General features: G+C 42.8%; 4 protein-coding genes and 1 pseudogene across 4 annotated transcripts in view; 2 read left to right on the top strand and 3 right to left on the bottom strand.

Annotated features, from left to right (window-relative positions):
* Window positions 1–18400: 18400 nt before the first annotated feature.
* Window positions 18401–19483, bottom strand: LOC106592865 (serine-threonine kinase receptor-associated protein pseudogene; annotated as a pseudogene).
* A 20325-nt stretch (window positions 19484–39808) lies between these two features.
* Window positions 39809–112204, top strand: LOC106591257 (uncharacterized). The gene is made up of 27 exons (XM_082967225.1): window positions 39809–40386; window positions 42282–42842; window positions 42950–43040; window positions 43414–43552; window positions 43744–43793; window positions 43981–44229; window positions 51753–51785; window positions 52355–54128; window positions 70933–71115; window positions 73907–74080; window positions 74680–74859; window positions 75052–75225; window positions 75673–75846; window positions 76073–76122; window positions 76245–76834; window positions 77022–77097; window positions 77814–77947; window positions 78065–78341; window positions 78658–78780; window positions 105575–105691; window positions 106783–107021; window positions 107198–107256; window positions 107381–107595; window positions 107723–107979; window positions 108257–108391; window positions 108530–108683; window positions 108902–112204. Exons 2-27 carry the CDS (start codon window positions 42594–42596, stop codon window positions 108955–108957), a joined length of 5952 nt encoding a protein of 1983 aa, XP_082823351.1. The 5' UTR covers window positions 39809–40386; window positions 42282–42593; the 3' UTR covers window positions 108958–112204.
* On the bottom strand, window positions 46476–47532 carry LOC145863944 (uncharacterized; the record flags this gene model as incomplete). Its single annotated transcript, XM_082968507.1, has 2 exons — window positions 46735–47532; window positions 46476–46547 (listed from the first exon to the last, which is right to left on the bottom strand). Coding segments are annotated over exons 1-2 (870 nt in total), but the record flags the coding sequence as incomplete, so codon positions are not given.
* Window positions 48261–50057, bottom strand: LOC145863945 (uncharacterized; the record flags this gene model as incomplete). Its single annotated transcript, XM_082968509.1, has 1 exon — window positions 48261–50057. A coding segment is annotated over one exon (1797 nt), but the record flags the coding sequence as incomplete, so codon positions are not given.
* Window positions 112205–141585: 29381 nt separating the features above from the next.
* LOC106592812 (protein GPR108) overlaps window positions 141586–144179 on the top strand; it is a 21282-nt gene continuing 18688 nt past the window's right edge. Inside the window, exons 1-3 of the mRNA XM_082967261.1 lie at window positions 141586–141869; window positions 142537–142647; window positions 142737–142787. Coding sequence (XP_082823387.1) covers window positions 141783–141869; window positions 142537–142647; window positions 142737–142787 — 249 coding nt within the window. The 5' untranslated portion in view covers window positions 141586–141782. The remainder of the gene's footprint in view (window positions 141870–142536; window positions 142648–142736; window positions 142788–144179) is intronic.

Raw genomic sequence — 144179 nt, forward strand, 5'->3', positions numbered from 1 at the left:
TGACATCTTAGAAGTTGTTGGTTTAAAATGATGGGTGTTGTACAAAACAAATATATCCGAGATTGACTCGTCTCTAACAAATCTAACCAATCAGAGTATCAAAGTTGATAACGTCCTCATGTAGGCCACCTCTAAACCATCAGAAAGGTCAGAATGTATTTGCATTCTAGAAATCGTCAGGGAGATGGTGTGGGAACCGGCCACTAGTGGCAAAAATTAGTATATCAAAAAAGGTTTGGTATACCTCAACTGGTATGCCATCCAACCCTGGAGTTTTCCCAGACTGGATGGCATAACAGTTGAGGTATACCAAACCTTTTTTTATGTACTCAGAGGACCGTTATTAGGTAGTTAGAGATGAAGGGGAAATAGAGAATCAGAGAGTAGATACAATAGGTGGTAGAGCTAGTTAGAGATAAAGAGGAGATACAATAGGTGGTAGAGATATAGATAAGTGTGTGTGTGGCTATGTTCAAGTTGTTTATATCAGTAGCCAGTATTTCTATTCCTTCCTTATATCTTGTCACCTTTTTTATTTTAGAGACCCCAAATACTGGCTGTTTCAACTCTGCTGCTGGCCACTCTGGAGGAGCTCACTGAAGAACAGCTGAAGACATTTCCGTGGTACCTGATTAGGGGCTGGCTGTTTGGCTTTTCTCCCATCCCAAAGTGGCACCTGAGGAACGCTGACAGTCAGGTCACAGTGGATCAGATGGTGGGGAGATACAGTCATGAGAGAGCTGTGGAGATCACACTGAAGACCCTGAGGAGGAAGAACCAGAATGATCTGTCTAAGTTAGAGAGAGAGGTGAAACAGCAATAACAATTAGTCCGTTCTTTAAAAGTTCAGTTCCTCCTCCCGGGTGGTGCAGTGGTCTAAGGCACTGCATCGCAGTGCTAGCTGTGCCACCAGAGATTCTGGGTTCGAGCACAGGCTCTGCCGCAGCCGGCCGCGACCGGGAGGCTCATGGGGCGACGCACAATTGGCCCAGCGTTGTCCGGGTTAGGGAGGGTTTGGCCGGCAAGGATATCCTTGTCTCATCGCGCACTAGCGACTCCTGTGCGGGCCAGGCGCAGTGCACGCTGACCAGGTCGCTAGGTGTATGGTGTTTCCTCCGACACATTGGTGCGGCTGGCTTCCGGGTTGGATGTGCGCTGTGTCAAGAAGCAGTGCGGCTTGGTTGGATTGTGTTTCGGAGGACGCATGGCTCTCGACCTTCCCCTCCCTCGAGTCCGTGCAGGAGTTGCAGCGATGATACAAGACTGTAACTACTACCAATTGGATACCACGAAATAGGGGAGAAAAAGGGGTAAAAAAATAAATCAATAAAAAAAAAGTTAAGTTCCTTGTTTGACTGAGGGTGTCATTATCTTTCCTTCACACAACTAGAACCACAACGCTGACAAACTGAGAACCATCCTGGATACCGTAGCCCTTGAAAAGATGTAGACAGCTAAGTAATAATAATTTCTCGACATAACAATAATCCTTATGTAGGTTTTTATTTATTGATGGGCTAATTATTCCTCAAACTGCTCTCTTGATCCCATCCCCACAATGTTTCTGATTGTTTGTTAAACGATGTCTTAGAAATTATATACCGCTCTTTATTTTATCACTTTTACCTGATTGCAATCTGGTTAGTTGTATCACATCCGGCCGTGATTGGGAGTCCCATAGGGCGGTGCACAATTGGCCCATTGTCGTCCGGGTTTGGCCGGAGTAGGCCGTCATTGTAAATAAGAATTTGTTCTTAACTGACTTACCAAGCTAAATAAAGGTTAAATTAAAAAAGTAGATGACATACAGTATTCACACCCCTTGACTTTTTCCACATTTTGTTGTGTTACAGACTAAATGTAAAATGTATTAAATTGAGATTTGTTTGTCTCTGGCCTACACACAATACCTCATAATTTCAAAGTCGAATTATGTTTTTTAACATTTGTATAAAATTATAAAAAATGAAAAGCTGAAATGTCTTGAGTCAATAAGTATTCCATCCCTTTGTTATGGCAAGCCTAAATAAGTTCAGGAGTAAAACAAATCTTAACAAGTCAAATAATAACTTGCATGGACTCACTCTGTGTGCAGTAATAGAGTTTAACATGATTTTTGAATGACTACCTCATCTCTGTACCCCACACATACAATTATCTGTAAGGTCACTCAATCGCGCAGTAAATTTCAAACACAGATTCAACCACAAAGACCAGGGAGGTTTTCCAATGACTCGCAAAGTAAGGCACCTATTGGTAGATGGGTAAAAAAGAAGAAGAAAAAAGCAGACGCTGAATATCTCTTTGAGCATGGTGAAGTTATTAATAACACTTTGGTTGGTGTATCAATACACCCAGTCATTACAAAGATACAGGTGTCCTTCCTAACTCAGTTGCTGGAGAGGAAGGAAACCACTCAGGGATTACACCATGAGGTCAATGGTGACTTTAAAACAGTTACAGAGTTTAATGGCTGTGATAGGAGAAAACTGAGGATGGGTCAACAACATTGTAGTTACTCCACAATACTAAGCTAAATGACAGAGTGAAAAGAAGGAAACTTGCTGAATTTAAATATTTACAACTTCCAAAACAGGCATCCTGTTTGCAACAAGACACTAATACTGAAAAAATGTGACAAAGCAATTCACTTTTTGTCCTGAATACAAAGTGTTATGTTTTGGGAAAATTCAATACAACACATTACTGAGTACCACCATCCATATTTCCAAGCATAGTGGTGGTTGCATCATGTTATGGGTATGCTTGTAATCATTAAGGACTGGGGAATTTTTCAGGATAAATAATAAACGGGAATGGAGCTAAGCACAGGCAAAATCCTAGACACTGGGAGAAGAATTCACCTTTCAACAGGACAATAACCTAAAACACAAGGCCAAATCTACACTGGTGTGGCTTACCAAGAAGACAGTAAATGTTCCTAAGTGACCGAGTTACAGTTTAGACTTAAATGTACTTGAAAATCTATGGCAAGACTTGAAAATGGCTGTCTAGCAATGATCAACAACCAATTTGACAGAGCTTGAATCATTTTCAAACGAATAATGGGGAAATGTTTCATAATTCAGGTTTGCAAAGCTCTTGGAGACTTACCCAGAAAGACTCACCGCTGGAATCGCTGCCAAAGGTGCTTCTACAAAGTATTGACAAAGGAGTGTGAATACTTACAGTGCCTTCAGAAAGTATTCAGGCCCCTTGACATTTTCAACATTTTGTTACATTACAGCCTTATTCTAAAATGTATGACATTGTTTTTCCCATCATAAATCTACACACAATACCTCATAATGACAAAGCAAAACAGGTTTTAAGATTATATTTTTTTTTGAAATCTGAAATATCACATTTAGAAGTATTCAGACCCTTTACTCAGTACTTTGTTGAAGCGCCTTTGGCAGTGATTACAGCCTCAAGTTTTCTTGGGTATGACACTACAAGCTTGGCACAGCTGTATGAGGAGTTTCTCCCATTTTTCTCTGCATATCCTCTCAAGGCTCTGTCAGGTTGGATGGGGCGCGTTGCTGCACAGCTATTTTCAGGTCTCTCCAGAGATGTTCGATCGGGTTCAAGTTCCGTTTATCTTTGCCTCGATCCTGACTAGTCTCCAAGTCCCTGCAGCTGAAAAACAGCTGGCTTATTGGTGAGTGTTGGCTACCCATTGGAAGTATGTTTGCCATTGCTAAAGCAACTAAAATTGTCCTTATGGTCCTCTCTTTGCATGTTGACATTTTTTATGGTTAAGTCACAAAATGAGTGAGCCAAATAAAACCTTTTGGTTGTACTCAATCTCTGACACTGGCGCCTCAATTTCAGTCTCAGAAAATAATTTTTTCTATATTTGTTTTGGTTGCGCCGTTGTAGGTTATTTCATGGTATGTCGTATATTCCCCACAGGCTTTAAAGGGATGATTTAGGGGCATTTAGACATGCAAATAGCCAAGGTTGTGCATGAACACTGAGGCTGAGAACAATTTGTATTTATCAACAGTTATCTCCTACCGGTGTGCCTATGACGCTTGTAGGATTGTTTGTTAACCTCTCTTGGGTAGGGGGCAGTATTTTTACGTCTGGATGAAAGGCGTGCCCGTACTAAACTGCCTGCTACTCAGGCTCAGAAGGTAGGATATGCATATTATTAGCAGATTTGGATAGAAAACACTCTGAAGTTTCTAAAACTGTTCGAATGATATCTGTGAGTATAACAGAACTCATATGGCAGGCAAAAACCTGAGAAAAATCCATCCAGGAAGTGTGGAATTCTGAGGTCTGTAGTTTTTCAACTGATTGCCTATCAAACATACAGTGACTTAGGGTTCATTTTGCACTTCCTAAGGCTTCCACTAGATGTCAACAGTCTTTAGAATGCTGTTTCATGCTTCTACTGTAAATGGGGAGAGAATAAGAGGCCATTCAACCGGTGGACTATGCTGAGGCCATTGAGTTGTTTACTGCGTGATCACGCAGGCGCACCGTTCCTTCTTTTTCCTCAGTAATGAATACGCTATTGTCCGGTTGGAATATTATCGAATATTTACGATGAAAAGACCCTAAGGATTGATTGTAAACATCGTTTGACCGGTTTCTACGAATGGTAATGGAACTTTTGGACTTTTCGTCTCGGGTTTGCGCTCGCGCATTGTACCTTTGGAATAGTGATCTGGACGCGCGAACAAAACAGAGGTATTTGGACATAAATTATGGACTTTATCGAACAAATGAACATTTCTTGTGGAAGTAAGAGTCCTGGGAGTGCATTCCGACAAAGATCAGCAAAGGTAAGTGAAGATTTATAATACTAATCCTGAGTTTTGCTGACTCCATGACTTGGCGGGTAACTGTATAGCTTGCTTTGATGGCTGAGCTCTGTACTCAGAATATTGAACAATGTGCTTTCGCCGTAAAGCTGTTTTGAAATCTGACACAGCGGTTGCATTAAGGAGAAGTGTATCTATAATTCTTTGAATAACTGTTTAATATTTTATCAACGTTTATGATGAGTATTTCTGTAAATTGATGTGCTCATTCACCGGAAGTTTTTTGAGGCAAAGCATTTCTAAACATTACGCGCCAATGTAAAATGTGGTTTTTGGATATAAATATGAACTTTATCGAACAAAACATACATGTATTGTGTAACATGAAGTCCTATGAGTGCCATCTGATGAAGATCATCAAAGGTAAGTGCTTCATTTTAGCTGTATTTCTGGTTTTTGTGACGCCTCTCCTTGCTTGGAAAATGGCTGTGTGGTTTTTCTTGTCTATGTGCTGTCCTAACATAATCTAATACTATGCTTTCGCCATAAAGCCTTTTTGAAATCGGACAATGTGGTTGGATTAACGAGAAGTGTATCTTTAAAATGGTGTGAAATAGTTGTATGTTTGAGAAATTTGAATTATGAGATTTCTGTTGTTTTGAACTTGGCGCCCTACTATTTCACTGGCTGTTGGGAAGTGTGTCCCGCAGGTGGGACGCTAGCGTCCCACATACCCCAGAGAGGATAAATCACACTTTTTCTATGCTACGAATATTCTAAACTCCATTCGTAAGTAGTATTTTAGAATAGTTTCTACACAATATTGATAAATGAGGCCCTAGAGCTGAGGATTATGTTAACCTGTTGGGGATAAGGGGCAGTATTGACACGGCTGGATAAAAAACGTACCCGATTTAATCTGGTTACTACTCCTGCCCAGTAACTAGAATATGCATATAATTATTGGCTTTGGATAGAAAACACCCTAAAGTTTCTAAAACTGTTGGAATGGTGTCTGTGAGTATAACAGAACTCCTATGGCAGGCCAAAACCTGAGAAGATTTCAAGCAGGACGTGGCCTGTCTGAGAAGTAGAGTTTCATCTTGGCTCTTTTTATTGAAGACTCAGGATCTGTGCAATAACGTGACACTTCCTACGTCTTCCATAGGGTCTCAGAGCCCGGGAAACGTTGAACGATATCGAGGCAGGCTCTGGCTGAAACACTTTATCGCTTTTGGCAAGTGGCCACTCAGAGTACTATGGGCTTAGGCGCGTGCCCGCTTCGACCGAATGCTTTGTTTTCCTTTGTCTGTTTATCTAAACGCTGATTCCCGGTCGGAATATTATCGCTTTTTTAATGAGAAAAATGGCATAAAAATTGATTTTAAACAGCGGTTGACATGCTTCGAAGTACGGTAATGGAATATTTAGAATTCTTTTGTCACGAATTGCGCCATGCTCGTCACCCTTATTTAGCCTTTAGGATAGTGTCTAGAACGCACAAACAAAACGCCGCTGTTTGGATATAACGATGGATTATTTTGGACCAAACCAACATTTGTTATTGAAGTAGAAGTCCTGGGAGTGCATTCTGACGAAGACAACAAAGGTAAGAACATTTTTCTTATAGTAAATCTGACTTTGATGAGTGCTAAACCTGCTGGGTGTCTAAATAGCTAGCCCTGTGATGCCGGGCTGTCTACTGAGAATATTGCAAAATGTGCTTTCACCGAAAAGCTATTTTAAAATCGGACATATCGAGTGCATAGAGGAGTTCTGTATCTATAATTCTTAAAATAATTGTTATGCTTTTTGTGAACGTTTATCGTGAGTAATTTAGTCAATTCACCGGCAGTGTTCGGTGGGAATGCTAGTCACATGCTAGTCACATGCTAATGTAAAAAGCTGTTTTTTGATATAAATATGAACTTGATTGAACAAAACATGCATGTATTGTATAACATAATGTCCTAGGAGTGTCATCTGATGAAGATCATCAAAGGTTATTGCTACATTTAGCTGTGGTTTGGGTTTATGTGACATTATATGCTAGCTTGAAAAATGGGTGTCTGATTATTTCTGGCTCGGTACTCTGCTGACATAATCTAATGTTTTGCTTTCGTTGTAAAGCCTTTTTTAAATCGGACAGTGTGGTTAGATTAACGAGAGTCTTATCTTTAAAATGGTGTAAAATAGTCATATTTTTGAAAAATTGAAGTAATAGCATATCTAAGGATTTGAATAACGCGCCACAGGATTCAACTGGCTGTTGAGTAGGTAAGCGTCCCACCTAGCCCATAGAGGTTAAAGAGTTTAAGTATAGGCAATTGGAATTTGTGGTCTGTATATTTTATCATTTAATTTAGGATATCATCAACACCACAGGCCTTTTTGGATTGGAGGGTTTGTATTTTGTCCTCTGGTTAATTTAATGTAATTAGAGAATCCAGTGGGTTCCAGTGGGTTCAATGTAATTTACATTGAATGAAATATCAGGTTCTCTCTGTCTCTCTGCGTCTGAGGTGAGCTAATGACCTCTGTCACCCCCCAATTATACATGTAAACATGTAAAGGATATAAATGGCCTTTATGTATTAACATTTTAGAAGAAAATAAAGTGTTTTAAAAAAACTAAAGTGTATTTAGCTTCAATGAATGACCCAGGGGCGGAAATCCCGGGGGGGACGGGGGGGACACGACCCCCCCATCCTGGGAAGAATATGATTTGTCCTCCCCAATATATCACTGAAACATAACTATGTAATTTAACCTGTTGGGTCTAGGGGGCAGCATTTGCACGTCTGGATAAAAAAAATGTACCCGATTTAATCTGGTTACTAATCCTACCCAGTAACTAGAATATGCATATACTTATTATATATGGATAGAAAACACTCTAAAGTTTCCAAAACTGTTTGAATGGTGTCTGTGAGTATAACAGAACTCATTTGGCAGGCAAAACCCTGAGACATTTTCTGACAGGAAGTGGATACCTGATGTGTTGTATTGACTTTAAACCTCTCCCATTGAAAAACACAGGGGTTTAGGAATATTTTGGCACTTCCTATTGCTTCCACTAGATGTCACCAGCCTTTACAAAGTGTTTTGAGTCTTCTGGAGGGAGATCTGACCGAACAAGAGCCATGGAACGGTGATGTCCCATTAGACACCTGGCGCGCTACTTCATGTTGGGTACCCTCGTTCCAATACGTTATAAAAGGCTATGCATTCGTCCACCTTGAATATTATTCATGTTCTGGTTAAAAAAGGCCCTAATGATTTATGCTATACAACGTTTGACATGTTTGAACGAACGGAAATATATTTTTTCCCCTCGTTCATGACGAGAAGTCCGGCTGGCTTACATCATGTGCTAACGAGACGGAGATTTTTGGACATAAATGATGAGCTTTTTTGAACAAAACTACATTCGTTATGGACCTGTGATACCTGGAAGTGACATCTGATGAAGAGAATCAAAGGTAATGGATTATTTACATAGTATTTTCGATTTTAGATCTCCCCAACATGACGTCTAGTCTGTATCGCAACGCGTATTTTTCTGGGCACAGTGCTCAGATTATTGCAAAGTGTGATTTCCCAGTAAGGTTATTTTTAAATCTGGCAAGTTGATTGCGTTCAAAAGATGTAAATCTATAATTCTTTAAATGACAATATAATATTTTACCAATGTTTTCTAATTTTAATTATTTAATTTGTGACGCTGACTTGACTGCCGGTTATTGGAGGGAAACGATTTCCTCAACATCAATGCCATAGTAAAACGCTGTTTTTGTATATAAATATGAACTTGATAGAACTAAAAATGCATGCATTGTCTAACATAATGTCCTAGGAGTGTCATCTGATGGAGATTGTAAAAGGTTAGTGTATCATTTTAGCTGGTTTTATGGTTTTGGTGACCCTGTCTTTGACTTGACAAAACATTACACACAACTCTTGTAAATGTACTGTCCTAACATACTCTAAATTTATGCTTTCGCCGTAAAACCTTTTTGAAATCGTAAAACGTGGTTAGATTAAGGAGATGTTTATCTTTCAAATGGTGTAACATAGTTGTATTTTTGAAAAATTTGAATTTTGACATTTATTTGGATTCAAATTTGCCGCTCTTGAAATGCACCTGCTGTTGATGGAGTGCACCACAGGTGGCACGCTAGCGTCCCACCTAGCCCCAAGAGGTTAAATAATATTAATAATACGCAATGAAAGCAATTGTGCTGATTATAGACACTTAATAGCGCGTTTTTAAGTTTCAAAAGATTGCGACCCCCCCACCCTTTGCCTCACAATGGTTTGATCCACTGCCAGTTCCTTAGTTGGCGAGGTAACAGAGGGGTTGTATCCACTGTCTGAAAGGCACTCAATGAACGTAACTGACGTGAGGTTAATCCAGTCAATCGCGCACACACACTAGCTGAATATGCAGAGCTAGCACGCAAATATTAACTATTAAGCTAGCTAGTACCTATTCCATTTATGTGGCCTCGTCAAAGATGGAATCTTTGCTATCGTCAATTTATTCCAAGATCAGCATGCAGATGATGTAAGTTAGTGCTTCAAAAGTCCCTGTGATAAGGTTACCGATAAACTGAACAGAACTACACTCTCTTCTACCATTGTCTTAAATATATTTAATGGTCTCGTTGCAAAAGCTAAATTGTCGGAAGGGAACTTTTATTTATTTATTTTATTTCACCTTTATTTAACCCGGGTAGCAAAGATTATAGCAAACACCACTGAAACGGAATTGGTGCTCGCTAGCTTTGCAAATTCAGCTATTGTTGGAAGCCAGCCAATATGAAACAAACTATTAAAATTACAAAAGGTTGCAGCATATGTTGTGTAAATGGTGAACTCATACAGCTGTCAACTCTTGTCATTTTAATCCGTTTCACATTTGCTAGCTACCTTTTAGATTGAAGCCCAAATAGAATGATTGAAGATGATAGAAGCCCATCTCCTACTGTAAATAACCTACACACTGTGTGTGTAGCCAGCCAGCCAGCCAGGTAGAAAAATGGCAGAAAAATAAAAGACGGACATCAGAGTATTTTTCAATACACCAAAACGCATAGTAAGAACCCTAGTAGCCTAATATCTCAAAGACTAGTTGATAAAATGTTCATAAGAAAGAAATGAAATTCTAATGGAAATGTTTCACAATGATGTCATTAGGCAGAGCAGGCAACAGATGGCACACAGACAGCAGAGTTGGGGACAGATATGCAGGGACAGACTGGCAGAGACAGGAGGTCTCAGGTAAGTTTGTTGAGTCTTTGTTTGGCAACATTACGAAAGGTTGTCAATTTTTTTGACTTGTAAAATAGGAACATAATTGGAAAATGCCATGGATACCCCCACTCTCAACTTAAACTGGTGACTGAACTAAGATTTGTTAAAGGCAATGGTATTGCTGTTGTGATTAGTTGTGTAGTTTTGGGTACCGGTAGTTAGGAGTACGGCAAACACCTTATTTCTTTGGTTCCTCAATATACATTTACCATATTACAATGTAGGCTATGTGTTACAGCACTACTTTTGGTGTCCCCCTCAGGAATTGCTCTTGAGAAAATTTCATGTAATTGTCCCCTCCAAAGTTGATATCAGATTTTCGCCCCTGGAATGACCGCTCTTCCTAGGACCCTATGTCTCTCTCTGTGTGTATGTGTGTGTGTGTGGAAGGTCTTTGAAACAAATGTCTGAAAACAGTAGGCTGTTGTGGAGGCCAAGGACCTCATGACCTCTGAACCTCCAAAAGACTTCTCGGCACATCCATATGAAGGGTCAACAAATGTTTACAACCCTTAGACCTCAGGAGACCACATAACACATGTTTGAAAACAGTTATGTGTTGTACTGGGGGGTGGCTGTCTCAGTCAATCACACCATCCTCTTTTTGAAAGGGTAATTGTACTCTTTAAGATGGGCCCTTTACTTATGACTTAAACATATCCATTTTAACCCCCCTTTAAAAACCTTTTTACTGCAGAGGGCTAAATCAGGGGCACACAGAGTGCTTCTTGGTAGTCTTAAACAAATCTACTGTGAAACAAAAGTGTACACCTCACACACATGGTTATGGACTTAAAAAAAGAAGACACCTGTACCATGTCAGACATAGTTTAAATGTATTAATTTTTAAGTTTGCAACCCAATATGCCACTTTAAATACATCACAGAAGACTGAAATGTAACAAAATGCCTATTGAGCTGTACGCTGAGATGCTCAGTTGGTCAATATTCCCCTCGAGTGATTCCCAAACATCTTGTCAACATGTGCCCCAAAAATATCTTATACCCATCTATCTTTATAGACATTTGTCCTTAACAAGGCCTAGGAGGCCCATATAGTGTCCAAAAATCTCTCCAAAATGTCAAATGTTTTAAGCATCTTTATTTTCATGCATATAACTTGTCAAAAAGTATTTTTATGACCAAATTCACATTCTTTAGTGTAGACATAATTTTTTTAATGATTTTATGACGGTTTGATAGTAGTTCCCTGAATGGTCAAAAACCTCTTCAAATAGAAGTATGTTTGTAGCACAAAATATATCTTACAGGTAGGCCCGCTTTCACTCTCTAATCATGTCACAAGCGAACAGGCTCCCAGAGGCAGGGCCATAAAAGGCCCCAGCTCACTCAACTGCCCTTCCCCTCTCCAACAACCAACAGCCCAGAACAGCATGAAAACAGAACAGCTGAAAGATAATCTGTGAATCCTTCCTTCCTCATGGAGCTTTTTGAAGGTGAGTTGAATATGCAGTGTGATGTTTGTATATAGATATATATTATTTAAGAATGATGTGTCTTGTTTTCATTGACATGTATGTTTAAAAAAATGAAGGCTATTTATCCATTGAACAGTAGTCATTGTTTTTATTCATACTGTTTGTAAACAATAGCTTCTGCTCTCTTAGGGTCTATTTGACCCTCTTATTATATCAAACCTCTCAGACTAGAAACTATGATTAGAAACTATGGCCAACTATGTTCAAACTATGATTAGAAATGATGATTAGAAACTATGACAAACTATGACAATAAACTGTGAACAACGATGAAGCCATGTCTGTGTGTGTCAGTGATCTATTATTTAATTGTGTAATATTACACACACTCTCTCTCTCTCAATGTATAACATTTCATTCAATGTATACCAAAGTAACAAATATTTAACAACATTTCAATGTTTTGTATTGCAACAGTTGTGAAAGACAATGACATCCAATTTGTAGGGAATTATTCATATAGTGTGTTACATAGTGTGCATCTGTGATAACTTTATGTAATAGATCCTCTCTCTCTCTATTTCTCTCTCAGGCTATGAAAAAAGACAAAAGACATGACATTGACTCCTGAGTGTTGAACTTTTGCCCACTCTATAGCCTCCCTGGTTATTATATGATGGTCATCTACGATCGTTGGAACGTCTTGAATAACAATAAGGGGCACATGACTCTTAAATGTCCACTCAGCACAACCCTTGGAGCATGGTTCCTCTCTAGTTTAAATCCTAGGTTTATGACTTGTAGTGGGTGTTTCCTAGATGCTGTGCTTCGGCATATGCATTGATGGGTCTTAGATTTTTAGACTGGGTATCTGTAAAACACTTTGTGACAACTGCTGATGCAAAAAGGGCTTTTAAGAAATAAATTTGGTTGATTGACAGATTTGCATTATTATAAAAATAATATAACAATATTATTATCATAATCTTTATTATTATGTTACAGGTGAGACATACCCAGAAATGTCAACGTCTTGTCAAGTGCTCAAATCTGTACAGCAGCCCCAGACAATCATGTACAGTAGCTCCAACTTACAAGAATGGCTTTACAAGGCAGTGATGAAAACAGTTTATATGAGCGCTAATTCAAACATACAATGATATATATTTGATACAATTACCCATTCAAAAATGTTGTTACAAAATCACTTCTCATTGTGTTCATTTCAAGTTTTCACAAACATAAAACAACTATCTAGTTAATGTTTCTCGGACTAACACACTGTTGAGTTTCCTATTTGCTAAAGAACAGTCATTAAGACAAAACACAAAAAGTTGTAATATAATCGGAATACATGTCATTCTATACTGAAAACAGGTACATTCTGAAAGATTTTGATGATGTGATAACACATTTTTTTTATTAATCTCTCAATTTAGGATAATACTGTTTATTTTTACTTAAATTGTATTATTTATGTTGTCTCATACCATGCTAATACACTACCAAGCAATGCAAACAGATGTGGAATTAACCCCGTAACAGTTGTGTGTCTTTTTGGATCAAGAATTGATCAAGAATACCAATAGGCATAATCAGATCCTCTTTCATATTCAGGCACCATATAATGCACAGCCACATGCAAATCCATAAACTCCACCAATAAAACATTGAAAACCTTAACATGACTACTGGCAATGTCATTATTTTCGTCACCATCCATCAATGGTTGAATTGTGTTATTTTTCTTTGTACATGCACCGAGCTTCCAATGGCTGGAGCCAATCAACATAGTAAATTAAAAAGACCCAAATAAAACGTATGTGAAAAGATGTGGTCAAAGTATAAAACTTGTTTTTGTTACAACAAACCAGGTCTTCCTAACATTTGCCATAACTAGTATGCCTTACATCCTGAATGTAAATGGGCTCCCAAATATGCACCTGGGAACACATGGGAGGGGTGGGACCACATGCACTTTTAAGTAATTGAGCCAAGAACATAATTGCTATATTGTAATTAAAATCATTGACCCATAAGAGAACACATGACCAAAGCAAAGCATGACTCATATATAATTAAAACAACATTCTTAATGAGAAATATAATCTAATAAACAAATGTTTGCATAACGAAAGTCATGAAAACTGTCTCCAACATTGTATTTAGCTATGTATAAAACGTTCATATTGGTAGTAAGGTCATTGAGAATAACAATAGACAATAGTTATTGTGGAAGGATTAGGGATAATTATAGTGAAGGATCATGAATGTTAAAGATTTGTTCACAGTAGAGATTTTGAAAGAGGGAGATTACAACCCCAAAGTAATAGTGGTAAGAAAGATCATAAAGGTCATTTCAGATTCAGGTTTAGGGGGGTAATAACTTTATGTAAACCGCTATTCACACTATGTGGATTATAAACATATACAGACATAAAGAACCATCACATCAAGAAGGTGTAACAGGGATGAATGGCTATTCAATGTACAACAGTAGTCTTCTGTAACAAGCAATACGTATTAAACATACATCATGACTGAATGGTTTCACAAACACCTTTAAAGGTTTTGTAAGTAAGTTGTAACAGGCCTCATTCAGCAGTCTGAATTAACCGTGAGACACCAAAACATCAATGTTTAGAGAAGCTTGGAGATTATTCCACAAATAATGGGCAAAGAGCTGATTTACCTAACTCTGTACAGACCAAAGGAATTTCCAGAGCTAGCCATCCCTGAGACTGTGTATGATAACTCTGACTCGTACGTCTAATGGTTATTGTAGATCTTAGCTGCAGAGGGAGTTTACAGTATGTCAAAGAGCTTTATAAAGGCAAAGAGAGCAACGAATTGACCTACGTGACCTCAAAGAGGGTCAGCCTACTTTATGATACAGAATGCAGGGATGTGTACTGAACCTGTACCCATAATAAAACAAAGTGCTCTATGGTCAAATGCATCGAAAGGCTTTTTTCCCCCCCAAGATGGCGTAGCAGTGCAGACGTGGTTTGTCGTCCTCTCGTTTACTTTTGGTATTCTTCGTCTTGTTTGTATATATATATATATATATATATATATATATATATATATATATATATATATATATATATATATATACTGCTCAAAAAAAGAAAGGGAACACTTAAACAACACAATGTAACTCCAAGTCAATCACACTTCTGTGAAATAAAACTGTCCACTTAGGAAGCAACACTGATTGACAATAAATTTCACATGCTGTTGTGCAAATGGAATAGCCAACAGGTGGAAATTATAGGCAATAAGCAAGACACCCCCAATAAAGGAGTGGTTCTGCAGGTGGAGACCACAGACCACTTCTCAGTTCCTATGCTTCCTGGCTGATGTTTTGGTCACTTTTGAATGCTGGCGGTGCTTTCACTCTAGTGGTAGCATGAGACGGAGTCTACAACCCACACAAGTGGCTCAAGTAGTGCAGCTCATCCAGGATGGCACATCAATGCGAGCTGTAGCAAGAAGGTTTGCTGTGTCTGTCAGCGTAGTGTCCAGAGCATGGAGGCGCTACCAGGAGACAGGCCAGTACATCAGGAGACGTCGAGGAGGCCGTAGGAGGGCAACAACCCAGCAGCAGGACCGCTACCTCCGCCTTTGTGCAAGGAGGAGCAGGAGGAGCACTGCCAGAGCTCTGCAAAATGACCTCCAGCAGGCCACAAATGTGCATGTGTCTGCTCAAACAGTCAGAAACAGACTCCATGAGGGTGGTATGAGGGCCCGACGTCCACAGGTGGGGGTTGTGCTTACAGCCCAACACCGTGCAGGACGTTTGGCATTTGCCAGAGAACACCAAGATTGGCAAATTCGCCACTGGCGCCCTGTGCTCTTCACAGATGAAAGCAGGTTCACACTGAGCACGTGACAGACGTGACAGAGTCTGGAGACGCCGTGGAGAACGTTCTGCTGCCTGCAACATCCTCCATCATTACCGGTTTGGCGGTGGGTCAGTCATGGTGTGGGGTGGCATTTCTTTGGGGGGCCGCACAGCCCTCCATGTGCTCGCCAGAGGTAGCCTGACTGACATTAGGTACCGAGATGAGATCCTCAGACCCCTTGTGAGACCATATGCTGGTGCGGTTGGCCCTGGGTTCCTCCTAATGCAAGACAATGCTAGACCTCATGTGGCTGGAGTGTGTCAGCAGTTCCTGCAAGAGCAAGGCATTGATGCTATGGATTGGCCCGCCCGTTCCCCAGACCTGAATCCAATTGAGCACATCTGGGACATCATGTCTCGCTCCATCCACCAACGCCACGTTGCACCACAGACTGTCCAGGAGATGGCGGATGCTTTAGTCCAGGTCTGGGAGGAGATCCCTCAGGAGACCATCCGCCACCTCATCAGGAGCATGCCCAGGCGTTGTAGGGAGATCATACAGGCACGTGGAGGCCACACACACTACTGAGCCTCATTTTGACTTGTTTTAAGGACATGACATCAAAGTTGGATCAGCCTGTAGTGTTTTTTTCCACTTTAATTTTGAGTGTGACTCCAAATCCAGACCTCCATGGGTTGATAAATTGGATTTCCATTGAACATTTTTGTGTGATTTTGTTGTCAGCACATTCAACTATGTAAAGAAAAAAGTATTTAATAAGATTATTTCTTTCATTCAGATCTAGGATGTGTTGTTTAAGTGTTCCCTTTATTTTTTTGAGCAGTATATATAGAGAAAAGAGTTGGCCCAATAATTTAACCCTGTGGCACCCCCATAGAGACTGCCAGAGGTTCGGACAACAGGCCCTCCGATTTGACCCACTGAACTATATCTAAGAAGTAGTTAGTCAACCAGGCGAGGGGTGCAGAGCTGTTGGCCGGGGTTGGGGTAGCCAGATGGAAAGCACGACCAGCCGTAGAGAAATGCTTATTGAAATTCTCGATTACCATGGATTTATCAGTGGTGACAGTGTTTCCTAGTCTCAGTGCAGTGGGAGGAGGTACTCTTATTCTCCAGTTTGAGTTGAATAATCTCTGTTCTGATTTCCAGAAGTTATTTTCGGGTCATAAGAGATGGTAGCAGCAACATTATGTACAAAATAAGTTACAAGCAATGCAGAAAAACTAACAAAATAGCAAAGTTGGTTAGGAGCACGTAAACCGTCAGCCATCCCCTCCTGTGTCATTTTACAAGATGATCCCTTTTTGATGTCACTTGATAAATCCACTTCAATCAATGTAGATGAAGGGGAGGAGACAGGTTAAAGAATTTTTTTTAAGGCTTGAGACAATTGAGACATGGATTGTGTACATGTGCCATTCAGGAGGTGAATGGGCAAGACAAAAAATTAGAGTGCCTTTAAATGGGATATGGTAGTAGGTGCCAGGCGCACCAGTTTGTGTCAAGATCTTTAACACTGCTGGGTTTTTCACGCTCAACAGTTTCCCGTGTGTATCAAGAATGATCCACCACCCAAAGGACATCCAGCCAACTTGACACAACTGTGGGAAGCATTGGAGTCAACATGGGCCAGCATCCCTATGGAACGCTTTCGACACTTTGTAGAGTCCATGCCCCAACGAATTGAGAATGTTCTGATGGCAAAAGGGGGGTGCAACTCAATATTAGGAAGGTGTTCTTAATGTTTTGTACACTGTGTTATATATATATATATATATATATATATATATATATATATATATATATATATATATATATATATATATATATGTATGTATATGTATGTATCCAGACCTCACACTGTGAAGTTTCAACAAAAATTGTCCAAGATGATCTAGCTAGCTAGCTTGATACATAGTGCTGAAAATTCCATTTGGGCTAGCTAGCTAAATTATACAGCCACCATTATTTCTTTATTGATGCTTTTACAATAACCAAATAGGATAAACAAATAATTTGTGAAACCATGATATGAGTTGCTTTGTATATTAGCAAATTAGCTTGAGGTAATTTAATTGCAAATGTCGTCAATGTTGCATGACATAGGCGTTTCAAAGAACTGTCAGTCAAGGTGAGCAGCTTATTACCGCCCCGACCACTCAGTCTGTCTTTTCAGACTTCCTGGTAGTTTCACAAGATAATTTTTAATCGGGGAAAAATATTGTGGGTGATGTTTTAGTCTTTAGCTAGTTTACCATCCAGTTTGCGACAGATTTTCATGCAAATATTCAGAAATCGCCACAAAACGATAGGCAAATTTTCCCACCAGAGATGTTTCCATCACATTTTTTTTTATGTATGTATCTCTTTATTTAATTACATAACTGCAAAGATGCAACCAAGGACAAAAATACAAAACAAACAACTTAAGTAATTTTACTCTCTGGCCTGTTAGAGAACATTACCCCATATATTAGTTTAGGGTACACCTTTGGACAAAATACCACTTTTACTGAATAAGATAATTCATTGAGAAAATTAACATAATTTCTCAAAGATAGCATCAGTTTCCCTCCCCATGTAACTATGTGTGTATTCCCTTATTGTAAAATGGAGAAAAAAATCCCAGAGAACCAAATTGCCCCTGAAGTTAATACATTTAAAACAAAAATTGCTCATGGGGTCACAGTGTTGAACATACAGACAAACAGATCAGGGGGGACAGACTGAGCTGATCAGAGAGAAAGCAGGCAGCGATGAGCCTGATGCTCACAGGTCTACTACTTTCCTCTGGAGCCCAATCTCTGTGTGTGTGTGTGTGTGTTCTTCTAATTACCACTAGAATCCATTTTGTGTGTGTACATGTGTGTGTTGGGTCTGCCTGAACACGTGTGTAAATCGGGAGCTCAACTACAGATCAGTTCCATGGTTAAGAGGAGGGGCCCTGGTCCTTGCCGGGGCTTGGTGTTCTGAAGAGACTGGAACACCCTGCTCTTCTCCTCCTTCTGCTCTCCTTTCTTTCATCTCCTCCCCCATCTCAGGCCTTGATCTCAGGAGCAGCAGGAGTGCAGTATATTGTGTTAGAGTTCTCGGACACCCGCTCCTCAGGAAGGACACACTTCCACAGGCCATAGGTTTTGCCGACCGCAGTCTGCCACAGCCGTAGTGTACCAACCTCAGAGCCACTGGCATACAGCTCCCCGTCTGGACTGAACCGCACGCAGTGGACTGGCCCAAAGTGGCCCTTGTATGACTCCAACTCCTCCTTGGTGCCGTAGTCAAATTTGTAGAGCTTGAAGTCATCTCCCCCGGCAACAAAGAAGTCCTTATCTGGATGCAGTGAGGCAGAGTGAATGGAGGCAGGGGCATCCACAGTCTTTATCATGTCAAGGCTGAGGGCATTGTAGAATGCGATGGTCTTTCCATAGGTGATGACCAAATCCTCTCCGTCAGGGATGTACTCCATGCTGCTGACTGACATGTCGAAGGAGAGCTGCTTCACAACCTCAGTGGAATTCCTGTCCCACAGTCGTACGGTTTTGTCATCAGCGGCAGAGAGGATCTGTGTGTCGTTCTTACACCACAGGGCTTTCTTTATGGCAGACGTGTGCCCTGTAATCTCTTGCGTTTCTGCTTCCGGTTTGTTGAGGTTGTAGATGCGTATTTTGTTATCATTCCCTCCTGTTAACAGACAACTGCTGTCCTGAGTAAAATTGACTGACTTGACAATGTGCTTGTGTGCCAGCCTGAGGACCTCATCTCCAGTCACGGCATCCCACACCTTCGCAGTGAAATCTGCAGCAGCAGTGGCTGCCTTGGTGGCTTCATTATTCAGAGTGGCCCCCCAGACAGCACCCTTGTGACCCAGGAACGTTTCGATCCAGTCCCGTGTCTCCCTGGCGCAACATGGGTTTGCCATCTTTGCAGGCACTGAAGAGAAAATAACCATATGGGGTAATGCCATTGAAGGCTAGATCCACCACAGGTCTTGTGTGGCCAGAGCAGGTGAGTGGTGTCTGTCTCATTGCCATGCTCACCTTTGTTTCAGACTGACGAGCTAGTAAACAATACAAAATGCTAAATAAAATCGGCAAAAGTATGGAGCTAGTTAGTGAATATAAATGCCAGCTTGCAACTGGCTAGCTAATGTATGGAATGAGATTGCTAAAACTCTGGCTAGTGCTGAATAGCCTAACGTTAGCTTCCAATGATACCAAAGTTAGCTTGACAAAGATTAGCTAGCCAACGATTCTAGATCGTTTGAAGATAACGCAACCACCGTTAACTAGATGTTATGAAAAAAAGAGAAGGAATTAAGCGAAGATATTGATGTTTCTGTGAAGGCAAAGGGCTTCTCTCCCAGCTAGGAAATAGCGCGCTAATAGCTACAATATTGCAACTAACTAGCAATGTGCAGTTAGTGACCTTAGGTATTTAAAAAAACATTCATCTTTCCATCACATTGATTTATAGAGAGCAATAGTAATGGCGTCATTGTGTAGGCACTAACTCCACCATGGTTCGTTGGTCAAAGCCTATGTGAAAACAATCCTGTGTTCACCTCGGACCTCATTTGAGGCATTTATCCTATTCTTTCCCCATTAACATTTCACATAGGGATGGTTGAATGCAACAGAGGTAACTCATTTACGGGTTTAAAACTACAAACTGGTGAGCTCTTTTGCAGATAAAATGCTGTGTGCGTGGTGATGTAGTGGACATAGAAATAATTTGACGTAGTTTAAATGACCATGTACTGAATGAAAATGAGTTATGAATGAAAATATGAGTTTCCGTCATATTTTCAACTCTACTGATGGTTTTGTCACAAAAACTGTTGCGTTATATTGCAAATGTGCCTACACTGGACTTGGCACGTGCACTCTAGCCAACAGCTGAACACAGAGCGGGTAGGCTACCTACATTATGAGATTATTATGGATAATCCAAGCATAGACCAACATGTCACCAGAATAAGACCCTCGACATTTATTGGAAAGGTGCATCAACCTCATCACCATGCACATTCACCTTCCTGGGAAGTTTATCATAATGCATTTAATCTGAAGCCTATTAAACTGCATTTCCTTTTCCCATCAGGCCGGTCATGACTATTTTCATGCATCAAGTTATTCATCCGCATGATGAAATGGTTGGATGTAAACCTGGTTACTCAAAAGGCTATTTTACGGACCTTTTAAACAAGTGTTAACAAGTTATATTTTTATTTACAGTTACACCACAAGATGGCGCTACATCAGGTAAATATAATTTCCTGTCTTCACCAGGAGATTTAGTTGTGTAAGTGTTCCTTTTCGTGTATCATTTTTAAATGATATATTCATGAGGCACATTCTACAAATAAAAAGTAATTGAATCATTTACATTTTATAATTTCTGCGTGAATTGTATCATGAGTTAACGCTACTGTATTAATTTCCATCTAACACCTCCTCCACCTCTTTCCCGTCATCACACATCACACCGTATTTTCCTGCTGAACCACCGGGGGGCGCTAGAGACTAGAATAAGTCTCATACATCCTGAAAACGTTTTGCAGGATTACAGTGTGCATTAATGAATATACACCAGGTGAACGCAACTAGAGAGGGAGAACCTGATATGTAAATGAGCTGTGAAAACGACCGGATGATCAGACTCTGCTTCTGTTGAGCAAGAGATTAAAAGGTAAAACGACCATTTTTAGGCTATTCATAAAGTTGACGATGAAGTGTTATTGTATACTCTCGTTGAAAATGTGTTACATTTTTTATTAGATGGGTGTGAACTCGTTCAGCGCCTGTTTGCCCCACGGAGAGTGTGCATATTTTAGTATAGGCCTAGGGCGTCTTCTCAGAACCGGTTATAACTACAAACAAACATTTCCTCGTTCGAATCAACTGTTGAATCCAAACGTTTTCCACGAAGAGATGTGTTTTGTGTGAAAGAGAGGAGATGAAATGTGAAAAGCCGTGCCCAACGGAAGCCGTTTACGTTTGAAGTGAACCGTTTATGCTACGTTGCAAAACTGTTTGGTATGGTTTGCACTAATGAATACAAACAAGGTAGTATGACTCAGTTGTTGATGTCTGGGGTAAAACCTTAATGTAGCCTGTACGACACAAGTCTGTCGCTTCCAGTTAAGCCTGAACACATGCATGCCTCCACATACATTCCATTGGAAAAAGTAGGCTAACGTCGTCTCAACGCATTTCCTATTATGACGTACGCAAAATCTAGACATTGTTACGTTTCGTATGTATTATTTTGTGGATGTCCATCAACCATTTCATGTGATATGTTATGATTTGGTGGGATTGTTCCTCCACATAGCAGTTCCTTCATGGAGTATTTATTTTTAATTAAACCTTTTTTTGAACTAGGCAAGTCTGTTAAGAACCAATTCTTATTTACAATGACGGCCTACGGCCAAGCCCTTACCCGGACGACGCTGGGCCAATTGTGCGTCCCCCTATGAGACTCCCAATCACAGCCGGTTGTGATACAGCCTGGAATCGAACCAGGGTCTGTAGTGACACATCTGAGATGCAGTGACTTAGACTACTACACCACTCGGGAGCCCCAATATACTTACGTTTAGGGTTAGCTTAAATGGGAAGGGTCAGCAAAAAAAATTTGTTAGGGGAAGGGTTAGCTAACATGCCAAGTAGATAAAAAGTAGTAAGTAGTTGCAAAGTTGCCCGTGATGAGATTCAAACCACCTTTTGGGTTGCTAGACGTTTGTGTTATACTAATATCAGTGTCCTGGATTTACTTTTACTATGTTACATCTAGTCTATGAGACCAGTCTGAGCAGGCTACTTAAAGAAATCAACATTCAAACCATCAAGTAAGTTTATGGGACACACTCTTTTCATGCAACTTTGATACGAAAATCGCCTCCGGTCACAGATGTATCAGGTTAGGAGAACTTTAACCCTTTTTCTAACCTTAACCTGATTCTAACCTGCTACATTAATTAACCTAACCTGCTGAGTAAAGGCGTCAGCATGCTTCAGTTCGGCTGGCGCTGAGTCATCTCTTATTCGTGCATATATTATGACATCATTTTGTGATGTTTTTGGTAATTTTGTACTTCTGGCAAGGTTTTTTCCGGCTGTTCGGGCACACCATTTTTTGTTGCATTGATAATTCCATTTTTGTCATGCTGCCCGCTGTGACATTTCAGTCTCACCTGACTATTGGCTGGATATTAGGCTTTTCTCCCATCCCAGAGAGCCAGCTGGATAACACGGACATGCTGACTGCGCCGCATGCCTGTGCGAGCGTTGCAAAACAAATGTAAACATACATTTTATTCAATTATTGTGTGCGCCAACGAGCGTCTGCATTGCCAAGGGCTATAGAAGTCAGTTCTATTTGTGACGCTGATTACGCTGCAAGTCCTGCCTCTCCCATCTCCTCATTGGTCTATACCCATGTGGGTGACTGAAAGACGAACGGAGGTCGGTGGTGGTAATACACTTTATGAAAGTTAGTTGCCAATCGCAACATAAAGTCCAAAGAAGAAAAGGCCTGGAAGGAGAGATGACTAGAAACAAGTCGGTTGACCGTTTTATTTGTGGATTAATTGTCAGAGTAGAGGACTTGGTGCATTTCAGGTAAAATAACAACTCAATGTTTATATCCCAGGACATATTAGCTAGCAACAGCAAGCTAGATAAATAGGACAAATTAGCTAACAACTGCAAGTTAGCTAGCTAAATTGCCATAAATGTTTAATGCTTTTCGACCTGTCCCTAAATTAATATAATTGGTTCAGAGTTTGTTTTTGAAACTGCGTGTCGTGATTGCATTTGTTGAGGGGCAAAATCAATTTGCGCATGTGCGCAGCCAGTTTGGATACAGTGTCACAGTGGATCAGATGGTGAAGAGATACGGCCCTGAGAGAGCTGTGAAGATCACACTGAACACAATGAGGAAGATGGACCGAGGTGAGCTGCTGAGAAGTTAGAGAGAGATCACATGAGGTAATTACAGGTGTTGTTCCTAGTTAGGATGTTGTGTTTAAAAAGAAAAAGCTTTTTTACTATTAATTTTGTAACATTTTAGTATTTTATGAATGATGTTCAACTGCCCTAAACAACATTGTAAATTAATTTGTTAATTGCCTCATTTGTCATTGTAGTATATCAGAGCAAGCTCAATGTTCTCTTTTGGGAAATGTTTCATTGGACAGAAGTCTGCCTAAAAATAATAGTACGGAGATTGCCTCCTGGAGCGGAGGATGCTCAGGTCCTGCCTCCTGGAGCGGAGGATACTCAGGTCCTGCCTCCTGGAGCGGAGGATGCTCAGGTCCTGCCTCCTGGAGCGGAGGATGCTCAGGTCCTGCCTCCTGGAGCGGAGGATGCTCAGGTCCTGCCTCCTGGAGCGGAGGATGCTCAGGTCCTGCCTCCAGTAGAATAAGAACACCTCCTCCCAGCTGCCCACTGTACTGAGGATAGGAAACTCTGTCACCACCTATAAATCCACTATAATTGAGAATTTCAATAAGCATTTTTCTACGGCTGGCCGGGCTTTCCACCTGGCTACCCCTACTGCGGACAACAGCACTGCACCCCCCACAGCTGCTCGCCCAAGCCTTCCCCATTTCTCCTTCTCCCAGTTATATCTCACTGGTCATCCCCAAAGCCAACACCACCTTTGGCCGCCTTTCCTTCCAGTTCTCTGCTGCCAATGACTGGAACGAATTGCAAAAATTGCTGGAGCTGGAGACTTGTATTTCCCTCATTAACTTTAAACATCAGCTATCTGAGCAGCTAATTGATCGCTGCAGCTGTACATAGCCCATCTGTAAATAGCCCACCCAATCTACCTACCTCATCCCCATATAAGCAAGATGGAAATTAATGGAGAGATTTAGAAAATAAAGATTCTTACCTTTTATAGCCTGCTATGAATTGTCGTGGAAATTACCACCAGGGACATAAAGTCTAACTTAAATGAATGTTCTATATTATATTACGACCGAAGAGGTTCCAAAAAACGTAATGCACAAGGTAAGGTACAAGTCTGTCAGGAACTTTGAAAGGGCAGTCCATTCAATTGTTCTTTATACTGCTGTACAAACACATTTCCTAATCATGACTAAGCAGACAGAGATCAAATTAATTAGTATCAGGGTTGTAGACTGAGAGATGCTGTTATCTATTCAGGCTGAGTCTCAAGGTGGAGGAAAGAGGTCTTTGTCCTGTCTAAGCCATTTTCTGGGCGTTGAGTCAATGGCTCATGGATGTAGACAAACTAGCTCCTCTTCTTCTGTTGTCCCCTACCCTGTGACTAAACCACAAGCACATTGCAACTATATAACAGAAAACAACATCTCTCATTTTAAGACAGTTTACAGAACATGCAAACCTTGAGAATGCACACTGAGTAGAGCATTTAAAATGTTACACTAATCAACCCTTAGTAAACTTTTGGAAAAAATTGTGTTTTACCAGATATAATTGTATTTCACTGTAAACAAATTAACAACTAACTTTCAGCATGCTTATAGGGAGGGACACTGAACATCTACAGCGCTTACACAGATGACTGATGATTGGCTGAAAGAAATTGATAATAAGAAGCTTGTGGGAGTGGTTTTGTTAGACTTCAGTGCAGCTTTTGATATTATTGCTCATAATTTGCTGCTGAAAGAAACGTATGTGTTATGGCTTTATATCCCCTACTATATCGTGGATCGAGAGATACCTGTCTAACAAAGGATGTTCTAACAGAGGGTGTTCTAACAGAGGGTGTTCTAACAGAGGGTGTTCTAACAGAGGGTGTTCCAACAGAGGGTGTTCCAACAGAGGGTGTTCCAACAGAGGGTGTTCCAACAGAGGGTGTTCCAACAGAGGGTGTTCCAACAGAGGGTGTTCCAACAGAGGGTGTTCCAACAGAGGGTGTTCCAACAGAGGGTGTTCCAACAGAGGGTGTTCCAACAGAGGGTGTTCTAACAGAGGGTGTTATTTAATGGAAGCCTCTCCAACATAATCGTGTTAGTCAGCCATTTCCCAAGGCAGTTGTTTAGGCCTTTATTTTTTTCAATCTTTACTAATGACCTGCCACTGGCCACTGTATCTAAACTCAGCAAAAAAAGAAAAGTCCCTTTTTCAGGACCCTGTCTGTCAAACATAATTTGTAAAAATCCAAATAACTTCACAGATCTTCATTGTAAAGGGTTTAAACACTGTTTCCCATGCTTGTTCAATGAACCATAAACAATTAATGAACATGCACCTGTGGAACGGTCGTTAAGACACTAACAGCTTACAGACGGTAGGCAATTAAGGTCACAGTTATGAAAAGGTAGGACACTAAAGAGGCCTTTCTACTGACTCTGAAAAACACCAAAGAAAGATGCACAGGGTCCCTGCTCATCTGCGTGAACGTGGCTTAGGCATGCTGCAAGGAGGCATGAGGACTGCAGATGTGGCCAGAGCAATAAATTGCAATGTCCGTACTGTGAGATGCCTGAGACAGCGCTACAGGGAGACAGGATGGACAGCTGATCATCCTCGCAATGGCAGACCACGTGTAACAACACCTGCACAGGATCGGTACATCTGAACATCACACCTGCGGGACAGGAATGCGCAATCCCTCCATCAGTGCTCAGACTGTCCACAATAGGCTGAGAAAGGCTGGACTGAGGGCTTGTAGGCCTGATGTAAGGCAGGTCCTCACCAGACATCACAGGTAACAACGTCGCCTATGGGCACAAACCCACCGCTGCTGGACCAGACAGGACTGGAAAAAAGTGCTCTTCACTGACGAGTCCTGGTTTTGTCTCACCAGGGGTGATGGTCGGATTCGCGTTTATCATCGAAGGAATGAGTGTTACACCGAGGCCTGTACTCTAGAGCGGGATCGATTTGGAGGTGGAGGGTCCGTCATGGTCTGGGGCGGTGTGTCACAGCATCATCGGACTGAGCTTGTTGTCATTGCAGGCAATCGAAACGCTGTGCGTTACAGGGAAGACATCCTCCTACCTCATGACATGACCCTCCAGCATGACAATGCCACCAGCCATACTGCTCATTCTGTGTGTGATTTCCTGCAAGACAGGAATGTCAGTGTTCTGCCATGGCCAGCGAAGAGCCCGGATCTCAATCCCATAGAGCACGTCTGGGACCTATTGGATCGGAGGGTGAGGGCTAGGGCCATTCCCCCCAGAAATGTCCGGGAACTTGCAGGTGCCTTGGTGGAAGAGTGGGGTAACATCTCACAGCACGAACTGGCAAATCTGGTGCAGTCCATGAGGAGGATATGCACTGCAGTACTTAATGCAACTGGTGGCCACACCAGATACTGACTGTTACTTTTGATTTTGACCCCCCTTTGTTCAGGGAAACAGTATTCAATTTCTGTTAGTCACATGTCTGTGGAACTTGTTCAGTTTATGTCTGTTGTTGAATTTTGTTATGTTATACAAATATTTATACATGTTAAGTTTGCTGAAAATAAATGCAGTTGACAGTGAGAGGATGTTTCTTTTTTTGCTGAGTTTGTGTATGGCAATGACTCAACATTATACACGTCAGCTACCAAAGCAAGTGAAATCACTGCAACACTTAACAACGAGATGCAGACATTATTATACGTTTTTGGCAAGTAATCGGCAAGTACTAAATATTTAAATATCTAAAAGCACTATGGTTCGGCAAAACCATTCACTAAATCTTAAACCTCAACTAAATCTTGTGATGAATAATGTGGAAATTGAGAAAATGTAAGAGACTAAACTGCTTGGTGTAAACCTGGATTGTAAACTTTAATAGTCAAGACATATTGATGCAATGGTAACTAAGACTGGAAAGGTCAAGCTGTAATGAAGCGATGCTCTGCATTCCTGACATCACTATAAACAAGTCCTACAGGCCCTAGTTTTGTTGCACCTATACTATTGTACAGTCATATGGTCTAGTGACACAGGCAAATTACATTTAGTAGAGAACAGAGCAGCATGTCTGGCCGTTAAATGTACTCTGAGAGCCAACATAAATAATATGCATGTCAATCTCTCCAGGCTCAAAGTACAGGAGAGATTAACTGCACCACTGCTTGTCTTTGTGAGAGTTATTGACATTGAAATCACCAAGCTATCTGGTTAAGAGACTAGCTCACAGCTCAGACACCCATACATATCCCACAAGACATGCCACCAGAGGTCTCTTCACAATACCCAAGTTCAGAACAGCAGAAGCACAGTGGCTAGGGAAGGCAGGACCCTAAGAAGAAATATAGAGAGGAACCAGGCTCCGAGGGGTGGCCCTGGCTGTATCAGGTAGATAATATACTGTATGTTCACTCCCATTCCAGAAGAGGTGCTGAGGAGTTCGCTGGACGTCTCTTCACTCTCCTCCCTTGCCATCTTCCTTTCTTTCTTAGAAGCAGCTCACACACACACACACACACACACACACACACACACACACACACACACACACACACACACACAGACGTGCCACTTGGCATTCAAGCAAAATAATTCAATCTTGGCTTCATCAGACTGGAGAATCTTGTTTCTCATGGTGTGAGAGTCCTTTGGGTGCCTTTTGGCAAACTCCAAGTGGGCTGTCATCTGCCTTTTACTGAGGAGTGGCTTCCGTCTGGCCACTCTACCATAAAGGCCTGATTGGTGGAGTGCTGCAGAGCTGGTTGTCCTTCTGGAAGGTTCTCTCATCTCCACAGAGGAACTCTGGAGCTATGTCAGAGTAACCATCGGGTTCTTGATCAGCTCCCTGACCAAGGCCCTTTTTCCCGATAGCTCAGTTTGGCCGGGCGGCCAGCTCTAGTCTTGGTGGTTCCAAGCCTCTTCCATTTAAGAATGATGGAGGCCACTGTCTTCTTGGGGACCTTCAATGCTGCATAATTATTTTGGTACCCTTCCCCAGATCTGTGCCTCGCCACAATCCTGTCTCAGAGCTCTACAGACAATTCCTTCGACCTCATGGCTTGGTTTTTTTTCTCTGACATGCACTGTCAACTGTGAGACCTTATATAGACAGGTGTGTGCCTTTCCAAGTCATGTCCAATCAATTGAATTTGCCACAGGTGGAATCCAATCAAGTTGTAGAAACATCTCAAGGATGATCGATGGAAACAGGATGCACCTGAGCTCAATGTCTAGTCTCATATCAAAGGGTCTGAACACTTATGTAAATAAGGTATTTATGTTTTTATTTTTTATAACTTTTCTAAAATGTCACAAAAACTATTTTTGCTTTGCTAATATGAGATGTGTGTAGTTTGATCGGGGGAAAAATTATTTGATCAATTTTAGAATAAGGCTGTAACGTAAAGGAAAAAGTAAAGTGGTCTGAATAGTTTCTGAATGCACTGTATAGGCCTCAGGCAGAGAAAATAAGAAGACACAGCAGCAGAATAAATTCAACCATACCTTGTTTTATCACAAGACCGGAGAGCAACATCTGTCCAGTGAAGTCCACAAAGCACATTACATGTACACCACTTCAACAAATCACCTCTGCTTAGTCTAATACAGTGACAACTAAAAGATACCAAACACAATTTAATCCAATCAACGTAAGCAAAACGTAAGCTAAATATGTGGCTGTCCATGGTTCTGATGTGTGTGTGTGTGTGTGTGTGTGTGTGTGTGTGTGTGTGTGTGTGTGTTCGTGCAAGAAGGAAAACATGTTGACTCACCCTACTTGTAGATAAACACCAATGCCATCATCCTCCCTTTCAGACTAAACGGTCTATTATTTTTAGTTGTCCTATACTACCAGTTAAAAATGCTTGCTCGGTAGCCTAACTTCCATTCATGGGCAACGTTCTAGTTAACATTAGCCTTCTACATCTAGCTACATAATTATTGAACTTCCATCCTCTCAGGCCAGGGTTACAACAATGTATGAATTAATGGTTGGATCAGAATCGTTGTTATAATCATTGGCCAGTATGGAGAATTAAGTAAAACCGCAAGTCCAAATCCCTATCTCCATCCTAATTTAGAAAAGGGACAATTTTAGCTAGCCGCCTAGCTAGCCACCGGAGAACAACAACACAACGAGATGCAACAATAAAGTTAAATAAATGGTCTAGTACTTCTGGGCACAGAGAACACCAGTAGTCTACCCTCACACAGAGAACACCAGTAGTCTACCCTCACACAGAGAACACCAGTAGTCTACCCTCACACAGAGAACACCAGTAGTCTACCCTCACACAGAGAACACCAGTAGTCTACCCTCACACAGAGAACACCAGTAGTCTACCCTCACACAGAGAACACCAGTAGACTACCCTCACACAGAGAACACCAGTAGACTACCCTCACACAGAGAACACCAGTAGTCCACCCTCACACAGAGAACACCAGTAGACTACCCTCACACAGAGAACACCAGTAGACTACCCTCACACAGAGAACACCAGTAGTCTACCCTCACACAGAGAACACCAGTAGTCTACCCTCACACAGAGAACACCAGTAGTCTACCCTCACACAGAGAACACCAGTAGTCTACCCTCCACAGAGAACACCAGTAGTCTACCCTCCACAGAGAACACCAGTAGTCTACCCTCCACAGAGAACACCAGTAGTCTACCCTCCACAGAGAACACCAGTAGCCTACCCCCTCACACAGAGAACACCAGTAGCCTACCCTCCACACAGAGAACACCAGTAGCCTACCCCCTCACACAGAGAACACCAGTAGCCTACCCCCTCACACAGAGAACACCAGTAGCCTACCCCCGCACACCTGAAAAACAAAGCAATGAGCGCTCTGAACAGCTGACTGACAAAAGCAAACAATGACAAATCAACGGATAAATATGATGCTTTGTAATAAAGGCTATTTCTATCAAGGGCACATGGCAAACAAATGGTGAAAATGAGCAACTACAAAGGAAAACATAGGAGTTTAAAGGAGCTCAGCTGATGGTGACATTCAGCACTACTGAGTGGACAGCACCGCTGTCTAGCCAGCTATAGAATTCTACAATATACCAGTTGTGGACAGGGAGACTGTTTATTTAGAGACCAATATACAATGGCTTAAGGCTGTGTCCAGGCACTCCGTGTTGCATCATGCTAAGAACAGCCAGTGGCCCTGGCTGTACCGGGGAGATAATAGAGATTATAAACTGGGTGTTTTGAGCCCTGAATGCTGACAGACATGGTAAACTAGCCGTATACCACACCCCCTTGGGCCTTATTGATTAAACATACTCTATGTCCACTCCTAGTGGTGGTCCTGGCTGTACCAGGGAGATAATATAGAATATACTCCATGTCCACTCATATCCACTCCTAGGGCTGTCCCTGGCTGTACCAGGGAGATAATAGAGATTATAAACTGGGTGTTTTGAGCCCTGAATGCTGACAGCCATGGTATACATATTTTTTTTCATCTTTATTTAACCAGGTAGGCTAGTTGAGAACAAGTTCTCCTTTACAACTGCGACCTGGCCAAGATAAAGCAAAGCAGTGCGACACAAACAACAACACGGAGTTACACATGGAATAAACAAGCATACAGTTAATAGCACAATAGAAAAAATATGAAGTCTATATACACTGTGTGCAAATGGCGTGAGGAGGAAGGCAATAAATAGGCCATAGTAGTGAAGTAATTACAATTTAGCAAATTAACATTGGAGTGATAGATGTGCAGATGATGATGTGCAAATAGAAATACTGGTGTGCAAAAGAGCAGAAAAGTAAATAAAAACAATATGGGGATGAGGTAGGTAGATTGGATGGGCTATTTACAGATGGGCTATGTACAGCTGCAGCGATCGGTTAGCTGCTCAGATAGCTGATGTTTAAAGTTAGTGATGGAAATATAAGTCTCCAGCTTCAGCGATTTTTGCAATTCGTTCCAGTCATTGGCAGCAGAGAACTGGAAGGAAATGCGGCCAAAAGACGTGTTGGCTTTGGGGATGACCAGTGAGATATACCTGCTGGTGCGCGTGCTACGGGTGGGTGTTGTTATCTTGACCAGTGAGCTGAGATAAGGCGGAGCTTTACCTAGCATAGACTTATAGATGACCTGGAGCCAGTGGGTCTGGCGACGAATATGTAGCGAGGGCCAGCCGACTAGAGCATACAGGTCACAGTGGTGGGTAGTATATGGGGCTTTGGTGACAAAACGGATGGCACTGTGATAGACTGCATCCAGTTTGCTGAGTAGAGTATTGGAAGCTATTTTGTAAATGACATCGCCGAAGCCCGAGGATCGGTAGGATAGTCAGTTTTACGAGGGTATGTTTGGCGGCGTGAGGGAAGGAGGCTTTGTTGCGAAACAGGAAGCCGATTCTAGATTTAATTTTGGATTGGAGATGTTTAATATGAGTCTGAAAGGAGAGTTTACAGTCTAGCCAGACACCTAGGTATTTGTAGTTGTCCACATATTCTAAGTCAGAACCGTCCAGAGTAGTGATGCTAGTCGGGCGTGCGGGTGCGGGCAGCGAACGGTTGAAAAGCATGCATTTGGTTTTACTAGCGTTTAAGAGCATCAGCCGTATACCACACCCCCTCAGGCCTTATTGATTAAACATACTCTATGTCTACTCCTAGGGGTGTCCCTGGCTGTACCAGGTAGATAATAGACACTATGTCCACTCATATCCTCTGAGGGGTGTCCCTGGCTGTACCAGGTAGATAATAGACTATGTCCACTCATATCCACTCTGAGGGGTAGCCCTGGCTGTATCAGGTAGAGACTAGGAATATACTCTAGGTTCACTCAAATTTTGGGGCGGCAGATAGCCTAGTGGTTATAGCGTAGGATCGAATCCCTGAGCTGACAAGGTAAAAATCTGTTTTTCTGCCCCTGAACAAGGCAGTTAACCCACTGTTCCCTGGTAGGCTGTCATTGTAAATAAGAATCTGTTCTTAACTGACTTGCCTAGTTAAATAAACATTTTAATAAAATAAATTCCAGAAGAGGAGCTGGGGAGTTTGCTGGATGGCTCTTCACTCTCCTCCCCCGCTGGCTTCCTTTCCTTCTTAGAGACAACTACCTCCTACGCACACGCACACACACACACACCCACCCATTGCACAACCACAGACATGGCACTGTAACTCTCTGATATCAAACTAGGTTAGGGTCTTGGCCTGTAACAAAACGTAATGGATGAGACAGTCATTGTTGAGAACACTATGTCTCTTGACAAAATCTCTTGATTGAAATCGCAAAAGTTTACCAGCTACAATATAGATGAACTATATCAGCCTTCTTCACTCCTTCGAATGAAGTGCAAAGTGCTAGCTATGAATTTATAGGACATTACTGTTTTGAATTCATAGCAAGATTAGAATATAGACCTTTTGATGTAGACCTATGAACTATTACTTCAATGTTTGTTGCTCTTTCATGTTGTTTGACTGTAAAGTTTGTTGCTCCTTCATGTTGTTGTTTGACTGTCAAGTGTGTTGCTCCTTCATGTTGCTGTTTGACTAAAGTTTGTTGCTATTTTAAATACATTTTAAATAAAGTTTGATTATTTCCCTCTCGCCCCGTCTTTACCTATTGCTACTGGTCAATCCTTCCTCCGACCAACAATAGGCTACATACAGTATACTGCATAAACAGCCACTAGACCAACTAGGGTGATGCATTGGAAAGGTCCAGAATAGTGGATAGAATGGTAGCTGGGTTGTTTGGAATAGTGGATAGAATGGTAGCTGGGTTGGCTGGAATAGTGGGTTAGAATGGTAGTTGGGTTGGCTGGAATAGTGGATAGAATAAGAAGCTGGGTTGGCTGGAATCGTGGATAGAATGGTAGTTGGGTTGTTTGGAATCGTGGATAGAATGGTAGTTGGGTTGTTTGGAATCGTGGATAGAATGGTAGTTGGGTTGGCTGTAATAGTGAATAGAATGGTAGTTAATGGTAGCTGGGTTGGCTGGAATAGTGGATAGAATGGTAGCTGGGTTGGCTGAAATAGTGGATAGAATGGTAGCTGGGTTGGCTGGAATAGTGGATAGAATGGTAGATGGGTTGGCTGGAGTCATGGATAGAATGGTAGTTGGGTTGGCTGTAATAGTGGATGGAATGGTAGTTGGGTTGGCTGGAATCGTGGATAGAATGGTAGTTGGGTTGGCTGGAATAGTGGTTAGAATGGTAGCTGGGTTGGCTGGAATAGTGGATAGATTGGAAGCTGGGTTGGCTGGAATAGTGGATAGATTGGAAGCTGGGTTGGCTGGAATAGTGGTTAGAATGGTAGTTGGATTGGCTGGAATAGTGGATAGAATGGAAGCTGGGTTGGCTGGAATAGTGGATAGAATGGAAGCTGGGTTGGCTGGAATAGTGGATAGATTGGAAGCTGGGTTGGCTGGAATAGTGGATAGAATGGAAGCTGGGTTGGCTGGAATAGTGGATAGATTGGAAGCTGGGTTGGCTGGAATAGTGGATAGAATAGAAGCTGGGTTGTTTTCTGATATAAACAAAGAATAACAAGTGATTTTATGAAAACATTCCAAGGTGCAGGAGGAGTGGAAAAGAAGGAATGGAGACAAAGACATCTATATTGAAACAAATTCTCAACTCCTCGGCCGCTGGTCCTCTCAGGCCTATCATTCATACATCCGTTCTGACGTCAACAACATCAGGATAGCCCACAACATGCTCATCTCTCAGAACCTGCGTTAACTCAGGCACAGTCCTCCAGTCTCTGCCTCATTTCACGGACAACATCTACCAATCAACACATGAAATTGCGGTTTCACCTTAGATTGTTCCTGTTAACCTTTCTAAATGTAATACATTTTCCTGTTGCAAATGTAGTCAATTTCTCAGCTTTAAGAAATCAATGATATTTGATCCTCGGCATCTAATAAAAAGTTGTTTGAGACATGGTCTCCTATGTCTCCCTTAATTAACATACATACTGTATTGGACTTCCATTTTTCCTGGAAGCAAGAATTCTATTCAAGACCCATCAGATAATACAGTGTTCCATTAAGTGGAATTGACCTCATTTTAAAATAAACAATCCCAGAGCCCCTTTCCAGTAATCCTATCAGTTTAACCTGTTGCATTAGTTTATCAATGACTATATATTTATCACACTGCTTCACACTTATTAAACATCCACCATTCCAAGATGAACCTGTAATGCGCCAAATTTATCAATCAATTCAAATTTGAAATCCATACTTTCCAATTGACTAACATTAACTCTATTTTGATACATTCCCTAGTCTACATCTCCTCCCTTAAACTCAGAAAGCCCTCTACAATCTCAACCATAACATCTCTCTTTTTGCTAACGTTTATGTTACCAGGTGAATTTTTATTTCGATTATAGCCAAAACAAACCAAATTCTACTTTTTACAGGGAGGCAACTTTAATTACTATTATCTCCTCCTCCTTTACGTCAATTCAATAAATATATTTAGAATAACTAAACAAACACTTGAGAGTTTCAAACTACTAGGATTTTCTTCGAGTCGCATGGTTCTCGAAACCCCCAAATATGGTCTTGTTTCGCCAGTAGTACTTTACCACAGCTATAATTCCTTGTGTTCCTGTTTACTACATAGTTTACATATTGTATCAACATAGAACCCCCACATCTAAACACTTTAGAGATTGTTTGAATGTGGCGTGATACAAAGTTAGACTCTTCGTAAACATTATTCATGCCCATATATACTGCCAATTTTAATGTTACCTCATATCCACTGTCCTTGATTCTCACAAGGATTATTCAACCCCAAAATCCGTTAAGAACAGGGTTGATCCAAACTTTCTGAATCATAATACCTAATATGTTCTCCCGTAAGGCAGTCAAGCACCCAAACTAACTGGCTAATTTAGCTAACGCTACTTCCAGATATAAACAAGTTAACACATCTTCACTCTCCATTCTACTCACCTCGCAGAGCTGGTTAGGCTCTTTACTTTTTGTTAAAAACATTGGTGACTAACTGTGCTGCTGGCAATAATTCAAAATACGTTTTTTTCCCTGAAGTTTACAGACACTGGCCATATTCAATCCGACTTTGAGCATTTGTAAACTCATCAGTTATTCTGCACTCTGGTACATTCAAACTAGTGCTTTGAAATCCAAACAAAATAGCCTGAACGACATTACCAAGCACCCCATTTTACACTATCCATTCTCAAAATAGTCCGGTTAGCGCAATGACGCTGATATCAAATCAAATGTATTTATATAGCCCTTCTTACATCCGCTGATATATCAAAGTGCTGTACACAAACCCAGCCTAAAACCCCAAACAGCAAGCAATGCAGGTGTAGAAGCACGGTGGCTAGGAAAAAGTCCCTAGAAAGGCCGAAACCTAGAGAGGAACCAAGCTATGAGGGGTGGCCAGTCCTCTTCTGGCTGTGCCGGGTGGAGATTATAACAGAACATGGCCAAGATGTTCAAATGTTCATAAATGACCAGCATGGTCAAATAATAGTAATCACAGTGAACAGGTCAGGGTTCCATAGCCACAGGCAGAACAGTTGAAACTGGGGCAGCAGCATGGCCAGGTGGACTGGGGACAACAAGGAGTCATCATGCCAGGTAGTCCTGAGGCATGGTCCTAGGGCTCAGGTCCTCCGAGAGAGAGAAAGAGAGAATTAGAGAGAGCATACTTAAATTCACACAGGACACCGGATAAGACAGGAGAAATACTCCAGATATAACAGACTGACCCTAGCCCCCCGACACAAACTACTGCAGCATAAATATTGGAGGCTGAGACAGGAGGGGTCAGGAGACACTGTGGCCCCATCCGATGATACCACCGGACAGCGCCAAACAGGCAGGATATAACCCCACCCACTTTGCCAAAGCACAGCCCCCACACCACTAGAGGGATATCTCTGAACTCTGTCTGAGAAGTAGTTGGTGAACCAGGCAGGGCAGTCATTTGAGAAACCAAGGCTGTTGTCTGCCGATAAGAAGGTGGTGATTGACAGAGTCGAAAGCCTTAGCCAGGTCGATGAATACAGCTGCACAGTATTGTCTCTTATCGATGATGATACCGTTTAGGACCTTGAGCATGGCTGAGGTGCACCCATGACCAGCTCGGAAACCAGATTGCATAGCAGAGAAGGTACGGTGGGATTCGAAATGGTCGGTGATCTGTTTGTTAACTTGGCTTTCGAAGACCTTAGGAAGGCAGGGTAGGATAGATATAGGTCTGTAGCAGTTTGGTCTAGAGTGTCTCCCCCTTTGAAGAGGGGGATGACCGCGGCAGCTTTCCAATCTTTGGGGATCTCAGACGATACGAAAGAGAGGTTGAACAGGCTAGTAATAGGGGTTGCAACAATTTCGGCGGATAATTTTAAAAAGAGAGGGTCCAGATTGTCTAGTCCGGCTGATTTGTAGGGTCCAGATTTTGCAGCTCTTTCAGAACATCAGCTATCTGGATTTGGGTGAAGGAGAAATGGGGAGGCTTGGGCCAGTTGCTGTGGGGGGTGCAGTGCTGTTGGCCGGGGTAAGGGTAGCCAGGTGGAAAGCATGGCCAGCTGTAGAAAAATGCTTATTGAAATTCTCAATTATCGCGGATTTATCGGTGGTGACAGTGTTTCCTAGCCTCAGTGCAGTGGGCAGCTGGGAAGAGGTGCTCTTATTATCCATGGACTTTACAATGTCCCAGAACTTTTTGGAGTTTGTGCTACAGGATGCAAATTTCTGTTTGAAAAAGCTAGCCTTTGCTTTCCTAACTGCCTGTGTATATTGGTTCCTAACTTCCCTGAAAAGCTGCATATCGCGGGGGCTATTCGATGCTAATGCAGTACGCCACAGGATGTTTTTGTGCTGGTCAAGGGCAGTCAGGTCTGGAGTGAGCCAAGGGCTATATCTGTTTCTGGTTCTACATTTTTTGAATGGGGCATGCTTATTTAAGATGTGAGGAAAGCACTTTTAAAGAATAACCAGGCATCCTCTACTGACAGAATGAGGTCAATATCCTTCCAGGATACCCGGGCCAGGTTGATTAGAAAGGCCTGCTCGCTGAAGTGTTTTAGGGAGCGTTTGACAGTGATGAGGGGTGGTCGTTTGACCGCAGACCCATTACGGACGCAGGCAATGAGGCAGTGATCGCTGAGATCCTGGTTGAAGACAGCAGCGGTGTATTTGGAGGGCAGGTTGGTTAGGATGATATCTATGAGGGTGCCCGTGTTTACGGATTTGGGGTTGTACCTGGTAGGTTCATTGATAATTTGTGTGAGATTGAGGGCATCAAGCTTAGCTTGTAGGATTGCCGGGGTGTTAAGCATGTTCCAGTTTAGGTCACCTAACCGCACAAGCTCTGAAGATAGATGGGGGGCAATCAATTCACATATGGTGTCCAGGGCACAGCTGGGGGCAGAAGGTGGTCTATAGCAAGCGGCAACGGTGAGAGACTTGTTTCTGGAAAGGTGGATTTTTAAAAGTAGAAGCTCAAATTGTTTGGGCACAGACCTGGATAGTAAGACAGAACTCTGCAGGCTATCTCTGCAGTAGATTGCAACTCCGCCCCCTTTGGCAGTTCTATCTTGTTGGAAAATGTTATAATTAGGGATGGAAATTGGTGGTCAGGGTTTTTGGTCTTCCTAAGCCAGGATTCAGACACGGCTAGGACATCCGGGTTGGCAGAGTGTGCTAAGGCAGTGAATAAAACAAACTTAGGGAGGAGGCTTCTAATGTTAAAACCAAGGCTTTTACGGTTACAGAAGTAAAAAATTAGAGCGCCTGGGGAATGGAGTGGAGCTAGACACTGCAGGGCCTGGATTAACCTCTACATCACCGGAGGAACAGAGGAGGGGTAGGGTAAGGGTATGGCTAAAGGCTGTAAGAACTGGTTGTCTAGTACATTCGGAACAGAGAGTAAAAGGAGCAGGTTTCTGGGCACGGTAGAATAGATTCAAGGCATAATGTACAGACAAAGGTATGGTAGGATGTGAATACAGTGGAGGTAAACCAATGCATTGAGTGATGATGAGAGAGATATTGTCTCTAGAAACATTTAAACCAGGTGAGGTCACTGCATGTGTGGGAGGTGGAACTAAAGGGTTAACTAAGGCGTATTGAGCAGGGCCAGAGGCTCTGCAATAATTACTAACCAAAACAGCAATGGACAAGGCATATTGACATTAGGGAGAGGCATGCGTAGCCGAGTGATCATAGGGGTCAAGTGAGTGGCTCGGCGGGCCTTAGATAGGCAGCTAGCGGGCCGGGGCTAGCAAGCTAGCAGAAGGGCCTTAGAGGGACGTCGCGACGGAAGAAGTCTGCTTTAGCCACCTCGTGCTGTTACATCGACAGACCAGTCGTTGTGGATCAGCAGGGCTCCGTGTGGTAAAAGGGTCCAAGCCAATTGGCAAAATAGGTATAATGGCCCAAGAATTTGTCCAATGGGCCTCTTAAGCTAACAGTCCGATATGCTCTAGACAGCTAGCAGGCCGCGGCTAGCAGATGGGCATTCAGGGGACGTCTCGACGGAGGAGCCAGTTGAAAAAAAAAACCTTGGGCGAATTACGTAAGTAATCCAGTCGTGATGGGTCGGCGGGGTCCAGGCCAATTGGCTGATGGACCTCTTCGGCTTGCCGGGAGATGGGCCTAGCAAAGGCTAGCTTCAGGCTAATTGGTTCTTGCTTCGGGACAGAGACGTTAGCCAGGAGTGGCCACTCAGATAGCAGCTAGCTAGCTGCGATGATCCAGGTGAAAAGGTTCAGAACTTGCGGTAGGAATCCGGAGATATGGAGAAAAATAAGTCAGATTTGCTCTGGTTTGAGTTGCGCTGTGCAGACTGGCGAGAGTTGTCCGGGCTAAAGGCAGCTGATGACCGCTAGCAGTGGCTAGCTGACTACTAGCTAGTAGCTAGTTAGCTGGCTAGCTTCTGTTGGGGGTTCCGGTTCAAAGTAAAGAAAATAGCAGATCCGTACCACATTGGGTGAGGCGGATTGCAGGAGAGTATGTTGAAGTTGAGGTTAAGAAGAATATACAAAAATATATGCGAAAAATATGTCAAAAATATATATACAAGGGACAAGACGAGGAACAAAAGACTGACTGCTATGCCATCTTGGATAGACTGCAGGAAATATATTAATATAACAAGTATAACATAAAAAAAAAATCTTTGCTGTCATGAGGTGGGCCGCTAAAATGTTTTGCTGGTGGGCTGGGGGGTACGTTGACCCATGAGGCCCCTCATGATGAGTTTTAAAAAATGGTGGCCCCTACCCCCATCAAAGTTGCCCATCTCTGCTCTAGGGCTAGATGGAATTTGGATTTCTGGTCTCTCTTTCTCTCTTATCCCTCTCCTCACAGCATCACTGCCTCGTGGCTCCACCCTCTTCCCCATCACTCTATCATTTCCAGCTAAACCACCTGGGGGCGCTAGAGACCAGGATAAACGTCCTGCGCCGTTCTTATTATAGCTCAGTGTCAGTGTCTGGGGTGTATCAGAGAAGGCGAAGCCCAACTCCGGTATTTTCCAGCTGGTGGCGTTTTTCGCTCACCAAACGATTAGTTTTTGTATAGAGGTCATTGAGAGTATGGAATTTGGTCAAAAAATTTAACGGCTTAATTGCTACATGAGGCTTATTTGATCGAAAAGAAGTTTGAATAGAAGGTTGTTACAACGGTACGTGACATCCCGGAAACTGCGTATCTGCCCTCTCGGTGTTGTATTCGCTAGGAACCAAACGGGGAGTGACCTACCTGAATTTGTCCAATAAAAAACGATTTTCCATTGCAATACTTTTTTAGTTTCAATACGTTTTGCTACGGTGTGTACCCAAGTGTTCGAAGTCGCGTTCAAAACAACTGGGAACTCATGACGTCGGTGATCTACAGGTCAGAAAGTCGGGCTCTCGAAAGAGACCCGAGTTGGAATTCCGAATTGGATGACCGGTCAAATCGATTTCTCCAAGTTGTTTGAACGCGGCAGGAGATGAGACGCGAGAACCTGGTATGTAAAATTAGTTGAGCAACCCATATGTAATTTGGACCTCCGGACGATCCAACTCGGCTTCTATTGAGCGAGATATAAAAGGTAAGGCGATGATTGTTATGTGTATCCGTAAAGTTGATCATGATTGTTATGCGTTTCCGTAAAGTTGATCATGATTTGTGTGGAAAGTTTTTCAATAGTCTCATCCAAAATGAGTTCCTTCCGCATTCACATCTGTATGCCCGTAGGGAGAGCGCGCCTTCTATATTCGGCTATACAGGCCTAGACGTGTCTTCTCAAAACTAGGCTTAAAACAAGCAAGTAAGCAACAAAGACATTTCATCCTCGAATCCACTGATTTAGCCTAACGCTTTTCACGATGCCAAATGTGTTTTTGTGTGAAAAATAGGTGAAATGTGGAAAGCCAAGCAACTGAACTTCCTCAAACCCGAGACGAATTCATTTGTGCCAACCATAAAATGTTTTGCAACGGAAACTGTTTACTTCAAGTTGTTGTACACCATTCGGAGTGAACCGTTTATGCTATGTTGCCAAACGGTTTGGTGTGAACTAATGCATACGACTCGGCTGCTGATGCTAATTATTTTAAAAAGAAACAACAAAAAATAACTAAACAAGAAATTACGTAAATAACTGATTGTATCTCATGAAAAGAAACATAAATATTATTTTAAAGCTGATCTTGTAAAAAAGAAAAACAACCTGGGTCCTCTTTCCCGATAGCGATGGAATTTAGTCATACTTAGTGTTTTAAGATGTATTTTAACATGCGTTTCCCAAAACATCACGCGGAAATCTAATTAGCATAATAATAATAAAACCATACTCCCTCAATTTAAGATAGAGATATGTTTTTAGCATTGAATGCGTCTGAATATACCGCATCCGCCTATGTATTCTCACAAAATCGTTAGTAGCGTCCGAACGGCCTACAAACTATTATACCCCCCTCTATGGAAAGATGAGACTCTCTCAACTCAAGTTTTTGGCCTTTTCTTTTATGCTAGGCTATGGCATATAACTAAATTCAACAAAAGATTGAAGGTGATGATGATAATAATGTTGATTCAGGTGTCATGATTATGTAAGAAAGGAAGTTGATGATTTGTTGTCATTTTGTTGGATACGCCCCTAAGGCTTTGATTGACAGGTCCTAAATGTGTATGTTTGTGACACAAAAAGAGACCCATTTTGGCAACAATTTTCAATGACAATATTTTAATTCCTTATAATATACTCTTGTGGTGTTATGATGGAGTAGGGCTGTGACAGTTATAACATTTGTGTAAATAATTTATTGTCAAGCAAATCACCAGGATGACTCCAGCAGTGATGTGGTGGTGATGTGGTCACGGCAACAACCTTATTATGGAGATATCATAGTTGTTAGTTATATCAGAATATATTCAACATGTTCAGTCTATACCTTCTGGAACTTAATCTGGAGACTAGCCTAGAGAAATCCGGTCTGTTCATGCTAACTTTCCACTGCTTGTCATACCATCAAGTCAAATTGCGTTTGTCACATGCGCCGAATACAACAGGTGTAGACCTTACAGTGAAATGCTTACTTACAAGCCCGTAACCAACAGTGCAGTTTTAAGAAAAATAAGTGTTAAGTACAAAATAAAAGTAACAAATTATTATAAAGAGCAGCAGTAAAATAACAGTAGCGAGGCTATATACAAGGGGTACTGGTACAGAGTTAATGTGCAGGGGTACAGGTTAGTCGAGGTAATATGTACATGTGGGTAGAGTTAAAGTGACTATGCATAGATAATAAACAGAGAGTAGTAGCAGCAGCGTAAAAGAGGGAGGGGGGGTCAATGCATACAGTCTGACCTTTATGTTTGGCATGACAAGGATTGGCTAGGAATGGAATGTTGGCCACAAACAGACAGGATTTCTCCATGCTAGTACAGTAGAAACTTTAAGTGCAATCAAACCTGTTTTCTCACTTCTCTCTTTGACTACAGGGAGGGTGAGCGTAACCAGAGAGGAGTATCGATCCAAAGCTACAGATGACACTGACTCTATGGGAAACAGATTATCCCTCCTTTCACACGTTGACAATTATTTAACTCAGTGGCTACAGAATAGGTTGATTCTGCCTGAATCTGTAACTCGTTGGCTACAGAATAGGTCTATTTGGCCAGACTGCTTGTCTTCAAATTCTGTAGTGAACTGGCGTAAGTAAACAAGCGTGTTGCAACTAATGCTCTCAGATGTCTGCAGGACCAATCAGCCAGTCAATTGTTGAATCTGACTGACTTCACATTTGACTTGAAATGTCCTCACCAAGCAAACGTTGCATAACGGTCAAAGGCAGAGTGAAAGAGTTTCCTGATGCATTTGAGAAAGAAGGCCAGTTGTTTTGCAGAGCATGTGACAACAAAAAGCCTCTTGATTACCGTAGGAAGTCAAGTTTGACCAGACACTTTGCCTCAGCTCGTCATAAGCAGAAAGCCCGTCAAAAGTGTGAAGAAAATGAGAATGAATGTGAAAGTGAACCTAAAAGGAAACGGACCTCTTCAAGTGTGAGTTGTGCAAAGACGATCCAATAAACATATTTTCAGAATTGACCTTTTATATGCACATAGACGTTTTATCTTCCACAGTATTAGAATATTTATTGTTGTTGCAGATGTGTGAAACCCATCCCATACTGGACCCATCCACAGATAAAGATGCTGAGCCTATGGAAACAAAACAGGAACCCAGTAACCCCTTCACAAGTAAGACAGAACTCTGATTGACCCTGACCCATCTAGAGACAGAGGCATTACATTATTAGAACACTGATTGACCCTCACCCATCTAGAGACAGAGGCATTACATTATTAGAACACTGATTGACCCTCACCCATCTAGAGACAGAGGCATTACATTATTAGAACACTGATTGACCCTGACCCATCTAGAGACAGAGGCATTACATTATTAGAACACTGATTGACCCTCACCCATCTAGAGACCGAGGCACTACATTATTTGGATCATCAGCAGTACTTCATGTGTTGCAGTCCTAACTCAGGGTGTGCTCCAGAAACATTTAAATCCTTCTCCTTCAACCATTTTGTATCCTAATGCTCTCTGTCCCCTTGGTAGGTGGTGATCATGTTCAGGAGGCACTAGGAGAACACAGAGCAGCTCCTCTCCCAGACCCTCCCTCTCTCCAGCCCTCCTTTTCACTCCCCGCTACCCAACCCTCATCTCTTCAGACCTACTCTCTGCCAGCCCCCTCTCGGTAAGAATAGATATATTAATTACATACCATTATTGTAAACATGACTATTGTAAAAAAATATCTATCTGTGTGATATCCCAGGGGTCTTTACCAGCACACGAGTCCAAAAACATCCACAAATTGAACACTATGTACCAAAACTACATTTTTAGTCTGCCTCACAAACACAAAACATGTTTGTCATTTTTCAGACTATCCCACTCCCTTGATGTGAGTGAAAAGAAGAGAGGAGAGGAAAGAGGTAAACCTGTGTGTCTAAGCTGAGGTGTAACTCTGGATATGATCTCCTTGTACAGTAATGTTTACCAGTATTTTATTTGTTTTGTTTTTGCCATTTTAAAAGATGTTCTCTTCTCTATAACATGTGCAGTGTATCAGTGCTTACGTTGGTTTTGTATGTAAGACACCATTTAATTTTTCAACTCCAGATGCTGAGTTTGTGGACAAGTACAGGGCTGAGCTTATTCAGAGAGTTACCATGGTGATGTACATAGCAGATGTCCTGCTCCAGAGGTGTATGATCCATGTTGAGGAGTACTCTAACATCTCTGCTGCCTTGACCAACCAGAGCCAGATGAGGGTGCTGTACAAGGCCTTAGACTCAGGGGGAGTAAAAGTCAAATCAGCCTTCTACAGGATCCTCCAAGAGCAGTATACTTATTTGGTCCAGGATATAGGTAGGTCTCTCTCTCTCTCTCTCTCTCTCTCTCGCTCACGCTCTCTCTCTCTCGCTCTCTCTCTCGCTCTCTCTCTCGCTCTCTCTCTCTCTCTCTCGCTCTCTCTCTCGCTCGCTCTCTCGCTCGCTCTCTCGCTCTCTCTCTCGCTCTCTCTCGCTCTCTCTCTCTTTTGCGCGCTCTCTCTCTCTTTTGCGCGCTCTCTCTCTCTTTTGCGCGCTCTCTCTCTCTTTTGCGCGCTCTCTCTCTCTTTTGCGCGCTCTCTCTTTTGCGCGCTCTCTTGCGCTCTCGCGCTCTCTTTTGCGCTCTCGCGCTCTCTTTTGCGCTCTCGCGCTCTCTTTTGCGCTCTCGCGCTCTCTTTTGCGCTCTCGCGCTCTCTTTTGCGCTCTCGCGCTCTCTTTTGCGCTCTCGCGCTCTCTTTTGCGCTCTCGCGCTCTCTTTTGCGCTCTCGCGCTCTCTTTTGCGCGCTCTCTTTTGCGCTCTCTCTCTCTCTTTTGCGCTCTCTCTCTCTCTTTTGCGCTCTCTCTCTCTCTTTTGCGCTCTCTCTCTCTCTTTTGCGCTCTCTCTCTCTTTTGCGCTCTCTCTCTTTGCGCTCTCTCTCTCGCTCTTTGCGCTCTCTCTCTCGCTCTTTGCGCTCTCTCTCTCTCTCTTTGCGCTCTCTCTCTCTCTCTTTGCGCTCTCTCTCTCTCTCTTTGCGCGCTCTCTCTCTCTTTGCGCGCTCTCTCTCTCTCTTTGCGCGCTCTCTCTCTCTCTTTGCGCGCTCTCTCTCTCTTTGCGCGCTCTCTCTCTCTTTGCGCGCTCTCTCTCTCTCTTTGCGCGCTCTCTCTGTCTTTTGCGCGCTCTCTCTCTCTCTCTGTCTTTTGCGCTCTCTCTCTCTCTCTGTCTTTTGCGCTCTCTCTCTCTCTCTGTCTTTTGCGCTCTCTCTCTCTCTCTGTCTTTTGCGCTCTCTCTCTGTCTTTTGCGCTCTCTCTCTGTCTTTTGCGCGCTCTCTCTGTCTTTTGCGCTCTCTCTCTGTCTTTTGCGCTCTCTCTCTCTCTTTTGCGCTCTCTCTCTCTTTTGCGCTCTCTCTCTCTCTTTTGCGCTCTCGCGCTCTCTTTTGCGCTCTCGCGCTCTCTTTTGCGCTCTCTCTTTTGCGCTCTCTCTCTTTTGCGCTCTCTCTTTTGCGCTCTCTCTCTCTTGCGCTCTCTCTTTTGCGCTCTCTCTTTTGCGCTCTCTCTTTTGCGCTCTCTCTCTCTCTTTTTTGCGCTCTCTCTCTCTCTTTTTTGCGCTCTCTCTCGCTCTCTCTTTTGCGCTCTCTCTTTGCGCTCTCTCGCTCTCTCTTTGCGCTCTCTCTCGCTCTCTCTTTTGCGCTCTCTCTTTTGCGCTCTCTCTTTTGCGCGCTCTCTTGCGCTCTCTCTTTTGCGCTCTCTTGCGCTCTCTCTCTTTTGCGCTCTCTCTCTTTTGCGCTCTCTCTCTTTTGCGCTCTCTCTCTTTTGCGCTCTCTCTCTTTTGCGCGCTCTCTCTTTTGCGCTCTCTCTCTTTTGCGCTCTCTCTCTTTTGCGCTCTCTCTCTTTTGCGCTCTCTCTCTTTTGCGCGCTCTCTCATTTGCGCGCTCTCTCGCTCGCTCTCTTTTGCGCGCTCTTTCGCTCGCTCTCTTTTGCGCGCTCTTTCGCTCGCTCTCTTTTGCGCGCTCTTTCGCTCGCTCTCTTTTGCGCGCTCTTTCGCTCGCTCTCTTTCGCTCGCTCTCTTTTGCGTGCTCTCTTTCGCGTGCTCTCTTGCGCTCGCTCTCTTGCGCTCGCTCTCTTGCGCTCGCTCTCTTGCGCTCGCTCTCTTGCGCTCGCTCTCTTGCGCTCGCTCTCTTTTGCGCGCTCTCTTGCGCTCGCTCTCTTTTGCGCGCTCGCTCTCTTTTGCGCGCTCGCTCTCTTTTGCGCGCTCTCTTGCGCTCGCTCTCTTGCGCGCGCTCTCTTTTGCGCGCTCGCTCTCTTTTGCGCGCTCTCTTGCGCTCGCTCTCTTTTGCGCGCTCTCTTGCGCTCGCTCTCTTTTGCGCGCTCTCTTGCGCTCGCTCTCTTTTGCGCGCTCTCTTGCGCTCGCTCTCTTTTGCGCGCTCTCTTGCGCTCGTTCTCTTTTGCGCGCTCTCTTGCGCTCGCTCTCTTTTGCGCGCTCTCTTGCGCTCGCTCGCTCTCGCTCTCTTGCTCGCTCGCTCTCGCTCTCTCTTGCTCGCTCGCTCTCGCTCTCTCTTGCTCGCTCTCGCTCTCGCTCTCTCTTGCTCGCTCGCTCTCGCTCTCTCTCGCTCTCTCTTGCTCGCTCTCGCTCTCTCTTGCTCGCTCTCGCTCTCTCTTGCTCGCTCTCGCTCTTTTGCGCGCTCTCGCTCTCTATTGCTCGCTCGCTCTTTTGCGCGCTCTCGCCCTCTCTTTTGCGCTCTCTCTCTCTTGCGCGCTCTCTTTTGCGCTCTCTCTCTCTCTTTTGCGCGCTCTCTTTTGCGCTCTCTCTCTTTTGCGCGCTGTCTCGCTCTCGATCTCTCTCTTTTGCGCTCTCTCTCTCTTTTGCGCTCTCTCTCTCTCTCTTTTGCGCTCTCTCTCTCTCGTGCTCTCTCGTGCTCTCTCTCTCTCTCGTGCTCTCTCTCTCTCGCTCTCTCTCTTTTGCGCGCTCTCTCTCTCTTTTGCGCGCTCTCTCTCTCTTTTGCGCGCTCTCTCTCTCTTTTGCGCGCTCTCTCTCTTTTGCGCGCGCTCTCTCTCTTTTGCGCGCGCTCTCTCTCTTTTGCGCGCGCTCTCTCTCTTTTGCGCGCGCTCTCTCTCTTTTGCGCGCGCTCTCTCTCTTTTGCGCGCGCTCTCTTTTGCGCGCGCTCTCTTTTTTGCGCTCTCTCTTTTTTGCGCTCTCTCTCTTGCTCTCTCTCTCCCTCTCTCTTGCTCTCTCTCTCCCTCTCTCTTGCTCTCTCTCCCTCTCTCTTGCGCTCTCTCTCTCTTTTGCGCTCTCTCTCTCTTTTGTTCTCTTTCTCTCTCTCTTGCGTGCTCTCTTGCGCTCTCTCTCTTTTGCGCGCTCTCTTGCGCTCTCTCTTTTGCGCGCTCTCTTGCGCTCTCTCTTTTGCGCGCTCTCTTGCGCTCTCTCTTTTGCGCGCTCTCTTGCGCTCTCTCTTTTGCGCGCTCTCTTGCGCTCTCTCTTTTGCGCGCTCTCTTGCGCTCTCTCTTTTGCGCGCTCTCTTGCGCTCTCTCTTTTGCGCTCTCTCTTTTGCGCTCTCTCTTTTGCGCGCTCTTTTGCGCGCTCTCTCTTTTGCGCTCTCTTTTGCGCGCTCTCTCTTTTGCGCGCTCTCGCGCGCTCTCTCTTTTGCATGCTCTCTTTTGCGCGCTCTTTCGCTCGCTCTCTTTTGCGCGCTCTTTCGCTCGCTCTCTTTTGCGCGCTCTTTTGCTCGTTCTCTTTTGCGCTCTCTTGCGCTCGCTCTCTTTTGCGCGCTCTCTTGCGCTCGCTCTCTTTTGCGCGCTCTCTTGCGCTCGCTCTCTTTTGCGCGCTCTCTTTTGCGCGCTCTCTTGCGCTCGCTCTCTCTTGCGCGCTCTCTTGCGCTCGCTCTCTCTTGCTCGCAATCGCTCTCGCTCTCTCTTGCTCGCAATCGCTCTCGCTCTCTCTTGCTCGCTCGCTCTCGCTCTCTCTTGCTCGCTCGCTCTCGCTCTCTCTTGCTCGCTCTCGCTCTCTCTTGCTCGCTCTCTCTTGCTCGCTCTCTCTTGCTCGCTCTCTCTTGCTCGCTCTCTCGCTCTCGCTCTCTCTTGCTCGCTTTCGCTCTCTCTTGCTCGCTCGCTCTTTTGCGCGCTCTCTTTTGCGCTCTCTCTCTCTCTTTTGCGCGCTCTCTTTTGCGCTCTCTCTCTCTCTTTTGCGCGCTCTCTTTTGCGCTCTCTCTCTCTCTTTTGCGCGCTCTCTTTTGCGCTCTCTCTCTTTTGCGCGCTCTCGATCTCTCTCTTTTGCGCTCTCTCTCTCTTTTGCGCTCTCTCTCTCTCTTTTGCGCTCTCTCTCTCTCTTTTGCGCTCTCTCTCTCTCTTTTGCGCTCTCTCTCTCTCTTTTGCGCTCTCTCTCTCGTGCTCTCTCTCTCTCGTGCTCTCTCTCTCTCTCGTGCTCTCTCTCTCTCTCGTGCTCTCTCTCTTTTGCGCGCTCTCTCTCTCTTTTGCGCGCTCTCTCTCTCTTTTGCGCGCGCTCTCTCTCTTTTGCGCGCGCTCTCTCTCTTTTGCGCGCGCTCTCTCTTTTGCGCGCGCTCTCTCTTTTGCGCGCGCTCTCTCTTTTGCGCGCGCTCTCTCTTTTGCGCGCGCTCTCTCTTTTGCGCGCGCTCTCTCTTTTGCGCGCGCTCTTTTGCGCGCTCTTTTGCGCGCTCTCTTTTGCGCGCTCTCTTTTGCGCGCTCTTTCGCTCGCTCTCTTTTGCGCGCTCTCTTTTGCGTGCTCTCTTGCGCTCGCTCTCTTGCGCTCGCTCTCTTTTGCGCGCTCTCTTGCGCTCGCTCTCTTTTGCGCGCTCTCTTGCGCTCGCTCTCTTGCGCTCGCGCTCTCTTGCGCTCGCGCTCTCTTGCGCTCGCGCTCTCTTGCGCTCGCGCTCTCTTGCGCTCGCTCGCCCTCTCTTGCTCGCTCGCTCTCGCTCTCTCTTGCTCGCTCTCGCTCTCGCTCTCTCTTGCTCGCTCTCGCTCTCGCTCTCTCTTGCTCGCTCTCGCTCTCGCTCTCTCTTGCTCGCTCTCGCTCTCTCTTGCTCGCTCTCGCTCTCTCTTGCTCGCTCTCTCCCTTGCGCTCTCTCTCTCTCTCTTTTGCGCTCTCTCTCTCTCTTTTGCGCTCTCTCTCTCTCTTTTGCGCGCTCTCTCTTGCTCGCTCTCTCGCTCTCTCTCTTTTGCGCGCGCGCGCGCTCTCTCTCTCTTTTGCGCACGCGCTCTCTCTCTCTTCTGCGCACGCGCGCTCTCTCTCTTGCGCGCGCGCTCTCTCTCTTTTGCGCGCGCGCTCTCTCTCTTTTGCGCGCGCGCTCTCTCTCTTTTGCGCGCGAGCTCTCTCTTTTGCGCGCGAGCTCGCTCTCGCTTTTGCTCTCGCTCGCTCTCGCTCTTTTGCTCTCGCTCTCTCTCGCTTGCTCTCGCTCTTTTGCTTTCGCTCGCTCTTTTGCTCTCGCTCGCTCTCGCTCTTTTGCTTTCGCTCGCTCTTTTGCTCTCGCTCGCTCTCGCTCTTTTGCTCTCGCTCTTTTGCTCTCGCGCTCTCGCTCTTTTGCTCTCGCTCTTTTGCTCTCGCTCTTTTGCTCTCGCTCGCTCGCTCTCGCTCTTTTGCTCTCGCTCGCTCGCTCTCGCTCTTTTGCTCTCGCTCGCTCGCTCTCGCTCTTTTGCTCTCGCTCGCTCGCTCTCGCTCTTTTGCGCTCGCTCGCTCTCGCTCTTTTGCTCTCGCTCGCTCGCTCTCGCTCTTTTGCTCTCGCTCGCTCGCTCTCGCTCTTTTGCTCTCGCTCGCTCGCTCTCGCTCTTTTGCTCTCGCACGCTCGCTCTCGCTCTTTTGCTCTCGCACGCTTGCTCGCTCTCGCGCTTTTGCGCTCGCTCTTTTGCTCTCTCTCGCTCTTTTGCTCGCTCTCGCTCTTTTGCGCTCGCTCGCTCTCGCTCTTTTGCGCTCGCTCGCTCTCGCTCTTTTGCGCTCGCTCGCTCTCGCTCTTTTGCTCTCGCTCTCGCTCTTTTGCTCTCGCTCGCTCGCTCTCGCTCTTTTGCTCTCGCTCGCTCGCGCTCTTTTGCTCTCGCTCGCTCGCTCTCGCTCTTTTGCTCTCGCTCGCTTGCTCGCTCTCGCGCTTTTGCGCTCGCTCTTTTGCTCTCGCGCTTTTGCGCTCGCTCTTTTGCTCTCGCGCTTTTGCGCTCGCTCTTTTGCTCTCGCGCTTTTGCGCTCGCTCTTTTGCTCTCGCTCGCTCTCGCTCTTTTGCTCACGCTCGCTCGCTCGCTCTCGCTCTTTTGCTCTCGCTCTTTTGCTCTCGCTCTTTTGCTCTCGCTCGCTCTCGCTCTTTTGCTCTCGCTCTTTTGCGCTCGCTCGCTCTCGCTCTTTTGCTTTCGCTCGCTCTTTTGCTCTCGCTCTCTCTCGCTTGCTCTCGCTCTTTTGCTCTCGCTCGCTCTCGCTCTTTTGCTTTCGCTCGCTCTTTTGCTCTCGCTCGCTCTCGCTCTTTTGCTTTCGCTCGCTCTTTTGCTCTCGCTCGCTCTCGCTCTTTTGCTCTCGCTCTTTTGCTCTCGCGCTCTCGCTCTTTTGCTCTCGCTCTTTTGCTCTCGCTCTTTTGCTCTCGCTCTTTTGCTCTCGCTCTTTTGCTCTCGCTCGCTCTCACTCGCTCGCTCTCGCTCTTTTGCTCTCGCTCGCTCGCTCTCGCTCTTTTGCTCTCGCTCGCTCGCTCTCGCTCTTTTGCTCTCGCTCGCTCGCTCTCGCTCTTTTGCTCTCGCTCGCTCGCTCTCGCTCTTTTGCTCTCGCGCTCTCGCTCTTTTGCTCTCGCGCTCTCGCTCTTTTGCTCTCGCACGCTCGCTCTCGCTCTTTTGCTCTCGCACGCTTGCTCGCTCTCGCGCTTTTGCGCTCGCTCTTTTGCTCTCTCTCGCTCTTTTGCTCGCTCTCGCTCTTTTGCGCTCGCTCGCTCTCGCTCTTTTGCGCTCGCTCGCTCTCGCTCTTTTGCGCTCGCTCGCTCTCGCTCTTTTGCGCTCGCTCGCTCTGGCTCTTTTGCTCTCGCTCTCGCTCTTTTGCTCTCGCTCGCTCGCTCTCGCTCTTTTGCTCTCGCTCGCTCGCGCTCTTTTGCTCTCGCTCGCTCGCTCTCGCTCTTTTGCTCTCGCTCGCTTGCTCGCTCTCGCGCTTTTGCGCTCGCTCTTTTGCTCTCGCGCTTTTGCGCTCGCTCTTTTGCTCTCGCGCTCTTGCGCTCGCTCTTTTGCTCTCGCGCTCTTGCGCTCGCTCTTTTGCTCTCGCTCGCTCTCGCTCGCTCGCTCTCGCTCTTTTGCTCTCGCTCTTTTGCTCTCGCTCTTTTGCTCTCGCTCTTTTGCGCTCGCTCGCTCTCGCTCTTTTGCGCTCGCTCTCTCGCTCTCTCGCTCTTTTGCTCTCGCTCGCTCTCGCTCTTTTGCTCTCGCTCGCTTGCTCGCTCTCGCGCTTTTGCGCTCGCTCTTTTGCTCTCGCTCGCTCTTTTGCTCGCTCTCGCTCTTTTGCGCTCGCTCGCTCGTTCGCGCTCGCTCGCTCGCTCTCGCTCTTTTGCTCTCGCTCTTTTGCGCTCGCTCGCTCTCGCTCTTTTGCGCTCGCTCTCTCGCTCTCTCTCGCTCTTTTGCGCTCGCTCGCTCTCGCTCTTTTGCGCTCGCTCGCTCTCGCTCTTTTGCGCTCGCTCGCTCTTTTGCGCTCTCGCTCTTTTGCGCTCTCTCGCTCTTTTGTGCTCTCGCTCTTTTGTGCTCTCGCTCTTTTGCTCTCGCTCTTTTGCTCTCGCTCTTTGCTCTTTTGCTCTCGCTCTTTTGCTCTCGCTCTCTCTTTTGCTCGCTCTCTCTCTCTTTTGCTCTCTCTCTCTCTTTTGCTCGCTCTCTCTCATTTATATGTAATTAAAAGTTGTATCTCGTACGTTACAGGTGTGGACTTTGATGGACAGACTAGGCGCAAAGGTATGTCTGAGAAGAATAGAACAACACATCAGATGATTTACGTGATCCAGTGTTATCCAACCCCCCCTACCCGATGAGTTGGATATTTGAATCAGCTGTGTAGTGCTAGGGCAGGATTTCAAAATTAAACAGAGGGCCTCACAGAGACAGAGGGCTACCATGTGTGATACCCCAGTTGCCCAGCACTGTATTAGATCTTCCCCATTGTACAGAGAAATTGAGAATTCATAAAGCACTGAACATAGCAACCTGGTGATAAGGATCAGACATGTATGTGCTGTTTGATAAATCAAAAACACAACAAAAAATGTAATGAGAACCTTAATTAGGTTTTTAGGCCTCGAATCTGGTCGAGCAGGTAACACTCTTGTCTACGGAACCATATATTTCCCCCTGTGGCAAGAATGCCAATTCAATCCCTGCATGAGCCCTACGCAATTATTCTACCTAAACTCCGGTTGTATCCTGTCATAAAAACGTTATTCTTTTTTTTTTTTTTTACTAAATGAGTTTAGAATTCTCCTTTAAAATGTGGTGTTCATTATTTGTTTGGTCTTTTTTTTTTGCAGTGGATGTCATACAGAGAGTTAAAGAGGAATATAAAGCCAGTCTGAAAAACAAGTTTAGATTTCTGTCTAAAGGCACTGCAGTGGAACAAACTCCCCTCAACAGCATCTACACACAGCTCTACATCACACAAGGAAAGAGTGAAGGGGTTAATAAAGAACATGAGATTCGACAGATTGAATGTACATCCAAGAGAAAAACATTCATGGACACTCCAATCAACTGCAACGACATCTTCAAACCCTTACCTGGACAGAAGAAAGAGATCAGAACTGTAATGACGAAGGGCATCACTGGCATTGGAAAAACAGTTTCAGTCCAGAAATTCATCCTCGACTGGGCAGAAGGAAAAGCCAATCAGGATGTTGATTTCATCTTTGTGCTCCCTTTCAGAGAGCTGAATCTGATTAAAGACGATCAGTACAGTCTTCATAGACTTTTGAATGACTTCCATCCTGAACTTAGAGAGATAGAAGATGCACAGAAATACGATGACTATGAAGTCATGTTCATTTTTGACGGTCTGGATGAAAGCAGACTACCATTAGGGTTTCATCAAAACAAGAAGTTGAGTGATCTAACTGAGACATCATCAGTTGACAGGTTGATGACAAACCTCATTGAGGGGAATCTACTCCCCGACGCTCTCCTCTGGATAACCTCCAGACCAGCAGCAGCCAATCAGGTTCCCCATGAGTACATCAACAAGGTGACAGAAGTACGAGGGTTCAATGACAAACAGAAAGAAGAATACTTTGAGAAGAATGTTGAGGATGAGAAGCTGGCCAGCAGAATCATCTCACACATTAATACATCAAGGAGCCTCCACATCATGTGCCACATACCAGTCTTCTGTTGGATTACTGCCAGGGTTCTTGAGCAAATGTTGAGTGATGATGAGAGTGGAGAGATCACAACTCTGACTGAGATGTACAATCACTTCCTGCTCATTCAGACAAACCTGAAAAGCAAGAAGTATGATGGGAAAAATGAGACGGATCTGGACATAATCATAGAACAAAACAAAGAAACCATTCTCAAACTGGCACAACTTGCATTTAAACAGCTGGTGAAGGGCAATCTCATATTCTCTAAGAAAGACCTGGAGGAATGTGGCATTGATGTCAGTGAAGCCTCAGTGTACTCTGGGTTTTGCACAGAAATCTTGAAAGAAGAGTGTGTGTTGTATCAGAAGGTGTACTGCTTTGTTCACCTGAGTTTCCAGGAGTTCCTTGCTTCTCTGTATGTGTTCCACTGCTGTGTGAGCAAGAACATCAAGGCCCTGGATTCTTTCATTGGGGATGTGTCTTCAGAGCTGTCATTGCATGAGCTGCTGAAGATGATAGTGGATAAAGCCTTGGAGCGTGCACACATGGACCTGTTCCTCCGCTTTCTTCTTGGCATCTCAATGGAATCCAACCAGCGACTGTTACAAGGCCTACTGCCACAGACAGAGACCAGCTCAGAGACTGTTGAGGAAATGAAGAAATACCTCAGGGAGCCAAACGTAGAGCAAGTCTCACCTGATAGGTACATCAATCTACTCGTCTGCTTGACTGAGATGAAAGATGATTCAGTACATGAGGACATTAACAACTTCCTGAAGTCAGGAAATCAAACAGGAAATGAACTGTCACCTGTTGCCTGCTCAGCATTGGTCAATGCTCTGCTGATGTCAAAGGGCGTGCTGGATGAGTTAGACCTGCGGAGATACAACACATCTGAGGAGGGGCGTTTGAGACTGATCCCAGCTGTGAAGAAATGTAGAAAGGCAATGTAAGTAATACTGTATTGATGTATTTGGTATTTTATTAGGATCCCCATTAGCTGTTGCAAAAGCAGCAGCTACTCTTCCTGGGGTCCACATAAAACATGATTCATAATACGGAATGACATAATACAGAACATCATTAGACAGCTCAAGGACAGAACTACATACATTTTTAAAAAGGTGCACACAGCCTACATCTCAATGCATACACACAAACTATCTAGGTCAAATAGTGGAGTTGTGCCGCGAGGTGTTTCTTTATCTGTTTTTTGATACCAGGTTTGCTGTTTATTTGAGCAATATGAGATTGAAGGAAGTTCCATGCAATAAGGGCTCTATATAATACTGTACGTTTTCTTGAATTTGTTCGGGATTTGGGGACTATGGAAAGACCTCTGGTGGCATGTCTGGTGGGATAAGTGTGTGTGTCAGAGCTGTGTATAAGTTGACTATGCAAACAATTTGGGATTTTCAACACATTGTTTCTTATAAAAAGAAGTGATGCAGTCAGTCTCTCCTCAACTCTTGGCCAAGAGAGACTGGCATGAATAGTATTTATATCAGCCCTCTGATTACAATTAAGAGCAAAATGTGCCACTCTGTTCTGGGCCAGCTGCAGCTTAACCTCTTGGGGCTAGGTGGGACGCTAGCGTGCCACCCGTGGTGCACTCCATCAACAGCAGGTGCATTTCAAGAGCGGCAAATTTGAATCCAAATAAATGTCAAAATTCAAATTTTTCAAAAATACAACTATTTTACACCATTTGAAAGATAAACATCTCCTTAATCTAACCACGTTTTACGATTTCAAAAAGGTTTTACGGCGAAAGCATAAATTTAGAGTATGTTAGGACAGTACATTTACAAGAGTTGTGTGTAATGTTTTGTCAAGTCAAAGACAGGGTCACCAAAACCATAAAACCAGCTAAAATGATGCACTAACCTTTTACAATCTCCATCAGATGACACTCCTAGGACATTATGTTAGACAATGCATGCATTTTTAGTTCTATCAAGTTCATATTTATATCCAAAAACAGCGTTTTACTATGGCATTGATGTTGAGGAAATCGTTTCCCTCCAATAACCGGCAGTCAAGTCAGCGTCACAAATTAAATAATTAAAATTAGAAAACATTGGTAAAATATTATATTGTCATTTAAAGAATTATAGATTTACATCTCTTGAACGCAATCAACTTGCCAGATTTAAAAATAACCTTACTGGGAAATCACACTTTGCAATAATCTGAGCACTGCGCCCAGAAAAATACGCGTTGCGATACAGACTAGACGTCATGTTGGGGAGATCTAAAATCGAAAATACTATGTAAATAATCCATTACCTTTGATTCTCTTCATCAGATGTCACTTCCAGGTATCACAGGTCCATAACGAATGTAGTTTTGTTCAAAAAAGCTCATCATTTATGTCCAAAAATCTCCGTCTCGTTAGCACATGATGTAAGCCAGCCGGACTTCTCGTCATGAACGAGGGGAAAAAATATATTTCCGTTCGTTCAAACATGTCAAACGTTGTATAGCATAAATCATTAGGGCCTTTTTTAACCAGAACATGAATAATATTCAAGGTGGACGAATGCATACTCTTTTATAACGTATTGGAACGAGGGTACCCAACATGAACTCGCGCGCCAGGTGTCTAATGGGACATCATCGTTCCATGGCTCTTGTTCGGTCAGATCTCCCTCCAGAAGACTCAAAACACTTTGTAAAGGCTGGTGACATCTAGTGGAAGCAATAGGAAGTGCCAAAATATTCCTAAGCCCCTGTGTTTTTCAATGGGATAGGTTTAAAGTCAATACAACACATCAGGAATCCACTTCCTGTCAGAAAATGTCTCAGGGTTTTGCCTGCCAAATGAGTTCTGTTATACTCACAGACACCATTCAAACAGTTTTAGAAACTTTAGAGTGTTTTCTATCCATATATAATAAGTATATGCATATTCTAGTTACTGGGTAGGATTAGTAACCAGATTAAATCGGGTACATTTTTTTTATCCAGACGTGCAAATGCTGCCCCCTAGACCCAACAGGTTAACTAGGTATTTTCTTGCAGCACTGGACCACACTACTGGACAATAATCGAGTTTAGACAACTAGAGCCTGCAGAACTTGCTTTTTGGAGTGTGGTGTCAAAAAAAGCAGAGCATCTCTTTATTACTGCAAGACCTCTCCCCATCTTTGCAACCATTGAATCTATATGTTTTGACCATGACAGTTTACAATCTAAGGTAACGCCAAGTAATTTAGTCTCCTCACACCATTCATTACCAGATTCAGCTGAGGTCTAGTACTTAAGGAATGATTTGTACCAATACAATGCTATTAGTTTTGCTCTTAGATTTGTACCAAATACAATGCTCTTAGTTTCACACAAATGATCAAGGAACCTACCAGGTACAACCCCAAATCCGTAAACATGGGCACCCTCATCCTGACCAACTTACCCTCTAAATACACCTCTGCTGTTTAATCCAGGTTCTCAGCGATCACTGCCTCATTGCCTGCATCTGTTATGGGTCTGCGGTCAAACGACCACCCCACATCACTGTCAAATGCTCCCTAAAACACTTCTGCGAGCAGGCCTTTCTAATCGACCTGGCCCGGATATCCTGGAAGGATATTAACCTCATCCCGTAAGTAGAGGATGCCTGGTTGTTCTTTCAAAGTAATTCCCTCACCATCTTAAATAAGCATGCTACTTTCAAAGAAATTTGAACTAAGAACAGATATAGCCCTCGGTTCACTCCAGACTTGACTGCCAGCACAAAAACACTCTGTGGCGTTGTTAAAAGAATTCTATATCTTGATGATAATAATCAATAATCAATTTGCCTTGACTAATGCCCAAGGTTTGTAAGACAATGGGTTAAAATAATTAGGCAAGGACTCAGCTTTCTGCAAAAGGTTTCTGTAGCTTTATTCATGAGAACGTTCTGGCGTCAGGATAACAAAACAGTCATTATATAGTTCTTGCTTACTTACGCACGTGCATTTACACACAATCCGTTGGTGACCTGCAACCCTCAAACTTCTCACACTGTTTATCACCTTCTGGCTCAGCCTGTTCCTTTCCTTCAAGGTTAGGAACTCTCTGAGGTTTTACTCCCTTGACCATCTGCTTATGTAGCTATACTAATTGCATACACACATTTCTTTCCCTCTCCAGTGGTTCCTGGACTTTCCGGAACTAATCAGACTAATCGATCCCTATATTGATCATTACATTGATTATTCATTAACCTCTCTGGGCTAGGCGGGACGAATTCATCCCACCTACGCAACAGCCAGTTGAATCCCGTGGCGCGATTTTCAAATACCTTAGAAATGCTATTACTTCAATTTCTCAAACATATGACTATTTTACAGCATTTTAAAGACAAGACTCTCGTTAATCTAACCACACTGTCCGATTTCAAAAAGGCTTGTCAGCAGAGTACCCAGCCAGAAATAATCAGACACCCATTTTTCAAGCTAGCATATAATGTCACATAAACCCAGAAGACAGCTATAAATGCAGCACTAACCTTTGATGATCTTCATCAGATGACAATCCTAGGACATTATGTTATACAATACATGCATGTTTTGTTCAATCAAGTTCATATTTATATCAAAAAACTGCTTTTTACATTAGCATGTGACGTTCAGAACTAGCATACCCCCCCCGCAAACTTCCGGGGAATTTACTAACAATTTACTCAATTACTCACGATAAACGTTCACAAAAAACATAACAATTATTTTAAGAATTATAGATACAGAACTCCTTTGTGCAATCGAGGTGTCCGATTTTAAAATAGCTTTTCGGTGAAAGCACATTTTGCAATATTCTCAGTAGATAGCCCAGCCATCACGGCTAGCCATTTAGACACCGACCAAGTTTAGCCCTGACCAAAGTCAGATTTACTATTACAAAAGTTTGATTACCTTTGTTGTCTTTGTCAGAATGCACTCCCAGGACTGCTACTTCAATAACAAATGTTGGTTTGGTCCAAAATAATCCATCGTTATATCCAAATAGCGGCGTTTTGTTCGTGCGTTCCAGACACTATCCGAAATGGTAAATCAGGGTTACGAGCATGGCGCAATTCGTGACAATTTTTTTAAAATATTCCATTACCGTACTTCGAAGCATGTCAACCGCTGTTTAAAATCCATTTTTCTCGTAAAAAAGCGATAATATTCCGACCGGGAATCTCCGTTTAGGTAAACAGAGGAAAGAAAACAAAGCTTTCGGGTCGACGCGGGCACGAGCCTGAGTCTCACAGTACTGTAACCAGCCACTACCCAAACGCGCTACTTTTTTTCAGCCAGAGCCTGCAAAGCCACGATTCAGCTTTTTGCCGCCTTCTGAGAGCCTATGGCAGCCGTAGGAAGTGTCACGTAACAGCAGAGATCCTTTGTAATGGATAGAGATGGCAAAGAAGGCCAAGAAATGGTCAGACAGGGTACTTCCTGTACAGAATCTTCTCAGGTTTTGACCTGCCATTTGAGTTCTGTTATACTCACAGACACCATTCAAACAGTTTTAGAAACTTTGGAGTGTTTTCTATCCAAAGCCAATAATTATATGCATATTCTAGTTACTGGGCAGGAGTAGTAACCAGATTAAATCGGGTACGTTTTTTATCCAGCCGTGTCAATACTGCCCCCTAGCCCTAACAGGTTAAACCTGCTGTATGACTAATAATTCATCATGGTTTATTGATTCATTTACCTTTATTAGATAATTCTCTTATCAATTCCACCCTTAAATGATTCACTAATTCACCATGATGATCACATGCTATAAGTAATCACTAATAATCTCACGGTATATGGAAATACAATAATCACACGCTATATGGAAATACAATAATCACACGCTATATGCAATTGAATTGTGATACAAGACTAATACATCATTATTCCTCCTATACCCATCAATGACAGTCCTAGGCCTCTTTCCAATTATGACACTTCGATTCAGGATTTTCATCATAATTTTCATTAAAGGAACAGTCTATCAAAACGTTATTGTTTCATCAAACATTGGCTCCTCGTGATTAAAAGAAACGGAGCCATCTTCCTGGCCTGGAGGCCCGCATTCGCCATCCCACTGATCGGAGCTCGGAATTGGTCCATATCTCACCATCTGCTGCGTCATCGATCTCTCTAGAGTCCTGGTGATTAAACCTCTCACACATGGGACGAGACAACAAACACACTTATACAGGTGAAAGCAGCCCATAATACAGTTCTTACACCACTTTTCCATTTCCCAAACATGGGATGTGTTATCAGGAATGTACGTGTAGCACTGAACCTAATCATTCTACCTACACTGCCCTCTTCTGCCAATAACATATCGAGAGTCAGTCTATTTTACCAGGTCATGAGGGGGGTGGCGGATAACTGGTCAGAGAACCTCTTTACTGCATCCCCGTTTTCATTCATGAATCTCTGTTGATTTATAAAATATGTCATTAATCCAATCCACATTTTTATTTATTGTTAACCACCAAAATAATGTAGTGTTAAAGCCTTCACATATTTGATTCATAGCTTTGTATTCATCTGGAACTTCCCTGAAGATGCCAATAGCATCCATCCAGACAAAGCTAATCCCATCCTGGTCAAAACTCCTCCTGTGCCTACTTTAGCCTCCTATAACTGGCCTCTGATGACTGGCCTCTGATGACTAACTCGAACTGGTTGGACCAATAACCCCAGGTGCAAGTTCCTAACCACCCTTTGTGGTAATTTCTGTCGTATGCGTCCTTTACTGATACTGGCCCACCCTACATCAGTTATAGGTGCTGTGAGGTTAAGAATTTTCTATTTATCTTTCAAACCTAATTCAGTCACATTAACGATTACTTTCAGCCATTAAAATCCTCTAAGTTCTCGGTGCCATTCTTGTATCTATAACACTGGTGCTCATCAGGAATTTAGGTGAACCGAGGTGGGTTGGCTGAGTATTTCAATCTGGCCAACCCCAATTCCTGTACAGTTCTCTGCTTCCCCAGGAAATTGTTTAATGTTTACCTTAACCTCTATGGGACCGGCGGGACGAATTCGTCCCACCTACGTAACAGCCACTGCCAGCCTGTGGCGCGATTTTCAAAATCTTCAAAATCCTATTACTTCAATTTCTCAAACATATGACTATTTTACAGCCATTTAAAGATAAGACTCTCGTTAATCTAACCACACTGTCCGATTTCAAAAAGGCTTTACAACGAAAGCAAAACATTAGATTATGTCAGCAGAGTACCAAGCCAGAAATAATCAGACACCCATTTTTCAAGCCAGCATATAATGTCACCAAAACCCAGAAGACAGCTAAATGCAGCACTCACCTTTGATGATCTTCATCAGATGACAACCCTAGGACATTATGTTATACAATACATGCATGTTTTGTTCAATCAAGTTCATATTTATATCAAAAACCAGCTTTTTACATTAGCATGTGACGTTCAGAACTAGCATACCCCCCGCAAACTTACGGGGAATTCGCTAACATTTTACTAAATTACTCACGATAAACGTTCACAAAAAGCATAACAATTATTTTAAGAATTATAGATACAGACCTCCTCTATGCACTCGATATGTCCGATTTTAAAATAGCTTTTTGGTGAAAGCACATTTTGCAATATTCTAAGTACATAGCCCAGGCATCACGGGCTCGCTATTTAGACACCCGGCAAGTTTAGCACTCACCATAATCATATTTACTATTATAAAAATGTCATTACCTTTTGTTGTCTTCGTCAGAATGCACACCCAGGACGTCTACTTCAATAACAAATGTTGGTTTGGTCCAAAATAATCCATCGTTATATCCGAATAGCGGCGTTTTGTTCGTGCGTTCCAGACACTATCCGAAATAGTAAAGAAGTGTCGCGCGCTTGGCGCAATTCCTGACAATAAAATTCAAAGTATTCCATTGCCGTACGTCGAAGCATGTCAACCGCTGTTTAAAATCAATTTTTACGTCATTTTTCTCGTAGAAAAGCGCTAATATTCCGACAGGGAATCTCCTTTTCGGCAAACAGAGGAAAAAATCCCAAAGGCGGGGGCGGTCGGGGTCACGCGCATAAGCTAGTGTCTCTTGATGGGCCACTTGAGAAAGGCGATAATGTGTTTCAGCCTGGGGCTGGAATGACGACATTCTCTTTTTTCCCGGGCTATGAGAGCCTATGGAAGACGTGGGAAGTGTCACGTTAGAGCAGAGATCCTTAGTAAATGATAGAGATGGCAAAGAAGTTCCAGAAATGGTCAGACAGGCCACTTCCTGTAAAGGAATCTCTCAGGTTTTGACCTGCCATTTGAGTTCTGTTATACTCACAGACACCATTCAAACAGTTTTAGAAAATTTAGGGTGTTTTCTATCCATATGTAATAAGTATATGCATATTCTAGTTACTGAGTAGGAGTGGTAACCAGATTAAATCGGGTATGTTTTTTATCCAGCCGTGTCAATGCTGCCCCCTAGCCCTAACAGGTTAAATTCTTCATCTTGATCTTCTTTGATTCCTTATTCTGTATTTCACTCATCAGTGTATTATATAGCGTATCCTCTACTTCTTCTCAATGACAACAGTGTCCTATGATTAGTACCGGAAGGTGGTGGATCTGAATGTATCAGAAAGATTAGACTATGATGCAGCTCAGTCTCTACTCTTCCCAAAAACCGCCAACCCTCTCCTGGCTTTAGTCTCTCTGCTAGGTACCACCCCATACTCACACCTCCAGGAGCACACACAGTGATGAACGGTCGGGATAGGAAATCTTCGTTAAGGAGGTAACCCCCGGACCCTGTTGGTATCGGTTCTTCTCCTAACTCTGTGTGTGATCATCAGTGCTCATGTGTGTACATACCTTCTTGCAGTGGGTAACGTGGACCCAAGTGACTCTCTCAGCTTTTCTAATGGCAAAGGCAGTGGTTTAACAGAACCTGGTATGGGCCTTCCCAACGGTGTTGCTTCCAGTTTTTTCTCCTCAGGGACTGGATCCACACCCAGTCTCCTGGTTGGATTGAGTGAATCACCTTCTCCTGTAATTCACCTGTTGGACACAAAATCTTGGACATACGGGTTTGGTTAACAAACAGTCTTCTCATGTGCTCTGCTAGTATTTCTTCAACTTCTATGTCTACCTGTTCTGGTATCTCTAACTCTGGCATTCTATAGGCTCTACTTGATTAGCTAAAATGTCATCCATCATTTAAAGAGATGGCTCCTAGTAAACCAACTCTAGGGATAATATCTTGACTTAATATTTTAGCTACCATAATCATGTCCACCAAGTAAGTTGGGAACGCTTCTACCCATTTGCTATACTTATCTATTATTGTTAAACACCCCTTCTTCCCCTCAATTCGGAATAGTTCAATAAGTCCAATTCCAAATGTTGGAATGGATCTTCTTACAAAAAAATTGTTTAAGTAATTATCCTTTAGGCCATCACTCTTTCCTAACTACTCTACTATACTTCCCTCCCCTTGATACATTGCTTAGCCTATGTATCAATATTGCTGCGTATCCATACAATGTCTTTGGTAGGATAAGTAAATTATCCTTATGTCAGACCTTCTCTTGTAGGATGCCCCCTTTCATTTTCCACATGTCCAATTCTCCCTGGGGCCTTCATCCTCGGCTATTCTGTAACAATTCTCTGTCAAGTGTTTTATCTTCTTTAAGATGTATCTGTGCTGTTTTGTATGGTTTTAAATGTCTATGTGCTTGTCTGTGTAAATAGTAACTTTTCTCTCCTTTCTTATTTCCCCGGTTCTAGTCAATTCTACTATTTCGGCCTACTGTGCAGAATAGTGTCTGGGCAATGGTTCAGTGTCTAACACCAGAAACCAACTAAGCTTTCATTGCCCTTTTAGTTAGGGTAACAATTACTTTCAACAAAATTATACTAATCTCCTCCTAGCGAATTTACCAAACATAAACTTAAAATCAAAACTAAAATACATGCCTGCCAATGGAGCCGATAGTCTCTCCATTAATTAATATCCTAGAGCTTAGTGAACCAAATTCTCTTCCTATCTACTCCTGCTGGCCCCCTTCTTTCTTCCTGCTACTCCCCAACCCTCAAGGTTTCAGCATTGCAAGGGAGGATTTCTCCATCTGCCCTTCTATCTGTCTCCTACTTTTTCTCATAATATGGGTTGTTTCCAAATATTGACTAAATGTCTCATTGTCTCCTTGATTGCACTCCTGAGTTTTAGAAAAATCAACCTGTCTAGGTATTGCATATCTACTTAAATTTATCTCGGATCACCTACAGATGTCATATATTCCTGTCCTGTTGACATAAGTCTACCATTATTAAACTTATTCACAACAAAATATAGGAATACTATTATATCAATTCCACAGCCTTGTTGTGTTAAATGTCTTACACTGAATTCAACAACAGCTGACTTCCTAAGGGAAAATAAACGTATCTAGATCATGTAAAAAATACCCCTGCTACTGGTCAAAATATTTTCAAATCACATAATCAGATCAAAATTACTAATCTGATTTACTCCACCAAGAAAAATGATTTTACCCTTATTGTTCTAGGAAAATAGACTTAAAGAAGCCTACCCTTAGTCTAAGGCTTTGCCCTTTTAGTCTTCTCATTGTTTCAAATTATCAATTGTGTCTAAGAACTTTAACCTGTTATGGCTAGGGGGCAGTATTTTCACGGCTGGATAAAAAACGTACCCGATTTAATCTGGTTACTACTCCTGCCCAGTAACGAGAATAATCATATAATTATTGGCTTTGGATAGAAAACACTCAAGTTTCTAAAACTGTTTGAATGGTGTCTGTGAGTATAACAGAACTCAAATGGCAGGTCAAAACCTGAGAGATTCCTTTACAGGAAGTGGCCTGTCTGACCATTTCTTGAACTTCTTTGCCATCTCTATCTTTTACAAAGGATCTCTGCTCTAACGTGACACTTCCTACGTCTTCCATGGGCGCTCAGAGCCCGGGAAAAAACAGAATGTCGTCATCCCAGCCCCAGGCTGAAACACATTATCGCCTTTCTCAAGTGGCCGATCAAGGGACTGTGGGCTTAGGCGCGTGCCCTGGCCGCCCCCGTCTTTGTGATTTTTCCTCTGTTTGCCGAAAAGGAGATTCCCGGTCGGAATATTATCGCTTTTTTACGAGATAAATTGCATAAAAATTGATTTTAAACAGCGGTTGACATGCTTCGAAGTACGGTAATGGAATATTTATAATTTTTTTGTCACGAATTGCGCCATGCGCTCGACCCTGATTTACCATTTCGGATAGTGTCTGGGACGCACGAACAAAACGCCGCTATTCGGATATAACGATGGATTATTTTGGACCAAACCAACATTTGTTATTGAAGTAGCAGTCCTGGGAGTGCATTCTGACGAAGACAACAAAAGGTAATCAAACTTTTATAATAGTAAATCTGATATTGGTGAGTGCTAAACTTGCCGGGTGTCTAAATAGCTAGCCCGTGATGGCTGGGCTATGTACTTAGAATATTGCAAAATGTGCTTTCACCAAAAAGCTATTTTAAAATCAGACATATCGAGTGCATAGAGGAGTTCTGTATCTATAATTCTTAAAATAATTGTTATGCTTTTTGTGAACGTTAATCGTGAGTAATTTAGTAAATTGTTAGCAAATTCCCCAGAAGTTTGCGGGGGGTATGCTAGTTCTGAACGTCACATGCTAATGTAAAAAGCAGTTTTTTGATATAAATATGAACTTGATTGAACAAAACATGCATGTATTGTATAACATAATGTCCTAGGTGTGTCATCTGATGAAGATCATCAAAGGTTAGTGCTGCATTTAGCTGTCTTCTGGGTTTTTGTGACATTATATGCTAGCTTGAAAAATGGGTGTCTGATTATTTCTGGCTTGGTACTCTGCTGACATAATCTAATGTTTTGCTTTCGCTGTAAAGCCTTTTTGAAATCGGACAGTGTGGTTAGATAAAGGAGAGTCTTGTCTTTAAAATGCTGTGAAATAGTCATATGTTTGAAAAATTTTAGTTTTTGTATTTTTGAGGAATTTGTAATTCGCGCCACGCCTATCATTGGATATTGGAGCAGGTGTTCCGCTAGTGGAACGTCTAGATGTAAGAGGTTAACTTCATCATAATTATCAGTTCTACAAATTCCCTTAAAATCAATATCACCAATGACCTTAAATTCACCATCCAAATGGCTTTTCAAATGTGGCTGATCAGACCACACAGGAAAAGTCACCAGAGGGGTCAAAAGTCATACCACCCTTTCAGAACCGTGTTTCTTACTACATTAAACAAATTAAAGCTAAGAACTTTATCTACAGTTTGTATCCCAGGTTCCCAGAACATCCCCTATCAAAAGAATTTCATGTGTTTATTAAAACTCAGAAAACAAGACACGCCCCAGTATCACACAGAAATTTTATTTTCTCTCCCATTACTGTTAGTGTCAAATAGGGTTTCTGTTCTTGTTGTAATGCCAAATCAATTGTAGCCAATTCAAAAACTTCACAATCGCTGTTTATAACTAAATTCAGAAAATCGTCCTTCCCCTCACTAGTGTCTGTTCCCCCGCTCTCCATAGTTAGTCATGCATCCTCCTCCTCTGAGTCTGGCTGGGGGCGCCTGACCTTCTCTTTGTATCTGTCTCTACTCCCTCTCTGGCCTTGCTTACTTCCCTCAGATCTGCTAGCCCCCCACCCTACGAGGTTCTGTTTGGTGGCACGATTTATCTCGGGACGCATTCCACTGAGGAAAGCAATTTTTAATTGCTGATAATACGGGGCATCAAATCCATCCACTACCGGGGGTTCTATTAACCCACTATTTGCGTTGGACACGTCCTTCAATCTCTCTAGGTATTGGCTTATAGTCTTATGAAATGTCCAAGGGTTTAAAAAAATATATATAATGTATATCGCCACAATTCTGTCGCAATTATTAATTTCCGCTCCTTATAATTCATTATATTTAGGTAACTGCCTTTTCCTTGATTCCGTCATTCAAATACAACTCCCATTCTCTATAAATCCTTAAAACAGGCCATTTAGACCACAAACAACGTACTTTATCGACTGTCTTTCTATTTAAACTAAACAAGCTATCAAAACTTTCGGTTTCTATCTTAAACAAACACTAACAACCGTATGGTTCCATTCATAACATAACAATAATTAAATTAAATTTTAGTCCCATGGTGCATGGGCTGGGAACCGAACCCGGGCCCCCCGCATGGTAGGCAAGAATTCTACCACTGAACCACTATTGTTCATGTTTACAATTTTGGTAGTTGTGTCCTACTCGGTCACAATGTTTACAGGGTGTTTTACAGTTTCTGGCGAAATGTCCTGTTCTATCGCAACTAAAACATCTTCTCTCCGTCTTTGTCAGCGCGTTTCCCTGTTTTTCCCCTTCTGTCTACAGTGTCTCTATCCACTTTTCTCAATAAGTTTGCTAAATCCTGTTCTCCTCTCTGTCTATCCCTAAACTGTCTCTGTCTATGGTTCCTTGGTGGGGCCCAAATCATTGTTAGCAACGCCCTTATCCCTGGCCCCCTCCGCTCTCTTCCTAGCTTCTGCCAGCCAAACACGAGCAGTGTCAAGGCCTTCTGTGCGCTGCTTCTCTGTCTTATCCCCACAGACCCTATGTATTTGTTTTACCATTAATTCCAATCTTTCACATTTAAACATCCATCAAAATCGTATTTCTTCCTCCATCTCGGTCCAAAATAAATGTTCCTCTTATCTTTTCCCAGCATAAAGCGTTCATCTCCCGTCAATACCGGAATCTCCTTAGAGGATTTACTACCCATGTTGTTAAAGTACCCTCGTATTTATTCTGCTTCTTCTTCCAATCTAGAATTTTAGAAATATTATTCGTAAGAACCTTAAACTATGTGCTTTAATTTATACAACTCTGGACCAAATACAATGTGTCTACTCGCTGTTAATCTTTATGTGTATGCTATTTACTGTTATTAATCTAGAATTTTAGAATTATTATTCGCATGCTTCCTGACATATTGTTTATATCGCACACGTATACGACTATAAGTTCTTCTTATTTTCCTGTCGTTCCCTGTGACTCTTGACTTTATCAATATATCCTTTATGTGTAACAACACCTATTAATTTCCTTAATTATCAATATAGAGATGTTCTGCTAGAATGATTGATCCCCCACACCGATCCTGATATACAAACACCGCAACCTGTTTTATTTTTAGGTTTTACGGCCTGTTTTTCTTCTCGCGATTGTTGACTGGATTCTCCTCACATGCAATCACTCATCCCAGCATAATCACTCTATCTCTCTCGAAACTTTATCTATAGAGGGGACTCTTGATCGGACATTAGGTCTCATACGTATGCAACTATAAACTCATTTCCAGGGGTCGTAAAGCCCTAGTTAACAGCCTATTTATCTGTTGCTTCATGTAACTCTTGACACTAATATCTGTTTCTCACTCCGCCATATTAGGTTTCTCTTCTCCCATGGATATCAGACCTAAATAAACTCTATCTTTAGGTACCGACTATCCCCCTATGGACTCTTGACCCTTTTACTACGTTATCAGGTCTCACCATAAGACTTAGTTTAGTTTTATGCAGTGGCCACAGTTTCCCAGGGTCGTTTCGGACCCTGTCTCTCTTTCGAATTCGTATCCTTTTGAATTTACAACTGATTCCTGCCTTCCATTCGCGCAGAATACTTGATTCCCTTTAAAACCGATTTTTCTCCACACGAACTTCTGAAGCCAGGTCACCAGCTATAACATTCCTCAATTTCAGCGTCTAACACCCAGAGTACATTAAAATCCTCTACTTGCTCTCGCCTTTCACTCTCATCAATCGCTTTTGCCTTTCACTCACAACAATCGCTTTTGCCTTTCACAACAATTACATTTTGAATTTACAACTGATTCCTGCCTTCTATTTGCGCAGAATACTTGATTCCCTTTAAAACCGATTTTTCTCCACGCGAACTTCTGAAGCCAGGTCACCAGCTATAACATTCATCAATTTCAGCGTCTAACACCCAGAGTACCTTTCACTCTCACATCAATCGTTTTTGCCTTACACTCTCAACAATCGCTTTTGCCTTACACTCACAACAATCGCTTTCTCATCAAATGCCAACACCCAATTGTGTCCCTTATTCCATCATGCAATGCAGACATACCGGTGTATTCCTCATTTCATCATGTAATGCAGACCTACAGGTGTATCACTCATCATGCAACGCAGACACACAGGTGTATCACTCATTCCTTATTTAATGTAATCATACAGGTGCTATTCCCCAAAACAATGAATAAAGTCTACTAACCTTATAATTTGCAGCTGAGTTTTTCAATGTTCGTTGAATCTCGTCACCACCTCTGTCGCGTACCAGTTTGCCACCGGCCTGTAAAGAACCCACAGAAAAGGGCCAGGTCTTTGATTTACGGATATTTCATCCGCCCGTGCACGGTTTCGGTGTCTCCTTGGAACGACAGCGGCAGTTTGAGATCCGGCTCGAATGTTAAAAGAATTCTATATCTTGATGATGATAATCAATAATCAATTCGCCTTGACTAATGCCCAAGGTTTGTAAGACAATGGGTTAAAATAATTAGGCAAGGACTCAGCTTTCTGCAAAAGGTTTCTGTAGCTTTATTCATGAGAACGTTCTGGCGTCAGGATAACAAAACAGTCATTATATAGTTCTTGCTTACTTACGCACATGCATTTACACACAATCCGTTGGTGACCTGCAACCCTCAAACTTCTCACACTGTTTATCACCTTCTGGCTCAGCCTGTTCCTTTCCTTCAAGGTTAGGAACTCTCTGAGGTTTTACTCCCTTGACCATCTGCTTCTGTAGCTATACTAATTGCATACGCACATTTCTTTCCCTCTCCAGTGGTTCCTGGACTTTCCGGAAATAATCAGACTAATCGATCCCTACATTGATCATTACATTGATTATTCATTAAACCTGCTGTATGACTAATAATTCATCATGGTTTATTGATTCATTTACCTTTTATTAGATAATTCTCATATCAGGCGTACTGCACTAGCTTCGAATAGTCCCCGCGATATGCAACTTTTCAGAGAAGTCAGGAACCAATACACACAGTCAGTTAGGAAAGCAAAGGCTAGCTTTTTCAAACAGAAATTTGCATCCTGTAGCACTAATTCCAAAAAGTTCTGGGACACTGTAAAGTCCATGGACAATAAGAGCACCTCCTCCCAGCTGCCCACTGCACTGAGGCTAGGAAACACTGTCACCACCGATAAATCCACGATAATTGAGAATTTCAATAAGCATTTCTTTGCGGCTGGCCGTGCTTTCCACCTGGCTACCCCAACCCCGGCCAACAGCTCTGCACCCCCTGCAGCAACTGGCCCAAGCCCCCCCCCCCCCCCCCCACTTCTCCTTCACCGAAATCCAGACAGCTGATGTTCTGAAAGAGCTGCAAAATCTGGATCCCTACAAATCAGCTGGGCTAGACAATCTGGACCCTCTCTACCTAAAATTATCCGCCGCCATTGTTGCATCTCCTATTACTAGACTGTTCAACCTCTCTTTCGTATCGTCGGAGATCCCTAAAGATTGGAAAGTGGCCGCGGTCATCCCCCTCTTCAAAGGGGGAGACACTCTAGACCCAAACTGTTACAGACCTATATCCATCCTGCCCTGCCTTTCTAAAGTTTTCGAAAGCCAAGTTAACAAACAGATCACCGACCATTTCGAATCCCACCGCACCTTCTCAGCCACGCTTAAGGTCCTAAACGATATCATAACCGCCATCGATAAGAGACAGTACTGTGCAGCCGTCTTCATCGACCTGGCCAAGGCTTTCGACTCTGTCAATCACCACATTCTTATCGGCAGACTCAACAGCCTTGGTTTCTCTAATGACTGCCTTGCCTGGTTCACTAACTACTTCTCAGAGTTCAGTGGGTCAAATCGGAAGGCCTGTTGTCCGGACCTCTGGCAGTTTCTATGGGGGTGCCACAGGGTTCAATTCTCGGGCCAACTCTTTTCTCTGTATATATCAATGATGTCGCTCTTGCTGCGGGTGATTCTTTGATCCACCTCTATGCAGACAACACCATTCTGTATACATCTGGCCCTTCTTTGGACACTGTGTTAACTAACCTCCAAACGAGCTTCAACGCCATACAACACTCCTTCCGTGTTATCCAACTGCTCTTAAATGCTAGTAAAATGAAATACATGCTCTTCAACTGATCGCTGTCCGTCTGACTAGCATCACTGCTCTGGACGGTTCTAACTTAAAATATGTGGACACCTATAAATACCTAGGTGTCTGGCTAGACTGTAAACTCTCCTTCCAGACTCATATTAAACATCTCCAATCCAAAGGTAAATCTAGAATCGGCTTCCTATTTCACAACAAAGCCTCCTTCACTCATGCTGCCAAACATACCCTTGTAAAACTGACTATCCTACTGATCCTTGACTTCAGCAATGTCATTTACAAAATAGCCTCCAACACTCACAACAGCAAATTGGATGTAGTCTATCACAGTGCCATGTGTGCACCCTCATGTCTCATTTTGATCACGTTTGCATTTGTCTGTAATCTGAGATGATTTTGATCGCTCTGGTATTGAAGGCACTTATGCCACCAGGAAGGATCAAAGAGTCAGCAAACATTGTCTCAATATTTCCTAGAGAAAGACAATTGAAAAACAACTGGTATACCTGTTTCAATATTCTCAACACATATTCAACTTGACTTGATATTTAATGATATTTTCTCAGTTTCTACAGACTGTCTGGCTGGGTACTCCAACATGAGCTCTTTGAATCACTGGCCTTCATTCTCCAATCAGTAGACTCACATCTCAGAGAGCTGGACCTGAGGAACAGTCGGATGTTTCATGGCAGAGTGAAGGTTCTCTTTGCTGCACTGAAACATACACACTGTGAATTGGATACACTGAGGTCAGTATACCGTTGGTTGGGTCAAGAGAACCCCAAAATTGTTGGACAGTTTGTTGGAATCAGATTATAACCCCAAGGGTATGCTCTGATACATTCTATATACACTACATGACCAAAAGTAGGTGGACACCTGCTCGTCTGAACATCTCATTCCAAAATCATGGGCATTAAATGGCGTTGGTCCCCCCTTTGCTGCTGTAACAGCCTCCACTGTTCTGGGAAGGCTTTCCGCTAGATGTTGGAACATTGCTGCGGGGACTTCCTTCCATTCAGCCACGAGCATTAGTGAGGTCGGGCACTGATGTTGGGCGATTAGGCCTGGCTCGCAGTCTGCATTCCAATTCATCCCAAAGGTGTTCGATGGGGTTGACATCAGGGCTATGTGTGGGCCAGTCAAGTTCTTCCACACCGATCTTGACAAACCATTTCATGACAATGCACAGGGGCATTGCCATGCTGAAACAGGAAAGGACCTTCCCCAAACTGTTTTCTAGATGGTCATTGTATGCTGAAGTGTTAAGATTTCCCTTCACTGGAGCTAAGGGGCCTAGCCCAAACCATGAAAAGCATACCCAGACCATTATTCCTCCTCCACCAAACTTTACACTGCGTGCACAATTATTAAGCAAATTGTCTTCTTCGGCATTCATTTTATTGTTGAACAAACACAATGCTCTCTCTCACTCAATCCAAAATGTTAATGAACCTCAAACCTGAATGTTTAACAAAGGAAAAGTGAGTTTTGTCTTTCTCAGGGAAATATATGTGTGCACAATTATTAGGCAACTATTAGTGTGCACAATTATTAGGCAACTAAATTACAAAAATAATTTCTCTCAACTCACTTGTTTATTCTCAATTTTTAGAGTAAGTGTAACAGATAAGTAACACAATGACAATTATATAAAAATGTTGGCCTTTCAAAAATATTCAGTGACCAATATAGCCACCCTTATTTTCAATAACTGCCATGAGCCTTCCATCCATGGAGTCTGTCAGTTTCTTGATCTGTTCACGATCAATTTTCGCTGAAGCAGCAACCACAGCCTGCCAAATGCTGTTCAAAAAGGTGTATTGTCTTCCATCACTGTAAATCTCACATTTGAGAAGGGCCCACAAGTTCTCAATAGGATTTAAGTCAGGTGAGGAAGGGGGCCAGGTCATTATTCAGGCATCTTTGAGGCCCTTTGACGAAAGAATCTTCCAGAAACTGGGAGCTGAGTTTCAGTCCATCTTCAACCCGAAAAGGTCCAACTACCTCATCCTCAATGATAGCAGTCCATACCAGTACCCCTACTTCACCTTGCTGGCACCTGATTCAAAGTGGTGCCCTGTGTTCATTACTGATCCAGCCACGGGTCCATTCATTTGGTCCAAGAGTCACTTTCATTTCATCTGTCCATAAAACCTTTGAAAAATCTGTCTTCAGGTATTTCTTTGCCCAATCTTGACGCTTCAACTTGTGAATCTTATTCAGTGGTGGTCTTGTTTCAGTCTTCTTGACCTTGGCCATGTCTCTGAGCACTTGACACCTTGTACTTCTGAACACTCCAGGTAGGTTGCAGTTCTGGAATACGGTGACACTGGAGGATAATGGGTTCCTGGTAGTTTGACGTTTAATTCTTCTCAAGTCTTTTGCAGTTAATTTGCGCCTTTTCTTCCCCATGCGTTTTTTGCGCCCCAGTTGACTATTGGCAACAAAACGTTTGAATGTCCGGTGGTCACACCTCAATAGTTTAGCTATTTAAAGAGTGTCGCATCCGTCTGAAAGGCATTGTACATTTTTGGCTTTTCAGTGTCAGTTAAATTAATTTTTTGGCCCATTTTACCTGAGGTAATGAGGCTGCCTAATAATTATGCACACCTTGATATAAGATGTTATTCACTTTCGCCACACCCTCCCTCATTACACAAATACATATCATCTGAAAATGATTAAATCCAATAAGCATTCAAGTTTATATGGTTTGGAGTTTGAAAATGTGAATAGAAACAATGATAAGATCAGGATACTCACTTGCCTAATAATTGTGCACGCAGTGTACAGTTGGCACTGCATTGGGGCAGGTAGCGTTCTCCTGGCATCCGCCAAACCCAGATTTGTCTGTCAGATTGCCAGATGATGAAGCGTGATTCATCACTCCAGAGAACGTGTTTCCACTGCTCCAGAGTCCAATGGCGGAGAGCTTTACACCACTCCAGCCAATGCTTGGCATTATGCATGATGATCTTAGGCTTGTGTTCGGCTGCTCGGCCATGAAAACCCATTTCATGAAGCTCCCGACAAACAGTTCCTGTCCTGACGTTGCTTCCAGAGGCAGTTTGGAACTCTGTAGTGAGTGTTGCTACGCATTTCCGCACTCGACTGTCCCATTCTGTGAGCTTTTGTGGCCTACCAATTTGCGGCTGAGACGCTGTTGCTCCAAGACGTTTCCACTTCACAATAACAGCACTTACAGTTGACCAGGGCAACTCTAGCAGGGCAGGAATTTAGAAATTTGACCAACTGACTTGTTGGAAAGGTGGCATCCTATGACGGTGCCACGTTGAAAGTCACCGAGCTCTTCAGGAAGGCCATTCTACTGCCAATGTTTGTCTACGGAGATTGCATGGCTGTGTGCTCGATTTTATACACCTGTCAGCAATGGGCCTGGCTGAAATAGCTGAATCCACTCATTTTAAGGGGTGTCCACATACCTTTGTGTGTATATATAGTGTATAATTATTTGATAATACTTGTTTATACACTACATCACACTCTGTATGAGTGATATTGTCTCTGTTTTTACAGACTGGGTAACTTTACACTCTATGAGGAGGACTGTGGATCACTGGCCTCTGTTCTCCAATCAGCAGACTCCTCTCTGAGAGAACTGGACCTGAGGAACAGTGGACTGTCTGACGGTGGTGGGAGGGAACTCTTTACTGCTCTGAAACATCCCCACTGTAAACTACAGACACTGAGGTCAGTACATTAGGAGGGTTATAACATGACAATAACCTAAAGGTTTATTTATTGTTGAGCAGTTTTTGAGGGGTAAAATTATCAGGCTGTCAACATTATTATTTCTTAATTTAATGACCACAGGCCTACAGACAGACACATGCCTAGAGACGTGACTACATGCCTAGAGACGTGACTACATGCCTAGAGACGTGACTACATGCCTAGAGACGTGACTACATGCCTAGAGACGTGACTACATGCCTAGAGACGTGACTACATGCCTAGAGACGTGACTACATGCCTAGAGACGTGACTACATGCCTAGAGACGTGACTACATGCCTAGAGACGTGACTACATGCCTAGAGACGTGACTACATGCCTAGAGACGTGACTGCATGCCTAGAGACGTGACTGCATGCCTAGAGACGTGACTGCATGCCTACAGATTTGACTGCATACCTACAGACATGACTACATACCAGATGTACCTCACTAAGAGTTGATGTACTAAATGTGTTACCATCTGAAAGGACAGGTTCTGAATAATGCTGTTATGTGTCTCTGACCTGCACTACATCACACTCTGTTTAAGTCATATTGTTTCTGTTTCTACAGACTGGATGGCTTTCGACTCTCTGAGGAGGTCTGTGGATCCCTTGCCTCCGCTGTACAATCAGCAGACTCAACCCTGAGAGAGCTGGACCTGAGGAACAGTGTGCTGTTTTATGATGTTGATGATGATGACAGGCTGAGGGTACTTTTTGCTGCACTGAAACATCCACTGGAGATCCTGAGGTCAGTACTTTTGGGTGTTTTTTCATGTCAGCCTGAGAGCTTTTTTTGGTACATTTATTTTTCTTCTCATGTTTACCAGCTCTCTCCAGAAAATGTACAGTATTGACTTGGTGTGCTCCTGCTCTCAATGTTGTCTGCTTGTTACTATATATGTTACTATACATGTTAAAATAGAATCCATGTGTTGTTTAGGCTCAATAGATGTTCCCTGACAGAGAGAGGGTGTGAAGCATTGGCCTCAGTTCTCAGCTCAAACTCCTCTCACCTGAGAGAGCTGGATCTGAGTCACAATGACCTGCAGGATTCTGGAGTGAAGCTGCTCTCTGCTGGACTGGGGAATCCACACTGTCAACTAGAGAAACTGAGGTTAGTACTTAGAAACATACCTGCTCAATACAAAGATGATGTGTCAAAGCACAACATCATTACAGTAGCCAGTAAGTCAGCTCAACCAATAAGGTAAATACTGGGTTAACTGGGGAATCCACATTGTAAACTAGAGAAACTGAGGTTAGTACTTAGTCAATGCCACTCCGACAATGCTCGTCCTAATATTTATATATTTTTTAATTCCATTATTTTACTTTAGATTTGTGTGTATTGTTAGATACTACTGCACTGTTGGAGCTAGGAACACAAGCATTTCGCTACACCTGCAATAACATCTGCTAAATATGTGAATGTGACCAATAACATTTGATTTGATTTAGAAACAGATTTGGGTTTATTGGAAATATGTATATACTGTGTATAAGCTATCACCACTAGAGGGCAGCAGTCCTGTTGTAAAATCATGTTGACCTGTCTCTGCAGGCTGTCATTCTGTAGAGTCACAGAGGAAGGCTGTGCTTCTCTGGCCTCAGCTCTGAGGTCAAACCCCTCCCACCTGAGAGAACTGGACCTGAGCTTCAATCACCCAGGAGACTCTGGAGTGAAGCTGCTCTCTGCTAGACTGGAGGATCCACACTGTAGACTGGAGAAACTCAAGTTAGTACAGTTAGTGTGAAAATAGTTTATTTAGGTTAAAGTTTATTTCCTATTTCAACCACAATTCTGAGTTCTATTTGTGGCAATCATGAATGTCAGAAAGAATGCCAAACAGTCTTCCCTGATATTCAGTCAGTTCCAGATTTTTTTGTAAAACTCTTCTAGCCTTAGTTCGTACAGAAGCTGTGTGTCACTCACTTTGTCTGTTCCTCTGTCTCTCTCACAGTGTGGACCATAATGAAGAGATCTGGGTTAAACCACAGCTGATGAAGAAATGTAAGTGTGTTAGTTATGAGGATTTAATCATACTCCTCTATTAAACAAAAAGCTAATAACCACACACATGCACACTCAAACACCAGCTTGATCCAGCGATTGTTTTCTCCTCTCTTCTGCAGATGCCTGTGATCTCACACTGGACCCAAACACAGCACACAGAAACCTCTCTCTGTCTGAGGGGAAAAGAAGGGTGGAGAGGGTTAAAGAGGAGCAGCCGTATCCTGATCATCCAGAGAGATTTGATCACTATACCCAGGTGCTGTTTAGAGAGGGTCTGACTGGACACTGCTACTGGGAGGTAGAGTGGAGTGGGATGGAGGCTACCATAGGAATGACATATGAAGGCATCAGCAGGAAAGGAAGACGTCGTGTCTGTAAGCTTGGATACAATGATGAGTCCTGGTGTCTGATCTGCAATCGGGATGGTTACTCTGCCTTGCACAATAATGAAGAGACTGGTATACCTGACCAGCACCTCAACAACTCTCCCCAGAGAGACCAGTCCTCCTCCCGTCCACTCCCCAGAGTAGGAGTGTTTCTGGACTGGCCAGCTGGCACTCTGTCCTTCTACGAGGTCTTCTCTGACACAATGACCCACCTGCACACTTTCCAGGCCACATTCACTGAGCCCCTCTACCCAGGGTTTGCAGTTCAGCATCCTCACACCTCCATGTCCCTTGTGTTTGCCAGCAGTCCTGTACTACCAGAGGTAGCCAACTATTCAAATATTGATTCACCTATTGATAAATTCTTTTCCATCTATTTTCTTTGAGATATTCAATATCATAACTGGTTTTCAATAAGATTTTTCACAGTAATTGTGGCTTTAGGTACAGTATGGACATTATGTTTTAATCAAGGTAAAGATCCAACCTATTCTATGATTTTCCACATAGGAACCTATTTATTCAGATCTGGAGATTATTCCGGATCTGAACCTGTCCACCTCTGCAGCTGATCCCAGAACTGTAGGTAAGAATGAAAGAGATGGTGAACATCCTTGTGAAATAGTACTGAACACTCAGAAAATCATATACAGGTTAAGATAACGCTAGTTTGGAACCACAACACTTGTTAGATTATATGGAAACATGGCAGAAATTGATAACTGTACATGCAACGTGGCACGACCACGTTTGAACAAGCGGATCTGTTATCTTAAGATTATAGTACAAATATGATTCAGTTACCAACTCCATAGCCTTGTGGCTAGTGTCCGCCCTGAGATTGGAAGGTTGGGAGTTCAATCCCCGGAGTCACACCAAAGACTTCAAAAGCGGGATTTGATGCCTCTCTGCTTGGCACTCAGCATTTAGGAGATGGATTGGGGGGTAAGACCCTGCGACAGACTAGCGTCCATCAAGCAGGAGGCTCCTGCCCCTATTGGGGATGGATGCAAATACGCAAGTATTCAATTCAAGGGTTCAATTGCTAATCAAGTACTCACAATATACAGCAGGTTAGTTTTAGAAGCACTGACAACACATCAAACGCTAAGATATGTTGTTTATTTTTGGAATGTGAAGTGCAGTGAAAATATGATACATTTTGTTTTTAGTTGTACCTGAACAACCAGTAATTGGAACAACCGATAGCATTCCGCAAACGTTTTGCCTTTAGCCTTGTTTTACGCTAAGATGCGAGTTCTCAAAATGATGAGAACGCAGACATTCTCTCTCTCTCATCAGGGGCTCTCATGCCACCCACATCTGTAAGAAGGACTGAGGAGGATCTTGTCCTGCTGGTTGGCAGTTCTTCTAGTACCTTGGACAGAGAAGCATCAGGTAGCAAAGACACAAAGGAAAAAGATGCACTGGTCACGGTGAGGAGAGGAGATGTTTGGGCTCTGAGCATACAAACTCTAGTAAAAGACAGAAAATAGTAGTAGTACAATAATTACCAAATTAAGATTCTACCTATATTGTTTCATTGCACCTAGAGACCCACAATGAAGACAGTACCAGATCTGCTGCTGACCACTCTGGAGAAGCTCAGAGACACACTGAGGGACTTTCAGTCTAACCTAGCTAGCGTCCAGCTGCCTGGCTATCCTCCAATCCCAGAGAGCCAGTTGAGGAACGCTGATGGACAGGACACAGTGAATCAGATGGTTGAGAGATACGGCGCTGAGAGAGCTGTGGGGATCACGCTGAGGATCCTGAGGAAGATGGAACTGAAAAATCTTACAAAGGAGTTAAAAAGAAAACACAGAAGAGGTAATAGGCCCATTAGTGGGGTATCCAGATTGTCATATCCCGGCATCTTGGCAGACATTTTACAAGATGGAAATTCCTGATGGCTCAGACATATATAGACATATATTATTTCAGTGGACATAGTGCCATAACAACGGGCAGTGTGGTCTACATGAACTTAACTGACCCAAAGGAACACATCTGCAGTTGGTGGAGCAGCAGAGACTTTTTGATAGACACAGCAAGACGGATACATCTGTTTCCAGCTCTGTTACTTGTTAATATGCTGATTGTATTATGTATGACTAACATCTTGTTCTTTTCTCTTTCTTTCTAGTTTTTCTTCCACACAAATTCCAGGCCCCAACATGGAAGGCCCAAAAAGAAAACTTTGGACCAACTAGTGAAGCGAATTGTAGCAGCTCCTTTCCCAGCAGAAGTGAGGATGAACTCATCAAGAGTAAGATTAATACATTATTTTGTCTGTTTACTTCAGCAAGAACACTTCTGAAATTCCTCATATTTCTTCCTGCTGTTACTGTTCTTAAACACATTAAATATTGTGCATGCAGGTCAGGTTTACAATTCTTACAAAGAGCTTTTTGATAGCATTTACTTGTTTATCTATAAAGCTTTTTGCCCCCCCCCCCCCCCCCCCCCTTCACCCACCCACCCACACTTTAATGGTTAAAGCTACATTCTGCGATTCATTAACCAAATGGGGTCCCAACTGCTTGTTTTGTGATAGTCATCTGGATGCAAGAACTGACATTCCTTGACATCCACATGATAGATTTAAATATAGTTTGAAGCTATAGCTATATTTCTTTGTTTACATCCTTTATGTCTACAAAAACCTTATATTTTGTGTTATGAGATAGGAAGACAGTTGTGCCAAACTCATGAGGTATTTATGAAGAATATTCTTCAATAATCAATGGGTAAATATCAATACTTTTTTAAATGACAATTGAACAGATCCCCCTGATCACACACTATAGCATTAAAATGTGTTTACGCGCTATTGTTAAATCAATTTTAACATCACACATACAAGCAACTCTCAACAATGAAGCCATTCAAACATCAACTATATTGTGTCCTACTATTCCTTCTTCCATCCTTCAACTCCTATAACCTCTTATCCATCAACCCAGAAAAACTCCATACATACCTCCTTTCATCCCTCCATCAGTTCTCTCTCCCTATATCCTCCTTTCTTTTTTCCCAGGCTTTTATTATATATGTTATTGAAATATTGGACAGTGAAGAGGAGAGAGGAAAGGTAGCCCAGTTTGCGAGTCAAAGAAGCAGCGGGTTGGAATCGAACCCATGCAGACTCTGGTAGCCAAGGCTGTACATGTGTGCCCGGAGCCCACGGGACCACACTGGCCAGCCTGTTTCCCTTTTTCATTCATCCATTATAATATTAACTATGTTTAACTGCTTCAAGGCATTTCAGTATAATGCAATAAATAATAACTATTCGTAGGTTGCACCTCCGTCATGTCATACCATCTTGTTGTGAATGTTTTTCTACCGGCGTCGCCATAGTCATTCTGGATGGAGGGCAACTATGCCCATGTGGGGGTGGAGGGGAACGAGGCAGTTGATGTACTGACTAAACAAGCACTTAGTAGTGTTGTTGTTGCTTCAATGAGCAAGGTAGAGGCAAAAAGCCTGATATGGACAGTGATGGTGCAGAGATGGCAGGAGCAGTGGAATAGAGATACTAAAGGCAGGCATTTATTTCAAGTACAGAGGAAAGTTGGGGAGGACGGCAGGAAGAGACAGGAGAGGACACTATTTTTACAATATTAAGGGTGGGACACAGCCTTTTGAATAAGACCTTAATGGAAACAGAGACTGTGGAGCATGTATTGCTATAGTGTAGGCAGTATCAGAGGGAAAGAGAGGCTGAGATCTAGTATGAGGGAGAAGGGGATACAGGAAATTAGTTTAGAGTATATTTAGTAGAACATCATTAGATATGGTTTCAAATGTTTTATATATTTTTTAAGAGCAACGGGGCTTGCTGGTAGGATTTTAGTTTCTCCCTGTCTCTGGCCCACACTCCAGTACAGTAGGTGGCAGTAATGCACCATAATGTTGGATGCCAACCACCGATAAACCCAACCCGAAGAAGGAGGCGAACTACTGTTTAGTCAAAATTACACTGTAGTACCTGGAAATAAGATGACATTGCTAAAGTAATTAAATATTTAGTAGGGAACAACATTGCCAGCATTATCATGTCGTCATCCTTTTGAATGTCACTGTATTTCCAAGCCACTGTAATTCACTTTTGATGAAATCTTCATCAGCGCTCATTGAGTAGAATGATCAGTCGGGCATCAGTCCAAAACAATATTGTGACAAAATATGCAAACCATGAATATGTATCTGCTTCAAAACATTTCAGTATAATACATTAAATAAATAAACCCACCAAGGTCGAAATAGGTTGTTCAATATAGCATATACCATTATGGGCAAGTTTCTGATAAAGTCAGAGGCTATCATTTTGCACAATTATCCTACTTCTTCTTCTATGATATCATGGCTGCTTCTTCTTTGGTATAATGGTGTTCGCAACAATTATGTGCATTCTGCCACCTATTGTACAGGTGGATAATAAGGATCCAAAAAACGAAATTATGATATTCCATACAAACTATCAGTAACAAAATGTTAATTAAACAAAATCAGCCTGCTTTTCTATTTTAGTCAGGTCCCTACACAGGCTCAGAAGGATCCTGTGATGGTGGGATATTTCCTGGCGACTGTAGTCCTTGCAGTGCTTCTGCTGTCTTGGAGGCCCAAAAACTACTCGACTGCAGATATACTGATATCCAGCTTCTTGGACAATTAATAGCTGTTGCTATGAAAGCTACAAAATCCACCTTCTTCACAATAAGCGTATCCAGATCACTGGATTGACGAATAACATTGGCAACTGGTTGTGTTGCATCCTTCGCCATATCTCCTTCAGAACTGTGGCCTCGCTGCAGACATGGCAACTCTGCTTCTAGTTCCTAAGCAACTTTGCATTTTTGTTTAGTTTTTTGTGTGTTATTTCTTACAATATTAGCCCAGAAAGTTTTTCTGTGTTATTACATACAGATGGAAAGAACTTTTGGATATCAGAGCGGTGGTAACTCGCCAGCATACGACTTTCCCCGAATTGGATCCTTTGTTTGTACCCCCCAGGGCAGGTATTCCCAAACTAGGATACGCGCAATGCCGTGGGGGTACACCAAATAAAAATGTGATTCACATTTTAAAAAAAAAATTAAAAAATACTAAATCTATATCTTCCAACAGGGTTATACATTTGGGTGAGGTTTTATTCTCACCTGAGTAGCCTCGTTACACTGTCAAAAATAAAATTTTGGGCGAAATAACAACACAATGTCAAATACAGGTAGCCTAGTCAAATAATTAACATCCAATCACAATAACCTTTACTCTCTCGCGGGAATTCCACTAACGGTCCGTATGTAGCCAAACGTAGCTGCTGCTCATTCCATTTGCTCGAAAATTGATGAATGGTTAAAAAAAGTAGGGCCCCCATCCATAGAGACAAAAACCAGCTCTACTGCTACTACCAGCAGTACTACACCTGCACCTGTCGACAAAACAAGTTGTTCTGCTTCCACGAGCACATCCAATGCTAGCATCTGTAATTCTACATTTGTTGTTGGCCCAGAAAGGATGGTCACTGACAGTTGTGAATCTGATGCAGCCGAAGAACTATTGCCCCCTTACCTGGGAAATCACTGAACATACAGGGACTTTCGACCATCGAAGCGGCGTAAATATGATGAGAACTACATTGATTTGGGGTTCACTTATATTGGGAGTAGTGCCTTTCCTCAGCCACAGTGTGTTATATGTGCAAAATAACTATCTCACAACTCAATGAAACCTTCACTATTGCGCAGACATTTAGAAACAAAACATCCAATTTCAAAAATAATCCACCAGAGTTTTTTGAGCGAGAATTAAGACTTTCGAGTAGTAAGACATGTATAAAAGCAACAGATACCATTTAATAAGAAGGGGCTAGAAGCATATTATATGGTGAGCTACCGAGTGGCTAGGACAGGCAAGCCCCATACTATTGTGGAGGACTGAATTCTTCCTGCTGGGGCAATGCTGGGGGAAAAGGCCCAAAAAACTATACAGACAATGCCTTCATCAAACAACACTTTCACACCGCATCAGTGACATGGCAGGGGATGTTTTATGAAACGGTTACTGCTTCGCATACAAGCCAGTGAATTCTATGCATTACAGCTGGATGAGTCAACAGACGTGGCAGGCCTGGCACAGCTCCTGGTATATGTATGTTTATGGGGGGTCAATTAACTTCTTGGGGCTATGTGGGACGCTAGCGTGCCACCCGTGGTGCACCCTATCAACAGCAGGTGCATTTCAAGAGCGGCAAATTTGAAACCAAATAAATGTCAAAATTCAAATTTCTCAAACATACAACTATCTTACACCCTTTGAAAGATAAACATCTCCTTAATCTAACCACGTTGTCCGATTTCAAAAAGGTTTTACGGCGAAAGCATAAAGTTAGATTATGTTAGGAGAGTACATTGACAATAGCTGTGTGTAATGTTTTGTCAATTCAAAGACAGGCGTCACCAAACCATAAAACCAGCTAAAATGATGCACTAACCTTTTACAATCTCCATCAGATGACACTCCGTTAGACAATGCATGCATTTTTAGTTCTATCAAGTTCATATTTATATCCAAAAACAGCGTTTTACTATGGCATTGATGTTGAGGAAATCGTTTCCCTCCAATAACCGGCAGTCAAGTCAGCACCACAAATTAAATAATTAAAATTAGAAAACATTGGTAAAATATTATATTGTCATTTAAAGAATTATAGATTTACATCTCTTGAACGCAATCAACTTGCCAGATTTAAAAATAACCTTACTGGGAAATCACACTTTGCAATAATCTGAGCACTGCGCCCAGAAAAATATGCTTTGCTATACAGACAAACGGCCATGTTGGAGAGATCTAAAATCGAAAATACTATGTAAATAATCCATTACCTTTGATTCTCTTCATCAGATGTCACTTCCAGGAATCCCAGGTCCATAACGAATGTAGTTTTGTTCAAAAAAGCTAATCATTTATATCCAAAAAGCTCCGTGTTGTTAGCACATGATCTAAGCCAGCCGGACTTCTCGCCATGAACGAGGGGAAAAAATATATTTACGTTCGTTCAAACATGTCAAACGTTGTATAGCATAAATCATTAGTGCCTTTTTTAACCAGAACATGAATAATATTCAAGGTGGACGAATGCATTCTCTTTTATAACGTATTGGAACGAGGGTACCCAACATGAACTCGCGCGCCAGAGTCTAATCGGCCATCACCGTTCCATGGCTCTTGTTCGGTCAGATCTCACAGTAAAAGACTCAAAACACTTTGTAAAGGCTGGTGACATCTAGTGGAAGCAATAGGAAGTGCCAAAACATTAATCAACCCCTGTGTGTTTCAATGGCATAGGCTTAAAGGTCATTCAACACATCAGGTATCCACTTCCTGTCAGAAAATGTCTCAGGGTTTTGCCTGCCAAATGAGTTCTGTTATACTCACAGACACCATTCAAACAGTTTTAGAAACTTTAGGGTGTTTTCTATCCATATATAATAAGTATATGCATATTCTAGTTACTGGGTAGGATTAGTAACCAGATTAAATCGGGTACGTTTTTTTATCCAGCCGTGAAAATACTGCCCCCTAGCCCCAACAGGTTAAGGAAGACATCCTCTTCAGTAAACCACTGGAAACCAGGACAACAAGAGAGGATATTTTTTAAGTACTGGACAGCTTTGTGACATCAAATGGACTTTGGTGGTCAAGATGTGTTGGTATCTGTACGGATGGCGCAAAAGCCATGACAGGGAGACATAGTGGAGTGGTAACACAAGCGCAAGCAGATGCTCCTGACTGCAGCATCCACCGAGAGGCTCTTGCTGCCAAGGGAATGCCTGACAGCTTGAACGACATTTTGGACACTACAGTGAAAATGGTAACTTTGTTAAAGCAAGGCCCCTGAACTCCTGTGTATTTTCTGCATTATGCAATGGTATGGGCAGCGACCACAACGCTTTTACAACATAAAGAAGTGCTCTGGTTATCAAGGGGCAAAGTATTGACACGTTTTTTTTAAATTGAGAGACGAGTTTAACATTTTTTTTACTGACCATAATTTTCACTTGTCTGACCTCTTGCATGATGACGAGTTTCTCACACGACTGGCCTATCTGGGTGATGTTATTTCTCACCTGAATGATCTAAATCTAGGATTACAGGGCTCTCCAACTCTATTCAATGTGCGGAACAAAATTGAGGCTATGATTAAGAAGTTGGAGCTCTTCTCTGTCTGCATTAACAAGGACAACACACAGGTCTTTCCATCATTGTATGATTTTTTTGTGTGCAAATGAACTTAAACTAACGGAAAATGTCAAATGTGATATAGCGAAGCACCTGAGTGAGTTGGGTGCGCAATTACGCAGGTACTTTCCCGGAACAGATGCCACAAACAACTGGATTCATAATCCCTTTCATGCCCTGCCTCCCGTCCAGTTATCGATATCTGAACAAGAGAGACTCATCGAAATTGCAACATGCGGTTCTGTGAAAATTGAATTTAACCCCTGTGCGGCCTCCGTCCCGTATGCGGGACGGACATCCAGCGAAAAATCATATCCCCATTAGCATAACAAAATTTAATAATAAAAAAATATATATATATATCAAATTATATCGTTTTATAGATACACCTCTCCTGAATCGAACCACGTTGTCCGATTTCAAAAAGGCTTTACAGCAAAAGCAAAACATTAGATTATGTTAGAGGAGTATATCGTAAAAGTAGCCACATAGCCATTTTCCGACCAACCACATGCATCACAAATAACCAAAAAACAGCTAAATGCAGCACTAACCTTTGACAATCTTCATCAGATGACACACCTAGGACATCATGTTACACAATACATGCATTCTTTTGTTCGATAAAGTTCATATTTATATATAAAAACAGCATTTTACATCGGTGCGTAACGTTGACTAACAATTTTCCCTCAAATGCATCCGATGAAACAGAGCTACAATTTACTAAATTACTATTCGAAAACATTTTTAAAATGTAATATTGTCATTCTAAGATTTATAGATGAATATCTCTTCAAAGCACCTGTAATGCCAGATTTAAAATTAACTTTACTGGGTAATCATACTTTGCGATGAAAGGGGATGCGATACTCTGAAAAATAGGCTAACTTTACAGGTCAGCGCCATCTTGGAACAATCGCATATCACATCTAGTCTTGTATACTATTGTCAATAATCCCTTACCTTTGGTTGTCTTCATCAGAAAGCACTTCCAGGAATCCCAGGTCCACAACAAATGTATTTTCGTTCGAAAAAAATACTCCTTTATGTTCCAAGAGCTTGTTCTTGTTAGCGCGTCTGAAGGCTGCTCCAAAACTTCCGTCGGCCACGGGGCAGCCATTTCGAAAAAATTCATTTTTTTTCCCATTTAGGTTCGTTCAAACATGTCAAACGTTGTATAACATAAATCTTCAGGGCGTTTTTCAACAAGAGAGCCAATAAGATTCGAGGGGGACGATTGCATTGTGTTTCAAAACGTTTCGAAAGGGGAGGGTAGCCAGGGGCGCCGGCGTCATAATGGTGATGGCCCTCTCCGTGTGACCACGTTCCACTGCGTCTCATTCATTCAGTTTTCACAGTAGGAGTCTCAAATCACTTTGTAAAGACTGGGGACATCTAGTGGAAGCAATAGGAAGTGCTCAATGAACCATAGCTCACGGTGTGATTAATAGGCAACGTGATGAAGTTGAGTTCGCAATTCAGAATTCCACTTCCTGTTTCCATCTGTCTCAGGGTTTTGACTGCCATATGAGTTCTGTTATACTCACAGACACCATTCAAACAGTTTTAGAAACTTTAGGGTGTTTTCTATCCACAAGTATTAATTATATGCATATCCTAGCTTCTGAGTTTGAGTAGGAGGCCGTTTAAAATGGGCACGAATTCTTTTCAAAAATCGCTTTAGCGCCCCCTATCCTGGGGGAACGCCAAGAGGTTTTAATCAGAAGCCACTGCCAGATTTCTGGATTGGGCTGCGCTCAGAGTATCCTGCCTTGGCAAATCACACTGTTAAGACACTGATGCACTTTGCAACCACGTACCTATGTTAGAGTGGATTCTTGGCCCTCACTAGCATGAAAACAACTAAATACAGGCACAGACTGTGTGGAAAATGATTTAAGACTGAGACTCTCTTAAATACAACCCAACATTGCAGAGTTATGTGCATCCTTTCAAGCACACCCTTCTCATTAACCTGTGGTGAGATATTCATACTTTTCAATGAACAAATAAGGTTTTATATGTAAGATGGCTAAATAAAGAGCAAAAGTATTTATTATTATTATTTGTGCCCTGGTCCTATAAGAGCTCTTTGTCACAACCCGGCTCGTGGGAAGTGACAAACTCACACTCATTCTTATGTTTATTAAATGTATCGTATTGTGTGTGTGTGTGTGTGGCAGGCTTACAATGATGGCAAAAAACAACATTTTGAGAGTGTGCTGACCCTGGTGCTAGAGGGGGTATGCAGCTGGAGGTTGAATGTTTGAAGGGGTACGGGACTATAAAAAAATTGGGAACCACTGACCCAGGGCAATTGAACTTATCCCAGAGGCTGTTCCAAGATGCCGCCGCCGGAGAAGAGGTATTCGGAGTGGACTTCTAGTCCGACTCAGGAGGCGGGCACACCATCCACTACTTCCGAGTATATTACTCGCTAATGTTAAGTCTCTGAACAATAAAGTAGACCAGTTCAGGGTGAGGATCTCCTTCCAGAGGAACATTGAGACTGTAACATGCTCTGTTTCACGGAATCATGGCTCTCTCCGGATATACTGTCCCCGTCCATACAGCCAGCTGGGTTCTCAGTACATTGCGCAAACAGGAATAAAGAACTCTCTGGGAAAAAGAAAGGAGGGTGTGTATGTTTCATGATTAACTACTCATGGTTTGATTGTGATAACATACAGAAACTTAAGTCCTTTTGTTCACCCGACCTAGAATACCTCAATCAAATGCCGACCGTATTCTCTTCGGTTATAGTCACAGACGTATATATTCCCCCTTAAGCTGATATCACAACTGCCCTGGAGGAACTACACTGGATTTTGTGCTAACTGGATCTTCCATAGACTTGACTGATTAGCTAGCTAGCATCAGATCCTTCTGGCTAATATCATAGGAATGGATCTGTTGTTTTACAGCAAAATAGGTCTATGTACTTGTCATGTTAGTTGCATCTAACATTAGTTGACAAAATCATTGTTTGCTAAGGCGTATATTTGGTTGGCTTTGCAATCTAGCAAGATGAGATCTTATTGCTCCCATGTTTTGAAAACAGCTTGCAAGCCCTGTTCAGTACACAACATATATCTATTGTTATCCTAAGTAATGTCATTTCTCTGCACTATTTTTGTCATTTATAGGCTCGACATCTACCTGCTTATTCCCTGACGTTGTCCATGTCTTTTACGGATGTCCTCCCTTTATACAGTGGGGGGAAAAAAGTATTTGATCACCTGCTGATTTTGTACTTTTGCCCACTTACAAAGAAATTATCAGTCTAGAATTTTAATAGTAGGTTTATTTGAACAGTGAGATACAGAACAACAAAAAAATCCAGAAAAACGCATGTCAAAAATGTTATAAAATGATTAGAATTTTAATGAGGGAAATAAGCATTTGACCCCTCTGCAAAACATGACTTAGTACTTGGTGGCAAAACCCTTGTTGTCAATCACAGAGGTCAGACGTTTCTTGTAGTTGGCCACCAGGTTTGCACACATCTCAGCAGGGATTTTGTCCCACTCCTCTTTGCAGATATTCACCAAGTCATTAAGGTTTCGAGGCTGACGTTTGGCAACTCAAACCTTCAGCTCCCTCCACAGATTTTCTGTGGGATTAAGGTCTGGAGACTGACTAGGCCACTCCAGGACCTTAATGTGCTTCTTTTTGAGCCACTTCTTTGTTGCCTTGGCCGTGTGTTTTGGGTCATTGTCATTGCTGGAATACCCATCCACGACTCATTTTCAATGCCCTGGCTGAGGGAAGGAGGTTCTCACCCAAGATTTGAAGGTACATGGCCCCATCCATCGTCCCGTCCATCGTCCCTTTAATGCGGTGAAGTTGTCCTGTCCCCTTAGCAGAAAAACACCCCGAAAGCATAATGTTTCCACCTCTGTTTGACGGTGGAGATGGTGTTCTTGGGGTCATAGGCAGTATTCCTCCTCCTCCAAACACGGCGAGTTGAGTTGATGTCAAAGAGCTCCATTTTGGTCTCATCTGACCACAACACTTTCACCAGTTGTCCTCTGAGTCATTCAGATGTTCATTGGCAGACTTCAGACGGGCATGTATATGTATTCATGATCAGGGGGACCTTGCGGGCGCTGCAGGATTTCAGTTCTTCACGGAGTAGTGTGTTACCAATTGTTTTCTTGGTGACTATGGTCCCAGCTGCCTTGAGATCATTGACAAGATCCTCCCGTGTAGTTCTGGGCTGATTCCTCACCGTTCTCATGATCATTGCAACTCCACGAGGTGAGATCTTGCATGGAGCCCCAGGCTGAGGGATATTGACAGTTCTTTTGTGTTTCTTCCATTTGCGGATAATAGCACCAAATGTTGTCACCTTCTCACCAAGCTGCTTGGCGATGGTCTTGTAGCCCATTCCAGCCTTGTGTAGGTCTACAATCTTGTCCCTGACATCCTTGGAGAGCTCTTTGGTCTTGGCCATGGTGGAGAGTTTGGAATCTGATTGATTGCTTCTGTGGACAGGTGTCTTTTTTACAGGTAACAAGCTGTGGTTAGGAGCACTCCCTTTAACCTGTTATGGCTAGGGGGCAGTATTTTCACGGCCGGATAAAAAATGTACCCGATTTAATCTGGTTATTACTACTGCCCAGAAACTAGAATATGCATATAATTATTGGCTTTGGATAGAAAACACCCTAAAGTTTCTAAAACAGTTTGAATGGTGTCTGTGAGTATAACAGAACTCATATGGCAGGCAAAAACCTGAAGATTCCATACAGGAAGTGACCTGTCTGACAAGTGCTTGTTCATCTTGGCTCTTTTTATTGAAGACTGAGGATCTTTGCTGTAACGTGACACTTCCTACGGCTTCCATAGGCTCTCAGAACCCGGGAAAAAGCTGAATGATATTGAGGCAGCCTCTGGCTGAAACACATTATCGCCTTTGGTAAGTGGCCGATCAGAGGACAATGGGCTTAGGCGCGTGCATGAGTCGACCCCATGCTTTATTTTCTTTAGTCTTTTTACCTAAACGCAGATTCCCGGTCGGAATATTATCGCTTTTTTACGAGAAAAATGGCATAAAAATGTATTTTAAACAGCGGTTGACATGCTTCGGAGTACGGTAATGGAATATTTAGAAAATTTTTGTCACGAAATGCGTCGTGCTCATCACCCTTCTTAACCATTCGGATAGTGTCTTGAACGCACGAACAAAACGCCGCTATTTGGATATAACAATGGATTATTTGGGACCAAACCAACATTTGTTATTGAAGTAGAAGTCCTGGGAGTGCATTCTGACGAAGAACACCAAAGGTAATAACATTTTTCTTATAGTAAATCTGAGTTTGGTGAGTGCTAAACTTGCTGGGTGTCTAAATAGCTAGCCCTGTGATGCCGGGCTATCTACTGAGAATATTGCAAAATGTGCTTTCACCGAAAAGCTATTTTAAAATCGGACATAGCGAGTGCATAGAGGAGTTCTGTATCTATAATTCTTAAAATAATTGTTATGTTTTTTGTGAATGTTTATCGTGAGTAATTTAGTAAATTCACCGGAAGTTTGCGGGGGGTATGCTAGTTCTGAACGTCACATGCTAATGTAAAAAGCTGGTTTTTGATATAAATATGAACTTGATTGAACAAAACATGCATGTATTGTATAACATAATGTCCTAGGGTTGTCATCTGATGAAGATCATCAAAGGTTAGTGCTGCATTTAGCTGTGGTTTGGGTTTATGTGACATTATATGCTAGCTTGAAAAATGGGTGTCTGATTATTTCTGGCTGGGTACTCTGCTGACATAATCTAATGTTTTGCTTTCGTTGTAAAGCCTTTTTGAAATCAGACAGTATGGTTAGATTAATGAGATTCTTGTCTTTTAAAATGGTGTAAAATAGTCATATGTTTGAGAAATTGAAGTAATATCATTTCTAAGGTATTTGAATAACGCGCCACGGGATTCAACTGGCTGTTGAGAAGGTGGGATGATTTCGTCCCACCGACCCTAGAGAGCTTAAATGTGCTGACAACAAAATCACACAAAAATAATCAATGGAAATCCAATTTATCAACCCATGGAGGTCTGGATTTGGAGTCACACTCAAAATTAAAGTGGAAAACCACACTACAGGCTGATCCAACTTTGATGTAATGTCCTTAAAACAAGTCAAAATGAGGCTCAGTAGTGTGTGTGGCCTCCACGTGCCTGTATGACCTCCCTACAACGCCTGGGCATGCTCCTGATGAGGTGGCGGATGGTCTCCTGAGGGATCTCCTCCCAGACCTGGACTAAAGCATCCGCCAACTCCTGGACAGTCTGTGGTGCAACGTGGCATTGGTGGATGGAGCGAGACATGATGTCCCAGATGGGCTCAATTGGATTCAGGTCTGGGGAATGGGCGGGCCAGTCCATAGCATCAATGCCTTCCTCTTGCAGGAACTGCTGCCACATGAGGTCTAGCATTGTCTTGCATTAGGAGGAACCCAGGGCCAACCGCACCAGCATATGGTCTCACAAGGGGTCTGAGGATCTCATCTCGGTACCTAATGGCAGTCAGGCTACCTCTGGCGAGCACATGGAGGGCTGTGCGGCCCCCCAAAGAAATGCCACCCCACACCATGACTGACCCACCGCCAAACCGGTCATGCTGGAGGATGTTGCAGGCAGCAGAATGTTCTCCATGGCGTCTCCAGACTCTGTCACGTCTGTCACATGTGCTCAGTGTGAACCTGCTTTCATCTGTGAAATTCTGCCAGTGGCGAATTTGCCAATCTTGGTGTTCTCTGGCAAATGCCAAACGTCCTGCACGGTGTTGGGCTGTAAGCACAACCCCCACCTGTGGACGTCGGACCCTCATACCACCCTCGTGGAGTCTGTTTCTGACCGTTTGAGCAGACAAATGCACATTTGTGGCCTGCTGGAGGTCATTTTGCAGAGCTTTGGCAGTGCTCCTCCTGCTCCTCCTTGCACAAAGGCGGAGGTAGCGGTCCTGCTGCTGGGTTGTTGCCCTCCTACGGCCTCCTCCACGTCTCCTGATGTACTGGCCTGTCTCCTGGTAGCGCCTCCATGCTCTGGACACTACGCTGACAGACACAGCAGACACAGCAAACCTTCTTGCCACAGCTCGCATTGATGTAAATGTAATGTGCCATCCTGGATGAGCTGCACTACCTGAGCCACTTGGGTTGTAGACTCCGTCTCATGCTACCACTAGAGTGAAAGCACCGCCAGCATTCAAAAGTGACCAAAACATCAGCCAGGAAGCATAGGAACTGAGAAGTGGTCTGTGGTCACCCCCTGCAGAACCACTCCTTTATTGGGGGTGTCTTGCTTATTGCCTATAATTTCCACCTGTTGTCTATTCCATTTGCACAACAGCATGTGACATTTATTGTCAATCAGTGTTGCTTCCTAACTGGACAGTTTGATTTCACAGAAGTGGGATTGACTTGGAGTTACATTGTGTTGTTTAAGTGTTCCCTTTATTTTTTTGAGCAGTATATTTCACCGAGTCGTGGCTGAACGACATGGATAACATATAGCTGGCTGGGTTTTCATTTTCATCAGCAAGATAGAACAGTTGCCTCCGTTAAAACAAGGGGTGGTGGTCTGTTTCTTTGTAAATAACAGCTGGTGCACCAAATCTAATATTAAGTTAGTCTCAAGGTTTTGCTCACCTGAGGTAGAGTATCTCATGATAAGCTGTAGACTATACTATTTACCAAGAGTTTTCATCTATATTTTTCGGAGATGTCTATTTACCACCACAAACTGATGCTGGCACTAACACCACACTCAATGAGCTGTATAAGGCCATAAGCCAATAGGAAAACGCTCATCCAGAGGCGATGCTCCTAGTGGCCGGGGACTTTAAACTTATGTCAGTTTTACCTAATTTCTACCAGCATGTTACATGTGCAACCAAAAACTCTAGACCACCTTTACTCCACACACAGAGACGCGTACAAATCTCTCCCTCACCCTCCATTTGGCAAATATGATCATAACTCTATACTCCTGATTCCTGCTTACAAGCAAAAACTAAAGCAGGAAGTACCAGTGACTAGCTCAATACGGAAGTGGTCAGATGACGCAGATGCTAAGCTACAGGACTGTTTTACTAGCACAGACTGGAATATGTTCCGGGATTCTTCTGTTGGCATTGAGGAGTACACCATCAGCCACTGGTTTCATCAATAAGTGCATCGATGACATCTTCCTCACAGTGACCGTACGTACATACCCCAACCAGAAGCCATGGATTACAGACAACATCCGCAATGCTAGAGCTGCCGCTTTCAAGGAACGGGACTCTAACCCGGAAACTTATAATAAATCCCGCTATGCCCTCCGACGAACCATCAAACAGTGAAAATGTCAATACAGGGCTAAGATTGAATCGTACTACACCGGCTCCGACGCTCGTAGTCCGGACTACAAAGGGAACCACAGCCGCGAGCTGCCAGTGACACGAGCCTACCAGATGAGCTAAATTACTTCTATGTGATCACCCTCTCCGTAGCTGATGTGAGTAAGACCTTTAAACAGGTCAACATTCACAAGGCCGCAGGGCCAGATGGATTACCAGGACGTGTAGTCCGAGCATGCGTGGACCAACTGGCATGTGTCTTCACTGACATTTTCAACCTGTCCCTGACCGAGTCTGTAATACCAACATGTTTCAAGCAGACCACCATAGTCCCTGTGCCCAAGAACATCAAGGTAACCTTCCTAAATGACTACAAACCCATAGCACTCACGTCTGTAGCCATGAAGTGTCTTTGAAAGGCTGGTCATGGCTCACATCAACACCATTATCCCAGAAACCCTAGACCCCCTCCAATTTGCATACCGCTCCAACAAATCCACAGATGATGCAATCTCTATTGCACTCCACACTGCCCTTTCCCATCTGGACAAAAGGAACACCTATGTGAGAATGCTATTCATTGACTACAACTCAGCATTCAACACCATAGTGTCCTCAAAGCTCATCACTAAGCTAAGGACCCTGGGACTAAACTCCCTCTGCAACTGGATCCTGGACTTCCTGATGGGCCGCTCCCAGGTGGTAAGGATAGGTAACAACACATTGGCCATGCTGATCCTCAACACGGGTGCCCCTCTGGGGTGCGTGCTCAGTCCCCTCCTGTGCTCCCTGTTCACCCATGACTGCATTGCCAATCACGACTCCAACACCCTCATTAAGTTTGCTTACGGCACGAGTGGTAGGCCTGATCACCGACAATGATGAGATGGCCTGTAGGGAGGAGGTCAGAGACCTGGCAGTGTGGTACCAGGATAAAAACCTCTCCATCGACGTGATCAAGACAAAGGAGATGATTGTGGACTACAGGATGGGGCTGTAGTGGAGCAAGTTGAGAGCTTCAAGTTCCTTGGTGTCCACATCCCCAACAAACTATCATGGTCCAAACACCAAGACAGTCATGAAGAGGGCACGGAAATGCCTATTCCCCCTCAGGAAACAGAAAAGATTTGGCATGGGTCCTCAGATCCTCAAAGTTCTCCAGCTGCACCATCGAGAGCATCCAGACTGGTTGCATCACTGCCTGGTATGGCAACTGCTCGGCCCCCGACCGCAAGGCACAACAGAGGGTAGTGTGTACAGCCCTGTGCATCACTGGGGCCAAGCTGTCAGAGGAAGGCCCTAAAAATTGTCAACGACTCCAGCCACCCTAGTCATAGACTTTTCTCTCTGCTACCACACGGCAAGCGGTACCGGAACACCAAGTCTAGGTCCAAAAGGCTTCTTAACAGCTTCTACCCCCAAGCCATAAGACTCCTGAACAGCTAATCAAATGGCTACCCAGACTATTTGCATTGTCCCCAACCCCCCCTCCACTATTTGTACACTGCTGCTACTCTGTTTATTTTTTATGCATAGTCACTTTACCTCTATCTACATGTACATATTACCTCAATTACCTTGACTAACCTGTGCCCCCACACATTTACTCTGTACCGGTGCCCCCTGTATTTAGCCTTGCTACTGTTATTTTATTGTTGCTCTTTAATAATAATAATGATATATATTCTTTTTTTTACTTCAGTTTATTTTAGTAAATACTTTAACACTTTTTCTTAACTGAATTGTTGGTTAATTTCACTCCAATGCATGTGACAAATACAATTTAATTTGATTTTGATCTTCAGGTCGTAGCTCTAGAAAGAGCCTGAGTGGAAACAAAGGATCTTCCACCTGAATTATCAATTCCTAATAACGGATTTACTACATTGTACTTCACTGTAGTGTCTGTCCACTGAAATGATATGCAGGTATCCTTGCCATACTCATCAGCGCATGCCATATACTTAATTTGTATGTGCTTACTAGTTACATTTTCTATAGTTACTACTATCCCCAACATACATGAGGGAATATCCTTATTCCGTTCAACTCTGCACCGTGCACTCCATTTCCAGATATTAGTCTCATATTCCCTTCCCCATGTGTGTTTAAACCCCTGGGACCAGGAACACATGGACATAGTTGGTTGACATAGGTATAAGGGGGTGTTGTTGTCAGTTATCTCCTTATAACAGTGTCCCCTCCATTAGTCATATTTAGTATCCTCATCTTAAACCTTGCGTTTTGTCCTTCTCTAACCCCTATTCTATATGTTACTCTTCCTTGCCTGTCCTTATTTAGAGTAGTTTGTCTTTTGCTTCTCAACAATGGTAGAGATTCGGTACGATTTATGCCGACTGGTTGTGGATCTGGATGTATCAAGAATATTATTAATACTATGATGCAGCTTAGGGTCCCCCATTTTCCAAAAAATTGCCAACCCTCTCCTGCCTGTAGCCGATCTGCCCGGAACCACCCCATACTCACACTCTAGGAGCACACACAGTGATGACAGGTCGGGTTAGGGAATCTTCGTTAAGAAGGTAACCCCTGAACCCTATTAGTTATCGGTTCTTCTCCTAACTCTGTGTGTGTGTGATCAGTAGTGCTCGTATGTGTTCCTACCTTCTTGCAGTGGGTAACGTGGATCCAAGTGGCTCTCTCAGCTATTCTAATGTCAAAGGCGGTGATTAACCTCTCTGGGCTAGGCGGGACGAATTCGTCCCACCTACGCAACAGCCAGTGTAATCCAGTGGCGCGATTTTCAAATACCTTAGAAATGCTATTACTTCAATTTCTCAAACATATGACTATTTTACAGCATTTTAAAGACAAGACTCTCGTTAATCTAACCACACTGTCCGATTTCAAAAAGGCTTTACAACGAAAGCAAAACATTAGATTATGTCAGCAGAGTACCCAGCCAGAAATAATCAGACACCCATTTTTCAAGCTAGCATATAATGTCACAAAAACCCAGAAGACAGCTAAATGCAGCACTAACCTTTGATGATCTTCATCAGATGACAACCCTAGGACATTATGTTATACAATACATGCATGTTTTGTTCAATCAAGTTCATATTTATATCAAAAACCAGCTTTTTACATTAGCATGTGACGTTCAGAACTAGCATACCCCCCGCAAACTTCCGGGGAATTCGCTAACATTTTACTAAATTACTCACGATAAACGTTCACAAAAAGCATAACAATTATTTTAAGAATTATAGATACAGACCTCCTCTATGCACTCGATATGTCCGATTTTAAAATAGCTTTTTGGTGAAAGCACATTTTGCAATATTCTAAGTACATAGCCCAGGCATCACGGGCTCGCTATTTAGACACCCGGCAAGTTTAGCACTCACCATAATCATATTTACTATTATAAACATTTCATTACCTTTTGTTGTCTTCGTCAGAATACACACCCAGGACAGCTACTTCAATAACAAATGTTGGTTTGGTCCAAAATAATCCATCGTTATATCCGAATAGCGGCGTTTTGTTCGTGCGTTCCAGACACTATCCGAAATAGTAAAGATGTGTCACGCGCTTGGCGCAATTCGTGACAATAAAATTCTAAGTATTCCATTACCGTACATCGAAGCATGTCAACCGCTGTTTAAAATCAATTTTTACGACATTTTTCTCGTAGAAAAGCGATAATATTCCGACAGGGAATCTCCTTTTCGGCAAACAGAGGAAAAAATCCCAAAGGCGGGGGCGGTCGGGGTCACGCGCATAAGCTAGTGTCTCTTGATGGGCCACTTGAGAAAGGCGATAATGTGTTTCAGCCTGGGGCTGGAATGACGACATTCTGTTTTTTCCCGGGCTCTGAGCGCCTATGGACGACGTGGGAAGTGTCACGTTAGAGCAGAGATCCTTAGTAAATGATAGAGATGGAAAAGAAGTTCAACAAATGGTCAGACAGGCCACTTCCTGTAAAGGAATCTCTCAGGTTTTGACCTGCCATTTGAGTTCTGTTATACTCACAGACACCATTCAAACAGTTTTAGAAAATGTAGGGTGTTTTCTATCCATATGTAATAAGTATATGCATATCCTAGTTACTGAGTAGGAGTGGTAACCAGATTAAATCGGGTATGTTTTTTATCCAGCCGTGTCAATGCTGCCCCCTAGCCCTAACAGGTTAACAGAACCTGGTAGGGTCCTTCCCAATGGGGCTGTTTCCAGTCTTTTCGTTTCAACGATTGGATCCACACCCAGTCTCCAGGCTGAATTGCGTGAATCACCTTCTCCTGTAATTCACCTGCTGGACACAAAATCTTGGACATACGAGTGGTTAACAAACAGTCTTCTCGTGTTCTACTAATATATCTTCAACTTCTATGTCTGCCTGTTCTAATCTCCCTAACTCTGGTATTCTATAGACTCTACCTGATTAGCTAAATTGTAATCCATTATGTAAAGAAATAGATCCTAGTACACCAACTCTAGGGGTAATATTTTGACCTAATATTTTAGCTACCATAATCCTGTCCTCCAAGTAAGTTGGGAACGCTTCTATCCATTTACTATTCTTATCTATTATTGCTAAACACCACTTCTTTCCCTCACTTTGGGATAGGTTATAAAATATATCAATGAGGTCCATTTCCAATTGTTGGAATGGATATTCTACCTGGGGGGTATTCTCCCAGTGGTGCTTTTACTCTACCTTGATGATTATGCTGTGCACAAATAACACATCTGTAACAATTCTTTTAAAGTCATTTGTAATTCCGTATGCTATGAGGTGTTTTCTTATTATTTCTACCATCCCCCCTGTTGATACATGGCTTTGCCCATGCATCAATATTCCTGCATTTCTGAACAACGACTTAGGTAGTAAGGGCAACTTATCCATGTACCAAGTCCCATCTGTATAGCCCGCTCCTACTTTTCCCATTTTGAAATCTCCTTAACTGGTGCTCTAGTTTGTCCGTCCTGTAATACCATTTTGTCTATGTTCACTTCCTCTTTCAACAAATGCTGTGTCGGCAGCTGCGGCTTGAGGCCTGCCCATTCCGCTTCCTGTTTTGCCTTCCTGTTGCCCTTGCAAATTTTCTCCCTTCCCTTAGAGTGCGCCTCACACTTACAAATAGCAAACTTTTCTGGTAAAAGTACAACATCTAATAAATTCAAAATCAACTGGGCATGTGTAATAGGTTTCCCAGAAGTGGTTACCATTCCTCTTTTGACCGAATCCTCAACTACCCATACTGGCCCCTCACTCTAAATCACTCCTTATAGTAGCTGAGTATATATTACATCCTTCAGTCATACATCGGGGCGTCTTTCTTTACTAAAACATTAGAGAATTGCATTATGCTTGGGACTATAACATGGAGGGTACAACGTCTAACCTGTCTATAATTTAACTATGCTAGCCTTCACTTAGTAACTGTTATCTAACCATTCTGTGTCACTTCTATCTTCTCCTCCTCCTAGCCCCCCTCCTTTCTTCCTACTACTTCCAACCCATCACGGTCCCAGCAGTGCGGGGGAGGACTTCTCCGTCTGCCCTTCCTTCTATCTGTCTGTCGCTCTTTCTTATAACAGTCAGTGTCACATATTGGTTCTGTTTCCACCTATTGACTAACTATCTCACTGTTCCCCCTGTTGGCTCTCATGTATTTCAGAAAAATCAATGTTTATAGTAGTAATCTCTGAGATTATTCCATAGCTACTTAAATGTATCTCCATACTCTCAATGATCCTGGATCACCACAGATGTCATATATCCCTCTCCTATTGGCTTAGAATATATCCTATATACTTAACCTAAGTCTACCATTATTACACTTATTCTTGCTAAATATAATAATAATATGTCAATTTCACAACATTGTTGTGTTAAATTCCTTACACTGCATCCGACAACAGCTGACTTCCTAAGGGAAAATACACTTAGCTAGATAATGTATTAAAATACCACTACTGGTCATAAGATATTCAAATTACATAATCAGATCAAATTTACTAATCTGAACTACTCCACAAAGAAAATCATTGTACCCTTATCGTCATTCTGTCTTCTCATTGGTTCAAATTACCAATGTGTCTAAGAATTTTAAACTCCATAATTATCAGTTCTACAAGTTTCCTTAAAATCAGTATCATAAATTACCTTAAATTCACTATCCAAATGGCCCTTCCATGAGGCTGATCAGACCACAAAGGAGAGCCATGATAGAGGTCAAAAGTCATACCACCCTTTCAAAAATGTCCTTTCTTACTTTATTAGACAAATTAAAGAAAAACCGTCAAACCTTATGTACATGTTGTATCCCAGGTTCTCAGAATTATACAAATAATTCACGTTTATAAAAATAATTCACATGTTTAATTAAAACTCAGAAAATAAAACTTCTAAAATGCCATGTGTGTATACCCCTTTAAGATATCCTGTCCCTAGGAAACTTTCCAAAGGGAGACAATGAAGCGCTCCTTTTTTCAGAAAAAGACCACAAACATTTGGTCAGCATTCATTATACTACACCGATTCAGAAACACAACGTTGACTACAAATAAAAACGTAATAATAACTCCACTGTACTCCCTCAAATCATTAATCATTCATTTTAAACTTCCTCGATGGTTGTGTACTTAATTGAACATGCGCTACCCTTGGATACAATACTGTACTTCAAATCTATGAAACTCCCCTATTTGACTAATTTGACCCAAGCTTGCTTTACGACATTAAAACCCCTTCAGTTTGTCTGCAAACAGGCCCATTCTGTTTGCTAGGAATACCCTGCTATTATACCCACAACTGTGTTTAATGTGCCTTGTCCCTATAAAAATAAAATGAACTCATCCTGCAATTCACTTTACTGACCTGACATTGTTCCATGCAATGGGAACAGATTATAATGTTAGCATACATTCACTTCCTGTTCAATTCACTGGTGTTACTTAACAATCAAACCAAGAATCAATAACCAGAATCTATCACAAAACTTTTACGATTCAACTATTCAGACGAGAATTGCTTCCAGCCACATATAGTCCAGCGCTCACAACCAACTCTCCTCTTTTTACCCGTAGGCAAAAATATTACCTCTTCTCAAACAACGTTCTGCCTTACCTCTATCGTAAGATTAAAACCAATGTTACAACTTTCGGCTTCACTCTTATGAAATGTCCAAGACTTTAAAAATATAATGTAAATCGCCAAATTTATAAAATACTTCTTTCAACTCTTTTAGAATATAAATAAACACCTTTCGGTGGGTACAACGTTATCGCAATTACCTATCTGCTCATTATACTTAATTAGATTTAGGTAACTGTCTCTTCCTTGATTCAGTTATTTAAATACAACTCCCATTCTCTATATGTCCTTTCGGCAGGCCATTTAGACAACAAACAACGTACTTTATCGAATTCACCTTGCTATTATTTTGAATGAATTAGTCTTTCAATTTAAACTAAACAAGCTATCAAAACGTTCGGTTTCCATCTTAAACAAACACTAACAACCGTATTGTTCCAGGCAAAACATACCAATAGTTAAATTACCATCAGAAACTTACATTTTAGTCCCCTGGTGCATAGGCTGGGATACGAACCTGGGCCTCTCGCATGGCAGGCGAGAATTCTACCTCTGAACCACCAATGCTATTGCTTAGGGCTGCAATTTCGGTGGTTGTGTCCTACTCGGTCACAATGTTTACATGGAGCCCTACACTCCCGGGTGAAATGTCCTGTCTTATCGCAATTCAAATGCTTTCTATCGTCTGGTTCTATCCATTTTCTACTCTCCCCGTTTCCCCCTTTCTCCACCTCTATCCACTTTCTCAATAAGTTTGCTAAATCCTGTTCTCCTTTCTGTGTCCCTGTGGGGGCCTTGGGAGTCCTCTCCATCTGAGAGGATTTACTACTCATGTTCGTTCAATTACTATTGTTGTTATTATGCTTCTCCTCACAATCTATGTGTGCGTTCTATTACTCTGTGTGCTTTCTACCGTTATTATCCTTAACCTATGTTGATAAATACATACTGTTAATCTTTCCTCTAGGATCTTAGAATAATTATTTTTATGACTTTTGATAGATTATTGGGTCTCACACGGACACAACAATAAGCTATTTCCCTGAGGTTGTAAGGCCCTGGTTAACAGCCCATTTTTCCGTTGTTACTTGTGGCTTTTGACAGATATATTGATCAATCTCACACGCAATTATCTTCTTACCCCCGTGGAAATTTCCCAATGTGTATTCTCACAATCTATGTGTGTCACTACTTCTTCCTACTACGCCCGATTTCCTATCTTCCAATTGCCTAGAATACTACCTATATCAGGGTTCTCTAAACAAAATTCTAAAGACAGGTCACCAGGGTCTTTAGTTTATTTTGGTACTGCAGGTACCCTATGTCATTACAGACAAAGTCACTGAGGACTTAACTGCCTAGGTGGCTCCACACCCGATTCCTATCTTCCAATTGCATAGAACACTACCTATATCAGGGTTCTCTACACAAAATTCTAAAGATAGGACACCAGGTTAAAATGCCCTGGCGCATATTCCAGCGTTTGACACCTAGATTACATCAAAATCCTTCTCATCTTTCATTTAACGCAATCATACCGATATCATTCCCCAAATCCGCGTGAATAAAGATTTACTGACCTTTGTCTTATAGGCTGGGAAAAGCAATGCAGGTTGGATCCCGTCACCGTCTCTGTCGACCTTAGATATTTACCAGCCTGTTATGGAACCCCAATTTCAGGGGACAGGTCTTTAATCTACGAGTCAATGACCCGCCCGTGCACGGTTTTCGGCGTGTTACCTTCGGAAGACAGGGACAGATTTTGGGATCCGGCACAAAGGACCAATTGTTAGGAGAATTATGTTCTCAATGTTAACTTCAATTAAAATACTCCGTCTGCATCTCAGAGTTCGTAAAGTTCTGGTTTAAATAAAACAGACAGAATTCCCAGTTTACAATAGTCACGAATGTTTATTCACCAGAGTGCTCTGCAGTTCATACACAAAACATCTATTATATACCAGTCTCCTCATTTACGCACACACATTACACACTAACATTAAGAGTTAATTGTCGTCTTCCCCAGAACTCTCAACACTGTAAATCCTTACCCAGCCGACAGTTTTATTCCTCTGAGATTAGGGAAACCTTGAGGGGTACTCCCTCTCATATCATAAACCCTTAGAGTTCAAGCTAGGTCAGGTCAACCACAGTTTAACAGTTCTTGGTGTTTACTTAAACACACAGACACCCATTCCTCTCTTATCCTAGTCAATCTCATGTGACTTATGCTTAACCCTTTAGTTACTCATTCTACAGGCTATATAGACCATATCCCTAAATTCAGGGTAGAATTATTTAATCATTACATTCAAGCAGGAATTCCCTTAATAGCTTTATTAACCTCTTACATCTAGACGTTCCGCTAGCGGAACACCTGCTCCAATAGCCAATGATGGGCGTGGCGCGAATTACAAATTCCTCAAAAATACAAAAACTTCCATTTTTCAAACATATGACTATTTTACACCATTTTAAAGACAAGACTCTCCTTTATCTAACCACACTGTCCGATTTCAAAAAGGCTTTACAACGAAAGCAAAACATTAGATTATGTCAGCAGAGTACCCAGCCAGAAATAATCAGACACCCATTTTTCAAGCTAGCATATAATGTCACATAAATCCAAACCACAGCTAAATGCAGCACTAACCTTTGATGATCTTCATCAGATGACACCCCTAGGACATTATGTTATATAATACATGCATGTTTTGTTCAATCAAGTTCATATTTATATCAAAAACCAGCTTTTTACATTAGCATGTGACGTTCAGAACTAGCATACCCCCCGCAAACTTCCGGTGAATTTACTAAATTACTCACGATAAACGTTCACAAAAAACATAACAATTATTTTAAGAATTATAGATACAGAACTCCTCTATGAACTCGCTATGTCCGATTTTAAAATAGCTTTTCGGTGAAAGCACATTTTGCAATATTCTCAGTAGATAGCCCGGCATCACAGGGCTAGCTATTTAGACACCCAGCAAGTTTAGCACTCACCAAAGTCAGATTTACTATAAGAAAAATGTTATTACCTTTGCTGTTCTTCGTCAGAATGCACTCCCAGGACTTCCACTTCAATAACAAATGTTGGTTTGGTCCCAAATAATCCATTGTTATATCCAAATAGCGGCATTTTGTTCGTGCGTTCAAGACACTATCCGAATGGTAAAGAAGGGTGACGAGCACGACGCATTTCGTGACAAAAAAATATTCCATTACCGTACTTCGAAGCATGTCAACCGCTGTTTAAAATCAATTTTTATGCCATGTTTCTCGTAAAAAAGCGATAATATTCCGACCGGGAATCTGCGTTTAGGTAAAAAGACGAAAGAAAATAAAGCATGGGGTCGACTCGTGCACGCGCCTAAGTCCATTGTCCTCTGATCGGCCACTTACCAAAGGCGATAATGTGTTTCAGCCAGAGGCTGCCTCGATATCATTCAGCTTTTTCCCGGGTTCTGAGAGCCTATGGGAGCCGTAGGAAGTGTCACGTTACAGCAAAGATCCTCAGTCTTGAATAAAAAGAGCCAAGATGAACAAGAACTTGTCAGACAGGTCACTTCCTGTATGGAATCTTCTCAGGTTTTAGCATATAATGTCACATAAACCAAAACCACAGCTAAATGCAGCACTAACCTTTGATGATCTTCATCAGATGACAACCCTAGGACATTATGTTATACAATACATGCATGTTTTGTTCAATCAAGTTCATATTTATATCCAAAAACCAGCTTTTTACATTAGCATGTGACGTTCAGAACCCGCAAACTTCCGGTGAATTTACTAAATTACTCATGATAAACGTTCTCAAAAAACATAACAATTATTTTAAGAATTATAGATACAGAACTCCTTTGTGCAATCGAGGTGTCCGATTTTAAAATAGCTTTTCGGTGAAAGCACATTTTGCAATATTCTGAATAGATAGCCCAGCCATCACGGCTAGCTATTTTGACACCCACCAAGTTTAGCCCTGACCAAACTCCGATTTACTATTAGAAAAGTTTGATTACCTTTGGTGTTCTTCGTCAGAATGCACTCCCAGGACTGCTACTTCAACAACAAATGTTGGTTTGGTTCAAAATAATCCATAGTTATATCCAAATAGCGGTGTTTTGTTCGTGCGTTCAAGACACTATCCAAGGGTGACGAAGGGTTACGCGCCCGACGCGTTTCGTGACAAAAAAATTCTAAATATTCCATTACCGTACTTTGAAGCATGTCAACCGCTGTTTAAAATCAATTTTTATGCCATTTTTCTCGTAAAAAAGCGATAATATTCCGACCGGGAAAGCGTGTTTACGTAGAAAGAGAGAGAAAATAAAAACATGGGATCCCCTCGTGCACGAGCCTGAGTCTCATAGTACTCTGACCGGCCACTATCCAAACGCGCTAATGTTTTTCAGCCAGGGCCTGCAAAGCCACGATTCAGCTTTTTGCCGCCTTCTGAGAGCCCATGGGTGTTTTCTATCCAAAGCCAATAATTATATGCATATTCTAGTTTATGGGCAGGAGTAATAATCAGATTAAATCGGGTACGTTTTTTATCCGGCCGTGAAAATACTGTCCCCTAGTCATAACAGGTTAAACTGACGCATTTGGCAATTCAATTCACTGGCACAATGTAGATTAGCTAGACATACTCATTGATAGCCTATATATACTTTTGGTGAATTCACAGGCAAGACAAGACTGAGATACAGGTGACCAAGATATAACCTATGCACACGGTTCCACGGTCTGTCTGTGTGTGTGTGTTCAGTCTTCGGTCTGTTGCATGTTGAATAGCTTAGCCTACTCATTGATAGCCCCTACTTTAGTGAACTTGCGAGACATTGCAAGCCAAGAAATTTTGAGATACAGCATTGCGAGAAAAAGCTTTTGATTATCGATGCACTGTTAAGACTCTGTCAGCCTGGTGGCCGGACTGCCTGGCTGTGCCCCTCCCCTCTCTCTCCCTCCCTAGCTCCATCTTGAATTCTATGTTATCCTTAAACTTCTTACACAACCATAAAAATACTTTGACAGCTAAAGCAAGCACACACACATTTTCTTCAGATATTGTACCTTCTAATCTAGTTACTACTATTGCTATTCATTTTCAGATTGATTACATCATAAGCTTTCACTCAAAGAGAATCCAGCTGACACTGTAAAAAAAGTTGTACAATAGCAATTTTATATTAATAACAATGTTATATTAATAGCAAAGTGATTGTGCAATGTCTCTTCACTATGTCTTGTGGAACTCAGCTCAGAACTCCGGGAAATCATAAACTGACTTGTGAAGTATTATTGATTCAAAAAATGTGATAAACAGATGCATGTGCTAATAGATGTAACTTGTGCTTTTACAACACATTTGATTCTCACTATCCCTAGGGCGTAAAAGAACAGTGCTGTCTGGAATTTCCAGTGAAGAGAACGAAAACAAACAAGTCCGGCCGGGATCTGGTCGTTTTTCTAGTACTTTGGACAGGCGGGCATCACGCAGTAAAGGTACGATGATCATTTTTTTTGCCAGGCCTCACCCTCTCAGTAATATATAAAGCCCCAGATGGAATTTTGTAGGAAATGTCAAGTTCCTCTTCTCATAGTCCTCCCAGAACCGTAGGCAAGACCTGAAGGATCAACACAATCGTAACTACACAATCAGAAAAAAGGGTATGGTTAGGGTACAGTATTGTTCCCTGGGGTATAAAAATATAAAATACACAATGTACCTTCAGAGGTACCTTTTAGGGTACATGTGCGGATAATGTAGTATAATTATACCAAATATTTTCAATAAAAAGGTACAATCATTGGAGGCGTGGCTTAGTGGGGGCATGGTTCAGGTAGTAATTTTCGGCTAATTAAAGTTTGAGCATGTACGCAGCCAGTTCAGAAGGCTTTATGAAGGCTTACATAAGAGCATATGCAATAAAGAGCTGACACAAATGTAGAGAATTCGGGGGTAGCCCCAACTGGGACTCAAACCTGGGTCCAGCAACTGTCAAGCCAACACCTTTACGCCAAGAGGTCCGTACCTCCTGACAAGGTCGTTCAGGGTTGGGTTAAGGTCGCTACAATATTTACCAACCAAGAACCACCCTTAGCGACCTTTTGGCATAATGGTTAAGGTGTTGGCTTGACAGTTGCTGAACCTTGGTTTGAGTCGCAGTTGGGGCTACCCCCAAATTCGATACATTTGTGTTAAAAGTGGGATGGTGGCGAGGCGTGTACACGTGACGAGGTACATTTTTGCCACTTAAAAGGAACAAATATTCTCTGCGGTGGTACCCTATATAGGCAGATGTTTACCTTTTAGCTCTTTTAAGGTACGAACTGCAAGGGTGCAATTATGTTTCTATAACTAATGGTACAATTGATGTACCTTACAGGGTACCACTACAGTGACAAGCATTTGTACCCCTTTGAGTTCAGTTTGGTAAAAAAAAAAAATCTGAGAGTGTAGGATGTTGATTGAAAATTGCAGATTAACTACACATGAAATATCGTTTTGACAAAATCATGATGAATGGTTATTGATCGATAACCAGAGACTAAAAACTCGCCAAGTGTGATATTCAAACTTTCTCTGTGTGCAGATTCACCTCTCCTCCTGGACTCCAATGATCCCATTGTTGGACAGGCCTTCATCTTCCCAAGACCACCCAGACCCTTGATAGGCTCTCTAACTTTTCCATCATCTAACCAAGGTTCATTTGGAGTGAAGAGTGAGAAACGTGTCAGAGTGTCTGACGGCTTAACTGAGGCCATGGAGGAGTTAAGCATCACAGAATGTAGAATAGTGGACCAGAGCCTGTGTACTACTGACCCTCCCATGGTAAGAACTTCACAAGAAAGAAAGAAAGAAAGAAAGAAAGAAAGAAAGAAAGAAAGAAAGAAAGAAAGAAAGAAAGAAAGAAAGAAAGAAAGAAAGAAAGAAAGAAAGAAAGGACCAGTTTGTTTATATTGAACTACTCTTCAAAATATTCAAAATCTATTGTTTTTACATTTTAGAGATCTCCTGAGAACTTTGAACCAGGTGTCGATGATCATGAGGGCAAGGGAGCATATCAGTAACTTGGTCTTCTCTTACTTGTTTTCTCATTGATATTTAGTACAGACAATGCCACATTGTTTTAAAATCTAATTCAGGAAATCTAATTTAAATGTCATTCTTCACCATTGTTTGCTCTACAGGTTCCAGTGCCCCAGTGCAGGTCTGTTCCAGTGCAGTATAACAGACCTGGTGTTTAGGATGGAGGGAGAGGGAGAGGTGCTTTATAGGACAGTCCCCTGGGACAGGAGGCTTCTAGCCCAGAGAGGCAAGAGGCCTGCAGGACCCCTGTTCAAGTTTACATGCCTTAAGTTGTCTGTCTGTCAACTACGCCTCCCACACTGTGAGATTCATTCTGGTAAGTAATACATTTCCAGGGAGGTTATAGACTATGTATTCTTAATTACCATCAGTAGCATCACTACTCCACTACTGGGTTGTCATTGTCATCTGAACAGAAGATTAATGTTCTCTTTCTCTCCTAGAGGGTGGATGTGACTTCCTGTCTGTAGCCCATGTGACTGATGATGACAGTATGGAGTTTCTCCTTCCCCATGAGACAACAGAAACTCACGTCATATTAAACATCACTGGATTCTGCAAATATGGCATCACCAAGGAACAGGAAGCTCCTGTCTCTCCTATCCGTGCTCTGGTGCTACTATTTTACCAACTCCCAGATGATAAAAATAATTCCACCCTAAATGTATTGTTGCTGCCCAGAAATGTTGACATTGAAGAGGTAAGTAGATCAGAGTTGTCAAACTCCTCTTTGGTTGGAATTCTATCATATTCGTACTGTTGAACTGACCTTTTGCCACAGAACAATATTTTGGGGTGTAATGTAATTCTAAATGGTGAATCCAGACCTGGGGGCATCTCACTCACCAACCCAACATCTTAACCATTACATCAAGATGATACCCTCAAGGTCCGAGGGCGACATTTTGGCTTCCATGTTTCAGGTACTGCTACTAAATCATGACAGTGTGTTCCAAACCATTTCCAATCCTCTCAAGGTGTGTAAGACCAGGAGGACAAGGAATGGAGACAGAGAAATCTACATTGAAAAAAATCCTAACTGTAGACTAACCCCGGACCAAGAATATACCCTCTCCACCGATCTAACAGATGAACATCACATAGATCCAAAGGTAGGCTAATAAATATGAACTAGAGAGAGAGAGGAAATGTGTTAACACGTCAATACTTTTGTGATGCTACCTTGATAAGATATAGAAATCACATACAATTCTGTTTGATTTGATATTTGTGCTTTTGTTTCTCTCCAGGAAGCAGAGTTTGTGGATTATGATTCCTATACAAACTACATGCCAACATTTCAGTTGTATTTACAAACTGTTATTAAAAAAGTGAATCTTCTTCTGGAAGAACATGGTGGTCCAGAAAATGAACGTATATGGGACCGCCTTGTTTCACTACCAGGTAACTGAAATTCAAAGAGAGTAGGAGTTACGATAGAACTAGTAGTAATACTAGCATTTTACATGACATTAGTAACAGTCATTGTAGTAGTGATAACAGTAGTAGTAGTAATATTAGTAGTAGTAGTCATATCGTTGTTGTTGTTGATTCAATTACATTAATTATGATACATCATTATTTTTCTATATAGTACAACACCTTCTCTTTCTCATCCACAGTCTCCCCAACAGAAGTTCCATCTTCAGGTAACGGTTCTCATCAAACCTTGTCTTAGTCTCATCACCGATGGTTTCCTTATCATAAACAATGATACTATGAGGAAATCAAATGTGAAGAACTCAAATGATCCTAATGGTTTTGTGTTGTTAAATGAATGATGGTGTACAGTGCCTTTCATTGGATCTTGCCTGCAGTGTAGCCTAGCTCACTTTAAATACTATATACCCACTATTTAATGATATGGATGGTCTGTCAAATGACAATTTCTTGAGGATCATGTGTAATCAAGGTCTCTTTTTATCCAGTTAAACCACCAGGTGGTGCTACAGCAGGTAAATATAAGTTCCTGTCTTCCCCCAAGATATTTAATTGTGGTGGAGGAGAGAGTTCCCCAATATCAGATTTTTTTCAGTAAACACACTAATGTAGCTTTTTAGACTCCTAAAGATAAGGGAAAGAAAACAGTTACTTAATGGTGAGCAAGTGTTTCGCCTTTTTCTTTTCAATTATGAGTTAATTGTTTGACTACTGTGGTTGAGTGCCTTCCACTTCTTTCCTAATTCAATTACAATTATTAAAGGTAGACTCAGCAAGATGGAATCATCACACAACAGGGACTTGTTGTTTACATACAAGGAGAATATGATCCTTCAGGACTGTTTATTTTAGTTATTACTATGTCACGTTATATTTCTCATCGTTTTATTTTTCTGTATCCAGTGACAACAAATGTTTCTTATCTGCTGCTGGGCACTCTGGCAGAGCTGGTTTCAAAAGAGCTGGAGGCATTTCAGTGGCACCTGATTCAGGGTGTGGAGGGCTTTACTTCAATCCCAAGGGGCCAGCTGGAGAACGCTAACAAACAGGTCACAGTGGTTAGGATGGTGCAGCAATACCTTGACGACGGCGCTGTGAAGATCACACTGGAGATCCTGAGGAAGATGGACCAGAACAAACTGGCTGATGACTTACAGAAGAAGTTCCCAAACAATGTCTGAATTGTATACAGTATGTCTACAACTGTATATGTGTTCACACGTCAAGTCTTCTCGAGTTGGGCTCGGTGATGGAACAACTGCTGAACATCTGAGTATGTGGTTGTTTGTGTGGGAAGGGTGGATTGTGTGTGTGTGTATCCCACATCTGTTGTTATGGGGTAATGGTGTTAGGGACAATATACTGTAGGATGAATCACAATAATGATTTGCCAAAATAATAATTCCTTGCCAAAAATGTGATTTTTGTAATGTCAGTCCTGGTTATAGGTAACAATCCTTTGTATAAACTGCCTACATTATTACACATGTTATTATTTAATTGTGGAAATAAATTAAGATATGCAAGATTTATATATATATACATATATATATATATATATATACAGTTGAAGTCGGAAGTTTACATACACCTTAGCCAAATACATTTCAACTCAGTTTTTCACAATTCCTGACATTTAATCCTAGTAAAAAATCCCTGTCTTAGGTCAGTTAGGATCACCACTTTATTTTAAGAATGTGAAATGACATAATAGTAGAGAGTGATTTATTTCAGCTTTTATTTATTTCATCACATTCCCAGTGGGTCAGAAGTTGACATACACACAATTAGTATTTGGTAGCATTGCCTTTAAATTGTTTAACTTGGGTCAAACGTTTTGGGTAGCCTTCCACAAGCTTCCCCCAATAAGTTGGGTGAATTTTGGCCCATTCCTCCTGACAGAGCTGGTGAAACTCAGTCAGGTTTGTAGGCCTCCTTGCTCGCACGCGCTTTTTCAGTTCTGCCCACAAAATGTTCTATTGGATTGAGGTCAGGGCTTTGTGATGGCCACTCCAATACCATGACTTTGTTGTCCTTAAGTCATTTTGCCACAACTTTGGAAGTATGCTTGGGGTCAATGTCCATTTGGAAGACCCATTTGCGACCAAGCTTTAACTTCCTGACTGATGTCTTGAGATGTTGCTTCAATATATCCACATAATTTTCCTTCCTCATGGTGCCATCTATTTTGTGAAGTGCACCAGTCCCTCCTGCAGAAAAGCACCCCCACAACATGATGCTGCCACCCCCGTGCTTCATGGTTGGTATGGTGTTCTTCGGCTTGCAGACCTCCCCCTTTTCCTCCAAACATAACAATGGTCATTATGGCCAAACAGTTCTATTTTTGTTTCATCAGACCAGAGGACATTTCTCCAAAAAGTACGATCTTTGTCCCCATGTGCAGTTGCAAACCGTAGTCTGGCTTTTTTATGGCGGTTTTGGAGCAGTGTCTTCTTCCTTGCTGAGTGGCTTTTCAGTTTATGTCGATATAGGACTCGTTTTACTGTGGATATAGATACTTTTGTACCTGTTTCCTCCAGCATCTTCACAAGGTCCTTTGCTGTTGTTCTGGGATTGATTTGCACTTTTCGCACCAAAGTACGTTCATCTCAAGTAGACAGAACGCGTCTCCTTCCTGAGCGGTATGACGGCTGCGTGGTCCCATGGTGTTTATACTTGCGTACTATTGTTTGTACAGATGAACGTGGTACCTTCAGGCATTTGGAAGTTGCTCCCAAGGATGAACCAGACTTGTGGAGGTCTACAATTTTTTTCTGAGGTCTTGGCTGATTTCTTTTGATTTACCCATGATGTCAAGCAAAGAGGCACTGAGTTTGTAGGTAGGCCTTGAAATACATCCACAGGTACACCTCCAAATAACTCAAATTATGTCAATTAGCCTATCAGAAGCTTCTAAAGCCGTTACATAATTTTCTGGAATTTTCCAAGCTGTTTAAAGGCACAGTCAACTTAGTGTATGTAAACTTCTGACTCACTGGAATTGTGATAAAGTGAATTATAAGTGAAATAATCTGTCTGTAAACGATTGTTGGAAAAATTACTTGTCATGCACAAAGTAGATGTCCTAACCGACTTACCAAAACTATAGTTTGTTAATAAGAAATTTGTGAAGTGGTTGAAAAACGAGTTTTAATGACTCCAACCTAAGTATATGTAAACTTACGACTTCAACTGTATCTGCACATATGTGATGTATTCTGACATTTTTGGGAACAACTTTTGGCCCTGGGGCCCACTTTCAGATCTACTGGCTAAAAAGTAATCGCTTTAACTGTCTTGAATGAGCCTCATGTCTCAGGTGAAGTCACTGCTCAGGTAAAGTTCAGAGACTTTGCTTTTTAAAGGTCAAATAAGGGACATAATTTTTATATCTTTATATATAGAGGCTTACAAGCATTTCCCGGTGCCATTGACACCCGCTGTAACCTGTGCACGTGATGAATAAACATTTGATTTATAGTAGACTACACTGCATATTTTTAAGCGTTTAACATTTCCACGTCATTATCCCTACATAAACACATTTATCTGATCCATTCATTCATGAAAAACTTATCATGAGATTATTGTGGTCACAGGTCCCAAAGTGCAGTCATCATCAACACAACCATCATATTGGACTGACTTATTTTAGTCTAAACCTGACTGATGCATTGAGAACAAGCATTTCCAACAGTAATTATTTTTCTAGAAACTATATTGTCTTTGGAGAAGACTGTTTAAACTTTAGCTACAGTGGCCGTTTTAGCATGTTAATTTAATTTAAAAAATGTAATTGTGGGATGCATGCCAGCAAAGCCACTACACAACACTAAACAATAGATGAATTGCACTATAACGGTGACAAACGGCACCCACAAACTGTTAGGGCCTACAAAAAGCTGTCCCAACAGCAGTCCAAACACCTTACCACTGCTACACCAGGCTATCAGTGGAGCCTTGTCTGGCAGTGAAACAGTTAATTCAGCCTTATTTACTACCTTTAAAAAAACATGGCTGACTTGATTTAACAAATGTATTTTCTGACAATTGAGACGTGCAAACTATGGCATAAGGGGACGAGAAGCGGACAAGAGGCAATCCGTAATTTCGATTAAGACATTAATGAGCTATTTGTTCCGCACTTTTGTAATGTACAACGACAGAATTCAGAACATGGGCCGTTCTTACAGTGTTCTCCCTGTAAACCAAGTCAGAACCGTAGGATAAATAAAGGGGGCATATAAGCAGACAATGAAAGCTGTTACAAGATTCGATGATTACATTTCTCAAAAACAGGTTATAGGCTACATGTGCACCACCAAGTCAGAACAGTAGGCGAAATTAAGAGGTAAAAATGTACCTAATTATTAGGGTGAGGCACATGGGCTACTAAAAGCTTACTACACAACATGCATTTAGTATTACTTTCTTAGCAACAGTATACACATCTCCCTGGCATATTACATCATTTATGCAGCAGCATACAAGACATTTTTGGATTCACCTTGTTGTGCTGTGCCCACTTGAACAGGAATTTTGTCATCAAACTTTGTCATCAAAGTCTGGTATTCTCTGGATTTATGGTGCTTTCAGGACAACTGGGAACTCTGGAAAAATGTAATCATGATGACGTCAGTGATCTTCAGGTCGTAGCTCTAGAATGAGGTCCAGGTTCCCGATTTACAATTCTGAGTTTGACGAAAGTTCAGAACGTATTTTCCCAGTCGTAGCTCTTTTTTCCTGAGATCCCAGTTGTCTCGAACTGACTAAAGTCAGATTTTGCAATTCTGAGTTAACATTTGTTTTCAGTTCGCCACAAATCATGCTTCATTGACAGAATGGCCAATGTTGAATGTTTGTAATTTTAAACTAGGAAAATAGACCCTTAATCTTAGACTTGAGAGCACACAGCCACTCCATTGAATATCAGTCTAAAGATTGCTTTGCAATACTTGCAGTTACCACACTGATTCCTTCCAAACCACTCATTGTTGAATTTCCAACTTATTGTGTAATGTTTATGTCCAATGGCCGATGAGCACCGATACGTTTCAGCTATAACTTCTCTTCATATGACAAGAATTAAAAAGGATTTGCCAGTAGATTGTTGACTTCATTCATGATGATGACTGCAAGCTAAGACTTTGAAAGTATGATGTTGACATGATCAGTCCAATCAAAGCTACTGTAGATATAACTTGATTTGACTTCATTTATCTGTGTCCAATGACCTTGCCCCACCACCACAGAAAGCATCTGAGCTAGGCTGAAACACCTGCATTTTGGAGCTGCCTTACTCAACAACAAAAAAAGAGACCATGTTTGTATGCTTTATTAACTCAATGATATATATATATATATATATAGTTTGCAAAACTGGCAAACCCCATGTCATTTTTTAAAATGTTTGCAAAACATGTGGGGCTTAAAACAGGTGGGGCTCTGCCTAGTGTTTTTTCTTGTCCTACACCCTCCCTCCTCCTGGGAGCACCGTAGCAGAGTGGTCACCAGATCGAGTTCTCTCATCTCACCTGTGATGCAACATTTATTGGATGCCAACCGCCGTTAAACGAAGAAGAAGGATGGGCTGGGCGGTTGGAAACGAAAGTAAACTGTAGCGCTCTTCTTAGGCTGGCACGCTCGTCTGGAGTGTCTGAAAACGGACCCATCCATGGTAAGAAATTGAGTTGAAGGAAACCTGAGTACGCTGTTATTTCATGGATAAATATATTATATCTGTAATAGGGTTGACAACTGTCCCGTATTAGCCAGGATGTCCTTTATATTGTGCCAGGGGCGGAAATCCCGGGGGGGACGGGGGGGACACGACCCCCCCATCCTGGGAAAAATGATTTGTCCCCCCCAATATATCACTGAAACATAACTATGTAATTTAAATAATATTAATAATACGCAATGAAAGCAATTGTGCTGATTATAGACACATAATAGCGCATTTTTAAGTTTCAAAAGATTGCGTCCCCCCCACCCTTTGCCTCACAATGGTTTGATCCACTGCCAGTTCCTTAGTTGGCAAGGTAACAGAGGGGTCGTATCTACTGTCTGAAAGGCACTCAATGAACGTAATTGACGTGAGGTTAATCCAGTCAATCGCGCACACACGAAATCGTCCCACCTACGTAACAGCCAGTGGAATCCTGTGGCGTGTTATTCAAATACCTTAGAAATGCTATTACTTCAATTTCTCAAACATGACTATTTTACACCATTTTAACCTGTTAGGGCTAGGGGGCAGCATTGACACGGCTGGATAAAAAACATACCCGATTTAATCTGGTTACCACTCCTACTCAGTAACTAGAATATGCATATACTTATTACATATGGATAGAAAACACCCTACATTTTCTAAAACTGTTTGAATGGTGTCTGTGAGTATAACAGAACTCAAATGGCAGGTCAAAACCTGAGAGATTCCTTTACAGGAAGTGGCCTGTCTGACCATTTCTGGAACTTCTTTGCCATCTCTATCATTTACTAAGGATCTCTGCTCTAACGTGACACTTCCCACGTCTTCCATAGGCTCTCAGAGCCCGGGAAAAAACAGAATGTCGTCATTCCAGCCCCAGGCTGAAACACATTATCGCCTTTCTCAAGTGGCCCATCAAGAGACACTAGCTTATGCGCGTGACCCCGACCGCCCCCGCCTTTGGGATTTTTTCCTCTGTTTGCCGAAAAGGAGATTCCCTGTCGGAATATTATCGCTTTTCTACGAGAAAAATGACGTAAAAATTGATTTTAAACAGCGGTTGACATGCTTCGACGTACGGCAATGGAATACTTTGAATTTTATTGTCAGGAATTGCGCCAAGCGCGTGACACTTCTTTACTATTTCGGATAGTGTCTGGAACGCACGAACAAAACGCCGCTATTCGGATATAACGATGGATTATTTTGGACCAAACCAACATTTGTTATTGAAGTAGCTGTCCTGGGTGTGCATTCTGACGAAGACAACAAAAGGTAATGACATTTTTATAATAGTAAATATGATTATGGTGAGTGCTAAACTTGCCGGGTGTCTAAATAGCGAGCCCGTGATGCCTGGGCTATGTACTTAGAATATTGCAAAATGTGCTTTCACTAAAAAGCTATTTTAAAATCGGACATATCGAGTGCATAGAGGAGGTCTGTATCTATAATTCTTAAAATAATTGTTATGCTTTTTGTGAACGTTTATCTTGAGTAATTTAGTAAAATGTTAGCGAATTCCCCGGAAGTTTGCTAGTTCTGAACGTCACATGCTAATGTAAAAAGCTGGTTTTTGATATAAATATGAACTTGATTGAACAAAACATGCATGTATTGTATAACATAATGTCCTAGGGTTGTCATCTGATGAAGATCATCAAAGGTGAGTGCTGCATTTAGCTGTCTTCTGGGTTTTGGTGACATTATATGCTGGCTTGAAAAATGGGTGTCTGATTATTTCTGGCTTGGTACTCTGCTGACATAATCTAATGTTTTGCTTTCGTTGTAAAGCCTTTTTGAAATCGGACAGTGTGGTTAGATTAACGAGAGTCTTATCTTTAAATGGCTGTAAAATAGTCATATGTTTGAGAAATTGAAGTAATAGGATTTTTAAGATTTTGAAAATCGCGCCACAGGCTGGCAGTGGCTGTTACGTAGGTGGGACGAATTCGTCCCGCCGGTCCCATAGAGGTTAAAGACAAGACTCTCGTTAATCTAACCACACTGTCCGATTTCAAAAAGGCTTTACAACGAAAGCAAAACATTAGATTATGTCAGCAGAGTACCCAGCCAGAAATAATCACACAGCCATTTTTCAAGCTAGCATATAATGTCACAAAAACCCAGAAGACAGCTAAATGCAGCACTAACCTTTGATGATCTTCATCAGATGACACACCTAGGACATTATGTTATACAATACATGCATGTTTTGTTCAATCAAGTTCATATTTATATCAAAAAACAGCTTTTTACATTAGCATGTGACGTTCAGAACTAGCATACCCCCGCAAACTTCCGGTGAATTTACAAAAAATGTACTAAATTACTCACGATAAACGTTCACAAAAAGCATAACAATTATTTTAAGAATTATAGATACAGAACTCCTCTATGCACTCTATGTCCGATTTTAAAATAGCTTTTCGGTGAAAGCACATTTTGCAATATTCTCAGTAGATAGCCCGGCATCACAGGGCTAGCTATTTAGACACCCAGCAAGTTTAGCACTCACCAAAGTCAGATTTACTATAAGAAAAATGTTATTACCTTTGGTGTTCTTCATCAGAATGCACTCCCAGGACTTCTACTTCAATAACAAAATGTTGGTTTGGTCCCAAATAATCCATTGTTATATCCAAATATCCTCTGTTTTGTTCGTGCGTTCAAGACACTATTCGAATAGTAAAGAAGGGTGACGAGCACGGCGCATTTCGTGACAAAAAAATTCTAAATATTCCATTACCGTACTTCGAAGCATGTCAACCGCTGTTTAAAATCAATATTTATGCCATTTTTCTCGTAAAAAAGCGATAATATTCCGACCGGGAATCTGCGTTTAGGTAAAAAGACGAAAGAAAATAAAGCACGGGGTCGACTCATGCACGCGCCTAAGCCCATTGTCCTCTGATCGGCCACTTGCCAAACGCGCAAATGTGTTTCAGCCTGGGGCTGCCTCGATATCATTCAGCTTTTTCCCGGGCTCTGAGAGCCTATGGGAGCCGTAGGAAGTGTCAGGTTACAGCAAAGATCCTCAGTCTTCAATAAACAGAGACAAGAAGAACAAGATCTTGTCAGAGAGGGCACTTCCTGTAAGGAATCTTCTCAGGTTTTTGCCTGCCATATGAGTTCTGTTATACTCACAGACACCATTCAAACAGTTTTAGAAACTTTAGGGTGTTTTCTATCCAAAGCCAATAATTATATGCATATTCTAGTTACTGGGCAGGAGTAGTAACCAGATTAAATCGGGTACGTTTTTTATCCGGCCGTGTCAATACTGCCCCCTACCCCCAACAGGTTAAATATATTTAATGGTCTCGTTGCAAAAGCTAAATTGTCGCAAGGGAACTTTTATTTATTTATTTTATTTCACCTTTATTTAACCCGGGTAGCAAAGATTATAGCAAACACCACTGAAACGGAATTGGTGCTCGCTAGCTTTGCAAATTCAGCTATTGTTGGTTGCCAGCCAATATGAAACAAACTATTAAAATTACAAAAGGTTGCAGCATATGTTGTGTAAATGGTGAACTCATACAGCTGTCAATTCTTGTCATTTTAATCCGTTTCACATTTGCTAGCTACCTTTTAGATCGAAGCTCAAATAGAATGATAAAAGATAAGATGATAGAAGCCCATCTCCTACTGTAAATAACCTACACACTGTGTGTGTGTGTGTGTGTGTGTAGCCAGCCAGCCAGCCAGCCAGGTAGAAAAATGGCAGAAAAATAAAAGATGGACATCAGAGTATTTTTCAGTACACCAAAACGCAAAGTAAGAAACCTAGTAGCCTAATATCTCAAAGACTAGTTGATAAAATGTTCATAAGAAAGAAATGAAATTCTAATGGAAATATTTCACAATGATGTCATTAGGCAGAGCAGGCAACAGATAGCACACAGACAGCAGAGTTGGGGACAGATATGCAGGGACAGACTGGCAGAGACAGGGAGTCTCAGGTAAGTTTGTTGAGTCTTTGTTTGGCAACATTATGAAAGATTGTCCATTTTTTTTACTTGTAAAATAGGAACATAATTGGAAAATGCCATGGATACCCCCACTCACAACTTAAACTGGTGACTGAACTAAGATTTGTTAAAGGCAATGGTATTGCTGTTGTGATTAGTTGTGTAGTTTTGGGTACCGGTAGTTAGGAGTACAGCAAACACCTTATTTCTTTGGTTCCTCAATATACATTTACCATATTACAATGTAGGCTATGTGTTACAGCACTACTTTTGGTGTCCCCCTTAGGAATTGCTCTTGAGAAAATGTAATGTAATTGTCCCCTCCAAAGTTGATATCAGATTTTCGCCCCTGTATTGTGCTAAATAGGTTTGTCCCATACGGGACCTCCCTTGTCCCGTATTCATGCCACCAAACATCCTAGTCAGATGCAAAATTGTGCACTTATGATCTCCTCTGCAAAAACTTCTAAATGAATGACAGATTTCTTGAGTTATCTTAGATTAATTATATTTTCAGTAAGTGTATACTGGCTACATCGTCTCAAAATGGAGTTGATGAGGGAAGTGAGGTCTCCAGAAATCGTCTGGAGAATGGAGGGGGGTGATATGGTCAAGTGGCCAGGTTCTCGGGCGGCCGAACATCACTAGTCGCAGGATTTCATCTGGGGAGAAGGAAGAAAAAGGTCAAGGTGTAGGGTAGTTCTGTCTGAGTAGGACCAGTGGACTGAGTGAAAGAGGAGCGGATATCAACCTTTTTTAACAAAGTGATTGACAAAGTCATCCGCAGAGAGGGAGGAGAGAGCGGGAGGTGGTGGAGGATTAAGGAGGGAGGAGAAAGTGGGAGAAGAGTTTCCCAGGGTTCGAGGCAGAAGCTTGACATTTATAGTGATAGAAAACGGCTTTAGCAGTGTATAGAGAAGAAGAGAAGGTAGAGGAGAGAGGAAGGATGATAAGATAGGGAGATAGAGATAATAATAACGCTACTTGTTCTTGATCTCTTTCTTATTGTTATTATAATTATTGTTATCATCATTATAATAATAAGTAATGTCATTATCATTAGAAGGCTTAGTATAGCAGCCTTGTATAACCACCATCGATCGAGCTGTAGGCATAAGAGCGCATCCTGTTTAGTCTTAATACCATAACTTACCACTTACTTAGGCCGATATTTCAATACTTATATAGGCTACTGTATGAATCAATTCGTTCATGTCATCACACAGCATACGAGTCCTTTATGATTTGAAATGCAATTAATCATTTTAAGTTTTATAATAAAATAAAGCAAACATTGAATAATTAGGTTAAAAAAAAAATAAACCGTTCAATTTCGGAAATTGCATTCACGAATGAATGCGACTGTTTTTAGTCTTTGCTTTAATAAAGGCTTAACAAAACAAAAAAAACGTTACAGCAGACTCTCTGGTATGCTTACACTTTATTTAGTGATGTTTACATTGTTCCAAATGGTCAGCACAATTAAACTGTATTCTATACAGCGCCTGTTTGACACACATAACCTTTTCTGTAGCCTACAGGATGGAGATAAAATGTATGACAATGTAATGAGATGGACACTTTTTACATCATGCAGGTTTCTCCGATGAAATAGCCTGACCTAAATGGCGCTCAATCAAATACAAAATGAGCTGTCATGTTAACAAAGCAACATATCCTAAAAACAAGACAGGTCAAAATAAAATGGACAATATCGAAAGGACAATCACAACTGTTGTACAGGAGTTTCACCCCATTGTCATGATCAGTGGTTTCAAGTATCAGTCAATTTTTTTGACAAGCTGATCATAGCGAAAAAATAAAATACTTCTGCATTTCCCGCTGTGTAAACACATTGCAAGTAGTCTTCTGATAAAGTTGGGGAGGTGATATTCAGAGTTAAAATAGCCAAATTGATTAGTCATAGGATTCAGGATGAATAAAGTCGATGCAATGGCCTGTTTTACCAACCGTGGGCCTACCTAATTGGATGGACATTCATAAAATTCTATTGCGGGCCGACATGGTAGGCTACACTCCAGTAAGCACCAGCTGACGTCTTATTTTGGTCCTGACAGGATGTCGTTTTTTGGTGTTTTACAAACGGTAGGCTTACCACATGCATCAAATTAAATTTCAGGCAACGGTGTACACCTCAGTAAGCACGGATCAACGCCATTTCTGGGTGCAGTTCCAGACCGGCCTTGATTTCCACATCCACGGACATTGATTTTTGGCCCGGACCGGACCACATTTGAACCAATCACAGACATCTATGTTTGGTTCAGATTTGGTGCGGTCCAGACCGACCTTGATTTCAATGTCCACGGACATAGATGTTTGGTCCGGTCCGGACCAAATCTCAACCAATCATAGACGTTTATGTTTGGTTCAAGTCTTGACCAGCCTTGATTTGGTCCAAACATAGCCACTCAGCACGTGACTTAAACGGACGGGGAATCTTCGGCGATATCAGGTCTGTCGGTCATGGACTTTATTTCGCCCAAAATTGTCTTCCCAAAAACTGGGCTATATTTATTCCATCCGTTTTGGTCAGCCTGATCAGCTTGTACTCATTGAAATGCATGAGATACACGAATACAATATTGCATATAGTATTTTTTTTTTAATGTTATATATATATATATATATATATATATATATATATATATATAGATTAAAAAAATTAAAATCTTCCGAATAGCTTGTTAAATGTTCTGATATAGACAGATTGACTGAAAATTACCTGTAATTTAAAATCATTAGTGTACAACTAAACATAATTTTATTAGAATTTTTAACCGTCATGCCTCAAAACTGGGAGAGACAGAACGAGCAAGTCGTTCACCCGCCATTTGTTCCTCAAGGCGGTAACTCAACACAAGGACACGCGGATAATTGTAAGCGTCAACATTTATGAAAATGTTTGTCATTTGATAAGGTTGTTATTATAATTATCTGTTTCTGTTAATGTCGCAAACTATTATTTTCTCTAGGCTAACGTTAGTAACTCTGCCTGGATACTTTCATGCTAGCTAACTAACGTTAACACTAACTTAGTTGTTCGCTAGATAGTACAAGGCGGGAAAGCAGGGCAAACAGATGTGATGGTTGTACTATTAGCTAGCTTACTGTATTGGTCTAGTTATCTAAGAACGGTTAGATATGTTTTCTGGTAAAGGGTGTGGAGGGATTGTTTTTGACAGGAACATAAAAAAAATGGCTAGAGTCTAACATCAACGTTACTCTCTGGGTACCTGCAAATGCTAGCTAGCTAATTAGGCATGAAGCTGGGTGGTTTGCTAACTAACTGTAGTATGGGTTAACTAACGTTAGCTACTGTTGGGTTAACCTTGGCGTCATGATAGGGGCGGTACCACATGTTTGATGTATTATAATAATTGATTATGCTTATGTTGTATTAATAGAAGGGGAAGGGTAATAAGACCCCTCCCCCCTTACATGTATAGGGTCCTAGACTACAGATTAACTAATATATATATATATATATATTAGTTAATTGCTCAAAAAAATAAAGGGAACACTTAAACAACACAATGTAACTCCAAGTCAATCACACTTCTGTGAAATCAAACTGTCCACTTAGGAAGCAACACTAATTGACAATACATTTCACATGCTGTTGTGCAAATGGAAAACAGGTGGAAATTATAAGCAATTAGCAAGACACCCCCAATAAAGGAGAGGTTCAGCAGGTGGTGACCACAGACCACTTCTCAGTTCCTATGCTTCCTGGCTGATGTTTTGGTCACTTTTGAATGCTGGCGGTGCTTTCACTCTACTGGTAGCATGAGACGGAGTCAACAACCCACACAAGTAGCTCAGGTAGTGCAGCTCATCCAGGATGGCACATCAATGCGAGCTGTGGCAAGAAGGTTTGCTGTGTCTGTCAGCGTAGTGTCCAGAGCATGGAGGCGCTACCAGGAGACAGGCCAGTACACCAGGAGACGTGGAGGAGGCCGTAGGAGGGCAACAACCCAGCAACAGGACCGCTACCTCCGCCTTTGTGCAAGGAGAAGCAGGAGGAGCACTGCCAGAGCCCTGCAAAATGACCTCCAGCAGGCCACAAATGTGCATGTGTCTGCTCAAACGGTCAGAAACAGACTCCATGAGGGTGGTATGAGGGCCCGACGTCCACAGGTGGGGGTTGTGCTTACAACCCAACACCGTGCAGGACGTTTGGCATTTGCCAGAGAACACCAAGATTGGCAAATTCACCACTGGCGCCCTGTGCTCTTCACAGATGAAAGCAGGTTCACACTGAGCACATGTGACGGAGTCTGGAGACGCCGTGGAGAACGTTCTGCTGCCTGCAACATCCTCCAGCATGACCGGTTTGGCGGTGGGTCAGTCATGGTGTGGGGTGGCATTTCTTTGGGGGGCCGCACAGCCCTCCATGTGCTCGCCAGAGGTAGCCTGACTGCCATTAGGTACCGAGATGAGATCCTCAGACCCCTTGTGAGACCATATGCTGGTGCGGTTGGCCCTGGGTTCCTCCTAATGCAAGACAATGCTAGACCTCATGTGGCTGGAGTGTGTCAGCAGTTCCTGCAAGAGGAAGGCATTGATGCTATGGACTTGCCCGCCCGTTCCCCAGACCTGAATCCAATTGAGCACATCTGGGACATCATGTCTCGCTCCATCCACCAACGCCACATTGCACCACAGACTGTCCAGGAGTTGGCGGATGCTTTAGTCCAAGTCTGGGAGGAGATCCCTCAGGAGACCATCCGCCACCTCATCAGGAGCATGCCCAGGCGTTGTAGGGAGGTCATACAGGCACGTGGAGGCCACACACACTACTGAGCCTCATTTTGACTTGTTTTAAGGACATTACATCAAAGTTGGATCAGCCTGTAGTGTGGTTTTCCACTTAAATTTTGAGTGTGACTCCAAATCGACCTCCATGGGTTGATCAATTGGATTTCCATTGATTATTTGTGGGATTTTGTTGTCAGCACATTCAACGATGTAAAGAAAAAAGTATTTAATAAGATTATTTCATTCATTCAGATCTAGGATGTGTTATTTTAGTGTTCCCTTAATTTTTTTGAGCAGTGTATATGCATTATAAGGTTTAATATTGTTCCACAGTTATTTTCTAGTTTCTGCCTCTTATAAAGAAACGATCTGAGAGATGTGTGAGTTATGGCAGTCAAAACAGGGTGTCTGTGAGAAAGAACCCTGCAGGGGAGTGAAAGAGATAAGAGACTAGTCAGATATTCCACTATAAATCAACTTGGGGAGCGGACATTTACTGCTGAGCCTTTAGTACCAATTCTGTCTCCATGTTCAGGCCACCCGCTGTCCAGATGAAATCCTGAAAATGGCAGAAATATGCATAAGGGAAGAATAAGAAAAAGAGGAAGATGATGAAGTAAAATACAACAGAAGCGTGTATGTAATCAGTCCAAAGGGTTGTGATATTGTCTACTGAAGTATCACCAGCTTTATTCATTTTAATGTGATATGCTCCTCCACTGCCTAGGAGGGCCTGAAGAAGAACACACAGTCCACAAAATGACACGAGGGTCAACAAATAGATACTTACACTTTCTCTGTGCAGATTCTCCTCTCCTCCTGGAACCCAATGATCCAACCTTGCCAAAACAGAAAGGATCATCCATTCCCTTGCCACGCTCTCACAGTTGGCCTTTTTCTAGTGAGGGGACAAAGGAAGAGGAGAGCGAGGACTTCTTTCTGACAGCTTACCTGATGCCATGGAGAATTTAAACTTTACAGAGATTAGAATAGTCAACCAAGGCCTGTGTACTACTGACCCTCCCATGGTAAGACCTTTGCTGTAAAGAAAGCAAGAAAGACCAGTTTATATGTTTATAGTCAACTACTGTTCAAACTATAACACATGTTATTGTCTATGCATTGTAGACGGTTCCCAGTCACTTTGAACCTGAAATCTATAGTCATGAGGGCAAGGGAGCATACCGGTAACTTTTTTCCCCCTCATTAATAGTTTAAGGACAATATCAACATTTTTAAATCAAATTTTGGAAATGTTATTCAAATGTAATTTTAATAATTGTTTGTTCTACAGGTTCCAGTGCAGTATAACAGGCCTGGTGTTTAGGATGGAGGGAGAGGGAGAGGTGCTCTATAGGACAGTCCCCTGGGACAGGAGGCGTCTAGCCCAGAGTAGAAAGAGGCCTGCAGGACCCCTGTTCAAGTTTACATGCCTTAAGTTGTCTGTCTGTCAACTACGCCTCCCACACTGAGATTCATTCTGGTAAGAAATACATTTCCAGGGAGGTTATAGACTATGTATTCTTAATCACCATCACTACTCCGCTACTGGGTTGTCATTGTCATCTGAACAGAAGACTGTTCTCTTTCTCATCTAGAGGGTGGATGTGACTTCCTGTCTGTAGCCCATGTGACTGATGAGAGTATGGAGTTTCTCCTTCCCCGTGAGGCAACAGAAACTCACATCATATTAAACATCACTGGATTCTGCAAATATGGCATCACCAAGGAACAGGAAGCTCCTGTCTCTCCTATCCGTGCTCTGGTGCTACTATTTTACCAACTCCCAGATGATAACAATAAGTCCACCCTAAATGTGTTGTTGCTGCCCAGAAATGTTGACATTGCTGAGGTTAGTAGATCAGAGTTGTCAAACTCCTCTTTTGGTTGGAATTCTATCAAATTCGTGCTCTTGAACTCACCTTTTGCCACAGAACAATATTTTGGGGTGTAATATAATTCTAAATGGTGAATCCAGACCTGGGGGCATCTCACTCACCAACCCAACATCTTAACCATTACATCAAGATGATACTCTCAAGGTCCGAGGGCGACATTTGGGCTTCCATGTTTCAGGTACTGCTTGCTAAATCATGACACTGTGTTCAACCCCACAGGCCTGTGGCACCAGTACCAGCAGCTCCTGTCCAGGTCCAACCCCATGGGCCTGTGGCACCAGTACCAGCAGCTCCTGTCCAGGTCCAACCCCATGGGCCTGTGGTACCAGTACCAGCAGCTTCTGTCCAGGCCCAGCGTCATGAGCCTGCAGCTCCTACTGCTGCTGTCCGTGAAGATCAACCAGACTTGAGATGATCAAATCAGTGGCTTCCAAATATAAATGTAATGAAGTGTTTATCTTAAAAGAGCAATCTGTGATTTAAGTGAATGATAATGTGGAAAATAAATGCCTCATGAGCTTAGTTCAACTGCCATTCCCCATTAGAGGCCAAAATAAACTTGTTTTACTCAATTCTTTGTAAACAATGGAATGGTTTAAATAAACACTAAGCCTTAAAACAACTATCATGTTGATATCATGGATGCTCAGTCCTCTATGAACTAGAGTTGTTAAAGTGGTTTGTTATTTTCTGAACCACAGATTGACCCTTGACATGCCAAATTCATTAATGGTCAGATAAGGGAAATATTTGTATATAGGAAAGAGCTTGCAAGTAAGCGTTTCTCTGTATCCTTTACACCCGATGTATCCTATGCATGTGACGAATAAAAGTTTAATTTAAATTGTATTTATAGTAGGCTACAATGCATTAGTAGGGCTGGGAATTACCAGGGACCTCACAATTCAATATCATCACGATACTTAGGTGCCCAAACCATATGTATTGAGATTCTCATGACTATACTACACAAAAATTAACGCAATATGTAAAGTGTTGGTCCCATTTTGTCACGAACCGGCTTGTAGCCCGTGACAATGCAGAGATCAAGGAATAACGTAAACTATATACAATTAACAATGGTGTGTAGTGGTAGGGTTGTCAAACCCACTCCCCCCATAAAACCAGGGACCACCAAGTACCCCGGAACACCACCCCAACCAAACAAACTACTGCCCGAATTAACACCATCTTCCAGCCAACCTCATCCTCCCCAGACCTCGGCAACCTTTGCGCACAGGAAGCAATCTTTAATAGGGAAGAAAACGAGAACAGATGACAGGAAAACACAAAATAACCAGTGGCCAGTCACGTGACTCTTCTAAGGTGGTGTCAGCCCTCTGGTTCTTGATTAGATCAGAGCGGGACACAGATAACAGGGAAAGTATTGACAGATTTATTTGGAACATTATTGTTAGCCGGTGCAGTGACCAGATCACCACGGCTCATGGAACACGGCACCACACACGCAGAGAACATCTCTGGGAAACTGTTCTCTCATCGGGAATCGCTTCAAACGACGGCTTAGTGGAAACCGTTAGAGGTAGAGACACAACAGGCTATACACGCTCACCAGCCAAGTAATTCCCTGAATCAGTCTCAGTAGAGAAGGGTAACATTGACTAACACAAACAACTCAGAGGCACATGTGTCACTCAGGATCTTCACTGGCACTGGGTCATTACTTCTTAACAGAGACAACCCTCTGTAACGAAAGGTTAACAATCTGGGTCAATTAGGACTTTCACATGTACCTGGGCATGAGATGGAGTGAATGGATGTGGGACAGGCACTGCTAACACCGTAGGCTTTGGTTTAACATAGCGCGAGTACTGAATTTACCCGTGGCCCTAAGAACAGGACATTTGTTTTTTTCAATGACCTGAACCATGACAGTAGTGAGTCTTGACTGAAGTCAGGTTTACCACAGGAGCCAGGCTCTACCCTAGATGAATGAAGTTCTGCATGTGAACCAGAGCATCTCGGTGGGCAAGGCCCAAATCTCGCCGAACGCCCCCACTCACTCTGGGGATCTGCAAAGCCATTTCTGTGAGTCAAAACCTACTCGTCCACCAAAACCGCAGCTTCCGAGACAGTCTTCACTTTTCGTTTGTTAATGTACGTGGCTATTCGATCAGGGATTGTGTCCTTAAATTGCTCTAGCATAATCAGATCACACAGCCCCTGGAAAGTTGTAAACGCAGAGGGGGAACACCAGCGTTTAAACTGAAGTAAACTCTCGCGAAAACTCAACCTGAGTCTGTTTAGCCTTTTTTTTAAGTTCTAAATCGTTGGCGGTAAGCCTCAGGAACCAATTCATAAATGTGTAACAGCCATTTGAACCGCATCATTGCTGAATATGCTTCCTGTGCTTTACCAGTCAACACACACTGCAACATTAAAGTGAATCAGGCCAACTCCTAGCGTCAGCAACGCACTCAAACATCTCAGGGTCCTTCTCATAACATTTTGGCAACAGCCGTAGGTTTACAACAATATCAAATGTGTCCAGGGCACGACCAAGAGAGGAGCAACCCGTTGGTAAATCAGGGTCACCTTCCCAAAGCAAACTCCCGACAGCTTTCCTTCCCTAACCAACTCTAGCCGCTCTTGTTGCAATTTGATTTTAGCATGCTCCAAATCCTGTTTAAATTCCTTTTCATACTTAACATTCATGCTCCAGTTTAGCCTGTTCCTGCTCTAGCTGTAACAGAAGCAGTTCTTTCTGCTGTTCTAAAGGAAGACTACTAGGGCTAACAGACAGAGCGGCCATTGTAACGAAACGGGGAGATGGCTGGGGAGGTGGTGGGTCCTCGGCAGAGGCTGCCCCAGTGGTAACTTCAAGTAAACCACTCTCCATCAGATAGACCTTCAATATCAACCTAACAGAATTGTTTATGTTTGTCACTAATTTCAACCTGGTAGTGTTCAGCGATCTTCAACAGCTGTTCTTTAGTACATAATTCTAACATTCCTCTGATGGAACGTGAATGAACTCATCTACATTAGACACCATAGTCACAAGTACCTGCTAAAAAGCATCTTCCCCTCTGCCTAGCACACCAGACCACAAGAGAAGCGCCAATCACACTGGGCACCACAGGAGAGAGATGAGATATAAGGAGCTTCCCCAAATTCTACAATAACTCAACACCAATCTTCATGTGGATTCGCGGTGGGTAATTACGCACTGTAGCCCACTGGCATGGAAACCCCCCAGCATGCTGGCGGATTCCCCCTAAGCCACGGATGTGCCCCCGAGACAACTGCTCCGTCCACGGACACCACACAAAAATAACAAACAAAATAACCATGTTCAACATATTCCAAAGTGGAACACATTGCTAAACCTAACAGGGGAAAAGAAAGGCTATAGCTCCAGGTAGCAAATAGCACTACCCTACCCAAATCTCCCACTGAGGTACACAGCTGAATGTGCTCACCTCCTCAGACCGATGTCCCAACAGCGAGTAAAGCAAGAGTTTCCAGCCTGGGCAGGGGCCTGGAAACTAACCAATATTACTCTGCAACACAGCACACAACCAACTATCCACCACAGTGGCAAGTTTACCAAACAAATGAATGCAACCAACCCTGGTCACCAAACAGCACAACTCAAATCTGTAACAAAAGATAAACAAAGCACCTACAGAGTTTATCAAACACAATACCAGTTAGCCTAACACTAGTATTAGGCCTAGTGGCCTACTTCTCCATGCAACACACAATTTGATGACATCACCAGACAACCACAACTCTGTCTAAGGCACTATACAGAACACTTATTAGACTATGTAGTGAATACCAACCAAAGCGCATCCCAATTAGCATTAACCCATCATAATGCAACAAAAACTATACTCCAAAATGTCTAGGCATGGAGAGAGTGTCAATGAATGGAGGTAAGGTGTATTTATCCCAGGACACACCAGAGCACAGGTGTATCCCATTTCGCTGACGACTCTCCCGGCTCCGCCCACCGACATCCTATTAAGGAAAACAAGAGTTTTACACGTCCCAGTTTTGGGACTGGTGCAGCAGATAATAGTTCCTGTAACACAAGATAAATGATGAAACAGGAGAACGTGGCTTCTCTTTCAAAGGTCCTCTCAATTATCTTTATTGAACATTCTCGCCTCCCTACCTCTGAGGAAGCACAGTTCCCTCTCAGCCCAGTCAAAACTGTTCGCTGCTCTGGCACCCCAATGGTGGAACAAGCTCCCTCACGACGCCAGGACAGCGGAGTCAATCACCACCTTCCGGAGACACCTGAAACCCCACCTCTTTAAGGAATACCTAGGATAGGATAAAGTAATCCTTCTAACCCCCCCCCCCCCCCCCCTTAACAGATTTAGATGCACTATTGTAAAGTGGTTGTTCCACTGGATATCATAAGGTGAATGCACCAATTTGTAAGTCGCTCTGGATAAGAGCGTCTGCTAAATGACTTAAATGTAAATGTAGTATTTTTTCATTGTACTTCTCTTTAAAGTCTATTTAATAATCTGTCTCATACCTGACATATTACTTCATACACATATCAAACATACATTTACCCATCAAAAATATTAAATTCCAACCCAATTCACATCCTCAAATTCTTTACATTTATACCCCAAACACATTTACACTTAACTTGAATTCATTCACCTGTTTAGGTTATAATTATGTAGTTGACTGTTGCCCACTAAAGCCCCATAGGAGACTAAAACATGAAAGCCTTTAGACTGGTATAACTCATTAGAAGTTACTTTATACCCATGCTCAAAATACATTCACCCAGTGTAAGAAGGGCTAATAGAAAGACAAGAATATTGCAAATGACATTAATGCTAATTATTGGAAAATGACTGAACAGGCTACCTTACATAATTCGAAAGAGGAGATTCTCATGATTAAAATGGTGTCAATTTTTTTTTTAAATATCTAAATATACACATTGCGAGATATTTGGCAAAACAGACAGACACACCTATATTTCCCTGTAGTAAACAATGGGACGCCCTCAGAGTTCCATGAGTAATTTTTCGTTGTTTACATGTTAACTATAAACAAGTGAGCAGGTCTCCAATGCCAACAGTAGCGAAGCTGCCATTGTGACATAGTACAATAAACTGGGATTAGAACATTCAGAAGGCGAGTTGGTGCCACAGTGTTCAATAGAACTAATAGGAGTTGGCAGTGTGAAAAATGCCCTAAAATAAGGCCTGTTTTTTGGGCTCCACCAAGGATGTAATATACTAGTTTTTATTAGAAAAAAAGTATTGTTAAAAATGTCATGTGTCCAGCGTACCGAAGCCAAGAACCAACTGACTGGAGTTAGTAAACAGCTAACCAGAGCTAGTCAAAAGCTAACCGGAACTAGTCAAACTAACCGGAACTAGTCAAAAGCTAACCGGAGCTAGTCAAAAACTAACCGGAGCTTGTCAAAAGCTAACCGGAGCTAGTCAAAAGCTAACCGGAGCTAGTCAAAAGCTAACCGGAGCTAGTCAAAAGCTAACCGGAGCTAGCAACCTGGTGGAGGGGGATCTGATCGTGACGCCCACTTGATGTCCGCGTACACCTCCCACACCACCGGTGCCACCAGACAAGAGGCCGGAAGTATGGGAGTGGGATCGATTGACCGCTCCTCGGTATCATAGAGACGGGACAGTGTGTCAGCCTTCTCGTTTTGGGAACCTGGTCTATACGAGATGGTGAAACGAAATCTGGTGAAAAACATTGCCCACCTTGCCTGACGGGGATTCAGTCTCCTCGCTGCCCGGATGTACTCCAGATTACGGTGGTCAGTCCAGATGAGAAAAGAGTGTTTCGCTCCCTCAAGCCAATGTCTCCACACCTTCAGGGCTTTTACCACAGCTAACAACTCCCGGTCCCCCACATCATAGTTACGCTCCGCCTGACTGAGCTCCTTAGAGAAGAAAGCGCAGGGGCGAAGCTTGGGGGGCGTGCCCGAGCGCCCTGAGAGCACGGCTCCAACCCCAGCCTCAGCAGCATCCATCTCCACTATGAATGGCAAAGAGGGGTCCGGATGTGCCAAGACGGGAGCATCGGTAAACAGAGCCTTCAGAAGACAAAAAGCTCTGTCCGCCTCCGCCGACCACCTCAAACGCACCGGACCCCCTTCAGCAGTGAGGTAATGGGAGCAGCCACCTGTCCAAAACCCCGGATAAACCTCTGGTAGTAATTGGTAAACCCTAAAACCGCTGCACCTCTTTTACCGTGGGTGGAGTCGGCCAATTACGTACAGCCGCAATGCGGTCACATTCCATCACCACCCCAGATGTGGAAATGCGATACCCCATGAAGGAGACAGCTTGTTTGGAGAACACACATTTCTCGGCCTTGATGTATAGGTCATGCTCCAACAGTCATCCAAGTACCTTGCGCACCAGAGACACATGCGCTGCGCGTGTAGCGGAATAGATCAGAATGTCATCGATGTAAACTACCACACCCTGCCCGTGCAGGTCCCTGAGAATCTCGTCTACAAAGGATTGGAAAATTGCTGGAGCATTCTTCAACCCATACGGCATGACGAGGTACTCATAATGGCCAGATGTGGTACTAAACGCGGTCTTCCACTCATCTCCATCTCGGATACACACCAAGTTATACACGCTCCTGAGATCCAGTTTTGTGAAGAAGCGTGCTCCGTGAAATGACTCCATCGCCGTGGCGATGAGAGGTAGCGGGTAACTGAATCCCACTGTGATGGAATTTAGACCTCGATAGTCAATACACAGACGCAGACCTCCATCCTTCTTCTTCACAAAAAAGAAACTCGAGGAGACGGGTGACATGGATGGCCGAATGTATCCCTGTCTCAGAGATTCAGTGATATGTCTCCATAGCCACTGTCTCCTCCTGTGACAAGGGATACACGTGACTCCTAGGAAGTGCAGCTTTAACCTGGAGGTCTATTGCACAATCCCCTTGTCGATGAGGTGGTAATTGGGTCACCCTCTTTTTACAGAAAGCGATAGCCAAATCGGCATATTCAGGGGGAATGCGCATGGTGGAGACTTGGTCCGGACTCTCCACCGTCGTCGCACCGATGGAAACACCTAAACACCTACCTGAGCACTCCTCTGACCACCCCTCAAGAGCCCCCCGTCTCCATGAAATTTTAGGATCGTGATCAGCCAACCAGGGAATCCCCAGCACCACCGGAAACGCAGGAGAGTCAATGAGGTAGAGACTGATCCGCTCCTCATGCCCCCCCCCCCCCCCCCCGTCACCATGTCCAGTGGAACCATAGCCTCCCCGACCAGCCCTGACCCAAGTGGTCGACTATCTAAGGCGTGCATGTGGAAGGGTTGATCCAACAGTATCAAGGGAATACCTAACCTATTCGCGAACCCACAATCAATAAAGCTCCCCGCTGCGCCTGAATCTACTAGCGCCTTATGCTGGGAGTGAGGGGAAAACTCAAGAAAGGAAACTAACACATACATTTGACCAACAGGGGGCTCTGGGTGAGTCTGGTGCGGACTCACCTGAGGTGTTCGAGCAGTGCTCTGCCTGCCCTCTCGACTCCCAGACGAGCTCCTCCAGCACCGGTCAGCAGCGTGTCCTCTCCAACCACAACTGGTGCAGGAGGAGGCTCCTCCTCCAGTCGACCTAGCAGAAGTACCTCCCAATTCGATGGGCGTCGGAGCAGGCGGGCTGGGAGGTGGAATGAACAGGACCCGATCAGAACACCCACGGGCAGCCAGCAAGTTGTCCAGTCTGATGGAGATGTCGATTAGCTGGTCCAACGTGAGGGTGGTGTCCCGGCAAGCTAGCTCCCTGCGGATGTCCTCTCGTAGGCTACACCTATAATGGTCGATCAGGGCCCTGTCATTCCACCCCGCGCCGGCGGCCAGGGTCCGGAACTCCAGCGCAAAGTCCTGTGCGCTCCTCGTCTCCTGCCTTAGATGAAACAGACGTTCACACGCCGCTCTACCTTCAGGTGGATGGTCAAACACAGCCCGGAAACGGCGGGGGAACTCTGGGTAATTGTCCCTCGCTGAGTCTGGGCCATCCCAGACTGCGTTGGCCCACTCCAGGGCTATCCCCGAAAGGCAGGAGACGAGGGCGTTAACACTCTCCTCTCCGGAGGGAGTCGGGTGAACGGTCGCCAGGTAAAGATCTAATTGGAGCAGGAACCCCTTGCACCCGGCAGCCGCCCCATCGTGCTCCCTCGGAAGTGCGAGTCGAATCCCGCTGGGGCTGGACACCGTTGAAGAGGGTGGTGGTGCAAGCTGAAGAGTGGCTGAAGACGGGGTAGGGATACCACTTCTCTCCCATCTCTCCATTCTCGCCAACACTTGATCCATAGCCGTCCCCAAACGGTGGAGAACTGCTGTATGCTGATGGACACGCTCCTCCATGGACGGGGAGGGCGCGTCCGCACCTGCTGACTCCATAATTGTGGTGCGGGTTTCTGTCAGTACTCTCTACGAGTGGTGGGTGTGGAAGTCAGGCGCAGGAGAGGAGTAAATACGTAGAAAAGCGTATTTAATAAAGTTCATCCAAAACATACAGGTACCGAACAAAATACAGTCCTTAAATCCACTAGGACAAATACTAGTGAAAACACCTGAATGAAATAAAATGAAAAACACTAACGTCACCCAAAATAACAGACAGGGCAACAAACCCGCACGAAACAGAGTGGGTAGGGCGAGAATAAATACCCAAACTAAACAACCTAAACAAGACACAGGTGAACAATCAAAACAGACATGACCAAACGAAAAAGAAAAAAGGATCGGTGGCAGCTAATAGACCGGCGACGACGACCGCCGAGCGCCGCCCGAACAGGGAGAGGAGCCACCTTCGGTGGAGTCGTGACATGGGGGGGAAAAAAATTAAACGGTATAATCTTTGTCAATGATATCAAAAATAGGACTGGTGGAGTTATGTCACACATGCAGCTAACAAAAATATATGGAAATATCTACTCTACTCTACTCAAAATTACAACCAACTAATTTCAGCATTACCCCAAAAATGGAAGAGGAAAGTTAGGAACTTGTCTGTCAGCCATGCATTAAAGACCAAAACTGGTTAAAGAAAATTGTGATAAATAAAAGTGTATAGCAGTTTCATTTAAGGATAAAAAAATTGACCGCTGTGCCATATAGATTGAAAAATAGTTGGGAAGAGATTTTCAATGTGCCGATTCCATGGCACATGGTTTATGAATATATGGCTCCTGAGTGCATCTCAGTGCTAGAGGCATCACTACAGACCCTGGTTTGATTCCAGGCTGTATCACAACTGGCCGTGATTGGGAGTGCCATAGGGTGGCGCACAATTGGTCCAGTGTCATCTGCGTTAGGGTTTGGCTGGGGTAGGCCGTCATTGTAAATAAGGATTTGTTCTTAACTGACTTGCCTGGTTAAATAAAATAATTAACTGATACACAAAACAACGCTGGATTCCAAACTGAGTTTTTCAATTGAAAATATTATACAAAATCCTTGCAACCAATAGGTGTTATATATATGGGGGGTACAACCATCCAAGCTCTGCATATTTTTGCTATGAAGAGACAGAATCATTAGATAATTTGTTTTGGTACTGTCCATATGTTGCTTGTTTTTGGTCGCAGGTTCAGGAATGGCTGAAGAATTGCAACATTTACCTGGAGATAACTCTGCAAATAGCACTGCTGGGTGATTTAAAAAGTCATAGTCAATCGATCAATAATATAATAATAGTCTTAGAATTTTTTTTTATCTCTAATTTAAAATCTGTAGAAACTGTGAGAATAGAAAGGTTCATAACTTTTGTGAAACATTACAGCACCTTAGAAAAATATATGGCAAATGGGATACTGGATGGTGTTCAGAGATTGATGGGAGGGGTTGAGTCGAGCTGAAGGATGGGACTAAAAATAACGAGATAACTAATGTATAATATACTGTGTCTGTATAATGTATATAGGTTCAGAACTTTTGTGAAACAGCACAGTTGAAAAATCAGAGATAGAGATAGATGGGAGGGGTTAAGGGTACCTGAAGGATGGGAGGTTTCGGGAAAATAATACAGGAAAATATATGTTTAAAATATATAGATTTTTATAGATATATATATATATATATATATAAAACATATATGGGGCATTGGAAATGATGCAATGATTCCACATTGATGGAAGTGACAATCTATCTGCAATATGAAAGCTGATCTACCTCTAAAGGTCTGAATGCGCAGCCTCAACACCCCATGTTGAGTGAACAGTTCACTTTGGGGTTTTGTGCCAAAGACTGAAAAGAATGAAGAGCTTTTCAAATGCACATCGTGTAGCGTTTACAAATGAACTGGATGTCACTCTGCATAATAGCGTCTGCTAAACAACTAAAATGTAAATGAAGGACGTATTATCATAAACAAGATAGGCTATCTAGCTTCAACATTATGAATGTTTAAAGAAATGCTCCGGTACTTTGGCAACTAGTTAGTATTTCTTAAACCTCCCGCTTTGGGCTGGATGTGTCAATGTGTGAAATGCTTACTTTGAAAGCCACTGTTTTTTGGAAGCTGTGCTGCGCCATTTTCCCTACATTTTCCCCCCACAGGGGCAGGCCTCTAGCAATTTGACCTCCAGACAATGAGATGCAGCCTCACCATTTAACTGACAACAGGCAAGGATCACACACAGCAGAGCAAGAGAGAGAGAGAGAGCAATGACGTGGTGCACATATCTGCACATGAGGTATTATGACATTTTTGAGGACCACTTTTGGCCCTGGGGCCAACTTTCAGAGCTACTGGCTAAAAAGTATACAAAAGTATGGGAGAATCCCTTCAACTGTCTTGAATGAGCCTCATGTCTCAGGTGAAGTCACTGCTCAGGGAAAGCTCAGAGACTTTGCTTTTTAATGGTCGAATAAGATGAGAGAAAAAAAGAAGGAACCCGCACACTGCTCTTGATAGTATCACTGCTCTTTAATAAGCTTTACGTATCGGCCTCACGGCCTTCGTCAAAGCTTTAAAGGAAATATGTTTTATATCTTGGCCTATAGGAGCTTGCAAGTAAGCATTTCACTGTGCCATTTACACCCGCTGTATTCTGTGCACGTGATGAGTAAACATTTGATTTGATTTATAGTAGACTACACTGCATAAGTATATAAAGGTATTTTTAGATATTTTTAAGCTTTTAATATTTCTACGTCATTATCCCTACACAAACACATTAATCTGATCCATTCATGAAATCCTTCATTTCCTTGAATTAAGAAAAATTGTTAGCATGAGATTATTGTGGTCACAGGTCCCAAAGTGCAGTCATCATCATCAACATAATCACCAACACCACCATCATCATTTTTATTTATTTTATTTCACCTTTATTTAACCAGGTAGGCTAGTTGAGAACAAGTTCTCATTTACAATTGCGACCTGACCAAGATAAAGCAAAGCAGTTTGACACATACAACAACACAGAGTTACACATGGAATAAACAAACATACAATCTATATACAGCATGTGCAAATGAGGTTGGATAAGAGAGGTAAGGCAATAAATAGGCCATGGTGGCAAAGTAATTACAATATAGCAATTAAACACTGGAATGGGAGGATGTGCAGAGGATGAATGTGCAAGTTGAGATACTGGGGTGCAAAGGAGCAAGATAAATGAATACAGTATGGGGGTGAGGTAGATTAGATGGGCTATTTACATTTACGTCATTTATTTACAGATGAGCTATGATCAGGTGCAGTGATCTGTGAGCTGCTCTGACAGCTGGTGCTTAAAGCTAGTGAGGGAGGTAAGAGTCTCCAGCTTCAGAGATTTTTGCAGTTCGTTCCAGTCATTGGCAGCAGAGAACTGGAAGGAGAGGCGGCCAAAGGAAGAATTGGCTTTGGGGGTGACCAGTGAGATATACCTGCTGGAGTGCATGCTACGGGTGGGTGCTGCTATGGTGACCAGTGAGCTGAGATAAGGCGGGGCTTTACCTAGCAGAGACTTGTAGATGACCTGGAGCCAGTGGGTTTGGCGACGAGTATGAAGGGAGGGCCAGTCAACGAGAGCATACAGGTCGTAGTGGTGGGTAGTATATGGGCCTTTGGTGACAAAACGGATGGCACTGTGATAGACTGCATCCAATTTGTTGAGTAGAGTGTTGGAGGCTATTTTGTAAATGACATCGCCGAAGTCGAGGATCGGTAGGATGGTCAGTTTTACGAGGGTATGTTTGGCAGCATGAGTGAAGGATGCTTTGTTGCGAAATAGGAAGCCGATTCTAGATTTAATTTTGGATTGGAGATGCTTCATGTGAGTCTGGAAGGAGAGTTTACAGTCTAACCAGACACCTAGGTATTTGTAGTTGTCCACATATTCTAAGTCAGAACCGTCCAGAGTACTGCTGGATGGGCGGGCAGGTGCGGGCAGCGATTGGTTGAAGAGCATGCATTTAGTTTTACTTGCATTTAAGAGCAGTTGGAGGCCACGGAAGGAGAGTTGTATGGCATTGAAGCTCATCTGGAGGTTAGTTGAAACAGTGTCCAACGAAGGGCCAGAGGTATACAGATGGTGTCGTCTGCGTAGAGCTGGATCAAAGAATCACCAGCAGCGAGAGCGACATCATTGATGTATACAGAGAAGAGAGTCGGCCCGAGAATTGAACCCTGTGGCACCCCCATAGAGACTGCCAGAGGTCCGGACAACAGACCCTCCGATTTGACATACTGAACTCTATCGGAGAAGTAGTTGGTGAAACAAGCGAGGCAATCATTTGAGAAACCAAGGCTGTTGAGTCTGCCAATAAGAATGTTGTGTTTGACAGAGTCGAAAGCATTAGCCAGGTCGATGAATACGGCTGCACAGTAATGTCTCTTATCGATGGCGGTTTTGATATCGTTAAGGACCTTGAGCGTGGCTGAGGTGCACCCATGACCAGCTCTGAAACCAGATTGCATAGCGGAGAAGGTACGGTGAGATTTGAAATGGAGCCCTATCGCGGACCACGATGTCTTGCTCCCAGACAGACTAAACACCTTCTTTGCTCGCTTTGAGGACAATACAGTGCCACTGACACGGCCCGCTACCAAAACCTGCGGGCTCTCCTTCACTGCAGCCAACGTGAGTAAAACATTTAAACGTGTTAACCCTCGCAAGGCTGCAGGCCCAGACGGCATCCCCGGCCGCGTCCTCAGAGCATGCGCAGACCAGCTGGCTGGTGTGTTTACGGACATATTCAATCAATCCTTATCCCAGTCTGCTATTCCCACTTGCTTCAAGAGGGCAACCATTGTTCCTGTTCCCAAGAAAGCTAAGGTAACTGAGATAAATGACTACCGCCCCGTAGCACTCACTTCCGTCATCATGAAGTGCTTTGAGAGACTAGTCAAGGACCATATCACCTCCACCCTACCTGACACCCTAGACTCACTCCAATTTGCTTACCGCCCCAATAGGTCCACAGATGACGCAATCGCAATCACACTGCACACTGCCCTAACCCATCTGGACAAGAGGAATACCTATGTAAGAATGCTGTTCATTGATTACAGTTCAGCATTTAACACCATAGTACCCTCCAAACTCATCATTAAGCTCGAGACCCTGGGTCTCGACCCCGCCCTGTGCAACTGGGTTCTGGACCTCCTGACGAGCCACCTCCAGGTGGTGAGGGTAGGTAACAACATCTCCACCCCGCTGATCCTCAACACTGGGGCCCCACAAGGGTGCGTTCTCAGCCCTCTCCTATATTCCCTGTTCACCCACGACTGCGTGGCCATGCACGCCTCCACCTCAATCATCAAGTTTGCAGATGACACTACAGTGGTAGGCTTGATTACCAACAACGACGAGACGGCCTACAGGGAGGAGGTGTGGGCCCTCGGAGTGTGCTGTCAGGAAAATAACCTCACAATCAATGTCAACAAAACAAAGGAAATGAACTGCTCCCGCTCATAACCGTAAGGCTCTCCAGAGGGTAGTGAGGTCTGCACAACGCATCACCGGGTGCAAACTACCTGCCCTCCAGGACACCTACCCCACCCGATGTCACAGGAAGGCCAAAAAGATCATCAAGGACAACAACCACCCGAGCCACTGCCTGTTCACCCCGCTATCATCCAGAAGGCGAGGCCAGTACAGGTGCATTAAAGCTGGGACCGAGAGACTGAAAAACAGCTTCTATCTCAAGGCCATCAGACTGTTAAACAGCCATCACTAACATTGACTGGCTGCTGCCAACATACTGACTCAACTCTAGCCACTTTAATAATGGAAAGATTGATGTAATAAATGTATCACTAGCCACTTTAAACAATGGCACTTTAAATAATGTTTACATACCCTACATTACTCATCTCATATGTATATACTGTACTCTATACCATCTACTGCATCTTGCCTATGCCGTTCGGCCATCACTCATTCATATATTTTTATGTACATTTTCTTATTCATTCCTTTACACTTGTGTGTATAAGGTAGTTGTTTTGAAATGTTAGGTTAGATTACTTGTTAGATATTACTGCATGGTCGGAACTAGAAGCACAAGCATTTCGCTACACTCGCATTAACATCTGCTAACCATGAATAGATATAGGTCTGTAGCAGTTTGGGTCTAGAGTGTCCTAGACCCAAACAATGGGAATCTCAGACGATACAAAAGAGAGGTTGAACAGGCTAGTAATAGGGGTTGCAACAATTTCGGCAGATCATTTTAGAAAGAGAGGGTCCAGATTGTCTAGCCCGGCTGATTTGTAGGGGTCCAGATTTTGCAGCTCTTTCAGAACATCAGCTATCTGGATTTGAGTGAAGGAGAAGTGGGGGAGTTAGAGTTGCTGTGGGGAGCGCAGGGCTGTTGACCGGGGTAGGGGTAGCCAGGTGGAAAGCATGACCAGCCGTAGAAAAATGCTTATTGAAATTCTCAATTATTGTGGATTTATCGGTAGTGACAGTGTTTCCTAGCCTCAGTGCAGTGGGTAGCTGGGAGGAGGTGCTCTTATTCTCCATTGAATTTACAGTGTCCCAGAACATTTTTGAGTTTGTACTACAGGATGCAAATTTCTGTTTGAAAAAGCTAGCCTAATTGCCTGTGTATATTGGTTCCTAACTTCCCTGAAAAGTTGCATATCACGGGGGCTATTCGATGCTGATGCAGTACGCCACAGGATGTTTTTGTGCTGGTCAAGGGCAGTCAGGTCTGGAGTGAACCAAGGGCTATATCTATTCCTTGTTCTAAATGTTTTGAATGGAGCATGCTTATTTAAGATGGTGAGGAAGGCACTTTTAAGAATAACCAGGCATCCTCTACTGACGGGATGAGGTCAATGTCATTCCAGGATACTCTGGCCAGGTCGATTAGAAAGGCCTGTTCGCTGAAGTGTTTTAGGGAGCGTTTGACAGTGATGAGGGGTGGTTGTTTGACCGCAGACCCATTACTGATGCAGGCAATGAGGCAGTGATCGCTGAGATCTTGGTTGAAAACAGCAGAGGTGTATTTGGAGGGCGAGTTAGTTAGGATGATATCTATGAGGGTGCCCGTGTTTACGGATTTGGGGTTGTACCTGGTAGGTTCATAGATAATTTGTGTGAGATTGAGGGCATCAAGCTTAGATTGTAGGATGGCCGGGGTGTTAAGCATGTCCCAGTTTACGTCACCTAGCAGCACGAGCTCAGAAGATAGATGGGGGGCAAACAATTCACATATGGTGTCCAGGGCACAGCTGGGGGCAGAGGGTGGTCTATAGCAAGCGGCAACGGTGAGAGACTTGTTTCTGGAAAGGTGAATTTTTAGAAGTAGAAGCTCGAATTGTTTTGGTACAGACCTGGATAGTGAGAACTCTGCAGGCTATCTCTTCAGTAGATTGCAACACCGCCCCCTTTGGCAGTTCTATCTTGGCGGAAAATGTTATAGTTAAGGATGGAAATTTCAAGGTTTTTGGTGGTTTTCCTAAGCCAGGATTCAGACACGGCTAAGACATCCAGGTTGTCAGAATGTGCTAAAGCAGTGAATAAAGCAAACTTAGGGAGTAGGCTTCTAATGTTAACATGCATGAAACCAAGGCTTTTGCGGTTACAGCAGGTTTCTGGGCACGATAGCATAGATTCAAGGCATAATGTACAGACAAAGGTATGATAGGAAGAGAATACATTGGAGGTAAACCTAGGCATTGAGTAATGATGAGAGATATATAGTCTCTAGAGACGTTTAAACCAGGTGATGTCATTGCATATGTGGGAGGTGGAACAACATGGTTGATTAAGGCATATTGAGCAGGGCTAGAGGCTCTACAGTGAAATAAGACAGTAATCACTAACCAGGACAGTAATGAACAAGGCATATTGGCCAAGTGATCGTATGGATCCAGTGAGTGGTTGGACTGACTTATTTTTGTCTAACCCTGACTGATGCATTGAGAACAAACATTTACAACAGTAGTTATTTCTCGAGAAACGATATTCAGTCTTTAGAGAAGACTGTTTAAACCTTAGCTAGTGTTTTCTCTTGTCCTACACCCTCCCTCCGCCTGGGAGCACCGTAGCAGAGTAGTCACGGGTCACTCTGGTGACGTGTAAGTAGCAATGATACCAGGAAGTGTGAACTAGGGAAGCAAAATAGTTTTGGTAAATTGATTATTTTCACTCGTTATCAAGGAATATAATTTATTCTGTAGTGAATAGGTGTATACTCTAGTTGTGTAACATATTACCAGCCGTCTAGCTAGCTTGTTAGCTACCATGGGACGACATGGGCGCGTTGGTTTAGCGGTTTTTGTTCTCGTGCTGGTCTTTTGCGAAGCAAGAAGACACAAACTCGCCCTAAAGGTAAAATAACACCAATCTTGCTTTAACGTTACTTCATACACTGTGTTCTCAGGTAGTGTGTACTTATAGCCAATAACATGCGAAATTGAGATAGCGGTAGCAAAGTTTCACAAATGTAACTTCTTCAAAATGCATCGCGCTAGCTAACTTTGTTTTGCCCTTTTCAGCCATAGCTAGCTACCTAACGTGTAGCGCTTTTATAGCGCCTACGTCAGGGGATTTCTGCAACTCGTGTTTGCTAGCTACTACTAATCACTTAGCCAGCCAACTAAATAGCTTGTTAACTAGGCAACCTTTTAATGTGTCTGTGATTTTTACACTTGACTGTCATAGAAACGTTGCAGCTAAACAACTAGAAAAGGTTAGTTAGCTAGCTGTCTAACGTTACATCAGCTGAGATGTTAAAGCATTCAGATAGCTAAGTTAGCTAGATACACTATCTACAACTTCAGTGTTTTCATGATCAATTTTTCACATTGATATTTGTCATACTTGGATAACAAATGCCACCTCTCTCCCTCCTCCTTTCTCACCTCGTCAAACCCCCCCCCCCCCCCCCCCCCAAACTCTCTTCCTCCAACCCGTCTCCCCCCCATCCTTCTTGCCCCATCCCTCCCCCACTCTCTCCCCCCATCCCTCCCACTGTCTCCCTCCACCTCTCTTTCAGAATGACACTAGATTTGTGGTTCATCTCAACACCTTCGGTTTCTTTGCCAACGGAACTCTGGACGTCAACGTTCTCTCCCTGAGACTGCCTGAGGACAACAGCAAGCACCCTGTAAGAACAACTGGCGTGTGTACAGCTTGCTCTCTGGCTGTATTGTCTCCAGTTAGTGAATTGTATCATTGTTTTCTCTCTCCATATAGGTGGGATTCAGTCTCTCCAAGTCTCGTGTTAATGGAGTGCTGTCCTACACAGTGAGTAGATCTCATCAAACCAAATCACTTTTGCAACTGTCTCGTTATCTGAAATGAATGCACGCTCTGGAACGCCCCGCCAGCCAATCAAAATCGACTATTCAACAATACCATGGTATAGGTATTACTATCAGTAGATACGGAGGTGAGATATAGGCTACTATGTGAGACATTGGGTGTTTCTCTAAATGCAATCTACCGTGCTCCGAGCACTGGAGGGTCGGAACATGAGTCCAAATCAAAGTGAAACGGAGCATGAAGGGCACTTCTCAGGTGTGTACTCCGTTTGTTCCATATTTTTGTTCATATTTTGAAATATCAAAATATCACACGTCAATGGAAAGTATGAACAGAAATATGAAACAACTCAAGAAAAAAACTACAGTAAAGTATAAAAATGATTTGATCTGAAGCAAATGTTGCCTATTCACATCTCATATGTTCCCTGAATACAATATTTTGTCTTGATACGTTAATAAATATATGTGTTCATTTTGGCACATTTACCGGCCCACAATACCCACTGTAGTGAGCATAGAACGCAAGCCCATAGTAATTCAATAGGGCTAACATTAACTGGCTAGCTACTACTGTTAGCTAGCTAGCTACCCACAGAGAATTGAATCTACCTTGCTTAACATTAGTTTTAGGTCATTTTTGCCTGTTAAACTATCTGTTTAACTACATTATTACAATTCACATATAGCTAGCTGATAATTACGAAGTAAAACGTTTGCTTTGTGTATATCTTGTTTGGTGTCTATTGTTGCCATTGTCCTGGCTGGAAGAAGGTTCAGTGAACTGTGAGGTAATACACTAGGGGGAGTGAAAGTGCTGCTCAAATGTACTTGTTTTTTGTGTTCTCCACACTCTCGTTTTCACAAGAACGTCCACGGAGAATGCACTTGGAGCGTGAGTGTGGAGCACGGTAGTATGCATATTGAGAAACTCCCATTATGTTTTACTGTCAGTACATATACTAGGTAATACATTGTTTTAGTACCGTTTCATATGATACTACCAACATTTTTTCTGCCCTACGATCTAAAGACGCCGCTGGGTCCTGTTATAAAATTATTATAAAGTTGTGTTTTATAAATTTGGTGAAATGTTTTAAGCAACAGCAACTAGTCTCTTATATGCGCCGGTCCAACAATGTCCACTTCACTTTCATGCGCATATCACGGTTGGCAGCTGTAATCCGCCGGTCTCATCCCCTACCTGACCTCGCTCACCTGCTTCTCTCCGTCAGCTCTTCCTGCTCATCTATTCCTCCATCAGTTTGTAGCCATGATGGCGAGTGGGGGATGCAGACCCTGATCAGTCTTCTGCTCTTACACTTGTACATTCGATACATTGGAGCAGAGTGAGCAAAGTTGATTATCATTTAAT

The sequence above is a fragment of the Salmo salar genome, chromosome 02, assembly GCF_965601325.2.
Source record: "Salmo salar chromosome 02, fSalSal1, whole genome shotgun sequence".
Lineage (NCBI taxonomy): Eukaryota > Metazoa > Chordata > Actinopteri > Salmoniformes > Salmonidae > Salmo > Salmo salar.

Bases quoted from the DNA above. Each gene is read 5' to 3' on its own strand.
- LOC106591257 (XM_082967225.1), top strand. From the start codon at position 42,594: ATGTCCTCACCAAGCAAACGTTGCATAACGGTCAAAGGCAGAGTGAAA. The intron at 74,081-74,679 runs GTCAGTACATTA...CTGTTTCTACAG, and splicing joins TGTAAACTACAGACACTGAG to ACTGGATGGCTTTCGACTCT. The intron at 74,860-75,051 runs GTCAGTACTTTT...TGTGTTGTTTAG, and splicing joins CATCCACTGGAGATCCTGAG to GCTCAATAGATGTTCCCTGA.